The sequence below is a fragment of the Nomascus leucogenys genome, chromosome 11 (genome assembly GCF_006542625.1).
Source record: "Nomascus leucogenys isolate Asia chromosome 11, Asia_NLE_v1, whole genome shotgun sequence".
NCBI lineage: Eukaryota > Metazoa > Chordata > Mammalia > Primates > Hylobatidae > Nomascus > Nomascus leucogenys.
The window spans coordinates 93,861,065-93,983,584 of NC_044391.1; the positions used below are offsets into that span (position 1 = coordinate 93,861,065).

General features: G+C 36.6%; 1 protein-coding gene, 1 non-coding gene and 1 pseudogene across 2 annotated transcripts; 1 reads left to right on the forward strand and 2 right to left on the reverse strand.

Moving 5' to 3' along the window:
• The first annotated feature begins 5,073 nt into the window (after positions 1 to 5,073).
• Positions 5,074 to 71,606, forward strand: ECT2 (epithelial cell transforming 2). The gene is made up of 25 exons (XM_030822830.1): positions 5,074 to 5,144; positions 6,626 to 6,777; positions 7,411 to 7,490; positions 7,605 to 7,697; positions 9,098 to 9,280; positions 11,094 to 11,183; positions 12,275 to 12,382; positions 13,728 to 13,801; positions 14,508 to 14,638; positions 14,783 to 14,898; positions 15,002 to 15,064; positions 16,373 to 16,595; positions 21,129 to 21,265; positions 26,015 to 26,134; positions 31,949 to 32,017; positions 33,618 to 33,728; positions 34,528 to 34,624; positions 36,318 to 36,399; positions 52,647 to 52,725; positions 52,892 to 53,011; positions 55,729 to 55,867; positions 57,779 to 57,933; positions 65,735 to 65,842; positions 66,820 to 66,966; positions 70,279 to 71,606. The coding sequence occupies exons 2-25, from the start codon at positions 6,648 to 6,650 to the stop codon at positions 70,366 to 70,368; spliced, it is 2,745 nt and encodes a 914-aa protein (XP_030678690.1). The 5' UTR covers positions 5,074 to 5,144; positions 6,626 to 6,647; the 3' UTR covers positions 70,369 to 71,606.
• Positions 23,399 to 23,527, reverse strand: LOC115837411. The gene has a single exon (XR_004032455.1). It is a non-coding gene; the product is annotated as a small nucleolar RNA SNORA72 (small nucleolar RNA).
• Positions 71,607 to 81,862: 10,256 nt separating the features above from the next.
• LOC100582878 lies at positions 81,863 to 82,290 on the reverse strand (annotated as a pseudogene).
• Positions 82,291 to 122,520: the final 40,230 nt, after the last annotated feature.

The window sequence follows — 122,520 nt, forward strand, 5'->3', positions numbered from 1 at the left end:
TTGCCTATGCCCTATATAGTATTTAAAAATTTTTCATAATGCTGATCTTGAAACACTATAGCACCTCAAACAGCTTCTGACTCAGTAAGACTAAGTTACTTGTATCATTGTTTTGTAGGTATTTGAATTCTGTAAAAACCTATGCATACAATAAATTTTCACCACAAATACAGCTATCTGCTAGAAGCGCCATGAGAACAAGATCCATGTTTGTCTTGTCACACCTATATTCTCAGTGCTAGCATAGCGCCTAATGGGTGCTTAATAGTTTTTAAATGAATAAACTATTAATAGGTTAATCAGGACATCCAGTCTCTCAAACATTATGAATGAACTTGGATCTAGCTCATTCACTCTAGAAATATTTATTTGGTACCTACATGTGAAGATTCCTGTGTTTATTAGAAAGCAATGTGTAACATTTGCCTTTGCAGTACTAGCTTTTCGAAAAGACCTGAAGATTAGGGATCATGTTTTACTTTACCAGACACCGGCCGTCTGCTGGGTGCAATTAAGTGGCATATGATCACCTATGCACGCGATTATCTGAAATACTCCTCTCCACATTGCTTTCTTTGAGCCTGCAGACAGATCTATACTAGACTTTATTTACACTCATCTATTATTTCTGGGTTCTAATGCAGGCTAAAATATTTATTAGGAGACATTGGGTAAGTTACTTAAACCTTTCCTACAGTTTCATGGTATCATGGGACTATGATACCTACTTGTGGGTGGTTTTAAGGATTAAATAAGGTATAAAGTGCATAGTAAACTATCAGTATGTTCATTCTCTTTCTTCTCTACCTTATACTGTAATTATCTGTTTATCTGCTAATTTCCCTCACCAGATTGTGTGGTCCAGACAGGCAGTTTTCTATGCCTTATTCATCTTTATAACCCCAACAAACACAATGGCTGTCTTAAATTAGTAAATATTTGCTGAGTAAATGAAGACCTAAGAGTGAAAAAGATTGTATTACCCGTATATTTGTTAATCTAACTGCCACACATCCCTTAAAAGAAATCAAGTGTAGCTTTTGTTAGGGAAGCTTAAAATTCATGGCAATGATACCATACACAGTTAATCATTAGCTTTGGGAAGTCTGTTGAGCAGAAAGTGGTGCACAGAGGAAGTAGGGCTGCTTCCCACAATAGCTTAATATGTTTTCAGTGATGAACATTTTTGGAATGCTGGGCACACCCAACTTCCAAATACGCAAGCACATTCCAAATAGAAATTTCAATTACTGTTTTCTTTTCTTCTGCCCTAACAGTTATCACAGTATTTTAATGAAGGTCAGACTTAAATACTGACAAGCAGGGAAACCAATAATTACCAGATTGCTTCATTCATTTTGTGGACAGCATTATAAACTTTTCAGGCATTCTAAGATTGCCTGACAAAATTAGAAAAAATTGTTAAGTCCCCACGACCTGCTCGAGATGCTCACAAGTGTTCCATCCTAAAGTACACGTTTGCCTCTTCTTATTGGTATTTAGGTTCTGGCATCTGATTCCCCTTTCTTCTTCTATTTATATTAGCCTTCAGGTGGGAACTATGGAAAACCCACCTGGTGGGGGTGTATTTTTCTTAAGAGATTGTGTTATATGGTATCATATTTAGAAAATAAATAAATTATTTTCATAATAGCAACGCTAATCACAGGAAAAACTTGATACATTCTTGACGACTTTAGGGGAAAGTACAAGTTCTTAGTGGGCGGAGGGGGGCAACGAGGAGGCAATTTGGTTCCAAAAATTCTAGAATCTCGTGGCATATTTTTATCAAATGCAAGCTTATCTTTAAAAAAATCCGAGAATTTTTCTAATTTCTAAGAATTGATTCTAACCCGCGATATTCCCTAGATGGGAGCGCAGTGCTTTAAATAATAGGATTTAAATAAGCGGCTGCTGATTTGAAGTCCACCTGGGGAATCCGAGTTCTAGGACCGGTCCTTGGCCCTGCCACACGCCAATACAACCATCAAAGTCAAAATCCCTTAACTCAAATTTAAATACATTCCTAAAGCAGAAAGCATCCCGATAGGAAAATCCTACAGCTCACAGCAAGCAGCAGGAAAACATTTATCTCTGGCGGCACTGATTTAAGCTTAGAAGATTTGGTATCGTTTTTTTAAAAAAAAAAAAAAAAGCTGGGTGGGGCCGAGGAGAATCCACCCAAACTTTCCTCAGGAAGTAGGATGTTTACTGAGTAAATATGCAGTAGTCACAGAAACACCTGCTACTCCTTTAAGACCTCAGGAGCCACCACCGCCACCTCCTGGCCACATCCGGGCACTTCTTTGCAAACTCCTGACGTCCCGACGTCCAAGCCGTTGGGCTTATTTGAAACACACGCACAACCAATCAAGCGGCGCCTGCCGGGAGGTGGAGAGCGTCAACCAGTCACCGCCTCTCTGGAGACTCCTGCCTATGGGAAAGAGGTTGACATCACGCGCCAATCGGCATGGCTTTTAGAGAGAGCAGCTTACTTTTTGAATCGGTTGTGGCGGCCGCCGGCAAGGAATGGCGGTATCTGTGAGAGGAGTGAGCGTTTGAAGAGGTGGAACTCCTAGGGCTTTTTTGAGAGTGGTAAGGACTCTGTGTGAGTGAGAGAGGTGCAAGTGGGCGAGCGGCTCCAGAGCCAAGGGCTCTTTTGCCTGCGGTCGACGTCCCTGCCCCTAGTGACCGCGAATTCCGGAGCGCCCGGCTCAGGCTTCCCGGCTCCGGGAACTCCCTCGCCGCACCCCACCCCCAGCAGCCGGGCCCTGACGCGGAGTGGGAGCCCGAAGCCCCCAGTATTGCTGGGCATCTTCGCCCTCACCTGTTGGCTCTTTTGGACGGAAGAGTGTGGGTGAAGGGAGGGAGTTGGGAAAGGGATTTTGGCAAGCCGCGCAGCCCTGTGGCTTTGGGGGCCGGCACTCGCAGCCTTTGGGGGCTTATCTCAGAGTGCGCCGTGGTTTTATTCTAGGATTCATCCTGGCTTCTTTGCGGGAAGTTTAGTTTTTCGTTTTTGCAAGATAAATCCAGGCCATCCGCCCCTCGTCCTCCCCAGCCACCCGGCACAGATGTGTCTGGCTTAGTGGTTAAAGGCGCAGCCTCTGGATTCAGCCGGGCTTTGAATACCTCTTTTACCACTTACTAACAGTTTGACTTAGGGGAAGTTGCTTAATCTCTCTGTTCCTACGTTTCTTCATCTATACATTGAAAATAATAATAGTACCTGCCTCTTAGTATTACTGTAGAGATTAAAAGGTTTAGGGCAATGTCTGCCACGTGTTAAGCGTTAAGTAAATGTCAGTTGTTGATAGTAATGTTAATAACACCACCATTATATCTAGGATTGCATTTTAGTCCTTCACCTTGAAAGTTGATTGCCTGAAAAGTATTTAAGTAAAAGGAAACTTGAATGTTTGTTTACATGGCAAATTTTATCTCCGGGATAAAAGGGGGCGTGTGTTATGGTGTGTTTACTTAGAAGCTCCTTGGGTCTGTTCTTGGGTGAGAAGCCGTTTAGGTTTATGAACACTGATCCTATTGTGCTTATTTTAAAGGCTTCTGGAATGCAGTAATTTGAAAAAAGGTGATTAATATATTTCCATTTCTGATCAGCCTGTTGGATGTTAGTTATGTCATCAAGTTACCATGCATCTCTTTTTCTCTATAAATTTTGAAGCTGTTTTGGCAATAAATTGATCATATACAGTATCATCAGGGACCATTTTAATTATTAATCATCTGCTTTTGATCATCTGCTATGCTCCCTCCCTTTTATTAATCATCTGCTTTTGATCATTTGCCGTGCTCCCTCTTAAAGAGGGAGGCATAGGAGAAAAATGTAAATATTTTCAAATTTTTTTTTTTAGACGGAGTCTACCTCTTGTCACCTAGGCTAGAGTGCAGTGGCATGGTGTCGGCTCACTGCAACCTCTGCCTCCCGGGTTCAAGCGATTCTCCTGCCTCAGCCTCCTGAGTAGCGCCTGCCACCTCGCCCAGCTAATTTTTGTATTTTTAGTAGAGACGGGGTTTCACTGTGTTAGCCAGGCTGGTCTCGAACTCCCGACCTCGTGATCCGCCCGCCTTGGACTCCTAAAGTGCTGGGATTACAAGCGTGAGCCACCGCGCCCGGCCTTTCAAGTGGTATTTTTGATTTCCCTCCTCCAGTCCTTAAAGCAGGTTAGCTCCCTGACTTTTTTTTTTTTTTTTAGACATTCTTTTAAGGGGACTTTGAATGAAAGCCACTTTAATGCCTTTTCATTGGAAATGGTTGAGTGTAGAAGACTTAAAATAATAGGGCTGGATGGAATTTATCATTGATTCTAAATTAAGACTGTTAAAACTGTTGGACCACTCCTTTGGAGAGCCTTAGAATAATGATTGACATGGATGTATGGTAAAGCAATAAGAAATATCCATATTGTGAATATTACATGAGAATAGTTGTTTGTTGTTCACTTTAAGACATCTATTCAGTTTTCATCTTTCTTTATTTATTTCTTTCTTTATTTTTTATTTTTTTTGAGACGGAGTCTTGCTCTGTCGCCCAGGCTGGAGTGCAGTGGCGCAATCTCAGCTCACTGCAAGCTCCGCCTCCCGGGTTCACGCCATTCTCCTGCCTCAGCCTCCCGAGTAGCTGGGACTACAGGCGCCCGCCAACACACCCGGCTGATTTTTTGTATTTTTAGTAGAGACGGGGTTTCACCGTGTTAGCCAGGATGGTCTCGATCTCCTGACCTCGTGATCCGCCCGCCTCGGCCTCCCAAAGTGCTGGGATTACAGGCTTGAGCCACCGCGCCCGGCTTAGTTTTCATTTTAACTAGATTTGAGTTGTAGTACTATGTGTGTTCCAACAATGTAGAAACTGAGGCTTAACTGGCTATGTGCAGGGCTGAGACAGGAAGCTGAGTTGCCTGATTTTGAAGCGTCACATAACACGCTAACAGCTGTGCTGTTATTAGTGTGCAGGTTATTACATTCCTTATTATCAGCATCCAAAAATGATGTTATGATACCTTACTGTTTCTTCACAGCATACAGTTTAAACTGTTACTTTGCCAAGACTCTGGAGGAAGGTATTTGTAAATTTTATTAACCTGAAGAAGTAGGAAAGAGGAAAGTCTGACATGTAACTCTGGTTAAAGGTGGGTCCTGTGTATATTTGCCTAATATTTTAGAAATTTACTCTCAGTAAAGTTGACTTATTGAAAATTGATAAAAATCTCTAAAAAATTTTTTTTTAGAGAGACAGGATCTTGCTGTATCACCTAGGCTGGAGTGCAGTGGTGGGATCACAGCTCACTACAACCTCAAACTCCTGGGTTCAAGTGATTCCCCTACCTCAGCCTCTTGAGTAGCTACTATAGGCACCTGCCACCACACCTGGCTAATTTTTCAATTTTTTGTAGAGATGGGGTCTTGTTATGTTGCCCAGTCTGGTGTTGAAATTCTGGCCTCAAGTGATCCTCCTGCCTTGGCCTCCCAAAGTGCTGAGATTTCAGATGTGAGCCACCCAACCCACCCTGATGAAAACTTGTTAAACCTTTTATTCCGTGTCTAGCTTTTAAACTCTTCTTAAGTCCTGGAAAACTTAAAAAAGGATTTCCTTTCATAGTCCAGAGTTGTATTTGCCCATGCATAATTGTTTTGTCAAACCTTTTAGGGGAGAGGTGTTTTTAAAGAATTATGGAAATACTGACAAGGGAGCAGCCCAATTATACAGGAGAGGTTTAGAGACATCCACAGAGGATGGGTCAAGAGTGATGATTGGGGGTTGGAAGACAAGCTAGGTGGAGAGTCGAGTACTAAATGCAAATAGATGTGATGTAAATTATGATTTGTGCGTGAAAAATAGCTGAGAAATTCATGTTGCTGTTGCATAGATTGTATAGGGACTGGGGTAGTTACAGATGGTGAGGGTGAATAGTTAGGCGGGGACCGAATTGTGAACTTGGTGGTGAATTTGGACTTGGACATATAAAGAGTACTTACAGAAGTTGTTAAGCAGGGAAGTGATATGGTCACATTTGTATTTAGGTGCATATTCCTGAAAACCATGTGGAGAGTGATTTCTAAAGAAAGTGATGATAAAGTTGTGTGGAGCTGTTTTATTAGACCAAGTGACCATTGTGGCATTGAGTGTATAGAGAAGGGGGGCCAGAGTCCAGAGATATTTGAGGGGGGATTGGTAGGAATTTTGGGGAGGGAAATGTGGGAGAGGAAAAAATAAGGATAGATCTCAGATTTTTGGCTAGGATTTTTGTGGGAGGTGTGTTATGGTGGTGTTATAAGTGAATATAGGAAGAAATTGGTTGAGGGCAAAGGTGTGGAGAAGGGAGGTAGAATAATATTTATGGCTACAGTTGAGTGTTTGTTGTATGTCTAGTAATGTTCTATGTGCTTTTGATACATTATTATTTTTATTATATTCCCATGAGTGAGGTATTGGTATGTTTATTTTACAGAAAAAGAAACTGAGGCTCAGAGAAAGTCAGTGACTTTCTTTGGTTCATTAAGAAAATGGGAAATAATACTTTTTATAAATTCTAGGTAAAAAGAGCCTCTAATACTTACTTTTGCCCAATGACCATTTTTATGTATTTTTATTCAAATTTTATTTTTTCAGCTGATTTAGAAGAATACAAATCATGGCTGAAAATAGTGTATTAACATCCACTACTGGGAGGACTAGCTTGGCAGACTCTTCCATTTTTGATTGTAAAGTTACTGAGATGTCCAAGGAAAACTTACTTATTGGATCTACTTCATATGTAGAAGGTAAACCTGTTACCTGCTTTAAAACAATCAATTTCTATTTTAATTCTAAACTTACTAGTGACTTTCTTATGATTTAATTTTAATACCAACCGTAATGCTAGAGCACAGGTATTAAGTAAATATTTGTTGACAGAATCCTTTTACACTATGTCATTTTTCTGATTATTATTTGGGTTATTTATATGCTTTGCAGCTTTGAAAAGGGAGGCATCTTAATTTGGATATTCCTTTTTCTGTATGTGAGGGCGGTCTAGTTACAGCACTGTTAGCTAGAAGTTATATAGTCATGCATGACTATATAACTACTTTTTCCTTTACCACTTTATAGATGGGTTTTTCCTAAAATTATATGCACTGTTGAGGAGGATGACTATGTAAGATAGCGCATTCTCTGGCTAGGAGGAATGCTGATGTTTGTATACCCTGCTACAATATGGTTTCTCTTTCTCTAAAGTGATATATGGCCAAATATTTTTGTAATAAGTTGGGAGTTGAGTCCTATTAAATTTAGAGAAAGTTATGATTCCCTCAAAGATGTAATACATACCAGATATAGCCAAAAGAGCGATAAGGAGCTACTGATTGTCATGTTAATACATGATAAACATATTGAAACATTTTAAATTTTAACAGAAGAGATGCCTCAGATTGAAACAAGAGTGATATTGGTTCAAGAAGCTGGAAAACAAGAAGAACTTATAAAAGCCTTAAAGGTATGGAGTTTTAGGTTTTAGTTTTTTTTTTTCTTGTAATGCAATTTTTCTTCCATCAGTGTGTAAATAGTTTCATAGCTTTCTTAACCTCATACTTAAGTCTCTTTTCCACAGACTATTAAAATAATGGAAGTCCCTGTTATAAAGATAAAAGAAAGTTGTCCTGGAAAATCGGATGAAAAATTAATAAAAAGTGTTATTAATATGGTAGGTCAAAGCAACTCATTGCATGTGGCATGCTGCACTTCCCTTGGTTGTATTATTCTACTTTCTGGTGATTGGAATTAGGCACAAGGTGTATTTTGTGCAATCTGAAGCTTAATGAATAGAAACTGTTTTATACATTTTAATTCCTTAGCTTCTTTTTTCTCATTAATTTTATATTTAGTCTAAATTCTTGCTGTATTTCCAAAATTATAAATCACAGTAATTTATAATCAGGGAATTTGCCCCAGCATATGAAATAATCTAATTCTGGAATCCATCTGTTTTAGTTTGCTAGGGCTGCCATAACAAAATACCACAGTTAATTGCTTAAACAGTAGAAATTTATTTTCTCACAGTTCTGGAGGCTAGAAGTCCAAGATTAAGGTGTGTGTAGGTTTAGTTTCTCTTGAGGCCTCTCGCCTTGGCTTGCAGTGTCCTTTTGCTGTCCTCACATGGCCTTTCTTCTATGTGTGCTTGCATCTGTGGTGTTTCCTCTTATTGGGACACCGGATTGGATTAGGGCCCACCCCTATGATCTCATTTAACCTTAATTACCTCTAAAGTCCTTATCTCCAAATATAGTCACATTCTAAGGACTTCATTCTTCATTCTAGGTTAGGGCTTCAACATGAATTTTGGGGGTACATAATTTAGCACATCACACCAGCCTTGCAAATAAAGTTCAAATAATTTACTGACCCATTTTGAGTTTAAAAAAATTTTTTTTTTTAATTTAACACAAGAGTTACAAGAGTTATATAGGTACTTTAGTATCTTCATTATTTTTCGTGGATGTATAAAGTGTTTACTGTAAGTAACTTGCCTTTTTATATCCTACATTTGCCATGCTGCAACTGCTACATGTTGCACATCTTTCTCATATATCTTACATATCCACTAAAATGATTATGCTGATTTTCCTTTCTGTAAGTATTAAGTGCTATAGTATTATTTTCCTATTTTTCTGAAGATAGTTAATTTGTACAGTAAGAACTTTATGTATGGTATCATTTTCTTGGTCAGTAGTGGATATCTTTCTAATGCATCTTGATATCAAAATGCATGTACTTAAAAACTTTAGCATTCTAATTTTATGGAACTTACACATACTCGATTTATGACTAATAAGTAATGTCAGAATTATGCCTTTATAATACTGATCTTTAAAATTTAAGAACTTAATTTGAATGGAGATATATATATGTAAAAATGTAAGTACGTAAAGGAATATGGTTGTTCATTAAGTGTAATGCTGATTATTGTGTGATAGAAACTTACTTTCTACAAATAGAAACATGTTAAAGTTGATATTGAATTGATTGTTAAGCCTTATTTAGAGAGACAGATGGATTATTTGATATATAAATAATTTTTATTTCTGCTAACTATATGATGAAAAGGACATTAAAGTGGGCTTTGTAAAGATGGAGTCAGTGGAAGAATTTGAAGGTTTGGATTCTCCAGAATTTGAAAATGTATTTGTAGTCACGGACTTTCAGGATTCTGTCTTTGATGACCTCTACAAGGCTGATTGTAGAGTTATTGGACCACCAGTTGTATTAAATTGTTCACAAAAAGGAGAGGTAAGCATATACATTTATTATGACTTTTCAAGTTTAAATTTTTATTAATGAATTTTAATTAGCAAAAAATTTATTTGGAAAAATCTCATTGATTGTTGAGAGCAAAATATTTAGAATAGGAATAATAGTGGCTATTCTAATGTGGTCCTTTAATTCCTGCATTTTAAACTTAGTAGTGAAAAGCTAAGGCCTTTGAAAGTTAAATAATGATAACTGTACATATGCATATACACAGACAAATACATAGTCTTTTTTTTGTTTTGTTTTTGAGATGGAGTCTTGCTCTGGGCCCAGGCTGGAGTGCAGTGGCACAATCTCGGCTCACTGCAAGCTCCACCTCCTGGGTTCACGCCATTCTCCTGCCTCAGCCTCCGGAGTAGCTGGGACTACAGGCGCCCGCCACCATGCTTGGCTAATTTTTTGTATTTTTAGTAGAGACGGGGTTTCACCATGTTAGCCAGGATGGTCTTGATCTCCTGACCTCGTGATCCACGCGCCTCGGACTCCCAAAGTGCTGGGATTACAGGCGTGAGCCACCGCGCCCGGCGTATACACAATCTTAATACCACAATGTCTTAGAGAAGATTACTTGGTTAAACCTGGGTTCCAGAAATTCATACATATACGTAAACTTTTATTTGTCTCAACACAGAACAGATGCCACAGTTCCATTTTTATCAGTTACTGTATAACTTAAAATTCAAAAATTATTTTAGCTTTTTGTATTTATTTATTTACTTAATAAATAAATACACGATCTCTGCTCACTGCAACCTCTGCTTTCCTGGGTTCAAGCGATTCTCCTGCCTCAGCCTCCCAAGTAGCTGGGACTGCAGGTGCATGCCACCACGCCTGGCTAAGTTTTTTCTATTTTTGGTAGAGACAGGATTTCACCATGTTGGCCAGGCTGGTCTCGAACTCCTGACCTCACGTGATCTTCCTGCCTCTGCCTCCCAAAGTGTTGAGATTACAGGCGTGAGCCACCGTGCCTGGCTGCTTTTTGTTTTTAAACAGCATTTCAGTATGAGTCGTATGAGAGTTAGTTCCTATTTGGTTTTATTGCTGTCTTAGCATTCTTAAGCTTTCCTTGTTTACTTAAAATTGCTTAGGTCTTTGTACTTCTATTGTTACACATGTTAGTCATAATAAGCACATGTTAACCTTTAATTCTCTAACATTTTGATTTGGAGTGGTTGGTTTCAAAACCCAAATAAACTTTGAAAGACCAAATTTTGAAAAATAATCTTATATAATGATGAAAATCAAATTTATTCTTTTATTACTTTTAAACCATTGTCTTTTATACACACACACACACACACACACACACACAACTGTTGGGTAAATTATTTACTGGATATCACCATTTATTAGCTTAAAGATTAGAATTATATTTGGTTTAAGTGTATGTATTATATTTACTCAGTGTTTATTATAAAATGCCTCTGACCTGTTTTAATAACATTAATTAGAATCATTTATAGTAGTGTATGGAGTCTGAAAACTTTGCTTATAGTCAGTACTTCATGTCTGTCAGAGTGCATTTAATATTTGTTTAATTTGCTGAGAGTAAAGTGTGTTTAGATTATGTATATTGCATATGATTAGGGAATCGCGAAATATTTTTATTGGGAAACTTGCAATCTGTCGTTTTGCTGTTTTTTTTTGTTGCATATTGAAAAAATGCCAGTAAATCTTTGGATTGGGAAAGTTGAATGGCAAGAGGAGAAATATATTTAGCTTGAGAAAGTTGTGTTGTATTTCCTACTAAAGAGAAAGCTCACATTTAAAATTGTTGTATCCTTCATTTCAGCCTTTGCCATTTTCATGTCGCCCGTTGTATTGTACAAGTATGATGAATCTAGTACTATGCTTTACTGGATTTAGGAAAAAAGAAGAACTAGTAAGTATTACGAAACAAATTCAAAGCATGTTTTTTACAGCAAAATAAAATTGGCGTTTTTTCCTTTTTAGTATTATGGTTTTATTTTTAAAATATTGAAGGATAACTTATTATGGCTATACCAGATTTTAAATTTTGTGAAGAAACAAATCCTGAAGAGCCTTATAAAGAGAGCAGTGTTTTGTCTAGGCTGGCTGATATGAATTAATAGAAAGATTTCATAGCAATTCTGTTTGACTGTCTTGTTACCATATTGGCTACGTTGGTTATTTAAAGTTTTTGTTTATACATTGCAATTTCTTGTTATACAAGTTCAGCCTTAAAGTATTCTATTGCCCTAGAGAATTCATAGAAAGTTCCTTTTTTATTTTTATTTTTTATTTTATTTTATTTTTTTTGAGACGAGTCTTGCTCTGTCACCCAGGCTGGAGTGCAGGGGCGCAATCTCGGCTCACTGCAAACTCCGCCTCCCAGGTTCACGCCATTCTCTTACTTCAGCCTCCCGAGCAGCTGGGACTACAGGCGCCCACCACCATGCCTGGCTAATTTTTTTTGTATTTTTAGTAGAGAGGTGGGGTTTCACCGTGTTAGCCAGGATGGTCTTGATCTCCTGACCTCATGATCCACTTGCCTGGGCCACCCGAAGTGCTGGGATTACATGCGTGAGCCACCGCGCCCGACCAGAAAGTTCTTTCTTTGGTTCACAATACTTTGTTGTTGGAACTGATGGGTATTACTCTGATTTTGTGGGAAGAGTCTTGATGTGATAAAACTTGGTATTTTTTAAAAAAAACCAATATATTTACGCAGTATGGTATTAAAAAGCAATATATTTAGGCCATAGGAAAGGCAGTTGTTTAACTTTTGTGTGAAATCTTTACTAATCCCACCTCTATAATTTTGCCTGTGTTAATAGGCAAACTCATCTTTTTTTATACTTATTTTGACATAAAATTTAATAGCTTTATAAAAATCCTGTATGTATTTTATAAATAGAAAGTATTTAGCAAATGCTAAATGAGGGGTAAACATAGTTTAAAATTTTGTTCAAATTAACCATAAAGTCAGTGTTGCTTAATTTTTCTTTTGAGGTCAGGTTGGTGACATTGGTCCATCACATGGGTGGAGTTATTCGAAAAGACTTTAATTCAAAAGTTACACATTTGGTGGCAAATTGTACACAAGGAGAAAAATTCAGGGTATGTAAATTTGGGTATTTTTGTGTATTTCAATACAGCATTATTTTGGCATGGGTTTAATAATAGCAGTCTTTTATCTATTTTTTCCACAATTAAAGAACAGAAACTCAATTTTTGCTATGAGTATATTTGGTAAAAAATTTTAAATCATAAGAGTGGTTAAGTTTTCTTTCTTGTCTTTTTTTTTTTTTTTTTTTTTTTTAAATAGAGATGGGGTCTTGCTCTGTTACCCAGGCTGCTTTCGAACTCCTGGGCTTAAGTGATCTTCCTGCCTTGGCCTCCCAAAGTGTTGAGATTACATACGTGAGCCACTAGGCCTGGCCAAGAGTGGTTAAGTTTTAAGTGGGAATGGAACTTGAGTGAGGTGTTGAAAGATGACTAGGATCGTGGGGGTTGGTAGATGAATAACATTGTGGGAATTGTGAAAGTAGGTAATTCACTCTTGTCTAAATGCTTTTTTTTTTTTTTTTTTGAGACTGAGTCTCTCTCTTGTCGCCCAGTCTGGAGTGCAGTGGCACCATCTTGGCTCACTGCAAGCTCCGCCTCCTGGGTTCACGCCATTCTCCTGCCTCAGCCTCCTGAGTAGCTGGGACTACAGGTGTGCGCCACCATGCCCGGCTGATTTTTGTAATTTTTATAGAGACAGGGTTTCACCATATTGGCCAGGGTGGTCTCAAACTCCCGACCTCAGGTGATCTGCCTGCCTCGGACTCCCAAAGTGTTGGGATTACAGGTGTGAGCCACTGCGCCTGGCCGTCTAAGTGCGCTTCATAAGAACAGAGCTCTGCTCTTATAAAGTGGTTCTAAGATTTAACTTGTGAATATTAGAATAGGAGAAAATACTCTTATTAGGATTGAATCTTAGTTTAAGATTATAGTTGAATGTCTTAGCAAGAGTTTATCATTTTTTCTTAGTCTACCTTAGTGTATTTGTGTAGCAAATGGTAATTTTAGTGTACTCTTCAATTTACCCTAAATATTTCAACTCATATATAAGGTTTTAGTGACTTAGTTGGATGTCTTCTTCTGTAGTGCCATCTTGAGGGTCATACTTTCAAGGAAGTAAACGTGAAGAAAGGAGAAATAGAAATTTAATAAAGATGAACTTCAGAGATACATTTATTTAAAATAAAATAAGGAAACAGTTTGGACACCATGGAACTTGTTTTGAAGTTATTTTACCCTAACTTGTATGATTGGAAGACAATTTGTTAATTTTTAAATTATTTTGTTACAAAGCAGATAGTGATCTACAACTGCAAAAAATTAAGTAGGTTAACTGTTTAGAACTTCCTTGAATGCAGTTATTTAAGGAGAAAATTCATTGTAATGTTTATATTTTTAGGTTGCTGTGAGTCTAGGTACTCCAATTATGAAGCCAGAATGGATTTATAAAGCTTGGGAAAGGCGGAATGAACAGTAAGTGTTTAGAAATTCAGTAGTTCATTATGTAAATTAAACATTCTGGTTTAAAGATAAATCCATGTGCTGAAAAAAGATAGAAAAAATGAACTCAGTCTGAGTAGCTTGAGGAATAAAATCTAGGAAGAACAAGTTATAAAAAATTAAAAATTGAAAGATATCTTTGATATCTTTGGATTTTACCTTGTGAAGTAATTTTGGCTATTACAAACATTCTGAAATTATTAGATAATAGCTAAATAATTCTGGGTATTTGGATTTTGTTACATATTTTTAAAATTTTGTGTTGTCTGGTTACATTTTAATTGGTGCTTGAAGTTTATTTCCTTGTTTTGCTTAGTTTTCCAAGCGCATGATTTCTTGCTGTGGCACTTCATTAAGATTTCATGAAAGTTATCATTACTTAGATTTCATGAAAGCCTTGGAACACAGTACATATAAATCTTCAAATAATAGAGAAGAAATTTGAATCTCTCAAAGCTTATCTGTGATCACATTTTGTCAGAAGTTACTTTTGGGATGACTGAGGACACATCATTTTTTTAAATTGAAGTTTTTGTGAACATTTCAGGACCAAATATTAAATAGTTTCAATAGATAGATTACGCTAAGACCTTGAAAATTACTGTAGGTTTGTAAATTGATATACCTAACACTTGAATTTAAGTTAAACTGGTTTTGGAAGAGTGTATTTTGTTTTTAGGGATTTCTGTGCAGCAGTTGATGACTTTAGAAATGAATTTAAAGTTCCTCCATTTCAAGATTGCATTTTAAGTTTCCTGGGATTTTCAGATGAAGAGAAAACCAATATGGAAGAAATGACTGAAATGCAAGGTAAAATTTAGCATAATGTAAAAGTTATATCTCTTTTAGTCCCTAGGCCTGCTTAATCACTTCCTGGTCAATATACCTCTTAAAAAATTTGGGTTTGGAAATAAGTAGCTTGGCTTATTTATGCTTATGTGCATTCCTTTTTAGGAGGTAAATATTTACCACTTGGAGATGAAAGATGCACTCACCTTGTAGTTGAAGAGAATATAATAAAAGATCTTCCCTTTGAACCTTCAAAGAAACTTTATGTTGTCAAGCAAGAGGCAAGTAATTCTAGAATGAGGTTGGTTTTTAAAAACACTATTAATAGCTTCTCTGATAAAATAAATGTAAACTGTTTATTAAAATGTTTTTTCTCTCACCTAGTGGTTCTGGGGAAGCATTCAAATGGATGCCCGAGCTGGAGAAACTATGTATTTATATGAAAAGGTATGCTTTTTAACCCCTTAGTTATTTGTTCTGTGAGCTTGATTGTTTGCAGATAACACTTTTCTGTCCGGAAGGTTTAGAGAGCATGTTTAGGAATTTCAGAATGATTAAAACAATTGGGATATCAAGTTATCTTAGTCTATGTAGATTTAAGTGGAACTATTCAATGTAATGTGTATTATTTTAACCTAATACGTTGTTCTGTGCGAATTCTTGGTGGTAACATTACGAACAAGAACATCTGTATCTTCAGAAACTTAGACTTTTAATGGAAAGATAGATTTGTACATAGTTACGATGGGGAATGATGTGTGCCGCAATTGAGTAATGTATTTTAGGTAGCCTCACTCAGAGACTCAAGAGGGAATCAAAAGGTCAAATAAATGTTGACCCAACTTACTAGGCCAACTAGGTAAGGACATTCGTTAGAACCCCAATTGGGAGAGGGTATGAAAGCTTTGAGAGTACATTAAAATAAGTAGTTTAGTATAGCTTTAAAATACAGTGTGGGAAGGAAGACCAACAGATAAAACTTAATGGATAGATAGAATCAAGAAGTTTTTAATACATTAATGAGCTTGGATATTATCCTATAAGTATTGGGAGCCATTGAAGAAGAATAAGGGGAGAGATGTCATTAAAAAGATGAGTTTGATAGTAGAATATCGTCAAGAAAAATCTAGCCTTTATGGTGAATCTTGGTGAAAAGTGGTATCATTCACCAAAATGACAAAGTTATGGAAGTAGGCTTTAAGGGAAGATTTACTTCAGTTTAGAATTTAATAACTTTGTGTGGAATATTGAAGATGAGTTGTTTCTGTAAAATCTATATAGTACCATATTGTATTCTCTTCAGACTCTTCGAAATGTAAAGTTCTTAGAGTTTAAAAAGTGTGCTTTAGATTTAGGGAGAGAACTCTTAAAAATCAAGTGTTATTCAGCACATAATTGGAAAGCATTGTGTCCAGGCACTGTGCTAGGGATACAGCAAACAGACTATGAATGGTCCCTGCCTTCGTGGAGTTTATGGGCTAATGAAGGAGCAGGTAGTAAACAAGTTTGCAGATGAAAATATAATGGTGATAGTGGCTATGAAGAAAAATGAGATGCTTGAGGTTAGACAATTACAGTGGTCTCTCGACTATTATGTTTTATGAGACTTTTGAATTGCCTGGTAGATAAGAGTGTAGGGTTATAAAATTATTGTGCAAAATCTAGATTGTCAGACTTGTAAATATATTTTTTTCTTGTTCCTGTCTCAGTTAAGAACCATGGAAGTAAATTGAGATTTTGTGCTTTTGATTACAGGCAAATACTCCTGAGCTCAAGAAATCAGTGTCAATGCTTTCTCTAAATACCCCTAACAGCAATCGCAAACGACGTCGTTTAAAAGAAACACTTGCTCAGCTTTCAAGAGAGACAGACGTGTCACCATTTCCTCCCCGTAAGCGCCCATCAGCTGAGCATTCCCTTTCCATAGGGTCACTCCTAGATATCTCCAACACACCAGAGTCTAGCATTAACTATGGAGGTAATTCACATTCTTAAAAACTTGTCTTTAAAGTTTAGTGGAATGGAATAATTGTTAGAATTTAGATAAATCCCTGATATAGTGAATATGAAAGTCTTTGCCTTTAATTACCTTTGTTCTAGCTGTAGAGAAAAGACACATGAATAGTTGAGCTTAATAATGTTGCAATTTAATGACTGCTTACTACATGCTAAATGCTTTATATGTTTTGTGTGTTTATAATAGATTTTATTATTCCTGTTTTACAGATGACTAAACTGAGATACAGAGAAGTTAAGTAATTTGTCCAGGGTCATATAACTAGAGAGTGATAGTACTGTTCAAAAAGCAAACAAAGTCACAGGGGAGGTCACATAAATTATGGAGAAAATAGGTAGAATGAAGTCAGAGAAGGATGAGTTCACTTTGTGCTGAACTGATACAGAAAGGCTCCTATAATTCTTCCTTGGTTATCAGTATTTTCCTCTCATTTTAATTTTTAGTCTGTAAACAAATGTGTTTTCTAGATTTAAGAAACAAAAAAATCAAAATCTCCTCCGGACCTCATGACACTTTTCATTTATTGTCCCATTTTTCTGTTCACTTTCACATCAGTATACTTAAAAGAATTACCTTGATCTATTGTCTCATTTCCTTGACTCTCATTGTCCTTTCAACCCATTCCAACTGATCTGCAGTCCTTGTTGGGGAGACAGTTTTTATGCATTCAACACATGATAACTACTCCTTTATGGACGCATTTTTTTTTTCTTTGCTTCTGTGATATTACTTACTCATTTCTCATTCTCCTTGGCCTAACTTCTTTTTTTCAATTCTAAATGTTGTATGTTCCTCCTGAGTCATTGTTTCTTCTCTATTGTACTCTCCCTAACTTATCTTAGTAAATTCTATGGTTTTGAAAAACATTTGTATGCCAATGACTCCCAAATTTGTCCTCTTCCCTGTCAAGCTACCTACTTTGTACTTTCTTGTCCATGTCTAATAGACATCTTAAACCTAAGATAACCAAATTAGAGCTTTGGATTCTGCCACTCTTAATTCCTCTGTTCCTTTGCTCCTCTTCATCAGTCTTTTCTGTAAAAAGGCTCTCTCTTAGATGATTGCAGTAGTCTCCTAAATAGTCTCTCCCTTTTAATTTGTGCTTTTCTATATGCAACACTTAGAAAAGTCTTTAAAAATATATAAATTAGATGATGCCACTCCTCTGCTTTAAAATCACTTAATGGCTTTCTGTTACTGTAGCTTTTAAGTCCCTATGTAATCTTGCCCTCATCTGCCTAATCTCATGTGGTATTATGTTCTCTAATAATGCCTGTACTCTCTAAGCTTCAGTCATACCATCTTTGTTATTCTTCAAATATTTTTAGTACATCCATACCTCAGGACTTTGTTACTTACTCTCTCTGCCTCGAGGAAATCTGAGTGGATTGTCTGTAAAGTTAAATCCCTCCACTCCTTTCTGCCAATCCTGTGACCTGGTAGTTTTTAGTAGTAGTTCTTAACGATAGAAATTATAGTACTTGTTTATTTCTTTATTATTTGATTTGCTTCAAATAAGTAATCTTTAAGAGAACATGAACCTTGTCTGTCTTCTGTGTTTATTCTCAGACCCTAGTATAAAGTGGGTATTCACTAAATACTTCAGGAAAGAATTGAAAGTGAATTCTTTCTGGGTTGGCCCAGAAAATTGAAATGAATTTGAGAATATAAAGAGGAGCAAATATACAGATAATAGCATACAAATTGAGTTTTTAGGGAATAATGGATAGATCAGTTTGCTTGGAATGTGGAGGAGTAATAGTTAAATTAAAAATGTTCATTGAGGCCTAATATTAGGTCACTTTCAAATAAGACTGTAATATCTGAACTGTATATTGTCATCAACAAGGAATTTTAGAAACTCCTTGAGCAGCAGAGAAATTGATTGAATAGATAATTCATAGAGAGTTGTTCTGAAGAATGATTAGAAGGAAGGCAGTTTGGAGACAGTCAGACCATGATGTAATCTATTACAATCGCTTTGGCCATGAAATAATAAGGTGCTGAACCAGAGTATGTGGTGGTTGGAAAGAAAAGTAAGAAGCACTGGAGAAATATTGGTAGAAGAAAGTAATAGGGAGGAAATAAAAAGAGATGAAGGCAAATTACTAATTTAAATGAAAGAAATGTTGCCTTGGCATAGATAGGAAGTTTATATTTCGGAGGGAGGTAGTGAAGTTTTAGAGAAATCCAAGTTACATTAAGGCAGAACTATCCAGTAAGCATTTGGAAAAGTTGAACCAGCTTGAGAGGGAGATCATGATTAGATCTGAGAATGTACTAGTTTTATAATCATAATGGACAATAGCATGGGATGGTAAGAGGAGAACATAAGGGACGGAAACTTGAATATGCATTTTAGGAGATGAGAAGAAAATGAACCACTGAGGTAAACAGATGTGACAACTATACTCATATATTAGGTGCTCTATAAAATAGATTCTCCAGTTTGTAGGTCATTGCCTAGACACAGAATAATTAAATTAGATCAGTGCATCTCAATTTTTTCCCGCTGAAGTATATTCTGTAATGGCAGAGGCTTCTGGGTCTGGTGAGTGTAGCCTAAAATAACGTTTGGCAAGTGGGAAATTTTTTTGAATTCTGTTTTCTTTAAAAAGCACTTGGGGGCTCGGTGCGGTGGCCCATGCCTGTAATCCCAGCACTTTGGGAGGTTGAGGAGGGCAGATCACGAGTTCAGGAGTTCGAGACCAGCCTGACCAACGTGGTGAAACCCCATCTCTACTAAAAATACAAAAATCAGCAGGGTGTGGTGGTGTGCGCCTGTAATCCCAGCTACTCACGAGACTGAGGTAGGAGAATCACTTCAACCCGGGAAGTGGACGTTGCAGTGAGCCAAGATGGCACCACTGCACTCCAGCCTGGGGGACAGAGTGAGTCTCCATCTCCAAAAAAAAAGCACTCAGAACTCCATAGTACATAATTGTTTTCATATAAAAGCATTTGAAATTGTTTATCATTGAGTAAAATTGATGTGCTGGAAATATATATTATGGTTCTTTGTCACCTATTTCTATTTTATGTCATACATTCCTTTTCCTATTGAAAAACTTGCTATTAGGTGCTTCTATATCTAATGTTATTCTAACCATATTAACAGTAAGAAAACATATTTTAAGCTTTTATACATTAAAAAGATATATATAAAAAGATATAGATCTATATATCTATAGATATGTGTATAGAATTTTTTTTGTTTTTTGAGACGGAGTCTCGCTTGGTCGCCAGGCTGGAGTGCAGTGGCCTGGGAGTGTGGTGGTGGGATCTAGGCTCACTGCAACCTCCACCTCCTGGGTTCAAGCAATTCTCCTGCCTCAGCCTCCCGAGTAGCTGGGATTACAGGCATGTACCACCACGCCCAGCTAATTTTTGTATTTTTAGTAGAGATGAGGTTTCACCATGTTGGCCAGGCTGGCCTCGAACTCCTGACCTCAAGTGATCTGTCTGCCTTGGCCTCCCAAAGTGTTGGGATTACAGGAGTGAGCCACCGTGCCCGGCTGCAAATTTTTTTCTTTCATGAAATGTATATGAAATACACTGTTGCATCCTCCTTCCACTCTGTACTGGTTGTTTTATATTGCGTTAAGATAGTTTGAACTAACAAAGAATTTTCAGTTACTATTGGGTTTTTTTGGGGGGACTTCTTTTTGACATATGTATATGACAAGTTTTCGTTATTGTAATTGTGTAATCACAACAACCTTTTCCTCCTTTTTACATGTAAGTATTTTTACATCCCTCTTTCTATTTTATTATTTTAGCTGTACAAAGATTCCTATACCTTTTACCCAGATTTCCCAAAGGGACATATTCTGCCATGTTTGCTTTAGCATTCATTCAGTCAAAATCTCTCCTTTTCTAAACACAGATGTAATACACACGTGCACATGTATTTTTAATATCTATACTGTTTGAGAGTAAGCTGCAGACATGATGTGCCTTTAGCTCTAAGTACTTAAATGTCTATTTCCTATGATAGAGACACTTTTCTTAAATAACTACATTACTTATTACAGTATTATAGTAAGGAAATTAACATTAATACTATGAACTATTTTGTAGACCTCAGATTTCATCAGTTATCCTAAAAAGTCTTAATATTCTTTTTAGCAAAAGGAAAAAGTTTTTTTCTTTTTGATCTATGATCCAATCCAGGATACACATTTGTTAGGTTGTCTCTCTCTAGTCTTCTCTAACCTGGAACAGTTCCTTAGTCTTTCTTTGTTTTTAATAACCTTGACATTTTTGAAGAGTACAGGCTGTTTGGTGGAATGCCTACCAACTGGAGTCAGTGATATTTTTGACCGTTATTTTTTTCTGGCCTTAGCCTATGAGAAAACAATTTTTTATTGGAAATTTGTATGCTGGTACATTTATAAGAATAGGTTTTGTGTCCTTTTTATCTTGTTAAGTCTGCATAATGTTTGGTATTTATATTTGGCTTCCATTAAATCTTTCCACCTTTTAACGTTTCAGACACCCCAAAGTCTTGTACTAAGTCTTCTAAAAACTCCACTCCAGTTCCTTCAAAGCAGTCAGCAAGGTGGCAAGTTGCAAAAGAGCTTTATCAAACTGAAAGTAATTATGTTAATATATTGGCAACAATTATTCAGGTAAGTATGAGTTTGATTGGAAAATGAGTTCTGTTCCAGTGTTCCTAAGTAAAAAAATCTAGGTGATATTGTTTCTTACAAGAAAATTATATAAACATAGAATTTGAACATGGATGTTAAAAATGGAATTATGTGACAAAAACTGCTGTTAGGGAAATGTCATAACTGTAGTATTACCTTTTATTTATCCAGAATAGCACCATTTTTAATAATTACTTTAAAGAGAACAGAACTCAGTAGATGATCTCGGTATCAAGTTTAATTCAGAATTTTGCAGGTTCCTTGTCAAGATACTGCATTTATATTTGGAAGTGATAGATAACTTTTTCTGAAAGTATGGGTTCTAAGAGTCATTGCTTTGTTTTTAGTACTGTATATATGTGAAAAACATTGCCTATACAATAGCAATGAAGCATAACAGTGTTGATATAAGTAATTTTTTTCAGTAATCATTTCATGTGACTTATGAAATATGCAGTGGTTAGTCATAAATAGATGTTAACTCATTGCTTACCAATATTAAAATGTACTATAAAGTTATTTCTGAAGAAAACAGCTCTAATGAATCCTTGTAGGATGAGATTATAGAAGATATTAAGGAATAAACTGAAATTTAACATTCTGAAAGACAATAATAGGCCATTATGTTGGCATCTGTAGAAAGAAGGAAGAAATCTGTTTTAGGTAATGAAAGAGATAGGTTGACATACTGTTAAGAAAATGAAGTTGGTAACACCAAGCTTATCTTTCAATAGAAAACAATATGGAGTTTCTGATTTGGGTTTAGTTTTTAATTGACCTTTATTTGAATTCATAAAATAACTCATTAAGGTCCAGTTTAATAGCCTTTAAGTTGCTTGTACCATTGATAAAATACATGGATAAGACATGGAAAGACTTCTTACTTGATGGTCATAGAGGTTATTTTTCACGGTTAATTATTTGTTTAGCAGCAGTCAAGGTTTTATGAGGTTCTTTGCTGTATTAGATTTATTTTAAGTCACCTTTGCTCTTCCTTCTCAAAGGAAATCACTCTAGATAGATGAGTTTCTTGTTGAAGTTTTTATAATGATTCAAAATGTGGTTGAGTAGCAAAAAATCCCTTTGGCATATACTATTCGTGTACTTTAGTAGCATTTATTGCTTAGAAATGTAAATTCTTTCAAGCCATGGTAAAATGCATTGAAGTTTCAGAATTCTAATTTGCATATCAATTAAATTCACTAAAACTCCTTTTAAAAAAGCTCATGAAATTATTAGACTGGAGAAAGTTTCATACCACTTTGCTTAGTATAAACTCGTCAAAGGTTTGTTTAAAAGATTGTGGCCTAAATTCGTGATGGTATTCTCTCTTTAAAACCTTTTTTTTTTGTACAGACGGGGTCTTGCTATGTTGCCCAGGGTGGTCTCAAACTCCTGTGCTCAAGCGATCCTCCTGCCTCAGCCTCCCAAAGTGTTGTAATTACAGGCCTGAGCCACTGCACCCCGCCCATGATAATATTCTCATTAAAGAACTTTGTTTTAGGACTGATATTTTCCTTTTTGGGGGGATAGGATTTGGAATAACTTAATTATAACTTATCCTCAAAATTAAATGAATATCCAGAGGCTTCTTTATTTATTCCACATACTACTTGGATGCCTAATTAATATAAAGTACTGTGCTAAGTGTTAAAGATTTTTTTTTCTTTTAAAGAACTTTATACTAGAAGAGGAGATAAAACGTACACAATTATAATTACCAAATGGAAGGTATCAGCATAATAAAGGAGTTAAGGTATTAGATTTGTAAAGTGAGAGTTTTACTACTCGTTTAGTTTAGGGAAGGTATTGGGCTGGAATTTTCTGTGTGTTGTGCATCAGAAAAAGCTTCATACAGAAGGTAATGATTGAAGTGAACTTTTTTTTCTAGAAAAATAAGTAATTTTACAGTTTATTTAATGGCAACTGGTACAGATGAAATTTCCTCCCTTTGGTAATGCCTTTTTTTGACAGAAGTTTCCAAATTAGCACTGATTATTTGCAAAAGTTATTAGATTAGCTGTACTATCATTTTCCTTAAAGTTGACTAAAGGTAACCTAGAATCACAGCCCTTAGATGGTCATACAAAATGATCATATAAGTCAGAGCTGTTTTATCACCAGCATTTATAAAAACAGACCTAGGGAAAGGTAGGTCCGAGGCACATGCATGGTCTTCATATAGTGAATGTTTAGCTTGTTGTTACTATTATAAAATCAAAACAGTGAGAATATTCACAATGAAGTGAATTTTAAAATATGAATATGATTGGTACAAGTGGAGGATATAGATGAGAAGTCTCTTTGAGACTGAGTAAACAATACAAGTGATCATTCTGTATTATCAATAGCAAGGGTGTGGTAGGCATATAGATACAGTGAAAGTTGAGATGAGATGGCCTATACCAATCTAGAGAAGGCCTTTGAGTGGTGTGCTATGTTATCTAAGCTATAGAATACTTTTTTTATGAGACGAGAGATCAATAATATCTGACTTGCATTTCAGAAAGGTAACTTGGTTCACTTTGAAGGAGGAATTCAAGAGGGGAAATTGGGGAATCAGTGATAACAATTTGGAGGCTATTTCAGCAGTTGTGAGAGATTTTGAAGATCTGAACTTTTTAGGATAGTATCAGTGTTGATAAGAGGATAGATTTGAGAAATATTGGAAAAATAGAATCTTTCATTGTGGTTTCAGTTTTCATTTTCATACTGACTAATGATGTTGAACATATTGTCTTCATTTGACATCTGTATATCTTTTTTGTTGAAATAACTGTTCATATTTTTTGCCCACTTTTAAATTGGGTTGTTCCCTTTTGAGTTTTGAGAATTCTTTCTTTAAAATTTTTGAGATAGGGTCTCACTCTGTTGCCCAGGCTGGAGTGCAGTGGTGCAATCTTGGTTTGGCTCACTGCAGCCTCCACCTTCTGGGTTCAAGTGATTCTCCCACCTCAGCCTCCCTAGCACTTGGGACTACAGGCATGTGCCACCACACCCGGCTCATTTTTGTATCTTTTGGTAGAGATGGGGTTTCACCATGTTGGCCAGGCTGGGAGAATTATTATTACTATTTTTTTTGAGACTGAGTCTTGCTCTGTCGCCCAGGCTGGAGTGCAGAGTGCCTCCCAAGTTCACCCCATTCTCCTGCCTCAGCCTCCCGAGTAGCTGGGACTACAGGCACCTGCCACCACACCTGGCTAATTTTGTTTTTGTATTTTTAGTAGAGATGGGGTTTCACCATCTTAGGCAAGATGATCTTGATCTCCCGACCTCGCGATCCGCCCACCTTGGCCTCTCAAAGTGCTGGGATTACATGGGTAACCACTGTGCCCGGCCGAGAATTCTTTATATATTGTGGATACTAGTCCTTTGTCAAACATGACTTGCAAATACTTTTTTGTCATTCATAGTGTATTTTTTTAATTCTCTCAAGTGTCTTTTGCTGAAGAAAAGTAAATTTTTATTCAAGTCTAATTTAACAGTTTTTTCATTCATAGATTGTGATATCATATATGAGAACGCTTTACCTAAGTTTAAGTCATGAAAATTTTCTCTTCTGTTTTATAGTTTTAGGTTTTTTGTTTATGTCCGTGACCCATTTTGAGTTAATTTTTGTATAAAGTGTTATATTTAGGCTGTGATTCATTTTTTGCTTATGGCAGATAGTATTGTAATACCATTTTTTGAAAGACTATCCTTTTGCATTGAATTGCTTTTGTACCTTTGCCTAAAATTACTTGGCCATATTTGCATGAGTTTGTTTCTGAATTATCTGTTTTATTGATCTATGTATGTTTCTCCCCTCATGAATACCATATAGTCTAGAACACTACAGCTTTGTAGTAAGAAGCTTCTTTGCTTTTCCATATAAATTTTTAGAATCAGGTTTTCTATATCTGCAAAAAGTCCTGGAACTTTGGCGCTAAATTTATAAATCAATTTGAGGGAGAATTGACATTCTTACTGTGTTGATTCTTTCAATCCATGACCATCTGTCTACATTTATTTAGGTCGTCTTTGATTTATTTCATCAGTATTTAGCATCATGAACATATTATATTGATACTTAAGTATTTTAATTTTTTATTGTGATACTATTTAAATTATATTTTCCATTTGTAAGTTACTGGTATATAGAAGTAAAATTGATTTGTGTCTGTGCATGCATATGCATGCACTGACCTTGTATCTTATGGCCTTGCCAAACTCATTTATTAGTTCTTAGTTTTTTTCTTTTACTTTTTAGATTGATACGAGCAGCAACATATATACAAACAGATCTTCTAGCTTCAAATCCAGTCTTTCCCCCAAGCCAAGCTTCTACACTAACAATTTTAAAACATTTAGCACATATATTAAATATGTCTGGAGGCAACAGATTGCTTGTTGCTTTCATCTTTAGTAACTTGAATACAAAAGTAGAAATTACTCTTGTATCATACTAACAATTTTAATGATTGATTGCAAAACTGTGTGAACTTTTATTTGCTTCTAATGACATTTCATGACAAGAGCATATGTATATACATATACACAGGTATATAAATGGAGTACATAAATAGAATAAAATAGAATAGAAAATATGGGGAAAATGTCTCAAATTTAGGGAGAGTATTTTTTATTATTACTTCCTTCTCTATTAATATCTTGTGTCTCCTTTATCACTGTCTATATTTTAGCTCTTTTTCACGCAGTCTACTTAAACTAGTTTTTTTTCTCATTTAGTTATTTCAAATACCATTGGAAGAGGAAGGACAACGTGGTGGACCTATCCTTGCCCCAGAGGAGATTAAGACTATTTTTGGTAGCATCCCAGATATCTTTGATGTACACACTAAGATAAAGGTAAATTTGTATATGTTAGATTGATAGTAATTTTTTTCAGATTGTACATATTTATTATGATCTTTGAGGTACTTCTGGTCAGCTAAATAAGTTTTGTATGTAAAACTTCTTATTCCTTTATTAGTTCCTTTGAATCATTTGTCTCTTTGTTCCAGTGCCTCATAATGTTTGTTGTTTGCTTTTGAGACAGTCTCACTCTGTCACTCAGGTTTTAGTGCATTGACGTGATCTTGGCTCACAGTAACCTCTGCCACCTGGGCTCAAGCAATTCTCCCGCTGCCCAAAAGTCCTGAGCAGCTGGGACCACAGGCATGTGCCACCATCCCAGCTAATTTTTATATTTTTTTGTAGAGATGGGTTTTGTCATGCTACCCAGGCTGGTTTCGAACTCCTGACCTCAAGTGATCCACCCGCCTCAGCCTCCCAAAGTGTGGGGATCATAGGTGTGAGCCACCGTGCCCTGCCTTTTTTTTTTTTTTTTCGAGATGGAGAATACTCTGGCACCCAGGCTAGCGTGCAGTGGCCTGCTCATGACTTACTGCAACCTTGACCTCCTGGGCTCAAGTGATTCTCCCACCTCAGCCTCTCCCGAAGTAACGGATTACAGTTGCATGCAGCCATGCCAGGCTAATTTTTTTAAAAAAGTGTTTTGTAGAGACAGGGCAGGGTCTTGCTGTGTTGCCCAGGCTGGTCTCAAACTCCTGGACTCAACTGATCTTCCTGCCTTAGCCTCTCAGAGTGCTAGGATTACAGCCATGAGCCATTGCACCTAACCTTTGTTTGCTGTTTTTTTATTTTCAGTTAATCCTACAAACAAGTAATTAAGGCTTTATGAAATCTATTCTGTAGAGACATGTGACTCCCAGTACTATTTTTCTTATGTTCCTATTGTTTTTACTCTTGGGGTGTATATTTTTGTTTTGCTTTGGCTTGTTTTGAAAACTCTAAACCTCTAATGGACTTAGAGTTCATTTAAGTCCCTTCTCCATTTATAGGTAGGTAAATGCCAAAAGTATTGAGACAATGCTGTCCTATTTGGTGAAGGGCCTGTGATTTCCAGGTGTCAATCTCTTACACTAAAATAATTCCTGGACAGATTTAGCTGAACTCTTAAACTACTTTTTAAGTAAGTAGTTTAGTTATATTTCCTCTTATTTTACCTATGTAGTACTTGAGCAAAGTTGATCAGTTTTCTTTTCAAAATAACTCACATTAATGTTTATGCCACATTCCAGTAAAAGAACCAATCTGAATTACTGGATATTTTCAAATATATAAGATTGTTTTTTATTTTAGTATACATTATAAACAAAAAATAGCAGATCTATAAATTATTAAAAATGATATTTACCAATTGCTTGTATTTTGTGTTTTATCAGTATTGCTGATCATATTTCAGTTAATTTCTAGATCTAAAGAGAACTCTGAGGGAATCTTTGTTTAAAAAGCTTAGAAAGCTAGAGAGTTTCAGGCTAGTTAATCGTATTCCAATTAGGATTCTGAATTTTTGAAGAGGAAAGTACTTTTGGAATATTTTTTGTTTTGTAAGAATTACTGAGTGGCACAAAAGCAGAATGGAAGGTCAAGTAGGTTTTGTGGATTTTTTTTTTTTTTTTTTTTTTTGAGGTGGAGTCTCACGCTGTCACCCAGGCTGGAGTGCAGTGGTGCGATCTTGGCTAACTGCAACCTCTGCCTCCTGGGTTCAGGTGATTCTCCTGCCTCACCCTCCCGAGTAGCTGGGACTACAGGCATGCACCACCATACCTGAATAATTTTTGTATATTTAGTGGATCTGGGATTCTGCCATGCTGACCAGGCTGGTCTTGAACTCCTGACCTCAAGTGATCTGCCCGCCTCGACCTCCCAAGGTGCTGGGATTACAGGCATAAGCCACTGTGACTGGCCTGTCAAGTAGGTGTTTATCTTGGTGTTTTGCCGCTAACTTTGTGGATCAATTTGAATTTGTGTCAGTTATTTAGCTAGTCTGGACACCCTTCTATGACAAAATGTGTTATTTTATGTTTGCAGAGTCATAACCTTAATTTAGAAAATCATATTCTTTGATTCAGTGAAGCTTTGAAAATTTGTCACCCTTTAGTTTTCTCAAGTGTAGCTTAATTCTTTAAGCTTCTTCTGTAAGATGGTACTTCAACTATTAGTTTTTCAGTTTTTTCTTTTTTTTTTTGTCATCTAGGCTGGAGTGCAGTGGCCTGATCTGAGCTCACTGCAACTATTTGTTTTTTTTAGCTGATTTCAGGTTTGTCAAATATTTAAAAATTTTAAAGCTTATGTTCCTTTCTACCGTGAAACGAGTACGTGCCGTAAAACATTTGTAAAACTCAAGAGAAAAGGAAAAAGGGAGAGAAATACCCATAATTCCATTATCCAAATATGTCTAAAATTTTGGGTTTTTTTCTTTATCCTTGTAATACATAGCAGTTTTTTTTCCTGTTTAAAATGAAGCCAACCATCTATTGAGCATTACCACATCTGTTGAGCAAGAAGTTGGTATTATGGTACACATTTTAGAAATGTGAAACTGGTACACACAGAGAATAACTTTACAGAGGCAGTCATCTAATAAACCTTCTACAGAGCAGACTATATTTCAGAGTGCCTAAAGATGATTTTGCTTTCCTAGAGCAATGTTCTTATGTAAGTATTTATTTTACAGGTTTATGAATTAATACTTGTAAAGCATTTAGAGGAATCCCTAACAGATAGTTATGCTCATAAAATCCTCTATGATGTAGGAATAATTACTTTCCTTATTTTTCAGAATAGGAAATTGAGGAACATAGCTTAAATAACTTGTCCAAGGGCACAGAAGTAACAAGCCCAAGAGCCAGTATTTAAACCTCAGTAGTCAGTGCCAGAATTCACTGCATTATATTGCCCCAAGATTAGACTTATTTATAATATTTTTCTTTCTTTTTTTTTCTTTCAAGTGCAATTCTGAACAGTTCAATCTTCCCAGTTCTTGATGTGTGTGGGCTGTTAAAATATTCTTGCTTTGAGTTTACTTTTATGCTATTGAAAGTAGTTTTTCTCCCTTTTGAACTTTACTGTGATTCTTAAATTATTTGTCTTTAGGATCCCTTTTCATTCTTAAAGATTGAAGAAGTTTTACTTATGTGGATTTTATATATTGGTATTTGCTGTATTCAAAAATTTAAAATATTATTTAACATGTATTATTTTTTAACAGCTTTATTGAGGTACATCTTACATGTTTTTAAATTCACCTATTTAAAATACACAATTCAGGCTGGGCCTGGTGGCTCCTGCCTGTAATCCCAGCACTTTGGAAGGCTGAGGCAGGAATATCGCTTGAATCTAGGAGTTTGAGACCAGCCTGGTCAATATAGTGAGAACCTATTTTTGCAAAAAAATAAAACAGTTAGCTGGCTGTGGTGGCACATGCCAATAGTCCCAGCTACTTGGGAAGCTTAGGTGGGAGGATTGCTTGAGCTTGGGTGGTTGAGGCTACAGTGAGTTGTGCCACTGCACTCCAGCCTGAGCAAAAGAGTGAGACCCTGTCTCAAAAAAAAAAAGAAACTATGATACAATTCAATATTTTAATAACTTAACCAAGTGGTACAACCATCACTATACATCCACTCTAGGACATTTTCACTACCCACCCTAAATAATATGTCTACTTAAAATTAATCTTTATTTCTACACCCAGCCATAGGCAACCACTAATGTACTTTCTGTATCTATGATTTTGCCTTTTCTGGACATTTTATATATTTAATATGTTATACATTGATACTATGTATATATACATAGCATATAGATATACTATTTGATACACTATATAGTATTATAAATATGTTTATATAGTATGTGGTCTTTTAGATATGGTTTCCTCTTAGCATGTTTTTTTTTAGTTCATCTAAATGTAGCATGTTAAAAGTTCTTTTTTTCTGGTCAAATAATATTCCATTGTATGACTGTACTAACTTTTAAAAGTCTGTTCACCAGTTGATAGACATTTAGATTGTTTCCATTTTTGGCTGTTATGAATAATGCTGCTGTGAGAGTGTGGTGTGCAGATCTGTGTGGACATGTTTTCATTTCTCTTGAGTAGGTACCTAGGAGTAGGATTGATGAGCTGTATGGTAGTTTGGTATTTAAAAATTTTGAGAAAATGCCAGGGTTTTCCCATTATTTTGAAGTTAATTAGTTAATTTATTTAGAGATGTGGTCCTGCCAAATTGCCCAGGCCAGCCTCAAACTCTGGTCTCAAGTGATCCTCCCATGTCAGCCTTCTGAGAAGCTCAGACCCATCAGTTGTTATTTTCACCAGTAATGAATGAGAGTTCCAATTTCTCCACATTCTTGAAAAACACTTATCTTTTTTTCTTAAATTATAACCATCCTAGTGGGTGAGGAAACATCTCTTGTGGCTTTAATTGTATTTCCCTAATGATTAATGATAAGTGTCTTTTCACATGGTTATTGGCCATTTGTATATTATTTTTGGTGAAATGGCTACTTTCTGTTGCCTGTTTTTTGATTGGATTGTCTTCTTGAGTTGTAAGGGTTCTCTGTAAATTCTAGATACAAGTTTTCTTGAAATACAAAAGTTTTAAATTTTGATGAAGTCCAATGTATTCATTTTTTCTGTGATTTCAGTGTCATATCTAAAAATTTTTTTTCTAACTCAAGATTTTGGAGATTGTTTTCTATGTTTTCTTAAAAAATTGTTTTGCTTGAGGTGAGGGTGTAAGTTCATCTTTTTGCATGTGGGAGATCTAATTTTATATTAATTCACTTAAAATGATAGCACATTACATGGTAACACAAGTAACATTATTTAAGAAAAATAATTTCCCAAACAAAAATAATTCGTAAGGGGAGTGGTAGTATTGTAGTTTTTTTACTGTCTGGCTTAACAGAAGACTGATTCTCATATCTGCTTCTGCATTCAGTCTGTTGCAATATCACATATCATATAGCTTCTAGAAAACAGCTGTATACTTGTGAGAGAATGAGTGAAAAAGTCAAATAATGCTTTAGCAGTATTACAAAAATAATTTTAATCTCAGGGATCCCACTGAAAGGGTGTCCCAGGAGTCTTTGTTGAAACTTTAGATGACACTTTAGAGAGTCTTTAGTATAAGAGCTTGTTGATGGATGTCTACTTTAAAATCACTTAGAATTTCAATTAGGGCCTGTCATTTCTTGGCATCTCATTTTATCATCTGATTTGTTTGTTTATTATAAAGCTTTTAAATGTTCTTCTAAGTTTTTACAAAGAAGTAATATTTTAGAATGACCATGAAGAATTAACAAACTATGGTTCATGGGCCAAATCCAGCCCATTGCATGTTTTGGTTAAAAGAAGTTTTATTGGAACACAGCCACACTCATTTATTCACACTTTTAAATTTACTGACCCCCTGTTAGAGATTACAGTTTTTAATGACTGATGTTAAATAAATTAAAAAAACCTCATTTTTAGAGTTTCTTAGATTTAGCAGCAGGATTGAAAGTAGTTTTCTATAATTAATAACACCAATCAGCTTTATAGTTAATAAAAAATATTGAGTTATCACATCATATTGGAAAGTTAGGCTTATTGACTTTACATTTTATATTTTAAAAATGTTTTTCAAAGGATGTTTTCTTTGTAGTAAAAGTTAATTCCTTGTTGAAGAGAAAGAATGGGATGTTCATTGTTTTACACATCAAATTAAGACACTTTGTAAAGTGCTTCTTTCCAATGAGTATCTCAGAAATATTAAAAGTTGTATAAGGAGCTGTCAGGTTTAATTTTAAATATTTCAATTTGTGCTATTTCAGGATGATCTTGAAGACCTTATAGTTAATTGGGATGAGAGCAAAAGCATTGGTGACATTTTTCTGAAATATGTAAGTATTGTATTTCTTTTTTAAGTTTTCAGATTAAAATATGATCTCATCAAGGACTGGCAAGGAATGTAATTTACCTATCTAAATGTGAGAGGTTTTAAAACTTTGACATGATTGTGTTTATAAAATATATTGGAAATGTTCTTTGTCTTCTGAAACATGCCTTCTATATGCAATTTAACACCTTAATAGCCCAAGATTATTAGAAGAATGCCAATTATCATGCTGTGGTATAATTGTTTTAGTATGTATCAAGTTATTTGCCCTTCATAAATGGCCACAGATTGTATTTTTATTTTATATATTATTTAATTTTCATTTTAAGTTCAGGAGTACATGTACAGGTTTATTATATAGGTAAAGTTGTGTCATGGGGGTTAATTGTACAGATTGTTTCGTCACCCAGGCGTTAAGCCTGGTACCTATTAGTTATTTTTCCTGTTCGTCTCCTTTCTCCTACCCTCCACCTTCCAATAGGCCCCAGGTATGTGTTGTTCCCCTCTTATGTGTCTATGTCTTCTTATCATTTAGCTCCCATTTACAAGTGAGAACATGTGGTGTTTGGTTTTCTGTTGCTGTGTTAGTTTGCTAAGGATGATGCCCTCCAGCTCCATCTATGTTCCTGCAAAGGGCATGATCTCGCATTTTTTTTTTAATGGCTGCATAACATTCCATAGTGTATATGTACCACATTTTCTTTATCAAGTCTATCGTTGATGGGCGCTTAGGTTGACTCCATGTCTTGCTATTGTGAATATTGCTGAATTCTACCAGATGTACAAAGAAGTTTTTATTTTTCTCCCTTCTTAGTTGATAACACTTTTTGCTGTCATGTCTGTTTCTATTTAAAGGCTTCTAATGAACTGCCTCTTACTAGGATAAGAACCACATAATGAACTGCTTCTTACTAGGATAAGAACCACGCAACTTAAGTTTTATAAATTCATTTTGGCAAGGTTCTGTGAATAGAATTTAGAAGTTTCTTTGAATCTCTTTAAATAGGATTTGTAAGTTTCAGTGCCTTGAGTACTGGTATTTATACTTTTATTTTTTGAGGCCTCTAACTTCTTTCCTTACAAAATAATCTCTTAGGTGTTTTTTCAGTTTGTTTGAGAATTAAAAATTTACAAATTATTTTCTGATTTTTTTTGATGACCTTTTAATTTTCTCAATCAGCCAACACTGTTTTCCTTTTCTTGCTTGCATTTTTGGGTAATATAACTGATCTTTTAATGGCGGTTTGGATTTTTGAATAAATACCATGCTTTTGGAATCTACATAGATCAGCTGTAATTTAATTGATATTTTTTAAACTCATAGACATGTTTGTATCAGTACAATAAGCTTTAACATATCTTTTGTTTTTTTTTCTGAGTCTTCATGTTTTAGACTATGTATACCAATTGATGTATTTTGTTTAGCAATTAACTCTTTACTGAGAAATTTATAAAATAAATTTCTATATTTGAGAACAAACTTACTTTAAACTTTTGCATCCAATATGTCAGACTGTGACTATTAATTATTTGACTTTAAGTTACATTGTCTCTAAGGGTGACAAATGCATAACAAATAATGTTTTTTTCCCTTTTCTTCCTAGTCAAAAGATTTGGTAAAAACCTACCCTCCCTTTGTAAACTTCTTTGAAATGAGCAAGGAAACAATTATTAAATGTGAAAAACAGAAACCAAGATTTCATGCTTTTCTCAAGGTAATGTGTATTTCTTTCAAATAAAAATTTGAGAATTATTTCTGAAGTAATTCACAATTATGAAAAAATGAAGTAAATTTTAACTTTAGTAAAATGTATCCATTAATATCTGTTAATTTTAATTATACTTATGGGTGACCATGATATTTAGCTTTGGAAGGTTTGATATATTCAGTATTAGGTGCCAGGAGGCAGCTGAGTGAATAAGAATGTTATATGTGGTCTTTTTTTTTTTTTTTTTTAATTGTGGCCGGGTGCACCGGCCAATGTCAGCCTGTAATCTTAGCACTTCGAGAGACTGATGAGGGAGGATTGCTTGAAGCTAGGAGTTTGAGACCATCCTGAGCAACATAATGAGACTCCCATCTCAACAAAAAGTTTTTCTTAAAAGTTTTATGTATTTTAGTTCTCAAAACACCTAGTGATTTTCCAGTGAGATTTGTTTTGCTTTTAATGATTTTTTTTCTTACCAGTTCCTTTCTATGGTATTAGCATAATTAATATTATTAAATGTGCTTTTTCTTGTGAATGATGTAGACTTAAGAAAAATTTAAGGTGGGATATATAGGACTGTGTAGAGGAACTCACTTTTTATGTAAGATGTTAACCACTGGCTGGCCAAGAGGACATTTCAGGCCCTGAAAAATTATTCAGCCAAGTAATCTGCCATGGAGAAATTCCACTTCTTCTGTATTAGTTTGTATTACAGACACTAATGATAAGGTGTAATCCAGTAAAAGTAGGGCATGTAATCTTTGCAGAAAACCTTTTTTGAAATTGTTGAATAAATTTTTTTCAGATAAACCAAGCAAAACCAGAATGTGGACGGCAGAGCCTTGTTGAACTTCTTATCCGACCAGTACAGAGGTTACCCAGTGTTGCATTACTTTTAAATGGTACTTGTCTGATCTGTTTCAAACTATGTCAGATATTTTAATGGAATTGTTTTTTCCAAAAAAGATTAATTTCTTCTCATTTTTAGAGTTTCTTAGATTTCAGCATTAAAGTTTATATATGTTTTGCTTTATGGATTATCTTAAAAAATAGTTTACTGGTGCTACTAAAATTCAGCCTGGCCTGAAATATTTTGTTGATTAGTAGTATATATTTTGTCTTTTGATTTAAAAGTTTTCTTAATATTTCATGGTGTGTCACTAGTTCAAAATCATTTTACATCCAAGTACATATAAAATTTGCCCACAGAATCACAAGGAGAAGATAATTTGTATGTCCTGACTTTTTTGTAGCCCTTTTTTAAATTTTAGTAAAGTTCTATATACTTGGCTTTTTGCTTACCTTTTTTGACCTTAGATTGTTCAGAATACTCTTGAAACATATCTATTTATTCTAGAACTGAACTATAGGTATCAATAGAAGAGAGTTTTACAGCAGATAATTTTTATGAATAAATTTTGCCTGTGGTAAAAAATGTATATGTATATTTTGTTACATTTAGCTGGCTAAGGACAGTATCAGTTTTTATTTTATTCTTAATTAAGTATGAAAACAAAATTATAGCCTGTAATCCCAGCACTTTGGAAGACCGAGGGTAAGCCCAGGAGTTGGAGACCAGTCTGGGCAACATTCAGGGACCCTGTCTCTAAAAATAATTAAAAAAGAAAAAGGATAACTAAATTATAAGCAGGAAAAAGTCTATAATAAAAGATTTAATTCCTAAGCTAAATCTACACTAATAATGTACAGCAGACAAGGAGGCAAATTTTGTGACTGTTTAATCTGTTATTTTCTGTAAAAATCTTGGTTAGTATATGAATTATAGTACTAACTAAAAATTTGATAATTTTTTTGTTTTTTAGAGTTATCTAATATAGTTGAGAATTACTGGCTTATAAAATGATTTGTCCACTATTTAAAACTGTTCTGTTTTTGCAAATTATAAGGAGAATATATGAACAAACTTCAGGTTTCCAAAACATTGTGGTTTTCTTCTAATTTGCATACCTTCATTATTGTTTAAGTACTTGTAGAAATTCGTAAATGTTACAAATACAATGATTTCTAGGCTTTATTACTATTATTCCATATGACAGATTAGGTGGACAGTGGTACTAGATTAAACCTAGATTTGATAAGAATATGCCAAGGATGGCATAGGGAATACAAATAAACAACCTGGATTAGAAGAGTCAATGTGTTAAGTATAAATCTCTAAGGTAACAAAATCTGTGCTTAAAGATACCAGATGCTCTCTGTGATGTAACCATGGGCCCCAGTATGACATACAAAATACATTATGATTTCTGAGCTTATTGAGGATCATGTGTTTTCATTTAGCACCATGGAGAGAGTTTGAGGAATTTGGGAGTCCCCAAGCATTACTTGAAGGGATTGGAATAGCAGTGTAAGAAAATCAGGATTACATATTCTGAAAATTTAGTCAGTGAAAATGGAAACCTTAACAGATGTGTAATCAGAGATCTTTTTAGGGAACAGTGCTTAAAACTTTTTAAAAAATAAGGATTGAATATTATCTTTAAAAATTAGCTGTATCAAGATGGACAGCATTTTAGTCTTAGATGAGAAATCACTGAATTTTTTATGCATGGAAAAAACGTTGTATTATTACAGATCTTAAGAAGCATACAGCTGATGAAAATCCAGACAAAAGCACTTTAGAAAAAGCTATTGGATCACTAAAGGAAGTAATGACGTAAGTGCATTATTTTCAATTTTTGATCGTGCCTTAGATTTTGAATGGAATTGATAGAAAACTAGAATCATAAATAGGAAAATATCAATAACAAATTTTTGTAAAATGTCTAAATTATTTTTCTAATAGTGTAGTTACACATTAAAATGAAGTATTGTAAGAATACATTCATTAATCAAAACATTTATTTCTGAAGCTATTAAACTATTGTGCACAGAGAATAATAGTTTAGAAACTTGAAAATGTTACAAATTCCCTAATAGGCATTTTCTTCATATAACTCTAGTCATAGCTTGTTTCTGTCTTCATATTAATGTGGATTGCCCAAATATAACTTGAGAATGTGACCACAGTGAAACGAAAAGGTTTATAATACTTTTTCACTTTAATTTTTAAACTTTTTGTTTTCTACCTAGAGTTCTGTGGAATTAAATTGGCAGGATTGGTTGGAAATGTATTAAAAGTATAAATTTAATGAAATTGATCTGGGGAATTTGGTCATAAACTTAGGCTGCTTACTATAGGTCTAACTTGGAAACAGGACTGACCAGAAATGATCTTCTGACTGTTAGGAGCAGAGTGGAAAACTTACCATTAGCTGTTTCTGTTTTGCCTCAGAGAAGGCACTTTTAGTGGACTGTATGTATCAGTATATTTAATAGATTTAATTGATTTCTGAGATGCCAGGGTGCTTCTGTATGAGAGTTTCTTGAAAGACTTCCAGAAGGTCTCTTAAGGAGAAACTTCACTAGCTCTAGAGAGGGGATTCAGCGGAGACCTCCCTCTCATTCTCTTATTTGAGACAATAATGCTCAAATTAGTTATTACCAGCTTTTGTTGCTGCTGAAAGGGTTATATAAATAAGTGTCCCAAGACTCCTTCAGATACCAAAATCTGTAGGTGCTCAAGTCCCCTACAGTCAGCATCTGCATATATGGAGGGCCAAGTGTATATACTTTTTTGTTTTGTTTTCTTTTTTGCTTATGTATTTTGTATATTCACCAACCAGCCATCATGCTTTTGATTATTTTCCCCTAGAACCAGGATAACGGTATTGAGACTATTATGATGGTAATTCTCTGTAATTTTTCAACACTTTATGGTTTAAAATACTCTGACACACATTATTTACCTTGATCTTTTCAACAAACTTTATGAAGTAGGCAGTCATTGTTTTCATATTTTTATAAAAGAAACTGAGAGGTTGTTACCTGCTCAATTTATCTGTTTAGAGTGTAGAATACTCTACAAGTGGCTTATGCTATTTGTTATTTATGTACAATATATTTTGGTAAGCAAAGATTATAAAGTAAGGAAAAGTAGCAAATAGATTAGTCATTTGACCTGTTGCCTTCTTTAGAATAGTGTCAAGCTGGCTGCTGTAGGGATAATGAGCTGAATCAGTAAGACATTATTTAAGTTTCTTGAGAACTTCTATTTTTAGTATATCCCTACCCTAAGTACCTTTCTCATAGATTTTCAATAAATGTTAAATTATAGGACCTGATATTTTAATGTCGAATTGTGATGCTGATTAATAAGCCTTATAGAATTTTACCAGATCTAAATTCTCGAGATTCTTGAACATTTAGCCTAGAGATTTAATGCTTATTATGGTTGATTAAAACCACTGTAACCTATCAGATATAGGAAATAATGACACAGCACCAATTCACTAGTCCTTGCCATTTAAGCAAACTAAAAAAGCCTCCTAAAATTGAATTCTAACAACATCAGTTATACATGCTTAGATTTTCAATATTAATTTATTATAGATATGTTTTTAGTTCAAATATGGCTTTTTTTCTTAAACTGCACATATTTAAAATATAGTTTGATTAATTTCAGCACACATATGCTCCCATGAAACCATCACCACAATCAAGATGAAGAACATTTCTATCACCCCCAAAATTTACTCATGCCCCTTGGTAATCTCTTTTTCTGGCCCATCCTATTTTATCCTTCCCAAGGCAACCGTCCATCACTGTAATTTAGGAATGCCCCAGATACTGTGGGTTAGGTTGCAGACCATGACAGTAAAGGAAATATCCCAGTAAAGCAAGTCATGTAAATTTTTTCATTTCTCAGGGCATATAAAAGTTATGTTTACACTATAGCCTGTGAATTGTGCAGTAGCATTATGTTTAAAAATTAATGTACATACCTTAATGAAAAATTATTGTTAAGAAATGCTAACAGGCAGAGCGCGGTGGCTCACGCCTGTAATCCCAACACTTTGGGAGGCTGAGGCGGGTGGATCACGAGGTCAGGAGTTCGAGACCAGCCTGGCCAAGATGGTGAAACCTCGTCTCTACTGAAAATACAAAAATTAGCCGGGCATGTTGGTGGGTGCCTGTAATCCCAGCTACTCAGGAGGCTGAGGCATGAGAATCGCTGGAACCCGGAGGTGGAGGTTGCAGTGAGCTGAGATTGTGCCGTTGCAGTCTAGCCTGGATGACAGAGCAAGACTCTGTCTCAAAAAAAAAAAAAGCTAACAATTATCTGAGCCTTCAGTAAGTTACAGTCTTTTTGCTAGTGGGGGATCTTGCCTTGATGTTGATGGCTGTTTACCAGGGTCGTGGTTGCTGAAGGCTAGGATGGCTGTGGTAATTGCTTCTCTCTGTCTCTTTTTTTGTTTTTGTTTTTGAGACAGGATCTCACTCTGGTCGCCCAGGCCGGAGTGCAGTGGCACAGTCTCAACTCACTGCAGCCTCCACCTCCTCCCACCTCATCCTCTTGAGTAGCCGGGATTACAGGTGTGTACCACCACACCCGGCTAACTTTTATATTTTTTGTAGAGATGGGGTTTTGCCATGTAGCTCAGGCTGGTCAAAAACTCCTGAACTCAAGCGATCGCTCACCTCGGCCACTCAAAGTATTGGGATTACTGGCATGAGCCACCACAGCCAGCTGACACTTTGTTAAAATAAGACAGCAATGAAGTTGGCCGTATCGGTTGACTTTTTCTTTCATGAACGATTTCTGTGTAGCATGCAATGCTGTTGGATAGAATTTAACCCATAATAAACTGCAAAGTTGGGGTTACTTCTCTTAGATTTTGACATCACGTTATCAACTAAGTGTCTGTAGTATTATTCTAAATCCTTTCTTGTCATTTCAACAATGTTCACAGGATCTTCACTAGGAGTAGAGTCCATCTCAAGAAACCACTTTCTTTGCTTATATGTAAGAAGCAGCTCTTTTATCTGTTCGGGTTTGTTCATGAGATTGCAGCAATTCAGTCCCATCTTTAGTCTCCACTTAAAATTGTAGTCCACTTGCTATTTCTGCCACATCTGCAATTCCCTCTGCAACTGAAATCTTGAACCCCTCCAAGTCATCCATAAGGATTGGAATCAACTTCTTCCAAACTATTAATGTCGATATTTTGACCTCCCACGATTCACAAATGTTCTTTTTTTTTTTTTTTTTTTTTTTTTTCATTTTTATTTGTGCCTTCTTCTTGGCCTGAGCTCTGGCTTTTGGTTTTTTCTCCCTCACCTCTCTGCTGCTGACCACTGCAGGCTCTCTGAACCTTGAGAGTTACCTCCCCTGAGGTCTCCGCCTATGCCTCCAACCTCTCACGCTCAGCTTCACCTGCCCGACATATGGTCTTAAATGGCAACCCAGATGGTGAATCCTTTCTAGTAGGTTTTCTTTTTCTTTCTTTTTTTGTCAGTTCAAGTTTAATAGAAACTGCAAAAGATAATTGGCTGATGCCGTCTAATGACACAGCATACAAATCAGTGGCCTGCCCCACAACACGTCTCAGGCCATTCCTACCAAGGGAAGAAAGACTAGCCTCTGTAACCCCTGTAGGAAAGTCCTGCTTTGTAACACACCACATCTCAGCTGAATCTAAAGTCTAGTGTTTTACTTATGAAAAGAAAATAAAAGAGAGGTTTTGTTATGGCTGTCCACTGCAGCCTGGCACTAAAATGTCCCATTGCTCACTTCTACTTGGAAAAATATTCTTTGCTCTTTTGGACATCATCAGTAGATTTTCTTTTTTCTTTTTTTTTTTTTTTTTTGAGATGGAGTCTTGCTCTGTTGCCCAGGCTGGGGTGCAGTGGCGCAATCTCTGCTCACTGCAAGCTCTGCCTCCCGGGTTCATGCCATTCTCCTGCCTCAGCCTCTCCGAGTAGCTGGGACTACAGGCGCCCACCACCACACCCGACTAATTTTTTGTATTTTTAGTAGAGACGGGGTTTCACCGTGTTAGCCAGGATGGTCTTGATCTCCTGACCTCGTGATCCGCCCGGCTCGGCCTCCCAAAGTGCTGGGATTACAAGCGTGAGCCACCGTGCCCGGCCGTAGGTTTTCAATTGACTTAGTGATTCTTGTGATTCTTCTGATGGATCTGTTCTATCTGTGGCAGCTATAGTCTTATGAAATGTGTTTCTTAGCTAATAAGACTTGAAAATTGAAATTACTCCTTGATTCATGGGCTGCAGAATTGGATGTTGAGCTAGCAGGCATGAAAACAAAATTAGTCTCCTTGTACATCTCCATCAGAGCTCTTGGATGACCAGGTATATTGTCAATAAGCAGTAATCTTTTGAAAGGAACATTTTTCTGAGTAGTAGGTCTCAAGAGTGGGCTTAAAAGATTTAGTAGGGCCAGGTGTGGTGGCTCATGCCAGTAATCTCAGCACTTTGGGAGGCCAAGGTGGGCAGATCACTTGAGGCCAGGAGTTTTAGACCAGCCTGACCAACATGGCAAAACCCCATCTGTACTAAAAGTACAAAAATTAGCTGGGTGTGATGATGCACACCTGTAATCCCAGCTACTTAGTGGCTGACCTATGAGAGTTGCTTGAATCCAGTAGCTGGATGTTGCAGTGAACCAAAATTGTGCCACTGCACTCCAGCCTGGATGACAGAACAAGACTCTTGTCTCAAGAAAAAAATTAGTAAACCATGGTGATGTGCTGTCATCCATGCTTTGTTGTTTCATTTATAGAGCACGGGCAGAGTCGATTTAGCATAATTCGTAAGGGCCCTAGGATTTTCAGAATGGTCAGTGATCATTGGCTTCAACATAGTCAGTCACCAGCTGCATTAGCCCCTAACGAAAGAGTCAGCCTGTCCTTTGAAGCTCTGAAACCAGGCATTGACTTCTTTCTAGCTGTGAAAGTCCTAGAAAGCACCTTCTACTGGAAGGCTGTTTTGTCTACACTGAAAATCTGTTGTTTAGTATAGCCACCTTCTTCAATTATCTTATTTAGATTTTCTGGATAACTTGCTGTAGCTTCTCCATTAGCACTTGCTGCTTCACCTTGTACTTTTATGTTACAGAAATGGCTTCTTAAACTTCCACGAACCAACTGTGCTAACTTCAAACTTTTCTTCTGCAGCTTTCTTACCTCTCTCAGCTTTTGCAGAATTGAAGAGAGTTAAGAACTTGGTCTGAATTAGATGGGGGCTTGTTCTGGATTGCTAAGGCTGGTCTGATTTTCTGTCTGGACCACTCAGACATTCTCCGTATCAGTATTAAGGTTGTTTTACTTATTATTCATGTCACTGGAGTAACACTTTTGATTTTTCTTCAAGAACTTTTCTTTTGCATTCATAGTTTGGCTGTTTGGTGCAAGAGGCTTAGCTTTAGGACTATCTCTGTTTTCAACTTGCTTCTCTTACTAAACTCAATCATTTCTAGCTTTTGATTTGAAGTGAGAAATATGTGACTCCTCCTTTCACTTAAATAGAGGAGTTTGTAGGGTTGGTTATTAATTTAAATATTGTTGTATCTCAGGGAATGGAGAAGCAAGAGGAGAGAGAGCGATAGGGGAATGGCTAGTTGGTGGAGCATTCAGAACACACACATACTTATCGATTAGGTTTGATGTCTCATATGGGCATTGTTGGTGGTGTCCCAAAACAATTACAATAGTAACATCAAAGATCACTGATCACAGCTCATCATAACAGATAAAATAATAATGAGAAAGTTTGAAGTATTGAGAGAAATAGCAAAATGTGATAGAGACACGAAGTAAGCACGTACTGTTAGAAAAATGACATGATAGACCTACTTGACACAGGGTTGCTTACAAACGTTCAATCTGTGAAACAACAACAACAGCAACAACAAAGAAACACTATATGTGAAGCACAATAAAGTAAAGCACAATAAAGCGAGGTATGCCTATATGCACTTACTACGATTTTAAGTACATGGAATCTTTTGTCTGGCTTTTTTTTTTTTTAACTCAGCATAATTACTTTGAGATTAGTCCTTATTGTTGCTTATTTCAATAGTTAATTTACTTTTATTTTCCATTGTATGGCTATATCACAGTTCATCCATTTTCATGTTGATGGCATTTTGGTTGTTTCCAGTTCTTGGCTATTCCAAGTAAAGCTGCTGTGAAAATTTGTGAACAAGCTTGTATAGACATATGCCCTCATTTCTCTGGAATAAATTCCTAGGAATAGGAATGTAGGACAGATAGTAGATTTTTCCTTTTTTTTTTGGTGGAGGGGGTGGTATCTCATTCTGTGATCCAGGCTGGAATGTGGTGGTGTCATGTTGGCTCACTATAACCTCCACCTCCCAGGCTCAAATGATCATCCCACCTTAGCCTTTTGAGTAGCTGGGACTACAGGTGCAGTGCTACCATGCCTGGCTACTTTTTTCTATTTTTTGTGGAGACAGGATTTCACTATGTTGTCCAGGCTGGTCTCAAACTCCTGGAGTCAAGCAATCTGCCTGCCTCAGCCTCCCAAAGTGCTGGAATTACAGGTGGAGCTACTGCACCCAGCAAGGTATATGCATTTCTAAGAAACTGCCAAACTGTTGGCAAGACAGTTGTATTATTTTGCATTTCCACCAACAGTGTGTGGTTTTCCAGAGTTTCCACATCCTTACCAACAATTGGTATGGTCAGTGATTTCATTTTTTATTTATTTTTATTTATTTATTTATTTTTGAGACGGAGTCTCACTCTATCTCCAGGCTGCAGTGCAGGGGTGCAATCTCTGCTCGCTGCAACCTCTGACTCCCTGGTTCAAGCAATTCTCTTGCCTCAGCCTCCGAGTAGCTGGGATTACAGGCACGTGCCATCACTCCCAGCTAATTTTTGTATTTTTAGTAGAGACAGGGTTTCACCACGTTGGCCAAGGTGGCCTCGATCTGCTGACCTCATAATCTGCCTGCCAAAGTGCTGGGATTACAGGCATGAGCCACTGTGCCCAGCCTATTTTTTACTTTTTTATTCTTACTTTTTAAGATGGAGTCTTACTCTGTTGCCCAGACTGGAGTGCAGTGGCACGATCTCTGCTCACTGCAACCTCCGCCTCTCAGGTTCAAGCAATTCTCCTGCCTCAGCCTCCCGAGTAGTTGAGATTACAAGCACCCGCCACCATGCCCAGCTAATGTTAGTATTTTTAGTAGAGACGGAGTTTCACCATGTTGGCCTGTCTGGTCTTGAACTCCTGAACTCAAGCAATCCACCCACATCAGCCTTCCAAAGTGCTGGGATTACAGACATGAGCCACCACACCCGACCTGGCCAGTCATTTTAATTTGTGACATTCTAATAGATGTTTGGTTGTCTTTCCTGGTGCTTTTGATTTGCATTTGCATGACAAATGATGTTAAATGTCTTTTCATGTGATTATTTGCTGTCATATTGCTTTCTTTGGTGATAATGCCTGTTCAAATCTTTTGTCTATTTGAAAAAAAATTGTGGTTTTTTTGTAATTGAATTTTGAGAGTTCTTTATATATTCGAGTTAAAAGGCTTTTTTTAAAAAAAGATATATAATTTGCAAATATTTTCTCCTAGTTTCTGGCTTGTTTTTTTCTTTTGACAGGTTCTTGAAAAAATAAGAGTTCTAGATTTTTAAGTCTAATTTAGCAAATTTTATTTTAATGGATTGTGCTTTTATAGTTTTATCTAAGAAATATTTGTCTAACCCAAGGTCACAAGGATTTTTTTCTTATTTTCTTTAAGAATGTTTGTGGTATTAGTCTTTACGTAAAAAGATCATTTAGGTCTATGATCCATTTTGAGTTAATTTTTGTATATGGGGCATGGTATAGATTGAAGTTCATTTTTTAAAATATGGAAATCTATTCTAGCAGTGTTTGTCGCAAAGAGTATCCTTTCTCCACTGAATTGCTTTTGTACCATTGCTGAAAATCAGCTGACCATAAATGTAATGGTTTATTTCTTTACTCTCAATTCTGCTTCATTGATCTGTATGTCTGTGCTTATTCCAGTACCACACTGCCTTGATTACAGTACTTTAAGTTTTGAAATTGGGAAGTATGTGTCTTCCAACTTTGTTCTTTTTCAAAATTGGTTTCGCTATTCTGAGTTCCATAAATTTGGCATGTGGCTTTTAGGAGCATCTTGTCAGTTTCTGAAAAACAACAACAACAAAACTGTGGGGAATGTGTATAGGAATTTTATTGAATTTGTACATCAATTTGAGTAGTATTATCTTAGCAATATTATTATTATTATTTTTTGAAATGGAGTCTCACTGTCACCCAGGCTGGAGTGCAGTGGCACGGTCTCGGCTCACTGCAGTCGCCACCTCCTGGGTTCAAGTGATTCCCCAGCGTCAGCCTCCCGAGAGTAGCTGGGACTACAGGTGCGCACCATCACACCTGGCTAATATTTTTTTAGTAGAGATGGGGTTTTAGCATGTTGGCCAGGCTGGTCTCGAACCCCTGACCTCAGATGATCCACCCACCTTGGCCTCCCAAAGTTCTTTGATTACAAGCATGAGCCACCACACTTGGCCTATGTTAGCTATATTAAATCTTCTGATTTATGAATATTTCCATTTATTTACTTTTAATTTCTTTGAGCTGTATTTCGTGGTTTTCAGAGGATAAGCTTTGTGCGTTTCTTGTTAAACTTATTCTTAAGTATTTTATTCTTTTTGATGCTATTGTAATACAAAAATTAGCCAGGCATGGTGGTGTGGTGTGCACCTGTAGTTCCAGCTACTCAGAGGCTGAGGCAGGAGAATCGCTTGAACCAGGAGGTGGAGGTTGCAGTGAGCCAAGATTGCACCACTGCACTCCAGCCTGGGCGACAGAGTGAGATGCTATCAAAAAAACAAAAACAAAAAAAAAACTTTCAAAATTGTCAAAATACATTTGTGCTTGGAATTAGTGGTTAGACAGTTTTATGTTTGTTGCTGCTAAATGTTTTAAAGTCATGGAGCTTTAAGTCCAGCCTAAAATGAAATGATCTTCATGTAATTCTTTGATTTAAACTAACATTATTATTGATTTAATAAAAACAGCTGTATCTTTTGAGTTATTTACAACATACCCATGTATTTCACTTTAGGTTCTTACTTAGGTAAATATCTGATATTAACAGGTTATAAGTTTGATTAATAAAAATAACTTAAAATAATGACTAGCTCTAATACCTCAATTTTCATAATGAATCTAGGCATAATTGCTAAAAAATTTATGTAACTGTAAATGGGATAAACATTTATAACTAAACTTTGCAAGTAATTTGAAATCTTTGTTATGATACATTAAATTAAGTAATAGAGAGCTCATTAAATGCCCGAGTCATATCCAAATAAGAGAAAAAACAAAAGCGAATTGCCGAATAAATAGGTTTGTTCTTGGCTTCTTAAATTTTATAAAAAGACTAAATATACTTAGATCTGTTAATACACATAAAATTATAAGAGGACAATGTGTTTTTTAATTAAAAAACAATGATTTTGTCAAATTCACAGGTTATTTAAAGTTTGTTTCAAAATATAAATTTAAGAAGAAAATTAAAATTGGAGGAAAAACCAGTGTGGGAGAGAGAGAAATGCAAAGATAGTTATGGATATAAAGATGTATTTTTAGTTAAATAATAATTTAAAAATGTCTGTGATAAATTTTTGTCCTAAGGCAAAATGGTTGTTCCAATATCAAAAAATTATAGGACTAAGACTAGGTGTTTGAGAAAATGATGAAAGATCTAAACAAGTCAAAGAGGGTTTATGAAGGCTGGGCTTTGTAAAGGAAGGTTTATGTGTGATCAGGTTGACGGGGTTGGAAAGGATTTCTTTGTAAGTTTTTTCTAAAAATTAAACATTGGTGTCAGGAGTGCATTGATTGATATAGGACCAAAGTCTGAATCTCTATGTTTACAACAACGAGTTTTACTTGAAGTATTGATCAGCTTTTAATACAATTGCCATAGGTTTTAATTTTTAATTCCAGAATCTGTTTCTTCATCAGCCATCTTCTAAACTGCAGGCATTTTCTATTTTGTCTTACATTTCTTCCTGATATCTATTTAATTTCCCCAATTCAGGTTAAAAATGCTGTCTTCTTTATTTAAAATTATTTTAATTAATTAATTCATTTATTTATTGGAGATAGTCTCACCGGGTCGCCCAGGCTATAGTGCATTGGTGTGATCTTACTCACTGCAACCTCTGCCTCTCAGGTTCCAGCGATTCTCCTGCCTCTGCCTCCTGAGTAGCTGGGATTTCAGGCGCATGCCACCACGCCCTGCTAATTTTTAGTAGATACGAGGTTTCGCTATGTTGGCCAGGCTGGTCTTGAACTCTTGGCCTCAAGTGATCCTCTCACCTCCCATAGTGCTGGAATTGGAGGCATGAGCCATCACGCCCAGCCCTATTTCTTAAGGTAGCATTTTCCTTTTGAAATTTCTCAGATTCATATATCAGGTTCAACTGTGTGTGTGTGTGTGTTTGTGTGTGTGTGTGTGTGTGTGTGTGTGTGTGAGACAGGGTCTCATTCTGTCACAGGCTGGAGTGCAGTGGCATAATCTTGACTCACTGCAACCTCCACTTCCCAGGCTCAAGTGATCCTCCTACCTCAGCCTCCTGAGTAAATGGGACTACAGGTGTGCACCACCGTGCCTAGCTAATTTTTGTATTTTTTTTTTAGAGATGTGCTTTTGCCATTTTGCCCAAGCTGGTCTCAAACTCCAGGGTTCAAGCAATCCACCGGTCTAGGTCTCCCAAAGTGCTGGGATTACAAATGTGAGCCACCATGCCCGGCGGGAGGTTCAGCTTTTGCTGTGCCTCACAGCACATGATTTTCAGGTCATACATTGTTACCTTTTGCTTTTTCACCTTTTGAGAAGGCATGGGTTGATAACTCTTTGCTTCAGCTTTTTTCTGTCAGCTTTCATAACTGTTTTCTGTGGTTCTAACTCTGCTGTTATATCTTGACACTAAAATGTTCATCTTGAAGGCCTTGATTCTTGTGGCTTTTCATGATGTGTCTGAGTTGTTACAGTTATTGTGTAACATTGTTCCTTTGTCTAATTAAATTCAAGTGCTCTTTTCATCTGGCTCAACTTCCAGGTTATCTAAGTGAGCTTCCCCCAAGAAGGACAATCATACTGCAGAAAGTTTTTCTTTGCCTTTTTGATAACTGGCCTAAGAAACAGGTTTTATGTTTTATCAAGAAAATGTCCTGTGTTGCCTTTATTCGGTTTTTGATTACTTAAAATAAAACCCATATGCATAATATACAAAAGAAACAGCTGAGATTTTTAAAGGTTAAGGCTTTTTTGTTTGTTTTTATCCATGTAGCTCTGTATTCCTTTTAAAGCCTTGTGATTATCACTCTGGTTACATAAATGACTGTTATTTCACAAATGACCTGTGATCCTGTTTTGATCAAATGTCTTGAGACTTTCAACATCTTTGGCAAACTTCCCCAAAATCAAATAGTTTTAGTCTTTTTAACCTAAACTAACTGAGATTTTTGAGGTGAACCCCTGGAAAGCCTCAAAAGATTTCTCTCATCTTGAGAGATATTAAATTATTAGGCTTATTTGATAAGTTGTGTAAAAGACATTGACAAATGATAAGTGATACTAGATGTTCTTTTAGTTGCATTTGTGGGTATTTGTTGATATGTTTCACAAATTGTGTAAGTTATAGAAATCTGTTATTAGTTATAATTTTGGTTGTTATCTTAATGCCATGTTTAATAGAGATAACTAAATTTTGTTGTCAGTTGCAAACTTTCATCAGCTTTTTAAACTGTGGCTATTCTAAGTTTTTGTCACCCGGTTAGGATTTTGAATTCTTCCCTAAAAACATTGATAATCATGAAAATGATTCTATCTAACAAGTGCCCTGAAGTCAAGTTTCTGATAACTTTTAAGATCAATGGACTTGATAAAAATTTCCAAAACTCTAATGGAAAAAACTGTTGGATTCACGAAACTACTAGTCGAGATCAAGCAGAACAAAAATGAATTACATAAGATTGAATAACTGATGAAGATAATGTTTTAATGACTTTTATTTAAAATATTGTTGGTTCTTTATGCAAATGTTTTGTTTTCCAAACTTAAGAAAATCTCTCTCAAGCTATCTATAATTTACAACAGTTTGATAAAGTATGCTTTTGTAAATATAGATAGAACATTTATTTTTTTCTATTTGATTCCTCCATAATTTGAAAACTTTTTAGCATTCTTTTAGCAATATAGTTATTTACATAAGTCTAATAGAAATCTGATCTCTCTTTATAGCCGAATACAATTGAAAACATTGGTTATATTACCAAGGCTTTGACTGAAATGTCATATTTGACAATATGCATAAAATGCCTGACTTCAAAGGTTCCTAGCCTTACAGTGAGTAAATTAAAAACTGTCACTTCTTGGCAGACCCGGGAACTTTAAGACTGTAAGTAAAATATAAAGTCTGCCTTGGTTTGGTTTCCTAGCCTCAAGAGGTTTTAAAATCTGAGATTTTTATGTGATCAGTGTAGAAAAAAAGTTATATTTCTAATAAAAAGCTGTAATACACCTGTTGTTAGATTGTAGCTCTGTTGGTTGTTTTTGAGTTCTTGTTATCTACCTATAGTCTAGATCCTAAATTCTTCCAGATTTCTCCAATCCAACCGTCTTCCATAAAATTGCTAAAAATGGGAACTGTACTGTTTCTAAAGCCCTATCAATGGAAACTAGATAAATTTTAAGAAACAAGTCTTGTGCCTGATGCATGGGCCACATAAAAAGTTCACCAAAATGTCTTATGCTTTAATCAGAGACATTCAAACTGCAAACCAGGACAAGAAGTGACATTTTTTTAATGCTGTAGACAGCCTTTCCCAAGACAATGAGGCAAGACTCCATATGATGACACTCCTACCCCTCTTGATGCCTATCTTTTTGGCTTGACAAAATAATGCTGTAATTAAATTTCACAATCAGTAACTGCTATAAGTAACTTGACAAAACCTGACCTAAGAAATCCTTTTATTCCACTAGTAACTTTAGCAATATCTATAACACAACTTTTTGTTCAAAATGTACTGGTGGTCCTTTCTGTAGAGTTGGCATTCTTTGCTTTAATTCAACCCAGTTCTAAAATACTACTCAATGGCTACAATTAGTCTCATCCAGTACCCACAATGGTCTTTCGATTTGTTTAGTTAGTTGCTGTCAGGCTTGTGTTCTGTTTCAAATCGATTGTACAAACTAAATTTATTATATTAATTATTTTTTGTGTTATGATTTTTAAGCCTTGTTTTTATTGCTTGTCTAATCTTTGTAAAGCCAACTCTCTTAACACTTTGAGATGGCTGCTAATACCTATGGAACTAACAAGATGGAACTCAGTGCTGGACTTCAGGCAAACCTGCCCTGAGAAAATTTTCCTTTTTGTCCTCTTTGTTACTCAAATGTGGCCCAGCTCCCTGACGTAGACCCTCTGTATCTTCCCCACAATGTGGGATAGAGACAACCAGGACAGGTTTGTCCAGGCCTCGAGGGACAATTAAGCCTAACTTCAAGATGATTGATTAGCTTTGCTTTCAGAGAAAGATCTTGATCAAAGGGGGAAATGTGAGCATTGATTATACAAAACTGGATCATTCTTGTCATACCCAACTAAATCAGAGTTGAGGGACAGAGGGGAAAAACACTTGGGGCACATGGCAGCTGTTCTAATAATTAAATTTTCCACAAGCCCAGCTGCTTAAAATGGGCTACTGTAATCCTAAGACCGGTTTTACTTAATAGTTGCTGAAGCAACCTGCTATGACTCTGACTAGTTTTACTCACCACTGTCACTCACCACTCAGCTTGCCAGTTCCCCAAAACTTTACTAGTGTCAGTGAGCTTTCTTTAAAAACAATACGTAATAACATTTTTTTCTAATAAAACTCCCAACCTTCTCTTTATTATTAGAACAGACTTTATTATTTGAAGACCACTTGGTCAGTATGTATGCCCTGAATTATAATTCTTGCTTCCCCAATAAAAAGTAAAATGAGAAATTTATCTTTATATTTTATTTTTGACTTCGACATTATTGCTATCTTCAATTTTTACTAAGCTTTTCTTTTGTAGTGTTTAATCTGCTGTTATTCTCATCTGGTGTATTTTTCATATAAAACATTGTAGCTTCCATCTCTGTATGACTGATTTGGGTCATCAGAAATGATGACCACTGCTTCCTTTTTCTTTAAAGTCTTATATGCTTTCCTTTTGTACTTTCCTACTTCTGCCAAAGTGTTGCCACCTTATATATCACGTACATTATTATTTATGGTATGATTACAAGAAAATCTTGAATAACAGTTCATGTGCAGAACAGTTACAGATACAATCAAATCTCACCAAAAATTCACTTGTGTTAAATGCAGAATTTTGTTGTTATGAGGCTAATGAAAAATGATAACTTTTATTTGGTCAGTAAATAAGATCTTTTAAAAATATCTTTCATATTTTTGCTTAAAATGTTCAATCTTTCTTGCAGTTTTTAGAATTTATGACATGAATATAATAACTTTAAATTGTTTACTAATTCACTTATCTCTGTTTCAGGTTTGTTTTTTTTTCTCATTAGTCTTATTTTCCTGTTTCTTTGCATGCCTGGTATTATTTTATGGGATTCTAGACATTGTCAGTTTTACTTTTTTGAGAGCTAGATATTTTTGTATTCTTAAAAATGTTTTTGAGTTTTTCCTGGCATGCAGTTTAAGTAGCTTGCAAACAGTTTGATATTTTCATGTCTTGCTCTTAAACTTTGTTAGGCAGAATCAGAATAGTATTCAGTCTAAGGTTAATTTTCCCCACTATTGAGGAAAGATCTTTCTTAGTACTCTACCCTGATGTCACATTAATCTTGAAGTTTTCCACTCCGATTGATGTCACTGTTCCATACCATATGAGCACTGAGCACTGTTAACTCTGATTTTTTAACGTGTCTTCCCTAACCTCGGATAGTTTTCTTACATGCATGCAGTGATCAAGTCGAGAACTGTGTACACAAGGAAGCCTTCTGAAAACAGGAGTTCTCTCTGTACAGCTGTTTTCCAGTAATTTGCCCTGCAAACTAGGCATCTGATCACACTGGACTCCCACATTTGCTTCTTCTCTTAGGGATATAGCTAGGCACTATCTGTGCTTTCTTTGCAGGGAAGAAACTTTCTCTAGGCTATAAGCCAGGACAGTTGTAGGGCTTAGCTTGTTTCTGTTTCACAGAAATGGATGTTAAGTGTCTTGAGAACCCTTGTTTCTTTATATTTTGACTGATTTTTTTAGTTGTTTCAGGCAGAAAAGTAAATTCATTCCCTGTTATTCTATCTTGTCTGAAGCAGTAGCCTTATTTTTTGTTTCAGTGAAATGATTAGCCTATGACTTGGGAAGACTTACATAAAATCTTATTGGAACTTAAATTGAGAACTTCAAAATTTTTTATTAGTCTTAATTTTGTACAGGTTTAATGTATTTTAGAAAGTGCATAGGGAGTATAGTAAAGAATATAGAAAGGAATAATAGTAAAACGCTCTTGTCACCTAGACTGGAGTGGAATGGTGTGATCTTAACTCACTGCAACCTCCTGCTCCTGGGTTCAAGTGATTCTCCTGCCTCAGCCGCTGAGTAGCTGGTATTACAGGTGCCTGCCACCATACCCAGCTAATTTTTATATTTTTAGTAGAGACAAGAGTTTCACCATGTTGGTCAGGCTGGTCTCGAACTCCTGACCTCAGTGATCCACCCACCTTGGCCTCCCAAAGTGCTGGGATTACAGGCGCAAGTCACCGCACCTGGCTGGAAGTTGTTTGTTTGTTTGTTTGTTTTCCTCATCCTGGGCTCCATAGGCATGGAAACTTTTTTAATGGGATACTTTTAAGGAATATTTTAACTGATTCACTTATCAAAATTAAGACATTCACATCAAACACAACTTGTGACATGAGTTGTGTTTGTGGCAGTTTTCATGTTCTATTTTAAAAGTTTTAAAAATAACTATTTTTCAGGCATATTAATGAGGATAAGAGAAAAACAGAAGCTCAAAAGCAAATTTTTGATGTTGTTTATGAAGTAGATGGATGCCCAGTAAGTATTCTTCTTTAATAATTATTAATTTATTTTCTTCTTGTTAATGAGGTTTCTGTGGTTTTAATATAAATAATATCTTGGCACTATTTTCTTTTAAATTACAACTTCTTAAAAATTACTTGATACCAAGTGATCTCTTTTGTTATATTTTCAACCTATACAGGCTAATCTTTTATCTTCTCACCGAAGCTTAGTACAGCGGGTTGAAACAATTTCTCTAGGTGAGCACCCCTGTGACAGAGGAGAACAAGTAACTCTCTTCCTCTTCAATGATTGCCTAGAGGTAAAGATGTACTTCACATAGTATAACACTACGGATTTTTGTAACTTCCCTGAATATTTAAAACCAAGCTTTAATTGAAGAGTAATGTAGAATTTTAAATAAACTCAAATAATCTTTTTTTTTTTTTTAAATCAAGGACAATTTATGATTTAATACTGTTAATAGAATGCTTTTAGAAGAAGGTCTAATAAGAAGTGTAAATTTTCATGACTTCAAATCTAAGTTAAAATGAAAATTTATTTCCATGCAAATAAATGCTTAGGTCAAGAAATCTGGTAACTTCTTGTTTCTATGTATATTTATTCAAGATTTGTAAAATAATTCTGAGTTTTTTGAAATTTCAGTAGATTTTTTCCAATAATGATGCGGTTGTATTTTGTTAAAGAGGGAGATAACTTGATAATTTACTATTATGAATTCTTTATGATTCCTCGATTCTTCTTAAATCAGCAGGTTTTAGAGTGAATGAGGGGTCAGGTGGGGTATAATGAATCTAATTCTAAAATTCTTACTCAATTAGATTTTCTTTTTGTTTTACCCCTGCAAGCAAATTGAATTACGTGTGTGTGTTTTAACTTGTTCATCCCTCTAATACGTATTTTTAAACAATGGTAGTGAGGGATAAAAAGAAGTGCGGTTTTCCTTCATTTCAGAAGAGAAAAATGTTCATTTTGATAAAACAGACATTAATAAGAAGACTCATTTGACTTTTCTGTCACTGGAAACTTTCTGTTACCTTCATCAAAATGATTAAAGAGTTTCCTTTTCTTTTCTTTTCTGTTTCTGTTTCTGTTTCTGTTTCTGTTTCTTTTTCTTTTCGACAGGGTCTTACTCTCATTGCCCAGCTTGGAGTGCGGTGGCAATATCACCGCTCACTGCAGCCTTGACTTCCTGGGCTCTGGTGATTTTCTTATCCCAACGTCGCAAGTGGCTGAGACTATAGACACTCGCCACCACACCAGTCTAATTATTTTTAGTAGAGACTGGTTTTGCATGTTGTGCAGGCTGGTCTTAAACTCCTGGACTCAAACGTTTAATTTACCCACCTCAGCCTCCCAAAGTGTTGAGATTACCATTGGGATTATAGGCGTGAGCCACTGCACCTGCCTCCTTTTTCTTTAAAGTCTTATATGCTTTCCTTTTGTCTTTTCCTGCTTCTATCAAAGCGTTGCCTTCTTATATATCATATACATTATTATTTATAGTATAAAATACGAGGAAATCTTAAAGAGCGATTCATGTGCAGAACAGTTACACGTACAATAAAATCTCACCAGAAATTCACTTGTGTTAAATGCAGAGTTTTGTCGTTATGAGGCTAAATGAAAAGTACTTTTTTTGGTCAATCATGTTACAGAAAGCACAAAAGTAAAGACAGTCAAACCACTATACACAATTGACTGTCTCCTGAAGTGAGAAAGTCAAAAAATGATGAAACAGATAATTCTCAACTACCTATTTCCCTCATAAAAAGGACTTTAGCCTGCCCTGATTGAGAACAGATGCTAGGCAGAGTCAATTTTCAATTATATTTTATCTGAATTCGCATCATTATGGGGTTTTACTGTATATAGTTTCTCTGTACTTTGTTTCTATTAAAGCTTTTAGAGGTTTTTCCTGTTGGAGTCCCTAGGTCAGCTTGCTCTATTCATCTAATAGGTTAGGTTATCTTTATTTCTTTGCTAATCCATTCTGGTTTTTATCCCTTATTCCTGAGAGCTATGGCTTACTTTAAATTTTTGATCTTATATCCCCTCCAAATTCCTCGCAGTCTTCTGTAATTGGTTCATCGACTTGCCATTCACTTTAATTTCTGGTATTGGTCATCTCCTGTAGCTCCCAAGTCCCTGGCTTCTCATTTTCTCTACCTTCTTGAATCTACTTTTTTTTTGTTCTATCTCTTTTAGCCTCCCTGTCTTAGAATCACTTCAACAAAAACTGCTTTATTTATAACATTAAATTTGGACTTCAGAATTCATAATAAATATAAAATAAAAACATAATCTTAAACTGTTATTCTTTAGCTTGTTTGTTTAGGAAAAATAAACAAAACTCTTAGTAAATTGGCAATGGAAATTGTGGTACATTCTTAACCTGATAAAAACCTATAGCCATCATCATATTTAATAATAAATGTTAGAAACATTCAAAATGGGTAAAATCTATGTTTTCTTAATGACAGATTATGTTATACTGAAACTAATTTGGGATTTAAGGGTATATTTGGTTTTTAAATGTTTTATCTGTATTTTAAGTGTTTTTTTTTAAAACTCTGTGTATTAGCATTTGTCATCAAATTAACACTTGTTGTTTTTCCTTTCTAAAAATTAAGCTTAAAATCATTTAATTGTTTTGCTTAGCCAACTGTTCCTCTTCTGAATTCTAGGAGTTTCATTTAAGATTCTGTCATTCCTTGATCCTATCGCTTCTCATCATGCTTCTAGTTCTTTCATACCTCTGGGACCTTTTGCAAAATATCCCTTGGGCTGTTTTCCTGATTTTTGAACTCTTCTTATATAAACATGAACATTTCTGCTATACAATTACATGTTTGACTTTTGTTACATAGTAACTCTGCTTATAACAACTTTGTAATGAATAATAACTAAATGAATTATATATAGATTTATGTGATTAGTGCTATTTTATTTTTTAAGTATTTGGTCCTTCTTTTTCTTCATTTTTTTGACCGATACTTTTTTATTTTCTATAATCAGATAGCAAGAAAACGGCACAAGGTTATTGGCACTTTTAGGAGTCCTCATGGCCAAACCCGACCCCCAGCTTCTCTTAAGCATATTCACCTAATGCCTCTTTCTCAGATTAAGAAGGTATTGGACATAAGAGAGACAGAAGGTATGTCAGTCGGATACATTCTTTTTTTTTTTTGATACATTCTTAGTTATATAAAAATAATTTATATTCATTGTAGGTTTGATTTACTCCATTTTGGCTTTTTTAAATTGGTAAATTATCTTTAAATATAGTTGGTCAGACTGCTAAAGTAATTGTTCTTGCACCTCCATCCCATCTCCATCTCTAGGAACAGAACTGACTTTCTGTTTTCTCAAATGAAAGTACTATCTCAACCTATAGGATGCCCTCATCTGTTAAAGGTCATAGAGCTTTTAAATGGCTATGTATTAAAATAGCACGCTAACCTAGCCTATTCCCACACCAAAATTTATTCTTTTGGTTCCTTCAGAATACAAAATAACCAGTCTATTACCTGCACCCCCCATCTTAACACTTTCACTGTTGGCCAACAGTTGCATTTTTAGGGCTATGTTTAAGGTACGGATCAGGAATAGATGTGGGTGCAATAAATAAACCCAGAGTAACTGGTAGACTTGATATGGAGTCATATGTGTATTAAGAAATGTTTTACTCTTAACTTTGGTAGTGTTACAGAGCAGGTTCTCTGAAGGCCTGAAATTGCTGAAAATTTATACCTACCTACAACAGTGTCATCTGTTTAATTGACACCCAGTGGTGTATGTGCATGGCCATATTTTGGATGTTAGGCATATATTTTTACAATATTTAGCTCTTTCCATTACTGATTCCTCTAATAATGAAAGGTTTCAGTTCATGAGAAATTTTTTTTTTTTTCCTTTATAAGAAATGATTTTTTCTTTGTTTTTTTGTGGGTTTTTTTTTTTTTTTTTTTTTTTTGAGATGAAGTCTTAGTCTGTCACCCAAGCTGGAGTGCAGTGGCGCAAACTTGGTTCACTGCAACTCCCGCCAGGATTCTCCTGCCTCAGCCTCCTGAGTAGCTGGGATTACAGGCGTGTGTTGTCATGCCTGGCTAGTTTTTTTATATTTTTAGTAGAGACGGGGTTTCACCATGTTGGCCGGGCTGGTCTTGAACTCCTGACCTCAAGTGATCCGCCCACTTCAGCCTCCCAAAGTGCTGAGATTACAGGTATGAGCCACTGCACCCAGCCAAGAAATGATTCTTAAAGAAAACTTGAACAGCAACTTCCTGCTCTTTTCACTTAGTTGACAAATTCTGGATTTATTAAAGGTTACATAGTATAGTTGTCCCTTGGTACTCATGGGGTTCCTGGACCTCCCTTGGTTACCAAAATCTGGGATGCTCAAGTCCTGGATGTAAAATTGCATAGTGTTTGCATGTAACCTATACACATCTTCCCATGTACTGCAAGTCATTTCTAGGTTACTTATAGTACCTACACAGTGTAAATGCTGTGTAAACAGTTGTTATACTATATTGTTTAGGGAATGATGACAAGAATAAAAAGTCCGTACGTGTTCAATACAGATACAATCTGTTTTCTACTATTTTTTCTACTATTTTCGGTCAGCAGTTGATTGAATCCACAGATGCAGACCCACAGATACGGAAGGCTGACTAAATATTTATTTTAAAAATCTTCATTTTTGGATTTTAATTATGGCAGACTTTGTTTAAAATAGGTTGTATTTTAGCATCTTGGTCGTGCAACTTTTGTAACACTTTTAATATTTTTATCATGGAAAATATTAAATGACGTGGAAAATACTGTTTACTTAATGTCATTAACTTATCATCATTAGTTCCTTATGTGGTATACTATATTGTCTTTTCAGTGCTTCAGCTTAATATGGTGATGTTCTTTGTCTTATTAAAAATAGGACAAGGAAAGTGGAGAAGTGATAGTTCATTTCATTGGAATTTCATTGCCCTGAGGGAACTAAACTTGCATAGATCTGTCATTTTCCAAGGAGTGACACTTAATGTTTATGGTTATTCTGGAACCCTAGATTGCCATAATGCTTTTGCCTTGCTTGTGAGGCCACCAACGGAACAGGCAAATGTGCTACTCAGTTTCCAGATGACATCAGATGAACTTCCAAAAGAAAACTGGCTAAAGATGCTGTGTCGACATGTAGCTAACACCATTTGTAAAGCAGATGCTGTAAGTTCTTAAAACAGTATTATAATGAAAGTTTCAATTTCATGACAGTGCATTCAGACTAAACCTGTACATTGTTAATGACTTGTTTATTATGAATGGAGAGTTTTAGTTTTGTGTATATTTAAAAAACTGATGTAATAAGTTGTTTTCGAAAATATTTTATATAGTGTAGGTACACAAAACATTATTTGAGTTCTTGGCTTACATAAGGTAGGCCCTCATAGTCTTATAGCCCCTGTGGCTCTGATTCAGTGAAGATTTTGGGACTTCTTATAATGTACCCTGTGATTTTTCATTAATACTCTTAGACATGGCTAAAAATTAGAGAGTATTTTGATTTTTGTTTGTTCGTTTGTTTGTTTTCTGGAGACGGAGTCTCACTCTGTTGCCCAGGCTGGAGTGTAGTGGCATGATCTCGGCTCACTGCAACCTCTGCCTCCTGGGTTCAAGCGATTCTCCTGCCTTAGCCTTCTGAGTAGCTGGGACTACAGGTGCATGCCTCCACGCCCGGCTAATTTTTTATATTTTAGTAGAGACGGGGTTTCACTGTGTTGCCCAGGCTGGTCTTGAACTCTTGAGCTCAGGCAGTCTGCCCACCTTGGCCTCCCAAAATGCTAGGATTACAGGCGTGAGCTACCGTGTCTGGCCAAAAAAAAAAAAAAAATCTTACTGAAAGCAAGTTGAAAATTGAAAGTTGCCAATCCATTTTTCTCACGTGAACCTCTTAAAAATGAAATGCTATCATAAATATGTAATTATCATTATACTATACAGATTAAAGTGAAAATAGATGAGACAATCAAAACAGGGAAGTTAAATGACTTGCCTGAAATCAGGTATCCCTGGATGAAATCCAGGTCCCTAAAAGATAATTTGATTTCTTCTTCTCTATATATGAGAGAGACACATGTGATAGACAGATATAGACCTCTTACTCTTTTCACAAATGACATAGATTGAAGAGAATATGTGGATATAATGGATGACCCTTTTCAGTACAGCGGTACTGTAACTGAGATTGCATTGGGTGTTTCTGTGGGAATGAAACATGTAATTACAGTTAAGTGTGAAACCTTGGAAGACATTTAGGTATAATGTGGTTTATAAAGTAAGTATTCATTGATGAAAACCTCCTTCCAAAGTGTTTAGAACAATAATCAGACTTTTTGTTTATGTGTGTGTTTGTTTTTAGATTTCTATGGGCCAAGAATATGTTCTTATAAATAAAAATTGTTGCACAAAAGATTCAGAGAGGGAAATACAATGCTAGCACATACAATAGAATGCTAGCTAGAAAAATGATGGAGACCACTTTTGTTGTAAATCTTTCAAAACTGCTCATTGTAAGATTTTTTTTTTGTAGGTATCCATCCACTTTTTCTAGGTATCCGTATATAAAATGGTTTTCTTTACCTGTAGAAGTTCCTTAATGCAGAAATTACTCCTGCTCTTATCAGAATGTCAGACTAGATAGTTTATAGAGTGCTTTCCAAACTTATAACCCTAATACTGAAATGAAACGTTAACAGAAAATTTTTCTTGTATTGAATTACTAGCCACATGATGGCTAATAATACTAGAACTGAAATGTAATAACATATGGAAGAAATTCATAAGTAAAATTAGCCACAAGATGGCAGCAAACGTTTAACTAAGTTCTGACTTATTCTTACACTACAAAATTCTTTGAATCTATTGAAATTTTGTTCTTAAGAAATACGTTTGTAAATTCAGATACTCGGTGACTTCAGTTGAGCCCTTTCCTGTGTTTAAAGTTCTACATATAGTAAATGTTTATAAAGCCCTGAGAATTTTTCCATGTGAAGATAATGTGTGTGTATATCTACACACACACACACACACACACACACACACACGATGTAAAAAGATATAAAAATCTCTGATTCTTTGAATTAGTAGTTTTTGTTTTTGGTACCCTGTATATATATAATTTTTTGGTACCCTAAGTAACTTGAGCTTTCTTAATTAAAAGAGTAAAATAAGCACAACTATTTTATTCTATACTATTTCATTTGTCATGTCCACTCATTAATGATGTAAGAGTTAAAATTATCAGGCTGAAAGAAAACTTAATCTGATACCATTAAGTTTGAATCTAAGGCCAAGGGCATGACTGACTGATTCTTGGTCAAAGCATCTTAATAGTTTTTCTCCCCATGGATGTCATGTCCCATATTTTGTTATTTCAGAATCTAAAGATTAAAGTTTAAATCTATTGAAGATCTTATGTCTCAGAATCCTTATGTATGTATTTTTGGTCTCTTGCCAACGTGTAACCTTTAATTGCATGGTCCGTACTCTAACATTCATATATTGCCTAAGATAAGCTGGTAGCTTTGTGGAGGCCATTATGATTTCTGACCTCTAATGTCAGAACTATAATTTTATTAATAAGTAAATTTAAGCAACGATACCCTTTCCCGAAGTTTGGTTAGTTTAAAAGTAACTTGATAATTAAATGCCATGTGCTACAATTTAGTACTTTTGCCACTAACTTTATATTTCTTTTGAAATTTTTCAAAACTTATCCTACATCTTGGTCAAATAAATCACCATTGTCTACTTAAGAGTTGCAATCTTCATTCTGAGTTTTTAAACTTGTAAGTAGAATTTCTAACTGCGTGAGAAATAGACCAACGATTGGACATATATTAAAAGTTTGTGCTTGTATGCCAATAATACTTATAATGAAGTTAATATGATTTGTATTTAAAATTATAATTATTTTTCCATTTATTAGGCATACCTAGTAAGTTGTTAGTATAAATGTCTGTTATTGGTACCACTTTAATTTGGCCATATTAGAAGCTCTAAGTTATAGGTGTGATTACAGAGTTTGAGGAAAACACTGAGGCACAGGCTAAAGGGAGGGGACACGTGATAATAGGTAGGATCTGGGGGTTTGAAGACTAGGGTAAGAGGAGAGCTTAGGGAAAGGGGAGAAGTGTCTGATAACTCACGAGTAGACAGGTTAATTGGCTTAAGATGTCAAATGCTAGAAAATTTCCTGTGAATTAACACCCATGAATAGGATTTCAAAATCTGTAGCTGAGGCTTGGTTTCTCCTGAAATTAATATTATATATCTCAGTGGGAGAGATTCACTACTACTTTTTAATCTTGAACTCAGCAGGTCTGTCTTCAGGTACATGTGAATTTGGAGTTGATAGAAAAACTCCTGCCCTTCCAAAGCTTCTTTAATGCTTGACATACTTTGAATAAGTCATAAAATGTTTTTGGAATTATAGTAAGTATTTATTAAAAATGTGTGTTCTCAAGTCCAGCACAGCTTAAAAGTAAATAAAAATTGAGTTTTGGCTAATCTATCAATTTCACTTTTATTTTATTTTTTCGTCCTTGTCCTGGTACATATTATATTTTGGAAATTTAGGGAAATAGACTAAAAAGCAGAAAGTTTTTTCTCTTCGTTGTTTGTTTTTAAAGAGAGAATGAGAATTATTGAGAAAGAATGAATAACAAATAAACCTAGGACTACTGAAGATAAGTTTCCCCGACTTTGCACTTTTGCCTGTGATTTACCCTACCTTCCTCTGTGCGGAGAGCACTAAAGGAAGTACTTCATATTCGTATCTTAGCAAAAATAATATATTTTATTATATTCTTAGCCACTAGTGAACTAGCAATATGTTCACCCTTTCATTCTGAACCCAGAATCTTCTAGAAAGGTAAAAAATCTTGTATCTATCTTCCCCTCCCCTAAGTCAGAAGCAGTTTGTTAGTTCATTGAGAGAAAGCATAAAGCCACTGGTTCCATTTTTAGTTCATCAATGGTTATTAATACTTAGTCATAGTTAAGATAACAACAGAAAAAAATGAGAAGCTCCATTATTAGCATTTGCTAAGGATTTAAATTTCAGGGGCCTTCATTAAAAGTGCATTTCAGCAAAATTTAACACACTTGGAGTTTAGTTTCATTACATATAAAAATGGATACATTTTACATCAAAGAGTAACTTACCAATGTTTAGTTTAATAGTCATGCTATGATTTTTACCGTCTATTAAATTGAAAGATAATATTTGCACATAAGAAAAAAAATCAAATATACAACAGTATACTGCAGTAAAATATGTCTCATACCCCTGTCTGGCTAATCTGTCTTTCCAGGGGTATGACTTTTGATACTTTCTAGAAATATAAGCATAGACCTATGTACATTCTTGAAAAATGTATTTCTTTTTTTTGGGAGACAAAGTCTTGCTCTGTTACCCAGACTGGAGTGCAGTGGCGCAATCTTGGCTCACCACAACCTCTACCTCTGGGTTCAAGTGATTCTCGTGCCTCAGCCTCTTGAGTAGCTGGGATTGCAGACGTGCACGACCATGCCCGGCTAATTTTTGTATTTTTAGTAGAGACGGGGTTTCACCATGTTGGCCAGCCACGCTGATCTTGAATTCATGGCTTCAAGTGATCTGCCTCCCTGGGGGCCTATCAAAGTGCTGGGATTACAGGTGTGAGCCATCATGCCCGGCCAAAAATGTATTTATTAGATTTATTCCTAAGTAATTTTCTCTTTAGAATGCAGTCATAAATGGATATTTGACCTGTTTCTAAGCTGTTTTGTAAATAGGTGACTCTTTGGTATATGTGTGTTATTTTGTAATCAGTCACAGTTAATAAATTATCACTGTTTTTAATTATTTTCCGGCTAATTTTACTGGATCTTTTAGCTGCCAGTTAAAAAAAAAGTCATAAGTTTACCAATTGAAAGGAGCATTGATAAGTTATAGTTTAAAAATAAAACATAACAGAAGAATATACTTATTTTGATTTTTAATTGATTTTATTTATAATGACATAATTGTACATGTTTTGGGGTAAAGTGTTATGTTTTGTTGCATGTATACATCGTATAATGACCAAATCAGGGTAATTACCATATCACTGTTTTCTTTAAGGAAAATGTATTTAAATGTCAAAACATTCTTTTCTGAATTTGCCTCTATATCTTATGGACATAAAAAATTCTATCAAATAGTAGGTTTTCAGTATATATCTGTTGATTGAATGAGATAAAAATTGAAATAAAAATGGAATGAAATCAAAGCAGAATTAAGTTCATAAAAGTAAGGATACAACTGAGCTTATCCATATATACAGTGAGATATAGGAAATCCTAGTAGTGTAAAACCTTGCAGATATGTGTGGCAGAGCTTGAATCACATTCCTCAGTGCTTTGTTTCATACAGATTGACATAAGGTATCCAATATTCAGTTGTTTTACAAACGATTACCTAGATAGTTGGCAAGAACCAACCGAAAACTATTAGAATTAGTAACAGAGCTTAGTAAAGCAGCTAAATAAAATATAAATACATATGTATGAAGAGTTTTCCTTTATGCTGGCAGTAACCAGTTAGAAAGTGTAGGAAATGAAGACCTCTTTTCCAATAAAATTTGATATAAAATATCTGTAAAACATGAAAAAAAAATATACCCAACTAATAGTTTAAAGCAATACAGATAAAGATAGCATTATATCAATTGTTTTTACAAATCAAATTATAAAAAAAAATTGAAGGAGACCATTGAGGGCTAGTGAGGCAAGATAGATTCTTTCCTGTTCTGACAGTGAGAGTATAGGTTGAAGCAGTATACCCTTTTTCCATCAGGAACTTTTCATATTCTGCTTTTCTACCTCTAGTGTTGTAGTTTAGAAAATTACCAACATGTGGTTTAATATTTTCATATACAAAGACATATACTTTCATTTATTTCTTTTTATTGTGGTAGAATATACATAACATAAAATTTACCAGTTTTGACCATTTTTAAGTATATAGTTCATTGGCATTAAGTATATTCATACTGTTGTGCAATATCACCACCATCTGTTTTTCAAGCTTTTTCATCTTCCTAAACTGAAACTGTATACCCATTACATAGTAATTCTCCATTACTGCACTCTAAATGCTCAAAAATAGTGGAATGATTAAATTAATTGTGGTATAATCAGATTTGTCAGCTCTTCATTAAGAGTAAATCCTTTGAGACAAAAAAATACAGCTAACTGAAAAACATAACGTACAAAACTGAATAATATTCCAGTTTTGTTATGAAGAAACATTTTATACGTGTAGAAATATATCTCTAAGAAATATACCAAAGTGTAGATAGTAATTGATTAGGTGAGTTATGGGTAATTCGTGTTTTCTGAATTTTTCTTAACTCAAAAAGTAACATTAAATTGAAACGATATTGACATTTACAAGTACTATTAACTGATTTGTACAAGATAAGCAACCTAGAGTTATTTAGCAAATCGATCAAGTGGAAAGAGAGGTTCTATAGCAGGCAGAGGGGATATGGTTGTTCAAATGACAAAATTAGAGAAGCTTTAGAATAACAAAAGCTGTCTATGTATCAGTGGTGGAGAGCTGAAGCAAGCATTATAATTGTTGAATATAATATTTAACACTTTGTAAAGAGGCTTAACATTTCTTTTCAAAGTACTTCTATGCATTATTTTGTTTTAGCCTTATGATTACTATGGGTTAGGTATACTAGATATATTCTACATTTTGAAAATGGAAAAAATTTTCAGAAAAAACAACTTTCACAAGGTTGTTTTTTCTCTGTCACCATAGAGTGAATAGTCTTATAGTGCCAGTGTAACAAGGCAATTTGGCTATTCATAGTCTAGATTTATAAATTTAAAGTGCAAATTGGTTATAGGACTATATAAAATCATTTTGTCTAACTTGCTTTCTTCTGAAAATCCAGCCATAATTTGGGCAAGTAATATTTTTAATTACTTAGAGATTAATTGTCCTGTTTAAGTGGTTCAGTGGTTCTTGGCCTATATGAGGTCTTTTTAAAAATTTGTTTTTAATTGACACATAATTGTACATATTTATGGGGTATAATGTGATGTTTTGATACATGTATACATTGTGTGTTGATCAAATCAGGGTATTTAGCATATCCATCACCTAATACACTCATTCCTTTGTGGTGTGAACCTTCAAAATCCGCTATTCTGGTTATTTTGAAATATACAATGCAATAATGTATTGTTAACTATAGTCACCACTGTGCAATAGAACACCAGAACTTATTTCTCCTTTCTAACTGTAACTTTGTGCCTATTGACCAATCTCAGTCCAGCTCCCACCCCATCCTGTCCTCCCCAGCATGTCAGCAGTGGCTGACCTCATAGAAGTACAGAGTAGACTTGTGGTTATATGAGGTCTTTGATTCCTTCGGGAATGTGATACAAGCTGTGAACCCACTCTTCAGGAATATGCCCTTTGCACATGTATACACAAAATTTTGCACCCAATTTCTGTTTGTTGTCACCCTACAGGCTCTTGATCACAGGTTTAGAACCTCTGATTTAGAATCCTTACAAATGCTGATTGAGGACAAAAGGGTAAAGTAGGAGAAAGTCTAAATCTTAATTTGAGTTTATGTCAAGAACAGTGTTTGTGGTATTGGTTTTGTAGCCGACTTTATACTTAAGCATTAAGTTTAAGTCTGCCAAATTTCTAACTTGTTTCAGAGTTGTTAGATTTTATTTTGAGGTCTATTTCCAATTGCTTTGGTATCCATGACCCTTACAACGAATTACACATTTACTGAATGCTTATTTTTCACTATCCTTAAGTCAGTACATTTCAGGGTAGAAGTTATATCAAGCACATGAAAAGTCTTGAGTAGCTTCATTTATAAATAGTCCCATATATAAATATGCTTAAAAGTTTGATTTTTAGAAACAGTTGTGTGTTTTTAAGATAACAAAAAGTATTATTTTTCAATAGGAGAATCTTATTTATACTGCTGATCCAGAATCCTTTGAAGTAAATACAAAAGATATGGACAGTACATTGAGTAGAGCATCAAGAGCAATAAAAAAGACTTCAAAAAAGGTGAGTTTTAGTGAAATTATTATTTAGCACATCTCTAACATATTTTCCAGACTATATTCAGATAATATTGCTGCAAACACCAGTATAAAGATAGTTTATAAAACAAAGCTGTTCTTCGGTTCTAGGAAATGACCCACAGAAACAATAGTTTTACTTTGGTGACTTCCTTGCCACAGTAACTATAACTTGTTATCCCTCCCGTTATTGTAATAATGATGCTTCTGTGAACTATCCTGCAGTAGAAATGTACTGTTGGTGTTTTAGATTTAAATATGTGTGCACTCATCTTAAATATATCGCCACAGTTATTTTCAGCAAAGGGCACACGACAGTCAGGGTACCTGGGATCTATTCCTGACTCTAGAAGTATATTTTAGTCTTCTCGTGATGAAGATAACTTACTTACCTTATCAGAGTTGTTGAGCATTACATAAGTATGTTGATAATAAGCTTTTTAAAAGTAGAACTAGAATTTTAGCGTTCTAAGAGAGTTTTACAGCCACATTCTCTACTGCTAGATGTACAAGTTTTGTTTTCTTTCCCTTGGTGGGGAGGCTTTGTATTTTAATAATTTTTGTATCTCCTATCATTTAACATGTATGATGTATAAAAGAAAAACATGTTAGATTATTATTCAAGTGAATTCCTTCACTCTTTCAATAAAGAAATGGAGGTTGAGGGGATTTTTGGATTAGAAATCTCACAACTAGACTGGCTGAATCAGAGAAGAACTTAGTCTGTTCTCTCCCAGGCTAGATTTCTTTTCTCCTCCTCCTTCCATTGGACCGCAGTGCTCTCTAAATGAAAGTTGAACTAGTCTACACATTTCCTCACTGTTTTGTGCCAAAGAGATTCTAATCCTGCCACATAGTACAGTAGAAAAACTTTTGCCATATATTTGGCTTTTTTATGTTTAAATATTCTTATCAGCTGTATTAAATTTGTCTAGGTTTAACTAATTGTAACTTAAACTCTAGGTTACAAGAGCATTCTCTTTCTCCAAAACTCCAAAAAGAGCTCTTCGAAGGGCTCTTATGACATCCCACAGCTCAGTGGAGGGAAGAAGTCCTTCCAGCAATGATAAGCATGTAATGAGTCGTCTTTCTAGCACATCATCATTAGCAGTAAGTTTTTTTGATTTAATGGGGTAAATGACTTATTTATGAAGTTGGTATGGAATTTGTTAACTTCTAAAAATTGGAAATATTTCTTCCATTTTTAAAAAATTTAATAATTTTATTTAACCCAGTATGCTGAAATATTATATCATTTGAATGCAAATCAATGTAAAAATTACCAGTGAGATATTTTCATTCTTTCTTATGTACTAAGTCTTAAAAATGTGGGGTGCACCTTATACTTACAAAGCTGGCTGCATTTCAGACTGGCTATGTTTCAGGGGTTTCGTAGCCACAAGTGGCTAGTGGCTCCTGGAAGGACAGCACAGCTCTGTACACTAGCACTGAAGAATCAGCATGGAAAGCATGATGCTAGGGGAGAGGAGGGCTCCCCTAGTGCACTTTAAACCCTGGCATCCTATCATACGTCATTTTTTAAATATTTATATCCAAACTTATAACCTCTTTATTGGGTAAAGGCAACTGAGAAAACCCTACTATGAATGAACTAGAGACATACTTAGTGTGTAGTTTATTTGATAGGAAATTTTATTGGGATTGAAATACGTTCTAAAATCTCTAAGAAAAGAAACACATTTCAATCTGGCCTGTCACTTTACTAATGTAAATAGCTATGATTCTGTTTATACAGATTGGTTCCAATGACATAGCAGAGACCGAGTTTTATTCCTTTTACTATTTTCATGATGAGTAGAATATAATCTCTGAAACTGAATTTCAGAGGATGATACGAGTTCTAAATTCATGTATATTGTATATATATGTATGTATATTTAAAATGTTTCCTTAATCCAAATTTCCAAGTTTCAGAATTATTATTAGATATTTAATACTACTATTACTAAGTATTTGAGTGAAATATCTGTTCTTTATAAAATTATTAACCTACTGAAGTTAAGAAAAGCAAGTGACTGTCACTTCTTAGCTGTGTGTCCTGTAGCAAGTTTCTTACTCTCTTATCTGCATTTTTGCAGATGATGTTATATACTGAGAGGCAATTTGGGTGGTGGTTAAGAGCATGGACTCTGGAACCCTAGTGTTCAAATCCTTGCTCTGCTATTTACTAGCTGTATGTGTTTTGGCAAGTTATTAACGATCTGTTTCAATTTCATTGTCTTGTAAAGTGAGTCTTAAGTAGTTATAAGGATTAAGTGAGTTATTATATGTAAAGTGCTTAGAGCAGTACCTGGCACATTGTGAGTGCTTTTGTGTTTTATAAGTGATTTCTTTTTATTTATAAAATTTTCGCAGGTAAGGCACATAAATAATACTCATTAAATATATATTTTAAAGTTGCTTAAAGTCTTTAGTTAACACATCAAAGAGTTATGGCTAAATCTATTAGTGTATTTATACAGGTTTCTAATCAATATTAATCTTAACCAATGGGAGAAAAGCTGCATTTAGTTGATAAAATGAATATATGCAAAGTAGTTTGGCCAATTAAAATTGACAAATGCAGATAAGCATTAATTTGTGAAAATTAGATTATAGCTTTCTTGAAGCCACCTGTAGCAACTATTATAAACATTTTCATCTTTCAAATGAAAGTAAATGAATTTTATAGAAAATTTTAGAAAATTAATTTGTTATTTATGGTTATGTCACTTTTAATAGACAATATACGTAAGAAGCAGCTAAAATACCTTTAAGACATTAATGTTGTCTTCTCAATTGCTTGTTTCTGTTCTAACAGATTACCCATTCTGTTTCCACAAGCAGTGTAATTGGATTTACTAAGCATGTTCATGTTCAGCGCCCAAACTCTACTGGTGGGCGCTCTCAGTACTCCTGGTTTCAATCTGTACGTCATTCTGCTTTCCTAGCTAGTTTTTCAGAGATACTAGAAGGAAATACTGATTGTTCAAATTTCAAAAAAGTTCCTTCCAAGTCATCTTTGACATTTGTGAAGAATTAGGAGATTTGCCAACCACTAATGGAAACAAGCCTCATGAAGTTTAATGTCAGCTTATTAGCTATTTAAAATTTGTATTTGTGGAAAAAAAAAAGGAACATATTTTTTCTTTAAGGAATCACTTATTTGGTGGGTGGGAACGTTGGAATTCACAATATTATGACTGCTTTGAATTAATAACAATTTAGGTTTAATAGAGTTTCTTAAGTCCAGAAAAAGTAAGTTCCATTAGAAATTTTCTTATTTAGGAAAATTATCATTTTAAAGAATAGTAATTGTCATGAGTAGTGGATTTATATTCCAAATCTGATTCTTAATGTTAGATTTATAGCATTTATAGAAAATTATGCTTTTAATAAGCCAAATCATAAAAGTTCCATGTGAGGAAAGTGTAAACTTTTATATTATACATTTATATCATCATTTTGTTGATACTTGAATGGTTATACTTCATCAACCCAGCTTTTTAAATGCTTCATTTTACAATCTTGTGGATGAGAACTTACAGCCAACTACCTTACTAGCTCTTACAGTTAGCCATTTATGTATGTTAAAATAAAACAGTAGCCTTATAATTTATTTTGATTTACAGTTATTCTTGAGTCTTTGCATGTTATTTGTTAGAGTTGTTTTATTTTAAAATTTTTAAGACTTCTCAGGGATGTAAAACTTAGCAATTTAATAATCACTGTTATCCAGAAGGATTGCTGTTTCACTCAATTTTTATATAGAACAAAATTTTAAAAATTATTTAAAAATATTTTTTAGAGATGGGGGTCTTGCTAAGTTGCCCAGTCTGGTCTCGAACTCTTGGCCTTAAGCAATCCTCCCACATCAGCCTCCTGAGTAGCTGAGATTACAGTGGAACAAAATTATATATATACATATACACTCTCACACTCACATATGTACCTCTGAGTTGTACATATATTACAAACACTCTTTGAGAGTGTGTGGCTTAATTTTAGAAAATTATTTCCCATGAAGTGATTTCATTCCTCTTAATTCTGCTTTATGAACTAAGAAGAAACTTTGTTTGCCAATTTATAATTTTTTCGTTTATAACCTGAAACACTGAATCATTAATATTTCATAAAACAAAGGTATCACTACTAGCAATAGGCCAATATCTGTTCAGTTGAGTTAATATCTAGTTAACTAGTCTAGCTATTTGGCTTTGTTTTCAGAATGCTATAATAGTTTTCTTTTTTCTCCCTTTTCCATTCCCCTAACTTTAAAGAGTTTAGAATTGTCAGATGTCTTGTACTTAATTGTTACGGTAATTTGTAAAATGTAAAAGTAATAGGCATGATACTGAACTGTATTTTACAATTTTTTTAAAGGAAAATTTAAAATATGAAATGTTTGTTTTGTCTTTACAGGGTATCCCTTCTCCCTCCCTTGTCAGCCTTCCTTCCTTCTTTGAAAGGAGAAGTCATACGTTAAGTAGATCTACAACTCATTTGATATGAAGCGTTACCAAAATCTTAAATTATAGAAATGTATAGACACCTCATACTCAAATAAGAAACTGACTTAAATGGTACTTGTAATTAGCACTTGGTGAAAGCTGGAAGGAAGATAAATAACACTAAACTATGCTATTTGATTTTTCTTCTTGAAAGAGTAAAGTTTACCTGTTACATTTTCAAGTTAATTCTTGTAAAAAATGATAGTGATTTTGATGTAATTTATCTTTTTGTTTGAATCTGTCATTCAAAGGCCAATAATTTAAGTTGCTATCAGCTGATATTAGTAGCTTTGCAACCCTGATAGAGTAAATAAATTTTATAGGCGGGTGCCAAATACTGCTGTGAATCTATTTGTATAGTATCCATGAATGAATTTATGGAAATAGATATTTGTGCAGCTCAATTTATGCAGAGATTAAATGACATCATAATACTGGATGGAAACTTGCATAGAATTCTGATTAAATAGTGGGTCTATTTCACATGTGCAGTTTGAAGTATTTAAATAACCACTCCTTTTGCAGTTTATTTTCTTCTCAAGTGTTTTCAAGATCTAGCATGTGGATTTTAAAAGATTTGCCCTTATTAACAAGAATAACATTTAAAGGAGATTCTTCCAAAATATTTTTGCAAATTGAGATAAGGACAGAAAGATTGAGAAACATTGTATATTTTGCAAAAACAAGACGTTTATAGCTGTTTCAGAGAGAGTACTGTATATTTATGGTGATTTTAGCCACTAGCAAATCTTGATTTAGTTTGATAGTGTGTGGAATTTTATTTTGAAGGATAAGACCATGGGAAAATTGTGGTAAAGACTGTTTGTACCCTTTATGAAATAATTCTGAAGTTGCCATTAGTTTTACTAATCTTCTGTGAAATGCATAGATACGCGCATGTTCAACTTTTTATTGTGGTCTTATAATTAAATGTAAAATTGAAGATTCATTTGCTATTTCAAAGTGTGATATCTTTCACAATAGCCTTTTTATAGTCAGTAATTCAGAATAATCAAGTTCATATGAATAAATGCATTTTTATTTCCTATTTCTTTAGGGAGTACTACAAATGTTTGTCACTTAATTTTCAAGTTTCTATTTTAATAGTTAACTGACTATAGATTGTTTTCTATGCCACGTATGTGCCACTTCTGAGAGTAGTAAATGACTCTTTGCTATATTTTAAAGGCAATTGTATTAGTAAGAACTTTGTAAATAAATACCTAAAACCCAAGTGTATTTTATGTCTCATGTATTAATTTCTTCAGGGAAATTTTCGTAGGCAAATATGAATGCTTGCATCAACGTATGCTCTTTTGTGTACTTGCTTGCTTACTTGTTTATTCCTTCCTCCATTAATTTTTTTGATCATTTTATTTTATGAGGCTATCTGTAAGTTAGGAATTTTTAATCTGGAATCTACTTTGTGAAATCTAGATAGTGAAATCCTATGATGTTTTATGCAAAAATTTTGTGTTTATGTGCATATATGCATTTTTCTGGCAGAAAATACACAATTGTTATTTTTTTGGAGGTGGAACTGTTATTTTCCCCCAAAAGAGTGGGGTTTCCAGAGACAAGAAATGACATGAGATAAGGAATAAAGCTAGAAATGTATTGACTATACACTGGCAAAATATAGCAGGTAGTTAATTTTAATTTGGAAGGGAATGTTTCTGGTTTTTTACTGTTATCTATCTGCCTTAGGTTTTTAGACTATCCTTGTTATCAGATGAAGACAGTTTGCATGTATCATGTGTAAAATTAGGATTCTGTATCATGCATGGATATTAAATATAATTAACTTCTCTATTGAGAAAATCATAATTTAGGTTTTTATTAAGAGCATTTTTAGTTTCTTTAAGGCATTGAGGTCATGCAATAGTGGTTTTTTCCAAGAATCCAAGGTTAGTTCAATATTGGAAAATTTACCAATATGACTTACACTGACAAGTTAAAGAAGAAGGACGTGATTTATCAATAGCTTCCAAAAGGTTGTTTACAGAATCTTAGCCACTGTTCTTAATAAAATTCTAAGGACTTTTGGTACCATGTCTGAGTAAGCTACTACATTTAGAGTGCATGTTCTTCTAACAGAAACATCAAGCATTTCTTTATGAAATATAACCAAGAAATAATTTTCATGTATAACTGAGGTTAAAAGAATAATCTAGAAATCCTCAGATATGAGAAATTAAGAACCAAAGCCATAATGCTAAGTGTAGACTGATACCAAAGACTAGTTGAAGGGATTTGAGACTAATATATAAGCCTTAAAATGCTGGAACGTTGATCCCTGACTCAGCCTAGCTGAAGGTAAGATCTTAGTTAAAAGCAAAAGAGGAAATAAAAAGGCATGAGGAGAGTAAAGAGATTAAGTAAATAGAATGTGTACTTCAGGAACTGGAAATAATAGTTATCAATCAAAAAGATAATATATTTATAAGAAAGAACTCATACTGAATAATAGACATGACTTTTTAAAATAAACAAGCTTGATTGGAAAAAGAATCAAGTTGGACTTCTAGAAGTAAAAATAGAGACCTCGCTGAAGAGAAAAGTAGTGAACTAATAGATAAATTTCAGAAAATTACCCTCACAAACCATTGAAAAGTACTAAGAAGTGTTTAGGAGATGTAAAAAATGGAACATGAATATCCAACAACCTATAATAGGATATCTGGAGAGAAAAAATAATAGAAGGGGGTAGAAAGCAATATTTGAAGAGTTGAGAGTTTTCTAAAAATAGAAAAACATGGAACTTAAAATCAAGCGTGCGCATTAAGTATTGAGCAAAGTCAATTAAAAAATTCTCACTGAGAACGTTATAGTCAGTATAGGAGAAAAATAAATGGAGAGTGCTAACATGTTTATGAATAGAAAGATGTGAAAAGGATGTGAGTTTTCATCAATTTAACCAATACACTTAAATTCAACTGAAAGCTTAGTGGATTTTTTTATGGAACTTAATACAAACTAAGTCAATATAAACAAAGTTAAAAACAAGTCACAGAAAAATGTAACTCAAAACAAAGGATTTACATTTAGAGTGTAAGGAAAACTCCAGTCTCTAAAAACAACCTAATAGAAAAATTGCCAGAAGATAGATGGTTCGCAGAAAATGAGAAGTTACCATTAAACACGTAAGACTATCAGCCTTAAAAGAGAAAGTTCATTAAAATTACACTAACATACCATTTTTAATCATTAGAAATCCAAATATTTGACAATGTTTCTGCTGGTGGGGCTGTGGGTAAATGTACTCTTACATATGTCTGTTGTGAATATAAAAATGACTGCAACCTCCATGGAGGGAAATTTAGTACAGGCACACCTCAGATATACTGCAAATTTGGTTACAGACCACCACAGTAAAGCAGCTATCTCAATAAAGTGAGTCACATGAATTTTTGGTTTCCCATTGCATATGAAATTATGTTTACACTATACGTAGACTATTAAGTGCAATAGCATTATGTCTAAAAAACAATGTTCATGCCTTAATTTAAAAATACATTGCTTACAAAAAAAATTAAAGATCATCAGAGGCTTCAGTGAGTCGTAATCTTTTCTGGTGGAGGATCTTTAAAATATTTTTTATTTCTAATTATGGATACATAATATTTGTATTATGTATATTTGTATATTGATGGGTCCATGTGATATATAAATTTTCTTTTTAAACCTTCTAAGTTTTTCTTTTCTTTTTTTTTTTTTGAGACAATCTCACTCTGTCTCCACAGCTTCATCTTCACCACTTACATTCTTTATGTTCCTTCTGCTGCTTTTCTTGAACCTCCTGAACAAGTTACCTTTGCCTTAAGGTTCTTCTCAAAGAACTATCTAGCAGCAAAGGCTTATCCTTGTTCAAAAACAATTGCAGGCTTAACTAAAGGCTTAGTTGAAGCATCTTTAGATATTGTAGTAAGCTCACCTTTAAATCTGATGGTACCACGTGTATTAGTCTTTTCTTGCACTGCTATAAATACCTGAGACTGGATAATTTATAAAGAGAAGAGATTTAATTGGCTCCTAGTTCTGCATGGCTGCACAGGAAGCATGGTGGGATCTGCTTAGCTTCTGGGGAGGCCTCAGGAAACTTACAATCATGGCAGAAGGTGAAGGGGAAGCCAGCACTTCAGATGGCCAGAAGCAGGAGGGAGGGAGAGAGACGGGGAAGGTACTACACACTTGTAAACAATCAGATCTCATGATAACTCTTACGAGAACAGCACCAGGGGGATGGTACTAAACCATTCATGAGAAACTGTCACCAGGATCCAATTACCTCCCACCAAGCCCTACCTCCAGCATTGGGGTTTACATTTCAACATGAGATTTGGGCGGGGACACAGATCCAAACCATATCAATATGCAATAGACTTTTCCCCTTCTTACAGAAAAATTGGTGTATAATAATTACTGTTCTACAATCTTGCTTTTATCACTTCAAAATATATTCCGGAAATCACTCTATATCTGTATATAAGTTCTTCATTTCTTTTTACAATTGCAGAGTACTCCACTGTGTGAGTGGACTCTATTTTATTCACCCAATCCCCTATTGATGAACATTAGTTGCTGGTGTTCTACTACCACAATGATGCTGCAAGTTTTATGAATAGGTCATTTTGTATTTCTGTTAGCATATTTTGCAAAAAAAAAAAAAAAAACTACATGTGGGATTACTAGGTCAAAAGATCAGTATATAATTTTGGTAGATATGGGCATATTTTGTTTTATTGCACTTAGCAGCTGATACTGCGCTTTTGACAAACTGGAGATTTGTAGCAATGCTGCATTGAGCAAGTCTATTAGCACAGTGTTTCCAACAGCATGTGTTCACCTCATGTGTCTGTGTCACATTTTTGTAATTCTTGCAATATTTTATGCTTTTTCATTATACCTGTTTTGGCGATCTGTGATCAGTCATCTTTGATGTTACTGTAATTATTCTGGGGCACCACAAACTGCAACCATCTAAGACTGAAAACTTGATCGGTAATTGTTGTGTGTGTTCTGACTGCTCCGCTGAACAGCTGTTCCCCAATCTCTCCCTCTGCTTGGATCTCCCTAATTCCTGAGACACAATATTGAAATTAGGCTAATTAATAATTAATCCTACAATGGCCTCTAAAAAATCAAAAGCTAGGAATTACTAAACTTAGGGAGGCATGTTGAAAACAGATAGATTGAAAGCAAGGCCCCTTGTGCTATAGTTAGCCGAGTTACTGAAGGAAATTACAAGTGCTATTCCATTGAACATGTGAATAATAAGAAAGTGAAACAGACATTGCTGATACGAAGAAAGTTTGAATGGTCTAGAGAGAAGATCAAACTAGCCACAGTCCCTTAAGCCAAAGCCTAATCCAGAGTAAGTCCTTAACTCTTTCAATTCTATGAAGGATGAGAGAGATAAGGAAGCTGCAGAAGCCTGAAGCTAGCAGAGGTTGGTTCATGAGGAAAGAAATGGTCTCCAAAACATAAAAGTGCAATGTGAAGCAGCAAATGCTGATAGGGAAGCTGCAGCAAGTTATCTAGAAGAGCTGGCTAAGATAACTGAAGAAGGTGGCTATGCTTAATAACAGATTTTCAATGTAGACGAAGCAGCCTTCTGTCGAAAGAAAACGCCATCTAAGATTTTCTTTTTTTTTTCTTTTCTTTTTTTCTTTGATATGGAGTTTCGCTTGTTGCCCAAGCTGGAGTGCAATGGTGTGATCTCGGCTCACGGCAACCTCTGCCTCCTGGGTTCAAGCAATTCCCCTGCCTCAGCCTCCCAAGTAGCTGGGATTACAGGCACGTGCCACCACGCCCTGCTAATTTTTTGTATTTTTAGTAGAGATGGGGTTTCACCATGTTAGTCAGGCTGGTCTCGAACTCCTGACCTCAGGTTATCCACCCACCTTGGCCTCCCAAAGTGCTGGGATTACAGGTTTGAGCCTCCTCGCCCAGTCAGTCTAAGACTTTCATAGCTAGATAGAAGTCAATGCCTATCTTCAGTGCTTCAAAGACAGGCTGACTCTTTTGTTAGGGGCTAATATAGCTGGTAACTTGAAGCTATGTTCATTGACCATTCTGAAAATCCTAGGGCCATTAAGATTATGCTAAATAGACTTTGCTTGTGCTCTATAAATGGAATAACAGCCTGAATGAGAGCACATCTTTTTATAGCATGGTTGATTATTTTGAGCCCACTCATGAGACTCTTGAGTGGTTTCTTGAGATGGAATCTACTCCTGGTGAAGATGCTGTGAACATTGTTGAAATGACAAAGGATTTAGAATATTACAGAAACTTAGTTGATAATGCAGAGGTAGGATTTGAGAGGACTGACCCCAACTTTAAAGAAGTTCTGCTAGGGGTAAAATGCTATCAACAGCACTGCATGCTACAGAGAAATCTTTCATAAGAGGAAGTCAATTACTGTGGCCAACTTCATTGTTGCCTTATTTTAAGAAATTGCCACTACCTCCCAACCTTCAGCAACCACCAGCCTGATCAGTCAGCAGCCATCAACATTGAGGCAAGACCCTCCACCAAAAATAGACAAATAGGATCATATCAAGCTAAAAGGCATCTTTACAGCATAGGAAACAATCAACAAAGTGAAGAGACAGTCACAGAATGGAAAAATATTTGCAAACTACCCATCTGCCAAGGAATTAATAACCAGAATATATAATGAGCTTAAGTAATTCAATAGGAAAAAAAATCCAATTTTAAACTAGGTGAAAGATTTGAATAGATATGTTTCAGAAGAAGACATACAAATGGCCAACACGTATATGAATAAAAACATCACTAATCAAAGAAATGTAAATCGAAATTACAATGAAACATCATCTCACCCCAGTAAAAATAGCTTTTATAAAAAGAACAAGCACTAAGGGATGCTTTTTCGAGAACATTAAGTGTGACCCTTGTACATTGTTGATGGGAATGTGCATACAACCACTGGAGAACAGTATAAAGTTTCCTCAAAAAAGCTAAAAATGGAACTATCATATGATCCAGCAATCCCACTGCTGTGTATATATTTAAAAGAAAGGAAATTAGTATATCAAAGAGATGTCTGCACTCCCATGTTTACTGTAGCACTATTCACAATAGCCAAGATATGGAATCAACCTAAGTGTCCATCAACAGATGAATGGATAAAGAAAACGTGGTATATATACACAATGGAGTACTATTCAGCTGTAAAAAAGACTAAAACTCTGTCATTTGCAACCACATGGATGGAACTGGAGGACATGTTAAGTCAAATAAGCTAGGCACAAAAAGGCTAATATTGCATGTTCTCACTCATATGTGGGAGCTAAAAATTAAAAGTTGAACTCATGGAGATAGAGTGACGGTTACCAGAGGCTGGGAAGGGTAGTGGGAAAGGAGGTATAAAGAGGGGTTGGTCAATGGGTACAAAGATACAGTTAGATAGAAGGAAAAAGATCTATTGTTCAGCAGCACAATAGGGTGACTATAGGTAACAATAAATGTTAAAATGTAAAAAGTTTCAGGAGGTTTGAGTTTGAATAAACTATTTTGGCTTACTTTGAAAGAGGCCATTTTGGGATTGGTGTTTTGTTTTGAGGCCCAGACATCAATCAAAGCTGACCATTGAATGCCTGGTATTTTGTCTTTCCACTCTTTTAAGAGTTCCTTTTAAGCATATTATTGTTGACATTTTAAAAGTCCCATCATGGCTTTTTTGATTCTGTTATTCTTGGTGAACTTAGTAATTTATAAACGTACACATAAAAATTACAGAAATATAATGAGTATACATAGTAAGAGTTTTGCCAGGAAGGTGTAGACAGTTACATGATCACCATAAAGGGACCACTTCAGTTGGTCAAATATTGTGCTTATAAATGTGTTGGGTTCCTCCCTAAGCAGAGGCTAAGAAGAGATCATATTATTGACCTCAGAATATGTACTGTGCGAAGTGACTTTCCATAATTTGATAAGGCAGAGAACATCCTTAGACAAGTTTTCGTTAGGTACCTAAGGATGCACCATGAATCATCGTTATGTTTTCATGAAGGATAGCACAAGTTTGCAGTTAAGTGATTTTATCAGTCCGTTTCTTGCTGATAGAATTTTCGAAGTCTAACACTGTTTTTTTTTTTTTTTTTTGTCTTCTCTTTTCGTTTGGTCTAAGCTGCGAGTGTTTCTGCTAGTATAACATTCTCGGAATCCTTGTAAACTCCTATATATGGCATGCAATTTACTCCATTAGTCAAGAGACCTTTCACATATCTTTTCTGGATAATCCGATCTCTACTCCTGGCTTCTGATGACAAAGCTGAGTCACGTGCCTAATCTCTTCACAAAGATTTCAGGAGGCTTGGATAGGGACCTCTGACTGAATCCTGATTGTTTTAGCCTCCCCCACTGCCCCCTGTATAACTGTAGGATACAATGTGGCTAAGTTTCCTGCCACTGTATAAAAATTTTAGTTTCCAATTTCTCATTTCTCCCCAGCACACATTTAACGTATTCCTGCCTGCAGTCTGTTTTTGATGATGTAGGTATTCTGACATCATGTGGGCCCTCTCTACAGGATCCTCACTTCCTTCTGAGTGCTCAGTAGCAGAGTTGTTAATATTCGTATTTCTAGTAACAGTTTATTCAAGGCAATCTAGGCTTTTCCCCCAGGATATTTTGGTTTTTGCTTATATTTTTTAATTGACAAATAAAAATTGTATATATTTATGGTTTACAAAATGCTGTTTTGAAATATGTATACATCATGGAATGGCTAAATGAAGGTAGTTAACATGCATTACCTCATATACTTGCAATACTGGCATACATACTGGCTTTTCCATTTTGCTTTTCGTAATTCTTTTAGCCTCTTCCCACTGACCAATTCAAAAGTCACTCCCACATTTTGAAGTATTTGTTACAGCAACACTCCACATTTGATACCAAAACCTGTATTAGTTTCTTACTGCTGTTGTAACAAATTACCGAGTGTAGTGGCTTAAACACAAATTTATTCTCTTGTAGTTTGGAGATAAGAAGTCCAAAATCATGAGTCTGACTGGCCAAAGTCAAGCTATCAAGAGGGCTTGTTCCTTCTGGGGGTTCTAGGGGAGAATTTGTTCCTTGCCTGTTCCAACTTTTGGAGGCTGCTGGTATTCCTTGGCTTGTGACTGTATCATTCCAATCTCTACTTCTGTCATACATCACCTCCTTTGTAGACAAATCTCTTACTGCCTCCCTCTTACTATAAGGACACTGGTGATTACATCAGGCCCACCTGGATAATCCAGGATAATTTCCCCATCGCAAGATCCATAACAATCACATCTACAAAGTTCCTTCACCATCTAACATATTCATAAGTGCCTAGGCTTGGATGTCAACATATTTGGAGAATCATTACTCAGGGTATCACAGGCTTCCTGGCATTTGGTTAGAGTGGTGGAGGCATGTGTCATCATCGGTAGTCCAGTGCAGGGTTGTTCACATGGTAGCAGTTCTAGGGTTCCAAAAAGCAAATACTTTTAAAATCTCTGCTTATGTTATTTTTCCTGTAGTCTCTCATTGGCCAAAACGAATCGCGTAGCTGAAACTAAAGTCAATGTGGGAAGGTACTACCGTCCAGAGGTGTGGATGCTGGAAGATGCGCGCAAATGAGGACTCATTACTGCAACAGAGTAGTACAATACAAACACATTTCTAGAAAAACACAACTTAATGAAATAGAAATAAAAAACTTAAATATTCATGTAAACACCAAAGAAATATAATCCACATTTAAAATCATTCCTAAGGCCAGCTGTAGTGGCTCACACCTGTAATCCCAGAACTTTGGGAGGCCAAGGTGGGTGGATCACTTGAGGTCAGGAGTTCAAGACCAGCCTGGCTGGCCAACATGGTAAAACCCCATCTCCACTAAAAATACAAAAATTAGCTGGGCATGGTGGTAGCACCTGTAATCCAGCTACTTGAGAGCCTGAGGCATGAGAATCACTTGAACCTGGAAGCCGAGGTTGCAGTGAGCCAAGATTGTGCCACTGTGCTCCAGCCTGTGTGACAGAGCAAGACTCTGTCTGGAAAAAAACAAAGAATCATTTCTAAAAAGAAACCATCAGGCCTAAATGGCTTCACTGGTGAATTCTATCAAATATTTAATAAACAATTAATCTTACAAATTCTTACAGAGACTAGTGAAAGGGAACACTTCCCAACTCATTTTTTGCATTCTGGATAACTTCACACATTTTTAAGAAAGGCTAATATTATTTGTGAAAATACATGCAAAATTTCAAAATAAAATATTAACAAAATCTTATATACACTAAGAATTATATATCATGACCAAGTTGGACTTATGCCAGGAATGCAAGGGAATGCAAGGTTATTTAACTTTAGATAATTCATCAGTATATTTTCATACTTAATAAAGGAAAAAATTACATTATCTCAATAGTTTTAGACAAAACATACTATAAATTCAACATCCATTATAATAAAACCTCTTTGCAAACTAGGAATAGAAAGGGACATCCTTAATCTAATAAAGGTTATCTACAAAAATACTATAACACACATCATATCTAATGATGAAACATTGGCAACATCTCTTTTGAGATCAAAAGGAGAAAAGAGTACTTGTTCTACCACCTGCAATCAACATTTTACTGCAGTCTCAAGCAGTGCTGTATTGCAAGAAAAAGATACGGTATGAGAATTAGAAAGGAAAAAACCAATATTCTTATTATTCAAAGATTATATGATTGCTTAGATAGAAAATTAAAAATAATCTGGAAAAAGCTTAGGTTAAATTCTGAAACAAAATCAATATACAAATAGATACCAGCCACAAAGAAGTAAAAATACCTTTTCCTAAAAGATACTTGTTACAATATTATTAAAACCATTGAAATACTTAAGAATAAGTCTAATAAAAGATATACAAAATCTCTACAGAGAAGACTGTGGAACTTTATTTACAATAATTAAAGAAGACCTTAATTGATATGATTGTCAGGATTGGATGCCTCAGTGTTGAAAAATACCAGTTTTCCCCAAACCGAACAAATTCAAATAAGGCAAATAAAAATACCAACGGGCTGTGTGTGTGTGTGTGTGTGTGTATAAAACATGATTAATTGTTTCTAAAATTTATACGGAAATACAAAGGGTCAAGAATAGTGAATACGGTTACAGAAGTGAGAGGATCTGTTTTATCAGATACAAGGTTTATTATAGAGCTGTAGTAATCAAAACTGCAGTGCTGGAAGTCTTGGTGTATTGAACACAAATGAATTAGTAGATCATACTTGAAACCCCGAAACCGACAGCATTATCGTTGTAAAATAGTGCGTGAAAAACAGCCTATTCAATAAATGGTGCTGAGAAAAACTGGTATCTTTTTTTTTTTTTTTTATAAGAAATGTTGTGTTTAGTGGTAAAGCTTAGCACACCCCAGCACCAGGAATGGCATGGAGTCGCAGCAGCAGGGACGGACAGGTGGCCGAGCCTCACGTGGTGAAGAGGATGAGGAAGGCAACCATCAAACAGAAGAACCCCCCATGGCCTCAGACAGGGCAAAGCCCAGAATGGCATAGGAGAAGAGCTACTGCCTGAGAGACGAGTGCCTGAGAGACGGGTTCCTGGCATAGCCAATGATCAAGCTGCCAAACACAATTCCATTACCAGCCCCTGAACCAGCCACATCAACTGTGGCTGCCTCAGCACCAATAAACTTGGTTGCTGTGTCAATGTCCCAGGAGAAAACACTGGTCTGGAACTCCTGTCTGGCCACCTGGAGTGGGGAGCTGCTGTGGGAAGGCCGTTTAGATGAATTCTCTGGGTTATTCAAGAAGGAGGTAGACACAGGCCTGGTTAGACCCCTGGTGCGACAGTGGATCTGAGCTGGAGAAATGAACAGTGCCCCAGTGGTCTGCATTTTTTCAGTCTCACAGCTTCAGCCCTTGGTCTTGGCGCCCAGCCAAAAATTGGTATCTTTATTTTAAAAAAGAAATAAAATCTCTTCTTCACATTTTATGCAGATTTGAATTAAAAGAGAATTATAGATTTAAATATGAAAGGTAAAACTATGAAGATTTTACTAGATAATATAGGAGAGTATCTTAATCTGTCTGGGGTTAGAAAAGATTACTTACACATTTTTCCAAAAGTTAATTATAGAAGGAATGATTGATGTCTACATTAAAATTAAGAACTTCCAGTCATGAAAAGACATCATTAAAAGACAAAGTCACAGAGTAGACGTTCACAATACATGTAACTGACAAAAGGACTCATATCCAGACTATATAAAAAACTAAAAATAACAAAAACTCAGACATTCCTATAGAAAAACAGGTACTTCATAAGTGAGGGAATCCTGGCTGGGCATGGTGGCTGACACTTGTAATCCCAGCACTTTGGGAGGCTGAGGCAGGTGGATCACTTGAGGCCAGGAGTTCAAGACCAGCCTGGCCAACACGGTGAAACCCCATCTCTACCCAAAATACAAAAATTAGCCAGATGTGGTGGCACGTGCCTGTAGTCCCAACTACTCAAGAGGCTGAGGCAGGAGAACTGCTTGAACCCAGGAGGTGAAGGTTGCAATGAGCCGAAATAGTGCCCCTGGGCTACAGAGTGCGACTCTGTCGAGAACAATAACAACAACAATAACAACAAAAAGAAGTGAGGAAATCCAAAAGGCTAAAAAACTTATTTTAAAATGTTCAATCTAATCCATAATGCAAGCTGGCAAATCAGATTCCATTGCACATGCACCACTGTGGTTTAGCACAAATGGAAAGCAAAGAGAAATTTCTTCTTTTACGAGATAAGAAGTCGCTGTTGGTAGGAGTGTAAATTGTATAACTATGTATAAAACACTTCGTCATTAATCAATAAAGTTTAAGATATGCATACTTTGAAACCCAACAATTCTAATCCTCGATATTCATGCCAGAAAAATTTAGAAATATGAATACTGGGATCCATGTATAAGAATGTTCATAGTTGTTACTATATTAAAGGCCTGAAACTGGCCAGGTGTGGTGGCTCATGCCTGTAATCTCAGCATTTTGGGAGGCCAAGGCGGGCGGATGACCTGAGGTCAGGATTTCGAGACCAGCCTGGCCAACATGGTGAAACCCCATCTCTACTAAAAATACAAAAATACAAAAATTAGACAGGCATGGTGGTGCAGGCCTGTAATTTCAGCTACTCGGGAGGCTGAGGCATGATAATCGCTTGAATCCGGGAGGCAGAGGTTGCAGTGAGGCAAGATCATGCCTCTGCACTCCAGCCTGGGTGACAGAGTGGGACTCCATCTCAAAAAAAAAAAAAAAAAAAAGCCTGAAACTGGAAAGTCAGACAGAAATTTATATCTGTATTAGAATGGACTAATACACTGTGTTACAATCAAGCTTTGTTTTTTCCCGAATGCTTTACCTGGGTTAATTCAATCTCCACAAGAACACTATGAGGTAGATATTCTTTAGGGGATGTTTGCCCTTGAGGCCCTATAACAATTAGCATCTTGGGGCACTGCTTAGAAATAGTAACATACGTAAGAGTCCCATATTCGAAGGCAGATGAGAATTCTAGATCTTCCTGGGCTTTTGACTTGTCTTGGCCAAACCTAACTTCCTTGAGCCTTGTTATCTTCATGGAAGATCTCTACTATGTTATCAAAAATAGTCATCTTGTACCCAAAATAAAACCTCTTGCTTTGCCAAAGGCCTATCAAGTACCACCATAAATTGGGGTCCCACAGGGAAGAAAGGTATCAAGGGACAGGGGATCCAGGTGGAGAGGCTGTGTGCTCTGCTGGGCTTTTGAGGCTTCTTGGGGGTGAGTGTGGTGAAGGGAAAGTCAGCGTATGGAGAGCGAGGCTTCTCTGAGGGCTGAGCCAAGCCACACAGGGCCAATCCTTGGGCAGGCAGAGTGGAAAAGTAGGCCTTCTGCTCTTCTGAGCAGTGCTCCTGCGGTGTTACAGCATCCTGGTAAGTCCAGTGACGCCATTCATAAGTTTAATAAGTTTCTAGAAACAAGCCAATAAGTAAAAATCAATTCTATTTCTAAACCCCAGAAAAAATCGGAAGCTGTAAAAAAAAAAAAAAAAGGCAACCATTCAATAGACAATAGCAATGAAAAATATGAAATGCTAGAAATAATTCTAACGGAAAATCTGCAAGACTTTTATGGAGAAAATTAAAACCTTCTTAGAACACATTAAATAAGATCTAAGTAAATAGAGAATTCTTAGATAGGAAATCTCCCAAATTGATTACATATCTTCAATACAAATTTTAGTTTATGAAACTAGCTGATTTTAAAATTCACAGCATAGAGCAAAAAGCCAAGGGTAGTTAACATATTCATGAAGAACAGGTGAAATAATTTGCTTTCCCAAATATTAAGGCTTATAAACAGTATGTTATTTGGTGCAAGGATAAATAAATTGATATATTGATAAGTAAATTGATTTATTGAACAGAAGTCAGTTTGTTATTATATAGAGAAGTTGTACATGACCAAATTTATATCCATTCTTACCTAGGGAAACACATGTGCACAAGCAAACGTGCACAAGAATGTCCGCAGCTGCACTGCTTATAATATTCTCAAATTGAAACAGCCCAAATGTCTGTCAATAGGACAATTGATTGACATATAGCCATGAAAATAAATGCTTGTTATCTACATGCAATAACATAATTTTAAGAACATACTGAGTGAAAAAGCAAATCACAAAAATATCCATAGCATTGTTCTATCTACATAAAATTTTAAACAAGCAAAATTGAGTTATTTAGGGATAGGTTGCACTAACACTCTAAAGATGAGTATGCTATTCCGAATAATAGTAACATCTTGGGGGAATGCGTGTAGGCAGAGAAATGGCGGTCAGGGAGGAGCACAGAGCGGGTGTCTAAGGTACTGGAAATTTTTAAGTTCCTAAACAAGATGGGGTGTACATGTGTACATGTGTACTATGTACACGCTGTACACGTGTACATGCCCTCAAATTAAAACTCACTCTTACCATTTATCAGTTTCTCATAACATTCTGATCTTTCTTCTGGATATTTTATATTGTTTACTAATCTAGTTGTCTATTACCATTACAGTACTAAGTGGCTATTTATTTTGTTATTCTCATAACGTGCACTTTATATTTTAAGCTGTATGTATTATATATTTCAAAGTAGAATTTTTAAAAAATACAATAAAAGTTTCTTTCTTTTCTTCTTTTTTTGAGATGGAGTCTCACTCTGTCGCCCAGGCTGGAGTGCAGTGGCGCCATTTTGGCTCACTGCAACCTCTGACTCCTGGGTTCAAGCAATTCGTTGCCTCAGCCTCTCAAGTAGCTGGGATTACAGACGCCCGCCACCACGCCAAGCTAATTTTTTCTTTTTTCTATTTTTTTTTGTATTTTTAGTAGAGACGGGGTTTCACCATCTTGGCCAGGCTGGTCTGGAACTCCTGATCTCGGGATCCACCCACCTCGGCCTTCCAAAGTGCTGGGATTACAGGCGTGAGCCACCGCGCCCGGCCTATTTCTTTCTCAAATTACAGAGGTGGGTGGTCCAGGGCTGCTAGGGCTGCTTTGCCATTCTTGACAGACAATTTCCCTCTCAGCATCTGAAATGGCTGCGGAACTCTCACTCCTACCTCAACACTCTACAGAAGGAATACGAGGAAGGGCAAGGAAATGCATGCGCAAATACTTTTGAAAAATCTCAAACTAGAATTTTTTAAAAGGAAAAATATCATCCAAATAAAATAGCAATAGAAGAATAGAAGATAATCACCTAACATGATAAAGACTTTATTTTTTTTTTTTTTGAGACGGAGTCTCGCTCTGTCACCCAGGCTGGAGTGCAGTGGCGCAATCTCGGCTCACTGCAAGCTCCGCCTCGCGGGTTCACGCCATTCTCCTACCTCAGCCTCTCCGAGTAGCTGGGACTACAGGCGCCCGTCACCACGCCCGGCTAATTTTTTGTATTTTTAGTAGAGACGGGGTTTCACTGTGGTCTCGATCTCCTGACCTCGTGATCCGCCAGCCTCGACCTCCCAAAGTGCTGGGATTACAAGCGTGAGCCACCGCGCCCGGCCTGATAAAGACTTTTTATAACAACAAACAGATAGCACAGTACATAATAAAATATTAACACTATTGCATTAGATTAAGAAAACGTTAAATATACCCTCCATCACCACAACTATTTGGTTTTTAAAATTTTAGCTAAGTCCAATAATACAAGAAAATTAAATAATTAATATAATTTTTTAAAAAAGAATAAGCAACAATGTTATTCTTTGCAGATAATGTGGCTATATATTTCAGAGACTTTCTAAAAATCTCATAGAATTAATATTCGACTGGTTACACAATAAATATACAAAAATCAAAACCTTTTCTTCAACATAGAAATGTCCAGTTAGCATTTGAAGAAAAAACTTACACATTTAAAAATTAAAAAATTTTTTTTACAATAGTTCTAAAGTATATGACTTCTCCTTTGGGATAAATTTAATAAAAAGGTACATGTGCTATGGAAACCGTCGTTAAAGGTCGAGAATCAATCTTTAATGATTGTAGAGACTTATTTATCCTAGATGGGAATACCTAATGTTTAAAATAATTTTCCCCAAATTAATATATAAATTCACTGCATTTCCACCTAGAATCTTACTTTTTGACTTCTCCACCTTTTTTTTTTTTTAAACAGGTTGAAATGATTCTAAAGTTTGTAGGGGAAAACAGCTGAGACCAGTCAAAATTCTTTTCTAAATTAATGAGGGAAGACTTGCTTTCTCAGGTATCAACACCTCAAAGCTACGATAATTAAATCCACTTAGTACTGTAATGGTAATGGACAACTAGATTAGTAAACAATATAAAAATATTCAGAAGAAAGATCAGAATGTTATGAGAAACTAATAAATGGAAAGAGTGCATTTTAATTTGATGGCTAAGGGTAATTTATTTATAAATATGCTAGCATAATGGGCTATCCATCTGGAAAAAGCAAAATTATATCTATAGTTCATATCATTTTAAAAATAAATTCAGTTTTAAAATATAAAAGTGTAAAATATAGAATGAAATTTACAAAAATATTTTGTAACCTTGACGTGTTAGAAAAACCCAGAAGCAAAAAAGTCAAGATAGATGTGCTTAACTTCATAAAAATAACTTGTTTTTATATGATGAAAAATTCTATATACTCAAAAGATTTTAAAAGACTATAAAAAGATTTTCAAGTCGTATGGCAAAGGGCATATATATTGAAAATACTTGGCTTGGTGCCGTGGCCCACACCTGTAATTCCAGGACTTTGGAGGTAGAGGTAGGGGTATCTTGTGAGCTCACGAGTTCAAGATCAGCCTGGGCAAGATGGAGATACCCTGTCTCTACAAAAATACAAAGATTAGTCGGGTGTGGTGGCGCACCTGTAGTCCCAGCTATTCAGGAGGCTGAGGCAGAAGAATTGCCTGAGCCAGGGAGGTTGAGGCTGCAGTGAGCTGATTGCACCACTGTACTCCAGCCTAGGCGATAGAACGCTCCCCCAACCCCCCAAAAAACTCTCTCTCTTTTTTTTTTAATTCGAGACAGAGTCTCACTCCAGTTGCCCAGGGTGGTCTTGAACTCCCAGACTCAAGCGATCCGCCCTTCTCGGCCTCCCAGAGTGCTGGGATTACAGACATGAGCCACTGCACACAGCCAGTACCAAGGGATCTTATAAAATTATTTGTGAGGAAAAAACCAAGAAAATTCCAGCAAAATAATGTGTAATTAAGTCTTTTAAAATTTACTTTTAAATATTAAAAAAAAATAAAGTTTACTTTTATTATCATCTGAAATTTTTTAGCAGAATAGCATAGGTTGTGTTGAAATAAGGCTGCCTGGGACTGAATTCCAGCTTCATCCATTGGTAACTAACTGGGTGGCTTTGGATAAATTACTTCACCTCTTTTTATATCACTTTTGTCTATAAAATGGAGTTAATAATAGTCCCTCCATCATAGGTGGACTCTGAAAATTCCACTTAGAACAGTGCCTGATACCTAGCTAGTAGTTAATGAATTATCTATCATTATTATAATTTTTAAAAAATGAACTGGAGATCATACTAATAGTCCCTTATATCATTGGAAACAATGAGAAGTAAAAGAGATGATCTATGTAAAGCATTTAATATGGTATATTGCACAATGGCATGTAGTAATAATGTTAATTATTATTCTTATTGTAAACGTTAATTAGTGTTCTTATTGTTAAAAACTCAAAGTGGCAATACTTAGAACATTATGGTACTGGCACCAAAACAAACAAATTAATGGAATAGAATAGAAAGTTTAGAAAGAGACTTAATAATATACAAAAATTCAATTTATGACGAAGGTTTTACTTCAAATCATTTTGGAAAGAGAAAACTATAGTATTGATATATGAGGCTCAGTTAGCCAACCCTTTGGGGAAAAACAACTTACATCTATATGTCTCATCAAATACCAGGATAAATTCTAGAAAGATTAGAATTTTTAATGTAAACACTAAAAATATTAGAAAGAAACAAAGGCAAATATTTATATAGTTTTGGGGAGCTTTTCTAAGCATGGCATCAAAGGCCATAAGTGAAAAAAGATATCTCTGAATATACAAAATAGAGAATTTTCATGTATTTTTGAAAATACAAAAATATATTTCAGTTGATACTGATTAGCCCCAGGGCTTAAAATTGGATGAAAAAAATAAGATTTAGTTATTTTTGAACATATCTATTTTTTATAATGAAAGAACTAACAAAACAAAAAGTGCTTTAAAGTGCCCCAAACAAAATCAAAAGGCAAATGAAGAGCTGGAAAATATTGGTAACATCCCTAACAGTGAAAGTCAAATGCCATATTTAATACATAAAGCTGTTGTATCAAGATATAAATATGATGAATGGACAAGTCATTAGCAGGCAATTCATCAAGAGCTACCAATAAATATATGAAGACATTCAACATTACGAGTAAACAAGCAAATACAAAAAAGTAAGATGCTATTTTAAAAATCACATAGGCAGATATCAAAAAGAATGATGCAGTGTTGTCAAGGGTATGCTTTTACAGAATGCTTGGGCTATAAACATTCTGGTGCATCATTTTATTAGAATCTTTCAGCGAAGCAAACATATCCTTTAATCCAGTCAATCTCCTAGAAACTGATCCTATGCAAATAGACAAATGTGTATAGTTGTATGGCAGAGTTGTCAATACAAAAATGCTTTATGTCCTTTAACAGGGAATTGGTTATTTAAGTAGTGATACATTCATGCCATGGAATCTACACAGCCATTACAAATGATATTGTAAATACAGATTTATAGACCTGGAAAGATGTTCATTACCTATTGTTATACAAAGAAAACAGGTTATAAAGTGGTATATAGAATATGGTGACATTTTTGCTGAAAGTAATGCATATAAATAAGAGAAAGTCTAAAGGGAGAGAGACCAAAATTGTAGCAGTTGTTATCTATGAATGGCACCAAGGTTGATTTTTAAAAATCTTTCTTCTTTCCTCTATTGTCTGAATTTTAAAATGATGAACAGGTTATCTAGCTATCTGTCTATCTATCTATCTATCTATCTATCCATCCACCCATCTCCAGTGGGGGGAGCAGAGAATCTTATGTTGTTGTTGTTTCTGCCTGTCTTTATTGGTCCCCCAATTACTCTGTAATCCACTGCTATTTGGCTTCTGTACCTACTTCTCCATGAAAACGAGTTTGCCAGAATTACCAGTGACTTCCTGTTTGTCAAATCTAATAAATACCTTTCAGTTCTCATCTATTGGACCCTCTGGTTCTGTCTTGTAAACTATTCCCACCTTTTTAAAACACGTTTCTCCTTTTTTTTTTTTGAAACAGTCTCACTCTCTTCGCCCAGGCTAAAGTGCAGTGGCACGACCTCTGCTTACTGCAGCCTCAACTTCCTGGGTTCAAGCGATTCTCCCACCTCAGCCTCTGCAGTAGCAGGAATTACAGGCGCAGGCCACCACACCTGGATATATTTTGTATTTTTTTGTAGAGACAGAGTTTTGCCATGTCATCCAGGCTGGTCTTGAACTTCTGGGCTCAAGTGATCCACGTGCCTTGGCCTCCCAATGTGCTGGGATTATAGGCGTGAGCCACCCCTCCCGGCCTCTTTTTTCCTTTGAGCGCTCTGTGCGATGGTTAATTTTAGGTATCAACTTGACTGAATTAAGGAATATCTAGAGAACTGGCAAAGCAGTGTTTTTAGGTGTGTGAGAGGGTTTTTCCAGGGGCCATTGCCATTTGAGTCAGTGGACTGAGTATAGGAGATCCACGCTCAGTGTGTGTAGGCTAAGAGCCCCAATAGAACAAAAAGAGGAAAAGATTTAGTCTGTTTCTCTCAGAGCTGGTACACACTCCTCTGCCCTTGGTCATCAGCGCTCCAGCCTTTGGACTGCAAGACCTACACCAGTACCCCCTTCTCCCTCGTCACCACCTCCTGGGTTTCAGACCTTTGATCTTAGACTGAGAATTACAGCATCAGTTTCTGTGATTCTAAAGCTACAGGACTTGGACTGGACTGAGCCACACTACGGAAATCCCGGGGTTTCCAGTTTGCAGACTGCCAATTCCCCTAAGTCTCTCTCTCTCTCGCTCTCTCTCTTTCCCTCTCTCTCCTCTCTCTCTAGGTATTCATCCCTCCCTCCCTCCATTCATCCTATTGGTCATCTCTCTAGAAAACCCTGTCTAATCCACTGAGTCACCACAGTTTTCTCCTACGTATTGAGCCACAACTCAGTGTATTTCACAAAATCTTTTGCCCACCCCTTCCATGCAGATGTTCCCTAAATGTCCATCTTTCCTTTTCATTTCTTTGCATCTTACACATTTACACCATGTATATATATGTATGTAAAACTGCCACAGGGCATCATCCCCTTGATTTAAAAGCACCTCAGACTTGCGTGTTCAAAGACCCACATACCCTATAAAAGACTTGTATCTAGGATATAGAAAGAACTCCTATGAATCCAAGAGACAAACACCGTTCCTTCATTTCTTCAATGCCACTCTCCTTTAAAAAAATTATTATTATTATTTTTATGGAGACAGGGTCTCACTATGTTGCCAAGGTTGGTCTTGAACTCCTGGGTTCAAGCAATGCCTCCTGCCTCGGCTTCCCAAAGTGCTAGGATTACAGGCGTGAGCTGCCATGCCCAGCTATTTTGTTTCTGTATGGCTTTCTATGAATGGTATCCCCATCCACTCTACCACCTGAGTCAGATACCTGAGAATTCTCCTAGGCGTAGGCTTATCTTTCTTCCTTATTCCTCATAGCCAAGGTGTTGATCCCACATCCTTAAGATCTTGTGAATGAATAATCCATTCCCTTGTCTCCATTTTCATTACCATGCCTTATTTCATGCACGCATGACTTTCTCCTGGATTTATCTGGTAACCTTCATTCTTAAACTAGGTTCCATAAAGGCAGAATCTGGAACAAAGTCTTGTGTTAGGTTTATTTAGAGGTTGTTTATCATGAAGAGTTGAAGTGAAGAAACAGAGAAGGAAGGAACGCCAACACGGTTTTGCTATATCGGGTTAGCCACTACCACAACTCACTGTTGCTGAGTCCCGTGGGAACTTTTCATCTGGTGTGTGAAAGGGAGAAGCATTGATCACTCAGCTTCCAGTCCAGTTGTTCAAGAGCAGTCCAATGACAGTAAGTCCCTGGCAATTCCAGATTATACTTGCATGAATGCCCAGAGGTATTGATACTCCAAAGCCTCAGAAATTCCTGGGACAGGAGTGAGAAGTGGTGGCACATCTTCCAGCAGTGGCTCCAGTAGGAAGAGGTGGAGCTGAGAGAATTTAAAGTGGCCCATAAGACATGTCTGATTTACCTTTCAACTGATCTTCCTGTCCTCCTTCTGCTAGCCACTTTTTATAGCCAGAATAATCTTCTTAAAACAAAATGATTGTATTATTTTTCTGCTTGAAGTGTTTTGATGTCCCTTTTAAAGACCTTCAGAAAAATATACTCTCCTTAGCACATCATGGAAGCCCTCCCTTTATTATCTGGCCCTTTTTTACCTCCCTAAAAGTAGGACTTCTCCATATAAACCCTTCCCAGCTCTTTATCTGTGCTGTACGCTCTACCTAGAGTGACCTTCCTCTCCTTTTGTGCTTGCCTATTTTCTCCTTATTTGCAAGCCTTACTTGATGCTCTACTCTTCTTCCCAGGCTGAGTTAGTTCCCTCCTGTATGTTCCAAGAACACCCTGTGTTTATCATCATCATAGAATTTATTACACTCAGGCTGGGCGCGGTGGCTCACGCCTGTAATCCCAGCACTTTGGGAGGCCGAGGCGGGCGAATCACGAGGTCAGGAGATAGAGACCATCCTGGCTAACACGGTGAAACCCCGTCTCTACTAAAAAAATACAAAAAATTAGCCAGGCGAGGTGGCGGGCACCTGTAGTCCCAGCTACGCGGGAGGCTGAGGCAGGAGAATGGCGTGAGCCCCGGGGGGCGGAGCCTGCAGTAAGCCGAGATCACGCCACTGCACTCCAGCCTGGGTGAAAGAGCGAGACTCCTTCTCAAAAAAAAAAAAAAAAAAAAAAAAAGAATTTATTACATTCCATTACATTTTTGTCTGATTTATCTGTTAGACTAGATTGTCAACTCCTAATACAGAACCTGACAAATAGTAGGTGATCAATAACTGTTGACATTGTTTCACTATCTATTGCAAAGCTGTATACAGGGAAAGTGAACCAAGTTTATCATTAAAATGAAGAATAACCACCTTCAATGTATGCTTAAATATCATTGGGGTTTTAGTCCCTCCAGAAGGTGTTAATCTAACATCTTCCTCTAAGATGTGCCTTAGGAAGAATACAGATTATTATCATCGTATGGAGGAGTGTTGGGCAAAGAGATGAAAAAGGTGTCAGCTCTGAGAGACCAGAAGGGTCCAAAGAGCTGTTGTATTCCTACAGGTGGTAATAACCCTTCACTGATCACCTGCCTTCAACAAGTGTGAAAACTGATAACCAGTGTAGCCATCTCTTAGAGAGAGTGTCTTAGCCTTCCACACAAGTTGCCCCCACAAGCTGTAGCCGGGAAAGTAGACACATGAGCCATATGAAATTGGGCTGAGGGCCAGTAGAATTTTAGTGCAGTTTGAAACTGTGACATACGGCACTAATATTATACTTCCCCAAGGTTGGAGTCTTGCTGCCAAGAGGTGTGGCATTACTATCACCCTGGAAAGTGCAGCAAAGACTTGGGAAAATATTGTAGGCTGAGAGATTACTTTTCACTTCCAACTAAAGCTGGCAGACTGAATTCTCTTGTGAAAGAATAGATCCAGCTTGATTTGTTTGGCTTTGGGGGTTTTGGCATTCATAGAATTGCCAAATGTATGATAACTTTATTTTGAAAAGAATAATTGTGTAATTATTTATTTAATTAGAAAAAATAATAAATGCTTGTAATTATTTCTGGTTTAAGTGTTTCTAACTTGAAATACAAAACACTGCTATTTCTTCAGCTGTCAGCTTTAGATGTCACTTATTAGCCAAACTTCTGAGAAGCTGTAAAGTGTTTAGTCTATTTAAGCTATGTCTCCCTTCCCTTCCTCCCCTCCCACTTCCCAATATACAACAATTGTTATTTTTTTTAGATTTACTAAGTGAGGCAGCATCTCATAAATATTAATGGTGTTAGGTAATATTAAACATTTGAGTGCTTACTGTACACCAGGCACAGTTCTAAATACTTCACATACAATAAATTCATTTTCTCCTCATATCAGACCTCTGAAATACGAATTATTATCCTCATTTTCAGATATGGAAACTGAGGCACAGAGCAGTTATGAAACTGACTTGTTCAAGGTTATCAGTTAAGTGGTAGAACTGGGATGGCTCTATTATCTGTGCAGTCATGATTATGCTTTGCTGCTCCCCATAGAGGAGGCTGTTAGAGCCCCTAGCCTTGCCTCCACTTCACCTTTCCCCTTTCACCCTGTGTCTCCTGATAACAATTACATTCTGCTATGTAACATTTTTAAGTTTCCCAGGTTTGGTTTGTAGGTTAATTCAAAAGCTGAAAATTAATTTATGATATTTACATTATTACGACTAAGTGAATATTGTTCATTATAGAGACAATTAATGTGTTAGGATTATAAATTTGATGTTTCAATTTTGGTACCAGTCAAAGCCAAATGATCCTTGCATCCGGTTCTAATTAATTTTTATTTCTTATTAATTCTCTCTTCAATTGCTCAAAATCATGTCACGTTTTAGTTTCCATGGTTTTTGGGCATGACTTTCTCGTACAGTTCTTTATGCTGCTATTTCTTATTACCTTTCTCCCTTCTTCTGTTTTGATAACCCTCCCCCTCCCCCTCCCCCTCCCCCTCCTGGAGTGTTGTGTAGTAGAATTTTAATTAACCCCTTCTTTTCAGCTCCCTTTGCACCCTCTCTACCTCTGACCCTGAACTTGGAGCCTGTCTGCAATCAACATTAACAGCCTCCTTCCTTCCTTCCTTCCTTCCTTCCTTCCTTCCTTCCTTCCTTCCCTCCTTTCTGAATTCTGGGTCCTTGCTTTCTCATTTGGTTTTGTCTTTCAATAGGCTTCCATCTTCTTCCCATCTCTTAGAAATGTGTTCAAACCTCTTGCCTACTGATGTATATCCCCTTCTGTCCACTTCTACTGGATAATTTCTTCACACTTTCTTGGAATTATTGGATAATCATTTGTGCTTAAACTGCACTTTGAATTAGAAACCCTATTTGGTCCACATCCTAAATAGTCAAAGTGATATGTATATGTATGTATGTATGTGTATGTGCATATATATATAAATATAAATATATATATATAATCTTAAATGTGTACAAATAGCTTTGTCAGGTATAAACAGCATTTGCTTCTTTAAATTAAATGGCTTAGACATAGATTAATCTTTACTTAGAAATACCTAAACATTAAAGAAAATGATTTCAGAACCTTTGTCGCCACCTCCCACCCACCCCATGCTAATAACACAGAGAAAACCTTGTTATCAGATCCACTATTATTAATTAGAGTCCTCTATCAGCTTAATCACACTTATAGCACAATAAAATGGATGTTCACATTGGTGTCTTTAAGGCAAAGCAAGACCCCAAAGCATCTTCATAATCACTAGAACAAAGTTAAATTATGTTCAAGATTAATTTTAGTGCAAATTATTTTAAGCTAGGTCTATAGGCATTTGTGATAAATGTATTTATTGCCCTGCCACAGTACAGAAAGAATTTGAGATGGCTTACATAAATACGTACTACAGAAAAAGATAAATAAGAGCAATGAGGAAAAGAGTAGGAATGGCAGGATGAAACTAGGATTGAGATTGGGACCCAAAATTAATTCAGAGTGACCCGTGCATTTGTTAGGAATGTACCACACATTTTATTCTGAGCATCTAACGGCTGACCAAAACCATTTCCACAGCCAGCAGGTCAGGTTCATTAATTCACATTGCACACAGCGTAAAAACAGTTTGCTGTGGAGAACTATTGCTGGAAAAAGACTGGGGCGAGTTACTTCCTGTGAGTTCTAGTAAAGCACATATGTGAAATGTAGAGAACGATGTACTTCGCAGCTTCTTTACAGTAAAGATAGCAATATGATGCATGTAGGAGTTTTAGTAATATGAACAAGCAGAACTCCATAGGGTAGGATTATAAGCAACTTTATTCTCCCACTTCCCACACCACAATCGCTAACCATTTAATGCCATTAGATTTCCCCACCCTCTCTGTGAAATTTAATCTCCCAGTTTTCTTCCTCTTTTGTTTTGTTTTGTTTTTTGTTTTTTTGTTTCGAGGCAGAGTTTCCTTCTTTTTGCCCAGGCTGGAGTGCAATGGCATGATCTCAGCTCACCGCAACCTCTGCCTCCTGGGTTCGAGCAACTCTCCTGCCTCAGCCTCCTGAGTAGCTAGGATTACAGGCGCCTGCCACCATGCCCAGCTAATTTTGTTGTGTGTTTTTTATAGAGATGGGGTTTTGCTGTATTGGTCAGGCTGATCTCGAACTCCTGACCTCAGGTAATCCACCTGCCTCGGCCTCTCAAAGTGCTGGGATTATAGGTTTGAGCCACCCTGGCCAGCTCTGGTTTTCTTATTCAAAAACAAACAAAAAAACAAAAAACAAAACAAAACAAAAACCACTGTTTCCTTTCAATTTCATTCACTGGAATAGTCTTCTTGTAGCCATCCTTCTGCTCAGTCCACTGAGATCATCAACACCGTACTTCATGTGAAGTGAAACTTTTCTCCTCCCCCAGGTCGAGTTGGAAGCCTGTGGTGGTAAAGAAGGCGTCTTGCTTCTTTCCAGGTCTTACCATTTTCTTTCTCTCCTTCCTTGCTACACCCTTACCTTCCACCGCCATGTCTCAGATTCCCCTGACTTGGGGAAGACAGAAGAAGTCAGGGACAGGAAATACCTTACTTGCCTCGTAGTGCCGTGCCTCTGTATTGGTGCAAGTGTAGGGAGAGCCTTCTCCAGCCTCGCCTCTTTCTGGGTTCTCCTATCTCAGGGGGTAAATCCTCCAGGGTATGTCAGACACCAGTGCCCTACACATTCCGGGAAACCCTTATCAAGCTCTCTAAATGTTCTCCTGAAAGGCTTTTTCTTTAAGCTTGAGGTAAAAGGGAAACATCTTTCTTCCTCCTCAGTGGAGGAAGGAGGGGAAATGTGAGAGCACACTCTCATAACTTTCTTTCTTGGCCTCTTCTACAAAGGCCTCTTCTGTAAGGGCCTCTTATATCCTTTATGTGGTGTTGAGCTAAAGGTTAAAAAGTTAGTTTTCTGACACTTCCTTTGCCTTTCTTAACTGATGCAAAAAGAGTCCCATTTAATATCCTATTAGATCTTTACTGAAATCTTGTAGTATAAGTGTACAGGAAATATTGTTGAAGAGCTTTTCTGCTTTGAGGCCCAAAGCAATGTAGGCATGAAATACTGTGTTAGTCTAGGTAGATGGCATTTCAATCTAGCAATGTATCTATAGTCTCAATTTAAACGATAAAATTGATACCTATTCATTTTAGATAGACTAGAAACATCGAGGAACCAAAAGAAAAATTATTAAAATGATTCTGTCCCAACTTTCAGGGGTGGTTACTATTAACCTTGATTTATGTACTTTTATATTCTCCTTATACTGTAATGGACATCCCTTGCCATCTGAATCTCACTATCCAAATATTTGTTTTAAGGGCTTATAAAATTTTTTTCTTAAATTCACTGTCTGAAAGGAAAACTTGTTATAACAAATCTACATTGTCACAGCAGTAAGACTGTTTTGTGCACAAATTCTGGGGAGAAAATAGAGTTGCTGCGGTAGATTCTCAGCTCTTCTCTTGATAACACTGAATCTTGTGCTTGCACAGTTTCAACATGTAGTGCATTATCGCATCAGATACCCACATTATTATATAAAAATGTCTTCTAAGAGTTCTGAAAAGCCTGTGAAGAAGTACGAGCCTGTGAATTGCTGAACACTATTGACAAAGATGATTGAACTGCACAGCAAATTTTTAATGTTGATGAAATTGATCTACTTTGGAAACGTATGCCATCTTGTACGTTCACTTCAGAAAAGAAGACAAAAATGCCAGAACATAAAGCATCCAAAGTAGTCTAACACTACTTTTAAGTGAATGTGAAGTTAAGCTAAAACCTCTGCTTGCGTATCACTTCAAAAGCCTCAGTGCCTTTTAGGGACTAAGGGAGAGTGAATTGCCTGCTGTGTAATATTCAGCTCGTAAAGATAGGATGACCAAGGCAGCGTTCAGTGATTACATGAGGAGCTAACTGTCTCTATTCATCAGAGTACACACGGATGGAAAACTTGCAAACAAGGATCTTTTGATAATAGACTAAGCTCCCAGATGTCCTTCTAGTGTTGACAATTATGGAGATAATATCGCAATGGGCTTTTCGCCTTCCATCATGATGCCATTATCATAGCCTCTGGACTTGAGTCACTACAGCCTTCAAGGCATATTGCTTGCAGATGGTGATGCAGTATGTGGCACTTATATGCTGATATATGGTGTGATGATGCAGGCAACACTGCTTCAGCACAGAATTTATAGAAGAGTTTTGACATTCAGAAGGTCTTCACATTTATCAACTGGGTTTGGCATGTATCATAACAAACAATGAATGGACTATGGGAGAAACTAGTACCGCAATATGTTGCTGACTTCCAAGGTTTCAGGGAAGTGATTAACGCAAAGCAAAACTCCTAAATCTTGTGAAGAAGGCTAGATTGAGTGAAGTGGATGGTACAAAGAACTTAACGTATGACCACAGAATTTGTTCAACTAGTTGCTCATTCTAGAGCCCAGGAAGGGAAAGAAGAAGAGCAATAAATGCTCATTGCTGGGTCTTTAGGAAACATGGAATTATGCAGATAAGAGTGTTGTTGCAAAGTTTGTTTTGTTTTGGTCCATAACTTTATCTACTATTACAGGTAATGGTTCATAGCCATCCACCTTTAGTGTCTCAAGTGCCAAAAAGAAATGAGCATCCATAAGATCCTTGGACTTGAAAATAGGTGAACCACAGGCATTTGATGCTCCACTCACTCTCTGCCAGCTCATTCCCACTCTGCTTCACACCCACTAAGCAGTATCAACATCTATCTGCCTGCAACCTCCATCTCCCTCTCTCTAAACCTCTCTTTATTTGGTTAGTAATCATTTTGTAAAGTTTCCATATTTGCTTATTTTATTTAACTAAATGTTATTTGTATTTATGACATAACTTTACAACACACAGTAGTTTTTATTTTATATTAAAAATTATACCTGCTATAGTACATAAGGAAAACTAATTTCTATCAGATATTCTGTTGTATTGTTGCATATTACATAAAAACATACCCACTAAAAAGCCCATTAAGTGTGAAATAATTATGTAGTTGATATTTTGTACAGTATATTTATGCAAAAATCCTTGGAAGTGTTACTATGTAGGTGCATAAGAGGGTTTACTTAAACAGGTTCATGCCTGTAATCCCAGCACTTTGGGAGGCCGAGGTGGGCAGATCACGAGGTCAAGAGATCGAGGACCATCCTGGACAACATGTTGAAACCCTGTCTCTACTAAAAATAAAAATTTTTGTAAAAATACAAAAATTAGGTAGGCGTGGTGGCGCATGCCTGTAGCCCCAGCTACTCAGGAGGCTGAGGCAGGAAAATTGCTTGAACCTGGGAGAATCACTTGAACCCAGGAGGCGGAAGTTGCAATGAGCCAAGATTGAGCCACTGTACTCCAGCCTGGTGATAGAGCGAGACTCTGTCTCAAAAAAAAAAAAAAAAAAAAAAAAGAAATTATCTGATCTCCTGTGTGGGCCAACTAAGTGCAAGCTGAACAAATCATGCCTATGTTCCACAAGTGGCTTGTTTTCAACTTCTGACCTTTCCAAGGGCAGTCAACGTGTGAATGTTCCAATGACCTATGACCTATGAGATGGCTGTCACAAAAGCTTGCCCAGCTTGCCCAGTCAGTGATGATGGCAGTTGTCTTAATCCCTATAAAGAACTGCCTGAGACTGGGTAATTTATGAAGAAAAGAGGTTTAATTGACTCACAGTTTCTCAGGCTTAACAGGAAGCGTGTCTGAGAGGCCTCAGAAACTTACTATAATGTGAGAAGGGTGAAGGGGAAGCAAGCACTTCTTACCATGATGGAGCAGGAGAGAGAGAGCATGAGCGAAGGGGGAAGTGCCACACACTTTCCAACAACCAGATCTCGTGAGAACTCACTCACTATCACAAGAACAGCAAGATGGAAGTCCGCCCCCATGATTCAATCACCTCCCACCAGGCCCCTCCCCTGACATGTAGGGATTACAATGAGATGAGATTTGGGTGGGAATGCAGAGCCAAACTGTATCGACAATTAATAAAAAAAATCATATTCCCTTGATAATTTATATAATATATACAAGGGTTTAGTCAGTGATAATGGGAGCAGAAGATAGAATACCCTCATGGAAAAGGTTGGCAGGAGAGAAATAAAGCAGTAGATGCTATAAGTAAGAGAAAATTATGATTATTGGAAGCTAATTCATACAGCACAGGGGAGGATATAGTTGGTTAGTAGGTAGAGTAGGAGTAATTAGGTAGAGCTGAGTCATGATGCAGTCAGGATGAACAAATTCAAAGTGATGATAGGAGAACAGATACTCTGATTTTCTAAGCTGCTGGGTTCTGAATGGCTCTGGAATTCTCTGAATTGTAGCCTTTGGGAGGTCTTTATGGATGGTTGCACTTGTACTTCCTCTGGGAATTGTATTTGGTTCCATGAAGCATGATCATATAGATAAGATTCTTAACTTCTTTTTGTGCCATTTATAGTTCCAATAGATATTGGCTTACTGGAGACAAATTGAATAAGTCTCTCTTTTTATAACCCAAAACATTTAACAGTATTTATGTACCATAATATAGTTAATCAATTCCTCATTGCTGAACATTAAGATCATTTCCAACTTCTAAAATGCATACAATTTTTGTCATGAAATCCTTTGTACATTTATTACAGTGTACTTGATATTCCTCAGAATAAATTCCTCTAGGTGAAATTCCTCTATCAAAGAATATGTGGGCATTCTAATACTTTCAATATGTATTGGCAAGTTGCCATCTAAAAAGATTTTATAGATTTACACTCTTTACTGGCCATCTACAAGAGTGCCAGCTCCTCAATCCTTATGAGTACTGGATATTATTTTTTGTGTTTAGTTACCAATATTTTGAGTGAAAAATGCTGACCTGCTTTATTCCTGATATGTTTTATTGCTCCTCTAATTGAACATAATTTTTTGGACATGAATTGTCCATTTGCATTTCTTTTGTGAATTACTCTTTTATGTTCTTTGCTTATTTTCCCAAGGGTATAATTTATTTGTTTATTAACAGTAATAGTATTACTAATTTAGAGCTATGTGCCATTCTTTATGCTAAAAACTCTATAAACTTTATTTCATTTAATCCTCACAAAAACCTTTGAGGTAATTATTACTATTCACAGATTAGAGAAATGCAAACTAAGTTTAGAGAATGCTATGGTCTGAATGTGTCTCCAAAATTCATATGTTGAAACTTAATCACCAATGTAATAGTCTTAAGAGGCGGGGCCTTTAGGAAGTTATTAAATTATGAAGGTGGAGTGATAGGATTTGCGCTCTTATAAAAGGTGCAAAGGAGCTTCCTCTCTCTCTCTTATCCCTTCCATCCCTCCCACCATGTGAGGGCACAGCATCCTCTTGTGCAGCAACAGGGCACCATCAGGTGGATGCAGGAGGATCCAGTAATGGGGCACCATCTTGAAAGCAGAGAGCAGCCACATGCCATTACCATGATTTTGAACTTTACAGTCTCCAGAATTGTGAGAAATAGATTTCTGTTCTTTCTAAATTGCCCAGTCTAAGATATTTTGTTATAGCAGCCCAGACTAAGACAGAGATTTAACATGATCAAACAGCAAGTAGCCTGATGTATACCCAGTTTTACTGAATTCAGATCATGAGGTTAATGTGCTTTCACAGTTGCCAAGCAGAGTCACTGCTTGTGGTTGCGAAGATTATGCTCCTGTCTTATCTAGAAGCACAATATTTTAAAAACAACAAATACAGACACATGCCCATGTTGTGAATTACATAATTTAAAATGTTTGAATTAACTTGAATTAAGATGAAACATGTCATTTCTGGTGAATGCTTTATATATTAGAGAAAACATATACTTAAAAATCAAAAGATCTGGATTCAAATCCCAGCTGTGCTATTTACTGGCTGGGATATCCTTGGTAAGTTTCTTCTGTATCTTTACTTGTAGGATAAGGATAATAATGCTTTCTTTTTTTTTGGTTGTTCTCAAGACTAAATAAAATTTTATATGCAAAGATGGTATCCCCCAAATGTTAATTAATTCCATTCCTTCATGTGTATAATAAGCATGTCAATACCTTCAAATGTTGACTAACCTACAGAAGCCTCATTATTTGGGATCATAACCATGATATACCAGAAAAATAAATATCAGGAGCCCCAAAAGAGCAATAAGTTCTTGTACCATATATTTTCATTTTTATTAAAATTCTTACTCAAGTTACAGTGGTACAACCTCTAATAATTTGCCTGACTAGCCAAATGTAATTATTTTTTCCTAAGAAGTAAAGCTCTTCTCAAATCTTCCATCCTTACCAAGCACCTAGGGCAAAATACATGGAGTGGGCCAGAGGACTCATTTTACAGATGAGGAAGTTATTTGTTCTCTCTAAGCCTCAATATTTCCTCCTGGGAATAAAAGAGCTAATAGAACGTATGTTTCCCCACTTTTCTTTCTCCAAGGGAAATAGTTGGATGATTAATGAGATAATGAATGTGAGGAGAACTCCCTGGAGGAAAGACATTTCATAAACATGAAGTGAAGACTCTGGCTGACTCACTGATTTCAGCAGCTCAGAGGTATGGATAAATCTTTTGGTATGAATCCTAGCTACTTGATCTACCTACCTCATGCACACCTTAAAAGCTGGATTTTGCAGCATTTCCTAAGTGTCAAACTGATCCTACTTATAGCAAAATCATCATCCAGTAATTAACACGAAGTGTTTATGAAATTAAATGATTCATCTCTCAATGTTTTGCAGGGTGGGAGGCAGAGAAGTACGCAGGACAAACTTGGAATTGAATCACTTATATAATGTAGCCAGGAGCCGCTTTGCTTGGGTTTTCATAGTCTTTCAGAATAAAAAGTCCTATCCCAGAACCACTCCCTTTAAAACAAATTGATGTTTTCAGCGTCTGAAGCTTTTCTAGGAGAATGGAAATGAACTGGTAAAATTTTAAAAAGCCAAAGGCAAAAGAGAAAAACTAACAGCTGGAAGAATTAAATGAATACTATATCCAGCTGTTTTCTAAGGACCTAAAGTATGTCATGGATGTCAAGATGTTACTGTAGATGTGGCTGGAAGCTCTGTGTTATGCCTCTGACTCTGTGGGTCGAAATGGAAAACAATTCCAGAAGAACAAATAAAGAAATGATTTTTTCCAGCCCAACTCTTATGTCAAATGAGAGCCATAGCACTTTTGTTAGATTAGAAAAGAAGTCAAGAGATGCACGGCAGTTGATACCCATTTAAGATTGTTATGTATTCTTGATAAATTGGCTTTTAAAAATCATTATAAAATATCCCTCCTCGGCATGTACTCTAAGGCATGGCTTCCTTTCCTTTCCTTATTGTTGTAGATTTAAAAATTAGTTTATTAGGTGCCATCCAGCCTGGCTTTTAAATAAATGGTGCTGGACAAATGGGTGGCCATTTGAAAGGAGATAAAAATTAGATCCATATCTCACACGATTCACAAGAATAACTCAAGACGGGTTAGGGATTTAAATGTGAATAAAGAAACCACATGAGAATGTGAAGAAAATGTGGGTAAATTCCTTTTTTGCCTTGTAGAAGGTGTAGGGAAAGGCTCTGTAATCATTACTCAAAGTCCAAGGTCAATAAAAGTAAAGATTGAGAAATCTGACTACATAAAAAATTTTTAAAAAACCTTTCAAGACTAAAAAGCACACATCCTAAATAAAACCAAAACAGCTGACAAACCAGGAGAAAACATTCAAGACATACGTAAAGATTGAGAAATGGAGAGAAGAAGGACCTAGACCTATTAGAAAAAAACCATGAACAGACACACAAATATATAGCCCTCAAATATAAGAAAAACTTATTCAAATTCATTTATAATTAGAGATAAATACTGAGGTACAATTTCTCACTATCAGACTGGCAAAAATTAAATAGCATGTCCACACATTCAGATAGTGAGGCTGTGAGGGCACAGATACTAGCTCACAAATTGCTGGTAAGAATGTGCCCTGATACCACTCGTGAAACGCAAGTTGTTCATACCTAACAAAACTACATATGCACTTATTTTTTGACCCAGAAATCCCAATGCTAGGATCCACCGTGACTATATACTTCCCCAAATACAAAAATATATATACCAAATGTTATTTATTGTAACATTGTTTGTAACTGGGAAATATTGGAGGCAACTTAAATTTCGGAGGAGTGGTTGAAGAAATTCTAGCACACCTACACAATGGAGTACTATCCTCCTGTAAAACAGAGTGAGGAAGATCTCCATGAGCTGATATGGAATGATTTCCAGGACATACTATTCCATGAGAAGGAAAAGCACAAAAAGGCATATATAACATGTTACCTTTCATGTGAGAAAGAACTAGATACAAAAGCATAAGAAAATACATATGCATCTGCACATGTGTGCAAAAGAAGTTCAGGAAAGATAAACGAGAAACTAGAGACTGGTTACCTACAGAAGTTGGTGGGAAAAATATGGGAAGAAGTGAATATGGACAGATTGGTAGAGAGGAAGAGGAAGAAACATGTTTCTGAGTATATTTTTAATATAGTTTTGACTCTTAGACCCATAGTAATGTTTCACATACATGCTTTTCCCCTAATAAATAGTTACAATCAACCAGGAAGTGGGATAAACCCAAAATGGAATGTAATCAGTAACAAATGAACTTAATGTGTGACAAATTAATTCATGATCACACTGAAGTGAATGTGTGAAAATAATATGTTGACTGGATACTGTGAGACTAAAGAGAAAAAGAACTGTATACAAATACTGTTATCTGGAAATTTGCTTCTCATATGTATAGATTAGTAACTGTTTAACTACCTTATATGTACACTATTAAATAAGTGAATGTATTGTAGATAATGAGAGCCAGGTTTCTCATTGTTGGAGAAAGAAGTCACAGTTAAATAAAGGGGAAGCACGGAATGAATGTCATGATGTTGGAATGGAATCAGAGGTATCAATATGTACTCGTGATTATATATATATATATATATACACACACACATATATGTATACATATATATACACACACAAATAGATGTAGAAATAAGTATAGATGTGTGTATGTGTGGGTTAGTATTCATATATATATATTTCTTAGCTTTGTTCACTGAGAGGGCCTGAGAGTAATGATACCCCAGTAGCCATGAGCGTACCTACTGGCAGAATCTTAGTTTATAAATACTATTCTCCAAGTAAAAAAAAAAAAGAAAGCAGAGCTCCTTGAAAGAGTGGTTTTTTCTAGATTTGGGAAAGAGAAAATAAAAGATGAGACTGGAACATCTTGTGGTACCAGAAAATAAGAAAGTGCTCAAAAGAAAAGAATGAGGGCACGTCCTAAGGACATAGGAGCTCCTGATGGCCAAACATGTAACAATTTGAGCAATCAAATATATAATGATAATATCGGATTATAACCAATAGAATAAAATAAATATCCTGAATTCCACATTTATAAATAATCCAAATAAATAAATGCATAGGGAGAAGGCACAGCTCTTCCATACAGAAAAATTCCAATTAACAAATTTAGAAGATATGAAGGACATACAAAGTTATTACTAGGTAAACACAGCAGTAAGACCCACTAAATAAGAGGGATGCTAAAATCATTGAGCAGAAGTTTGAAAATGTTACCAAAATCTCAAACTATCTTCATTAATTTCAAGGAGAATAATAAGAAGTTTAGAGACAAAAAACCTTGTAGATACCACATTAGCCAATGATCAAGGCTAACACCACTAGTGTCAAGGCATGATTCATTTACTCTCTGATATATGCTGAGAAAGAGAAAACATTACTTGTGTAGTATTCTTTCCCAAAAGGAATAATGTTGAAAACATGAGACAAATTCATATTGAGGAACATTCTAAAACATAACTGACCAGTACTCTGTTAAGAACATTAAAGACAAGAAAAACATGAGGGACTGCCACAGATTATGTGGAGAAGAATGAGGAAGCAGTGTGGGATCCTTGATTGGATCTTGGAGCAGAAATTGATGGAACTGGAATAAGGTCTGTATTTGCTAGAAGCAAGGAACTAGGTCCAGCTCACACTCAATGGGGGGTGGGGGGGGCGGTGGGGGTTGCACAAGGGATTCACTGGGGACTCTCTCAGAGGCTGCCTATGGCAAGCAACAAACAGCAACAGGGAGAGCAAGAGGAAGAGCAGGGTTGGAAGTCAGGGAGGGATAATCACTTCCATTTTGGACATATTGAGTATACAATGTTGATGAATATTTAGGTGGCGATGTCTGTCTGGAAGTTGGATGTTGAGCCTGAGGCTCAAGTACCAGATCTGAACAAGAGGTAAAGATTTAGGTATCTTTAGCCTGCCAGTGGCAATTAACGCCATAGAGATAGCAGCGAACATCACTCAAAGAAAATGTGCAGGCTGAAGTGAGGAGTACCAATATTTAAGATACATGCAGATAAAGAAAAGTCCAAAAAAGAGATACAAATGGGATGACCAGAGAGACAGAGGGATAATGAAGAGTGAAAACCTCAGAAACCAAGAATAAGAGGGTTTCCAGAAGAGGGGAGAAGTGTCAACAACCACAGGGAGGTTAAGATGAGTATTGGGAAATAATGAATTGGGAAATATGCAGTGAATTGCACTTTTATTTTCTTAGTCTCATTCTTCCATCTCACAGAATGAATTGGAAATTAAGAGGTCTTTGGGGGCCTTGGCAGAACTGGGTTCGGTGGACTGGTGATAATGGAATGCAGGTGCTTTGGTTGAAGACTGAACATGAACTGAAAAAGTGGAGACACAGAATGAGTTTAGTCTACCATCCTGAGAAGGCTAGAAGGAAGTTATACACCGCCTCTCGTCTGAGGGTAGTGTTACACTCGTGGCTATTTGAGAATGAGGAAAAATTCCCGTTCTAGCAACCACTATCCAATAAAAAGGCTGAATTTTAAAACATCTTCTGTTAGCTCTCTATATGTAAAAGATGATTCTAAATTTTTTGAGAATTTTTTGAGCATGTACTTGTTCCTATGCTCTTTAAAAATGGTAAAATATTTCCACAGTTGCTGACCATCTGGGATGCATTTTCTATCACCAGTCTCATAAATATTCAGCTATTGTACCTTTCCCCAAACAGCCAGCGATTTATTCATTATATTGAATTGCAATCTCACCCTTCCTTTCCGCTCCTTTGTAAAGAGATAGATAATATTTTGGCAGTTTTTGTAACGCTTCTGTCTTGAGGGAATGTAAATATAAGCATAATTGATTTTCTGAACTTGATTTTTTTTTTCTATGTTCCAGTGCTTTATGCATTATAGGTAGGATGACTGACAAATCAGCCCTGATTGCTAATTAGGATGCAGAATATATTAAAAGCATAGCACATATATCCAGTTTGCTCTCAGTGCAAACCCTGGAAATGTGAAGCTTCTCAATGCTCTAGTGCTTGTTGGCTAATTACCTGCTCTTTTGCGTTGACTCAGCCATTCAGGAATTATACTAGCTTAGTCTAGCAGTTTAGGGGTGATTGCTAGCTAAATGGTGGAATTCACTTTGCCCAACTTTGACTGATCTTTCCTTCCTCTTCCCCCTCTGAAATGACATTCTTCCTCAAAAAGCATTTCTTCCCTTCACGTGTTGGCTGGATAATGAAGGCTGGTGTTCTCCCCCTTGTTTGAAGGCTAAATTCTCAAGGTAATTTTACTTCAAGGATTGGTGAAATAGGAATTCTGTCCCTTCCTTTTTCTAACTCCTGAAATAAATAGTTCTTTTTGTGTCAGTGTCAGCAATGGCAAGGCAAGATCCCTGGGGTTCCCATTCTTCCCTGCATCACCTCAGCAATCAGCCCGTGGCCCTGAAAGGAGAGGCCATCTTTGCCTTTGTGTTGGAAATGAGAGTTCACTACTCACACTAGGAAATCTGTGGGCACCTGGAAGCTGAAAAGTAAAAATTGATTTTCTTTCACCTTCCCACGAATCTGAATGTCACTTCAGAAGCTCCCAAGATTTAATTGATCTGAGACAACTTCACAGCAACTCCACCCCCTCTTGAATGATTAAGAATATTAATAAGGTTGAGGGTGCTGGCAACGTGAGGTAGGTATCTGCTTCTCCTCCCGGGGCCTCGTTATGAAGCATTTGGATAGAACTTCATTCTTACAAGTGCTTTAACTGAATTTCTCTTTGTGTGTTTGAAGGTGGCTTGGAAGACTGAACTATATAAAACTGCCAATATTTGTGTCTTTTTGAACTGTAATGAAGGCAGTTTTATAAGATTCAGATTAATATTAACTACTGCCAGAGAAATGGAAGTTTGAAGCTTGTATTGATGAAATGAATTCTGATTCCCCATCAAGAGTCTTTGTCCTTATAACTAATGAATTAGTAAAATAATTTATTTTTTCAATAACAAAACATTTGTTGCATATCTATTCTTCAGTGCTTAATTACCCAGTAGGCAGATCAGTCATGCATATGGGGACCCATAAAACAAAGTATTGTGTTTTCTGTAATTTAGTTCAAAATCATTCAGCATAGAAAGTATGACACATATGTGTGTGTTTAGTTGGTTTAACTTACCTCCAGGGGCACCTTGCTAATATTTGAAGAACCCTAATCAGAAATACACACTCTAGGGGAGATCAGTTAGCATTTGAAAGACTCTAATCAGGTAGCTACTCTAAATGTTTAACTCTCAGCCATCACAATTAGCACTGGAGGGTTTATTAACCAGCCTGAGGGATGCTAGTAATAATTTTAAATTAGTGAAATAAGTACTATTCAAGATAAGTATATTGGTTAGAAATAGGGCACAAGCACCACCGTCTTAGCATGAACAGAATACAAGAATCTAGGGTGCTTCTGACCCAGGTCTGTGGTTCCCATTAGAAGGTTGTCTGAATCCTGCTACAAAGCTACAATTGCATTTGCATTGAGTGAGTCTTTCATGAAAAGTGCATGTTGCAGTGCTTACAAGGACAGAAAAAGGAGAATTCATGGAACTTATAATACTGGATACATAATTGTACACGATTGAATTTGTTTTCAGAAAAAAAGCATTCTGACAGCAGTGCAGAGGATGCACTGAGGTGTTCAGGAGCTGGAGAGAGAGTGAAGATAGTGAGACCAGTTAGGAGGCTCTGGCAGTAGCCCAGTGAAGAAGCTCTGAATTAAAGTTGTGGCAGTGTGAGTGGATGGAGTAGAGAGGATAGATTGGAAAGGTTTACAAGAGAAAAAGAAATGGATCTGATGAATAACTGGACATGGAAGAAGGGTATGTTGGTGAAAAGAAAGACATAAAGACAGCTCTCAGGGTTCTGATTTTCACAGTTCCATTTACCAAAATAGAAGACCAAAGATAAAGAAGTTCAGGGCCAGTGAAAAATCAGCTACTTTTGAATAAGTTAATGTGAGATGTCTGCAGGACACCAAGTGGAGCGATCCAACAGGTAGATATGTATACACACATGTACAGATGTACATATCTGCTATCTGGGATTCAGGAAGGAGACCTGGGCTGGAAATAGATATCTAATGTGTTTAATAAACATGTATTAGTCATTTACTATACTCCAGACCAATATTAGTGGTGATCCTTGCCTTCATGATGATTTCAGTATTTGGCAGACACCAAATAAGGGGGACATTTGAAGTCTTCAGAATGAGGTCACCCAGGGAAAATGCAGAGTTAAAAGTGCAGAAGCAGGATCCTTTGGACAATTAACATTTAAGATGCAGGAGAAAAAAGGATGAATGATATAAATGATATATGAATTGAAAACAAGAAGGATTGGCCAAATAAATAGGAGGAAAATGAGAAGAGAATGGTACTAAGGAAGTCAAGAAATATAAAAGTTTCATCTTTTATATGAAAGATGAGGCCGGGCATGGTGGCTCCCGCCCATAATCCCAGCACTTTGGGAGGCCGAAGCAGGTGAATCACAAGGTCAGGAGTTCGACACCAGCCTGGCCAATATAGTGAAACCCTGTCTCTACTAAAAATACCAAAAAAATTAGCTGGGCGTGGTGGTGCATGCCTGTAATCCCAGCTACTTGGGAGGCTGAGGCAGGAGAATTGCTTGAACCTGGGAGGTGGAGGTTGCAGTGAGCCAAGATCGTGCCACTGCACTCCAGCCTGGGCGACAAAGCGAGACTCGGTCTCAAAAAGAAAGATGAGAGAACGGTGATTGGTATCAAATATTGCAGAGACCAACTAGAAAAAAGAATTAAAACATCCGTTTAATATGATTCTTTGGAGGTGCATGAATGGGACCATTTTCTTGTAGTGAGCTGAAGGCTGAGGATCAAGGAGACACTAAGTAATAGAGTGGAAATGAATCTTTCAAAAGTTTGTCCTAGGAAGGGTAGCAAAAACTATCGGACAGGTGGTTTTGGAGAGACAGAGTTGGCCAGAGCTCTGCTTTCTGTTCTGTATGTTAGTGGGACAGAACTCTATGGAAGTGAGTGTCAAGCAAATGAAGCAGGGCAAAGTAGTCCAAAAATGAAATGCTAAAGTATTAAAGAGACATTAAAATAAATTATTAATTCTAAATCTTGTTTATTTTAAAGGAAACAAATGCCCTGGTAGCTATATATTTTCAAATGCAACTTGAGAAGTGTTGGCGTCTTTAACACAGGCTTACCACGTAAGCATCAAGCAGACAGAAGGTGTCTCGTGAACATGCTGGCTGCAGTGGCAGGGAGAGGCACCATGACCAGCGAGTCCCTTTTATCTCTACTAGAACTCTGACAGGCCACTTTATATGGGACATGGTTCCAGGAATGACATTCCATTACAAGTGAGTCAGCATTTCTGGGACTGTCACAGCTTTACTGGAAAGTACCACCTTATCTTCCTGAACAATTACTTTCAGGAAATATGATGGAAAAAAATTTCAAAGCTCTGACCTCTCCAAATTTGCTCTTTATTTTTTCAAATTTCCTGTAGAGTTGCTCATAGTTTAAGAATTGTTTTCATTAGAAAATACATGTGGAGTCTGTTGGAAATTAAAGGCCACCAAATCCTGCCCCAAAAGCAAAGGTGAGACATTGCCTAGGCTAGAGCCAAAAACATAGCTTTCGAGGTCAGATTGGCTTGGGCATAAGTTCCAACCCTGTAATTCATTAGCGTGTGACCTTGGAGATGAATTACTTAGCCTTTCTGAGACTCAATTTCTACAGCTGTATAATCAGAGAAAATAAAAACAACAGAAATGTTGTGAAATAATATACATGAAATGTTTTGGAAGAAGTAGTTTGTTCAATAGCCAATAGTTTCTTTTTTTTTTTTTTTTGTACATTGATTAGTTTGACTTGATTGGTTAAATTTGAGTGACATTTGTTCAGCACCCATGATGAGCAAAGTACTCTGTCCACATACACTGCAGAAAGGTAAGAAATAGCCAGTATAAATGACAGTAAGTAAGTTCTTCATTTACACCAATAGCCCAAGAAAGAATGGAGTGAAACTGATGCAGGAGGGATTTAAAGTGAAGCAGAATACAATTTCAAACCACAGTGAAATGCCATCAGGCCACTACAAAAAGCGTAAGAAACCTCTAGTGGAGATTTAAAAGAAAAGGATAGCAATTGTTATTTTGAAATGATTTAAGCGTCATCACCATGGTTTCATGTTATCTTTATTATTTTATATTCTTAGAGAGGCTTGGACCATTTCCACGTATTGAAGCACCCAGTATATATACAAATGGAGAAATGTCAAAATAGGATTAAAAACTGTGCTGTATTAAAAAATGTGTGTGTTTGTATATGTATATATATGATCAATTATTTCTTTTAACACCAAAATACAGTGTACTATAAATAAGCTTTTCACAAGATAGTAACAAGATTGATTTAAAAAACCCTATTTCAAAGTGTACTATAGGCACTATGAAGAACATTGTTTCAGTCTAGTCACTGTGTCCTTGGGAAGACTTTACAAACCTATGTTTGATGGGACTACACTGGCCCTTTGTGTATGTGAGGTCTGAGCCACAGTGGGGTGGCCACAGACTCGTGGTGATGGACTCTGACCAGTACTTCTGAAAGCACCATCCTTGGCATAACGTAGATGCTCAAGAAAACTTTGTTGAATTATTCAGTGAATTCCTATGTCCTGATTACCACTTACGAAGTGTGCTGAAGATCTTTAAAAGTGGTGTGCTGCTAGGTTTGGGTAACAGTTTAAGATTCCATTATTACAAAGGGAAAAAACACATTGCCTTTGTGGGGCTTCTGCATTCTTTACATGAGTGACTGCCTTAGAGAGGAGAGGGCTCGGTGCAGAGAAGAAGAGGGGAAGTGGAACACGCTGAGGGACATGGACAAAGGAGCTCTCTCAGGCTCGGTTTGCTCGGGTTGTTACTGTTCAGAGTGCTTGAGGATTTTGGGGTTTTTATAATGCACAAAAGACACAGCAACAACCCTGTAATATATTAATAGGAGAAGTTAATTCTATCAGCAGCAGCAGCATTAGAGCATTTCTAATTTCCCTAGAAATTAAGAGAAATCATCCGTTTTTAAACGCAAGGCTTTTTTTTTTCTAATCTATAATCCCTGTTTTAAATAATTCAAAAGTGTGCTAACACCAGAGATATGACCACCATCTTTAGAGTTTGTGTATCTAGAATAGATTATGCCAACTAACCTCATGCAAGATGCTTCCTGTCATTGCCAGACCACCTTCTCATCTGTGACTCACTACTCACAGAGAAAGCAGGGTAAAGCATTTAAATCCTCCTTAAATTGATGCAGCTTAGCAGGCTCAGCTTTGAAGCCCTCTGAGTCCCGAGGGCCTGGTTTTCCCATTCTAGATGGAATAATGCTTCTGTTCATTCCCCCAAAGTAGGTAATTAATTCTTGGTAGTGTGGTGGAAAGAAGGTGAAGGCAAGTTGCTTTAGTTTTGAGTCTTTAAAAGACTCTGTTCTCCTTTACCCATGGGATCTTTAAGTATTCTGGTGCACAAGAGGTAGAAATAGTAGTAATGATAATAATAGTGATAATAATAATAACAAACTCATTATAGTCTTGTATTTAGGAATGACTCATCTACAAAAACCTGTGGATTTTTTAAAGTATGACTCATCTACACATCCTCCCTAAAAGTGAAAGAAAGATTCACTTCACTGAGGAAATTCAATTTAATGTACGTACATTGAATGTTCAGTGCGCGCTTGATTCTATGTTAGGCATTTTGTCTGGAAGAATATAAAGATGATTCTAGATTATGGTCTTTGTTTTTAAGCTCAAAATCTAACCATGGAGGCCGGCAGCACCTAAGTAAAGGAAGCCCGGCAGATCTCAGTGCCAAAGCCCTGGCCCCCTCATCTTGCTGACACTTCCCGTCTCCTTTCTCTCCTCCCTTCCCTCACTCACTTCAACTACCATTGACTGGGTGCCTGTTCTGTGTTAGGCCAGAGGCTAAGTGCTAGGGGTATGGACATAAATAAAATTCTGGAAACGTTCTCCAGAAGTGCACAATCTCATAGTGTCTTTCTCAAAAGCACCTAGGCCTCTTACAAGTAACTGCACATACTTCAAGGTAGCAAGAGGCCTAGATGCTTTGAGAAAGACACAATGTGTGCATGTGTGTGGCCTGGAGCACAGACACATCGGCCTCCACTCTTCCTCTGACTCTCTTCCCAGACACTTTCAGTGAGAAGAAAGTGGAGAACAGGGCTCAGAAGAGATCTTCCCAAAATTCTTGATGTGTCAAAAACCTTAACTTCCCTTTCTTTTGCTTAAAAATGTTATGGGCTGAACTGTTCCCCACTACACCATCCCCCTCAATTCATATATTAAAGTCCTGGCCCTCAGTACCTCAGAATGTGACTGCATTTGGAGCTAGGGTCTTTAAAGAGGTAATTAAATGAGGTTATATGGGTGGGCCTTAATCCAATATGACTTGGTCCTTTTAAGAACAGGAAGAGAGGCCGGGTGCGGTGGCCAACACCTGTAATCCCAGCACTTTGTGAGGCCAAGGCAGGCGGATCACCTGAGGTCAGGAGTTCAAGACCAGCCTGGTCAACATGGTGAAACCCCATCTCTACTAAAAAATACAAAAATTAGCCAGGCGTGGTGGCAGGCGCCTATAATACCAGCTGCTGAGGCAGGGAGATTGCTTGAACCCACGAGGCAGAGGTTGCAGTGAGCAGAGATCGCACCACTGGACTCCTGCCTGGGTTAGAGAGCGAGACTCCATCTAAAAAAAAAAAGAAGAGGAAGAGACACCAGGAGCACATGTAGGGAAGACCATGTGAGAACACAGGGAGAAGGCAGCCATCTGCAAGCCAAGGAGAGAGGCCTCAGCAGAAACCAACCCTGCTGACACCTTGATCTCAGACTTTCAGCCTACAAAGTTGAGAGAAAATAAATTTCAGTTGTTTGAGCCACCCAACCATGATACTTTGTTATGGCAGCCCTGGCTAACTAAGATAACTCATTTATGCACTACCCTGCACAAGTGAGAGTAGCTGGACTTTTCTACTTCATCTTTTTGAGGAAGCTCCGAGGTTTGAAAAGCTAAGGTAGCTAAAGGCTAAAGATGTTTAGTTTTCCAAAAGTTGGGAAATGTGGGATCATCTTGAGCAGTTTGTTTGCTGAGGGTCTTACAAGAGGGTGAATACCAGGAATCAGGCACCTTAAAAGTCAGCACAGCTGATGAAAGATTATTTAGAGATTTGTGGAAGGTAAGAATCTAAGTATATCAATTATGGATGGGTGAAAGATGTTTATATTTACTTGAACAACACAGTAGTGATATACCACTATCTACTAAATCAAGTTTAAATTCTGTAACCTACATTTTGAGATCCTTTGTTGTTGATCTTTGACAGCATTCTAATTTGATTTCTTACTACTCCCCAGTTGGCCTTCTATGCTTTGGCTGAATGAACTGCCCCCTGAATGTATTTTCTCACCTCAGTGTGTTTGTTCATGCCAGAGGGAAGTCTCTTTGAGGACACCTTTCTCCACCTGAATCCCTGTCTTCCTATTTATTCAAATCCAATCTATCCTTTATGCCCCATACCTCTGCTTTCATGAAATACTAATCTTTCCCCAACATGGAGCCATCTCCCTTTCTTTTGAAAATCCATTGCACCTAATATGAATCTCTTTCAAGCTTGCATGACAATTTTCTTTTCATGTTCTCTCCCTTAATAGGCCATATGCACATCAAGCCCAGGGTCTACATTCTGGATCATTTTTGCATCCCTTACAGTGCCTTGTACATAGTAGAAACTCAATAAATATTTGATCAATAAATACATATTGTCATAAACTGAAATATCTGGATAATAGATATTTTTGGCCATTATATTAAATTCTCAATTGTTTCAGTGGCTCTCATCTTTCTTCTAGATCTGATTCTTATCTTGTAGCATCTTTTTTCATCAATTTCTAATTTCTAGTTACCCAGACTCCCTAGAGCTATTTCTGACCATTTCTTCTTCTTCTTGACTTCATACCTGGTAATTTCTATATCTTATTAATTTTTTATTTAATAAGATCTGTTGTTGTCTAGATTTTAATTGTCTGGGGTTTTCCAACAGCCTGATTGTTTGACTGTAGGCTTGCCTTCTCTAACATCCCTTCCTACCACCCCACAAAGCCAGACTCATGTATTGATATGGTTTAGATTTTTGTCCCTGCCCAAATCTCTTGTTGAATTGTAATCCCTAATGTTGGAGGTGGAGCTTGGTGGGAGGTGATTGGATCATGGGGCAGAGTTCTCATGAATGGTTTAGCACCATTCCCCCTTGGTACTACATAGTGAGTGAGTTCTCATAAGACCTAGGTGTTTACAAGTGTGTGGCACCTCCCACCCCCTCTTCCTCCTGCTTCCACCACATGAAGTGCTCGCTCTCCCTTTCACTTCTGCCATGATTATGTTTCCTGAGGCCTCCCCAAAAGCCAAGCAGATGCCAGCATCATGCTTTCTGTATACCCTGTAGAATCATGAGCCAATTAAGCCTTTTTCTTTATAAATTATCCAGTCTCAGGTATTTCTTTATGGTAATCAGAGAATGGACTAATACACATATTTAACAAGTAGTAGTAATCATAGCCAATATTTATTGAGTACTTCGGAAGCACTGTATTTACATATTGCATTTCATTTTGCCTTCTGAATAAACCTAGGAGGTAGTGTTATGGATTGAATGTTTGTGTCCACCCCCAAATTTATATGGTGAAGCCCTAACCCCCAATCTGACTATATTTGGAAATGGGGTTTTTGTGAAAGTAACTAAGGTCAAATCAGGTCATAAGCATGGGACCCTGATCTGATAGGATTAGTGTCCTTATAAAAAGAGACACCAGAGACATGGATTTCTTTCTCCGCGTGCACACACCAAGGAAAGGCCACATGGGGATGCAATGAGAAGGGTTTCATTTGCAAGTCAGGAAGAGAGCCCTCATCATAAATGACTATACTGGCACCTTGGTCTTGGACTTCTTGCCTCCAGAAATGTGAGAAAACCATAAGCATCCAGTCTATGGTATTTTGTTATGGAAACTTGAGCACACTAATATGAGTTAAGTTACATTATTATCCCACTTAATGAATGAGGATAATTAGGTTCAGAGGAGCTTGATGACTTGCTCAAAGTCTCACAGCTTATAGATTGTAGAGCTAGAATACTAATTGTTGTCTGCCCAATTCTAGATTCTTATTTACTTAAATATTTTGAGACAGGGTCTTTCCCTGTCACCCAGGCTAAAATGCAGTGGTGTGATCATAGCTCACCGCAGCCTCGACTTCCTGGGCTCAAGCAATTCTCTCATCTCAGCCTCTTGAGTAGCTGGGACTACAGGCATGTGCCACTGTGCCTGGCTAATTAAAAAAAAAAAAAATTTGTAGAGAGGGAGTCTTACTATGTTGCCCAAGCTAGTCTCAGACTCCTGGGCTCAAGCGATCCTCCTGCCTTGGCCTCCCAGAGTGTTGGGATTACAGGAATGAGCCACCATGTCTGGGCCCCTCTTTTTAGCCACCATGCTATATTCTTCATTCTTTCATATTATTACTCCCAAAGGTATGCTGGAAAATTGGCTTTCTGAAACAAACAAAAAGAAGCCTGATTTGTAGAGTTTGTTGATTTATATGATATAAAAACTCCCACATTTTAAGTTACCCATAGTTTAACAACCAGTTCACATTTCAAGTTATCAATGGTTTAACAACTAGTTCTAAATATTTATTTATTTATTTGAGACAGGGTCTCACTTTCTTGTCTAGACTGAAGTATAGTGGCACGATTGTGTCTCACTGTAGCCTGGAACTCCTGGTCTCAAGGCCCAGCCTCTGGAGTAGCTAGGAGCTAGGACTATAGGTGCATGCCACCATGTCAGCTTATTTTTATTTTATTATTTTTTCTTTTTGGAGAGACGGAGTCCTGCTACGCTGACTAGGCTGGTCCCAAACTCCTGGCCTCTAGCGATCTGCTTGCCTTGGCCTCCCAAAGTGCTGGGATTACAGGTGTGAGCCACCATCTCCAGCCTGGTTTTGAATTTTTAATAATTAGCTCTTGCAAGCCAGGAGAAGCTGCCTCTAGCCCACTGCTGGTTGCTTCTTTGCTCTAGAACCTCTCTAGGGAAAAAAAAGTCTAATAAGAATAAAAGCTCCATGAAAGCAGAAAGAATGCTTGTCTTATTAATTAGGGTAGTGCGCCTTCTATAAGTATTTATTGAACATTTATTAACTACTTAGGAGATTTTATGTCTATTATTTCAATTAGCTAATGTTCTGTGCAGGTAAGCATTATTATCTTCATTTTACAGATTTTAAAAAATGAGATTAAGTAGAGTAAGTCCCTTGACATCTTTCCATTCCTATCCTGGGGCAAGGATTTTGCCTCCCCTGTAGTGTCAATAAGCTGAGTTTTAAGTAAGAGCTCAATAAATACTTGATGGATGATTGTTTACTTCATCCAGAGAATTCTGACTCCCAAGGCTGTTACATGCACAGCCATTCCTGTTAAATGGTTAAATCTTGTTTTACATAGGTGATGTGTGTGTGTGTGTGTGTGTGTGTGATGAGATTATTATATGTCTGTGTGCATGTACCTGGAGTAAAAGCATCGGAAAGTGAGGAAAATAATAATTTAAAAAAAGCGTTTTTTTTTCTTAAATCCACTCAAAATAGTAAATCTAGAAACAAAACAAGAGGTGTTTTTCTGCTCCACTCTGAGGGTTAGGCACATATTGTTCAGTGCCTACGAGGAGCCAGATCCAGGGGCCAACCTCCCTTTGAGGAGAGAATAAAAGATACTGTTAATTGGAGCCACATTTAGTGCTGTGGATTTGCCTGGCATCCTCTCAGTCAGGCTGAGACAAATTTCTGTGCCAGAAATGCAGGATCTGGAGAGAAGACATCCTAGCTTGATTAATTTTTAGACCTGCCTCAGAGTATGTCTTCTGGACTCAGAACCAGGGTTGGAAGAGAGAGTGCTGGGCCCCCAAATCCACTCCATGAGGAACAGCTCCAATCAAAGACCTATGTACTGAGTGGGAAGTCGGCTACAGGAGGTAACTACTACATGTGCATTATGTTTAAAATACCATTTCACTCTCTTGAAACTAGTTTATAAATGGCAGTTTGTTTAAAAGACCAAGGATAAAGTGGGTGAATACATACTGATGTCTCAAATCCAGTGAAGCAGAAAAAGGTGCTGCTTCTTCAGGACACTTGACTGCTATTTGTTTGCAAATTTTCGTAAGGAATGGGCAGATCTATGATCGATAGGATGTGAGTGTCATCCTCTAGAATAGAGCAGAGCATAATCTACACACGCTGGGGCCCTGCAGGGATTACCCAGGGTGTGTAAAAGTATGGTGGTGTGGAGGGCAGGGGAATGAACAGGTAGAAATATAAATTTAGTCAAATTAAAAAAGGATTTTTATCCAGGATCTATAATGACATGTAACATTTGTATAATCTTCATCATATTCCGAGTGTCATGAAAATGTTAAAATCTAACCTTTAATGCACTAATCTGAGATTATTATGTCAATTTTAAATGGATCAAAGTGAAGGAAGCGGGGCAAATTCCTGGTCCAAGAGTGTTGAGGGAGTGGCATGGCTAAGGTTTAAATGTAATTTTCTCTAGCTCTCAGTTGGAAGAGCTTGCTTTTTCCTCATCTATCCCTGGCCACCAAGATGAGACTTAAGCAAAGCTTTAAGATCCAAGTGGAAAGTAGCAGAGGCTGAACATATAAATGGATTTGAAGAAGGTTTAGATAAATTAATAGATGACAGACCCATCATGGTAACCAAGTGACACCTGAAAAGCATCCATGACTATTGTATGCAGTGGCAGCAAACAAGGATGTCTTTTGAGGGGGCCACTGGCAGAGTTAGAGAACTAGGACTCGGGCTGGTATGTGTATGTGTTTCCTATCATCCTGGGCCACCCTAAAATTCCTACTAATGCCTATTAATGTTCTCTCTCCCTTCTCCCTCCGTCACTTCTCTCCTTTCATTTCCAATTTTATAGTCTCCTGCAGGCATAGACTATTGCTGCAAAAGAACAAACAGAACTGGGGCTTTATTTCCAATTGCCTCAGAACCATGGAATGAATGTTCAATGTGAGACCTTATTCTTGTCTATTTATTGGAACAGCTATTATGATCCTTGCTGTTATAGTTGAGGCCTCCTTATTGTCTGGAAAAAATAGAAAGGGCAGGCTTACTCAAATCCTAGTTTCAATTTCAGCTTCCAAATTTTCTCTTCCTTCACTGATTGATTGCTTTATTGACTGAGTCATTCATTCACCAGGAGTAAGGAAGAGCTTTCGTGTACAAAATATTTGACTGGGGTCTCTAAAGATGAATAAATCACAGTTCCTGGTCTCAAAGAGTTATGTATTAATAATGATTATGGTGACAACTAAGTAAAAATGATAATAACAACAGCTAACATATATGGAGAGCTTACTACATGTCAGGCACTGAACTAATTTCATTATGTACAGATATTAATCCTACTCACAATGATCCCATGGAATAGTTATTATATCCTTTTTATAGACCCAGAAACTGAAGCACAGTGAGGGTAAGAGGTGACAGCATGCTGGCAGTCCTCACAGCCCTTGCTCGCTCTCGGCGCCTCCTCTGCCTGGGCTCCCACTTTGGCGGCACTTGAGGAGCCCTTCAGCCCACCGCTGCACTGTGGGAGCCCCTTTCTGGGCTGGCCAAGGCAGGAGCCGGCTCCCTCAGCTTGCAGGGAGGTGTGGAGGGAGAGGCGCGAGCGGGAACCGGGGCTGGGTGCGTCGCTTGCGGGCCAGCTGGAGTTCCGGGTGGGCATGGCCGTGGCGGGCCCCGCACTCGGAGCAGCCGGCTGGCCCTGCCGGCCCCAGGCAATGAGGGGCTTAGCACCCGGGCCAGCAGCTGCGGAGGGTGTACTGGGTCCCCCAGCAGTGCCAGCCCACCAGCGCTGCCCTCGATTTCTCGCCAGGCCTTAGCTGCCTTCCTGCGGGGCAGGGCTCGGGACCTGCAGCCCGCCATGCCTGAGCCTCCCACCCCCTCCGTGGGCTCCTGTGCTGCCCGAGCCTCCCCAATGAGCGCAGCCCCCTGCTCCACGGCACCCAGTCCCATCAACCACCCACGGGCTGAGGAGTGTGAGCGCACGGCGTGGGACTGGCAGGCAGCTCCACCTGCAGCCCCGGTGCGGGATCCACTGGGTGAAGCCAGCTGGGCTCCTGAGTCTGGTGGGGACATGGAGAACCTTTATGTCTAGCTCAGGGATTGTAAATACACCAATCAGCACCCTGTGTCTAGCTCAGGGTTTGTGAATGCACCAATCGACACTCTGTATCTAGCTACTCTGGTGGGGACTTGGAGAACCTTTGTGTCGACACTCTGTATCTAGCTAATCTAGTGGGGACCTGGAGAACCTTTGTGTGTAGCTCAGGGATTGTAAACGCACCAATCAGCACGCTGTCAAAACAGACCACTCCACTCTACCGATCAGCAGGATATGGGTGAGGCCAGATAAGAGAATAAAAGCAGGCTGCCCGAGCCAGCAGCGGCAACCTGCTCAGGTCACCTTCCATGCTGTGGAAGCTTTGTTCTTTCGCTCTTTGCAATAAATCTGGCTGCTGCTCACTCTTTGGGTCCACACTGCCTTTATGAGCTGTAACACTCACGGCGAAGGTCTGCAGCTTCACTCCTGAAGCCAGCGAGACCACGAGCCCACCGGGAGGAACGAACAACTACAGATGCGCGCCTTAAGAGCTGTAACACTCACCGCGAAGGTCTGCAGCTTCACTCCTGAACCAGCAAGACCACGAAACCACCAGAAGGAAGAAACTCCGAGCACATCTGAACATCAGAAGGAACAAACTCCGGACACGCCGCCTTTAAGAACTGTAACACGCACTGCGAGGATCCGCGGCTTCATTCTTGAAGTCAATGAGACCAAGAACCCACCGATTCCGGACACAAGGGGAGCTGACTTTCATTACAAAGATTTTCTCATTGCAAAGTGAAAAAGAGAATAAAATATAAAAACTTTAAAACAAGGCAGAAAGTAAAGAGAACTGAAAGCGAGGAACATGCTCTGAACTAGAACTGACAACAAGAGAGATGGGCTCAGGCTTCAAAATGGTGTCTGCACTGGGTCTTGAAGGAAGAGAAGAGGTTGGGCATTTAGAAACCAAGAATTCCAGGTGGGGATAATGTGTCATAGATATTTGTTGGTTTGGCTGCCCAGCCTCTATTATTTGTTTTTTATACCCAACACGCTGATTTACCATTGGGGAAATTCTTTCCATCCACTGGGTAAAGTTCACAAAATATTATCTACAGAGATGCTCTGATTTTCTCTAGCTAAAGCCAGGTCAATTGGATTTTCTCTGTAATCTGAGCAGAGTGGCAAAAAAAAAAAAAAAAAAAAGCAATAATATGGGCCTCATTTGTTCACTCTGGTTGTGCCCTGAAAAGATTGTCCCACAGTTTTTGTTACTCTGAGATCTTGTCCCCCAACCCCAAGCCGAGCTTTCTAAGCCTAACACTTCAGTTTCTATGAATTTCTACACATCCTTCCAGTATATCCCCATTTTTCCAAGGTAGCCAAAATCAGTTTTTGTGGCTTGAAACAAAGGACTGTGAAGTGCCAAAAGTAAATCCATGTGTGGGCTACACTGCAGAATGTCAAACTTTCCATAGTGTCAGCAGTG

Bases quoted from the DNA above. Each gene is read 5' to 3' on its own strand.
- ECT2 (XM_030822830.1), top strand. From the start codon at position 6,648: ATGGCTGAAAATAGTGTATTAACATCCACTACTGGGAGGACTAGCTTG. The intron at 14,639-14,782 runs GTAAAATTTAGC...ATTCCTTTTTAG, and splicing joins AGAAATGACTGAAATGCAAG to GAGGTAAATATTTACCACTT. The intron at 55,868-57,778 runs GTATGTCAGTCG...CTGGAACCCTAG, and splicing joins GGACATAAGAGAGACAGAAG to ATTGCCATAATGCTTTTGCC.